The sequence below is a fragment of the Talpa occidentalis genome, unplaced genomic scaffold (assembly GCF_014898055.3).
Source record: "Talpa occidentalis isolate TD23 unplaced genomic scaffold, MPIMG_talOcc4v2.1 talOcc4.11, whole genome shotgun sequence".
Classification (NCBI taxonomy): Eukaryota; Metazoa; Chordata; class Mammalia; order Eulipotyphla; family Talpidae; genus Talpa; species Talpa occidentalis.
In genome coordinates, this window is record NW_023601104.1 from 33,911,203 (window position 1) to 34,053,626 (window position 142,424).

Below are 142,424 nucleotides of genomic sequence, written 5' to 3' on the forward strand. Positions count from 1 at the left end.
CACTGGCTCTGAGCTAAGGTATCCTCTGCAGGTCCTGAGCCAAATCCTTCAGTGTGGACACTTGTCCAGTTTGAGGATTCCCTAGTCCTCTGTTCCCCTTGTGCTTTTGACTATGTGACCATCCTCTCTTGCCTGGCACAATAGTAGGGTTCAAAGAGAGGACAGAGGTCACGTCCTAAGTCACCTGGGAAAATTGTAGGTGCTTCCCCACCCCCACTCTAGCTCCTGTCCATCTACTGCCCTCCTGTGGCTGTCAGAGTCCAGGCTGTCCTGCAGTCCAGCTTCCCCTCTGGGTGCCCCCACATACCAGGGGCTGAGCAGGGCCCAAGTCATAGGCTCTGCTCCCCTCATTCACACAAAGGAGCAGATAATAATAACTGAGACTTAATATTTTAACATGCCTCTGCTACTTTAATATAAAATTTTTAAAAAGAAGAAACATGTGTGGGCAGCTTCAAGCCAGGATTCCCACTGCTGTTGGGAGGGAACTAGAAATCTCTTTAATTAGCTAGGGCCCAAAGCTAACGCAAGTGGTATTTCCTCACTGGGCCGTGAAGCAGCTGCACTATCCCCACTCCCTCTAGTTGGCCAGGTTAACCCAAAATTGAACTAAGAAGGGGGCATGCTGACCACACTGCTGAATCATAGGGGAGGGAGGACGCGGAGCCCAGCCAGGACCACGCACCTCCTTGATCCAGTCTCTGCTCCCACCTCTGCCAGCCCTACCTTTCTCCACGTCCATGAGAACTCTTGTCTCAGAACCCCAACAAACAGAGCCAGTTTTATAATACACTGCGTGGTTTTGAATTGAGAGCCTCCTTTAGACTAAGACGTTGCTAACCTAAGCGGGAGATGGGTGACTAGGCCTCCCTTATCCCACAGCCCTAAAAAATCGAAAAGGAAACTTTGAACTGGACTGTGACTCAAGTTTATAATGATCGCTAATATTTCACAATTGTTTCTTGCCTCAATGGCGGATGCTTTTTCAGTTTACCCCTCAAAGATTATAACAACATTCATCTAAATCAGTGGCTCTTGCCTGGGGAAGGTTTTACCTTCAGAACTCTGGCAATGTCTGGACAACCTGAGCAGCCAAGTGGTGTGTGCTAGGGTGGGACTATGTATATTGCTGAGCAATGCATAGAACAACCCCCACAAAAAGCAGTGCCTAGCCCCAAATGTCTGTAATGTCAAGGTTAAGAAGTCCTGATCTAAAGCAACCCGGAGGGAAGCGCCTTCTGCAAGCCTGCTTCTCCCGCCTCTGTCCAGCCATGTGCACTGATGATGTGTCTGTAGTTTTTGTAACCCTGCCGAGGATACCATTCACTTTCTGCTTTTGTCACTTAATATTGTGTCCTGAGCTTTTGTCCCTGTCACTGCACTGTCTTCAAAGTTCCCATTCTTAGTGGATATTATGCAGACTCAGGTGGTTGGATACCCCTAGTTTCACCTGAAGAGTCCTTGGTGGTGGTCTTGCCCCCAGAGGGCTCCATAGCATGGGGGTGGCTGTGCACGCCCACTGTGGCTGGCTCTCTCCTCCTCCTCAGTGGGGGCTGATGCCCTCACAGTCTCCATCATCAAAGGCCTTTGTGAAGCGCCTTGGTTAAATTATCTGGTACCTGGGGCTTGTCTGCAGAGATCTTCCCACTGGCCCCTGACATCCGGGGCATGCTGGCTCAGACAGACAGCCTATATGTCAACCAACCACAAAGGCAGCCAAAGACCTGGCTGGCTGTAGGCCCCAGGCAGAGGGTACAAAACCAGAATCTTAGGCAATATTCATGCCAAAAGTAAATCAGAATGCAAAATAGGCTGGATTTCTTTCAGTTCTCCCTTCCTGCTGGCTGCAGTCTCCTTGGGGGATGTGGGGGTTTTAGAAGCTATGGGAGGAGATGGTGGGTGCAAGGAAAGGAGAGAAGCAGCTTGACAGGTCAGGATTGGGGTCAGGTTCCAGTCTGAAGTTCAAGGGCACAGCCTGCCTATGGAGGTGTTCCACCTCGGACCCCCTGCTGACCCTGAGTGTCATCTCATGGCCCTTTCTCTCCCTGCTGCAGGTCTTCCATGAACAGGGCATCCTCTTTGGCTACCGACATCCACAGAGTTCTGCCACTGCCTGTCTCCTCAGCCTTTTCCAGATGACCAATGAGACCCTCAACATCTGGACTCACTTGCTGCCATTCTGGTAACTTCCAGCCCTCTTGACCCACCCATCTCATTCAGGAACCTGGAAACTGGGCTTCTCTGGACACAGCTGGAGTTAGGAGAGCTGAGGTTCCATGCCAGGGTGTTGGGGACCCTCCCTGGTGCTTGGGTGTGGAGATGTTAGGGCCTACTGCAGGGGTAAGCTTTAAGGCAGGGGTGGAGGGGAGGATTCAAGGGGTTCTTTTCTGCTCCAGTGCTTCCTCTGATAGATGATAAGCATCATACCTTAGAGACTTGTTGGGCTTCCAGAAGCTCTGGTTAGAGTGTCCCTAGCTCGAGCAAGCCATGGCATCTCTCTGATCTTACATTTTCCCAACTGCACAGCAGAAGTTGCAGCCTGTGCCTCTCCCAGCGTTGCTGTGAGAAGATGAAGGAAAAGGCATGGGCACAGAGCTGTGGGTGCTTGAGATGGTTCTGGAACCACGGCAGCCCTGGGGCATTTGGCCAGGCATCTGTTTAAGGGTGCCCGCTAATAGCAAAGCTTGGGGAAGCCTGCAGTGGGAGTGGGAGTTGCCAGGGAGGTGGGAGCTGAAGCCCAGCTCATGCCTGTGCCCAAGAGTAGAGAGTGGGGCTGGCCTTGTTTGGGTGGCTGTGCCCAGATCCCAGTGGGATGACACCTTAGCTGCTTGAGCTGCATTGGCCAAGGAGCTTACAGCATCACCGGGAGACCATCCAGATGGAGTAACAAAGTAGATGGCAGGACTTAGGAAAGCCCAGGGTAAGATGCCCAGAGCAGGGTGGGACTAGGGAGTCATGAACAGTGAAGAAGAGCATATGTCTGACAAACAGCAGGTAGCTTAAGCTTTATTTCTGCCAGGGCAGGGGGAGAGAGATCACAGGTGTGGCCAAGGCTCCTGGTGCTCCTGTGTGAGAAGCTTTGTGGCCTCCTTCCCTGGGAGTGAGTGGCAGGGGTGCCTCTCCAGCAGTAGGCAGCTCGGGGGCAGCACCCCTTGCATGGGTTGTAGGCTAGATCTGAGGCAGGACTGTGTGGTATCTCCATGTGGTGAGGGGCCAGAGAGCCAGGCTCAGCTGAGCCTCAGGAGTGGGACCAGGCGTTGGGAAAAGTGACCTTCATGTTAGCAAAGGAAGCGTGTAGAAGAGAAGGGAGAAAACAAACTTGTGTCCTCTAGACTTGCAAGTCCCTCTCGGGGTCTGCTTCTCTTTGAGGAACTTTCCCACTGGGGGGCATAGACAAACCACAAGGATGTGGCCAGGCCAAATCTGTAGCCTGTGAGAATGGTTGTATGCACTGGGGTTACTTAGTGTGAAGTTGAAAGAGTTGGGGGGGGGTGTTTGGAAGACTGTCTTAAGATGTTTGAAGAGGTGTGATTTCTGTGGTCCTGATAGGGAGGACCTAGGGCTGGTCAAACAGAGATAGATTCCCAGGAGACAGATGTCAGTTTAGTGAAGAGTTTTCCAACACTCAGAGCTACCTTGGGAGGTGGTGAGCTCCCCCATCCCGGGAGTGTGCAGACACAGGCTGAAGACTCACTCGGACAAGAATGCTTAAGTGGGATCCTGGCACCGTATGCAGCAGGGAGATTGGACTAGATAAACCTCAGGGTTGTCTCCTCACCCTCCTGCCCATTTCCAACCCCAAATGAACTGCCACTTCCTCCTTCACTCACGGCATGTCATCAAGTGAGAACACATCGGATGGATGGGCCACCCTAGGGGAATGGAAGGCAGGAGATACTGGATAAGGCCAGGGAGAGATTGGGGTGGTGCTGTGTTCCAGGTTCTTCACGTGGAGGTTTGTAACCATACTGCATGTGACAGACGTCTGGAATGACAGCTATTCCTGGCCTCTGCTCGTGTACATGGGCACCAGCTGCGTGTACCCCTTCGCGTCCAGCTGTGCACACACTTTCAGTTCCATGTCCAAGAACGCCCGACACATCTGCTACTTCCTGGACTACGGCGCCGTCAACCTCTTCAGCCTGGGTACGTGGGGCCTCCCTCGCCCTCCTGTACCTGGAGCTGGGCCACCGGCCCCTTCCCCTGGAACTGGGGTCTCCATAGGGCTCTAGTGGGCCAGCTGGAAGGTCAGAGAATGCCAGGGCCTGTTCAAGTTGCTGATGAGTGTTTTGTAAGAAACCTGTCCAAAGGTGTGCTGGGAGGTCTGGCCACCAGCTCCCTGGGGACCAGAGCCTCGATCTGTGGTGTTAGCTGATATGTGTGGTGTAAATACTCCACCAGGGCTGACTACAGTCACCAAAGGGACACCCATACACAGGGGTGGGGAGATGTGGCAGCACCCTCACAGAGTGCCCAGGGCACCGCCACCCAGACTGAGACGCTGTACGAATTTATTACTTTTGTTAATGTGATTCATTTAGTTGTAAGTTCTTACCATGTAAGTTTTAATGATGACTTCATTAACAATTCACTCCCCAAATCCCTGAGACTTGAAAAGCCTGCTCTCTCAATCTACACATCAGAGCTGTCCTGTCATGCCTGACAGAGAGGGGGGTGCATCACAAACCCCATTTGTCCTGAGGCTTCGGAATTAGAGATTTGTTCCAAGAGCCACAGAATAGAGTGGCACATCGTCGCTGGCGGGCTGGGTGTTGACACCTCAGCTTTCTTTTGTTTTTGTAAACTCTGATGTCCTCTCCTCTCCTGCTCCTCCTGCTGAGGGTGTCTGTCTACTAGCATGCCCGTTCCAGCCTCTTTCTCCTTACCGATGCTGTTCTGGTGGCGAATGCCAACGCTCATATTCCCTTGCCCGAGACAGTATCCACGAGGAGCCCACCTCCGTGCTGCTTCCTCTTCTCTCTCCCTTCACGTGTTACAGGCATGCACACACATATGCACCCACTTGCATGCAGACACACACGGTAACCCCCTTTGTCCACAGTTTCACTCTGTGGTTTACATGATCACTTGCAGTATGAAAATATTATGTGCAAATATATGTATTTTGAAAGAGAACAAGAGAGAGACACCACATTCCGTAACTTTTACTAGAGTATATTGTTATAATTGTTCTACTTTATTATTGTTTATCTCTTATTTTGCATAATTTGTAAATTAAACTTTATTTTAGATCTGTATGTGTCAGAAAAAATGTATATGGAGTTTGTATTATCCATGGTTTCAGGCATCTACTGGGGGCCTTGGAACATACTCCTGCTGATAAGGGACTGCTGTACACACACACACACACAGAGATGTGTGTATGTGCACACATAACATGTACACATGTGCACACATGTGCGCACACACCCATATACATGGGCACACACAGAATCTTCACCACCGCACCGCCATTCTTTAGCGCTCAGCTGTCCAGTCCCCACCATTCCCTAAAGCTATGGTTGCCAGCACCTCATTATCCCCCCCCCCCTACTCCCCTGAAGTCTCGGGTTTCATGAGTCGCCTCTTCTGGGCGCTCTCTGTAGCCTTTGAGTAAGGGCTCCTCCTTGCTCCTCAGACTCCTCTGCTCCTCTGGGCCCTGTGGCCTCCATTCCCCCCAGTTCTCCTCCCACCTTCTATATCCTCCTTCCTCTGTCTCCCTCACAGGGGGGTGAGCTCAGAATCCGCCCAGGGGCTCTGCTTCTTGGAGCAGAGCTCCTCTGTGCCCCTGCCACCTTCAACACCTCTGAACAAGGTGCTTCCAACCCTGTCTCTTACACCCTCACCACATCCTCCAAGCCCTGCCCCTCACATTAACCCTCCTCAAATATGAAACCTGTAAATCATCTTTCCAGCCCTCCACACCTCCACTGTCCTCTCTGATGAGTTAGCGAGTTCAGCCGAGCCTCTCCTGCATGTTCCGGGATCCACCCACTCACACTCGCTCTCCTGGGCCCCTCAGGCCTCTTTTCTGCACCATCGTGGCAGCCTCCTTTCTGCCTCCCAGCTCCACCCCGTCCCTGGGAGATTTCTCAGCTTCTGGCCTGGGCACCCCTCCCATTTCAGACCTTTCAGGGCCCCAGTGAGGGCATGAAGTCCACGCTCCCGAGCCTGCTGGCTCTTGACCCTCCACCTCCGCCCCAGACTTTCAGGAGGGCAGGCAGTGGGGGGAGCTACTGTGTGGCCAGCTCTGGGCTGGGAGGCACACCCGGAGGGGCAGGCAGCACGGCACGTGCTTAGTGGCCCGATTCCGCAGCCCAGCCAGCACCACCCTGGTAGTTATATGCTCTTGGGCAATTTTCTTAACCTCTCCAAGTCTCAACGCCGTTTATCCCCCACATAAAGTCTTCCTCATAGGAGTGTAATGATAGTAAATGAGACTGGTATGTGAAGCGTAGGACTCAGTAAGCACCAGAGGGTCGTGGTACCGTGATTATCTCATTAACCCTGACACAGTCTCCCGGGGCAGGGACTGTCATCCTCTCTGCTCTATGGTGAGAATCAGAAGGCACATGAGGGCAGGTGCCCGGGTCCCACTGGTGTCTGGCAGAGCCCCCGCACGCCCCCCCCCAACAGCTTCCCTTCACCGTTGGCAGGCTCTCTGTGTCAGAGACCCCTCATCTGTGCTCTCCCCTGTTCCTCTGGGACTCCCTCTTTCCTTCCTTACAGCCCTGGTCCCTGCCCAGGCATCCTCCAGCCTCCCCCCCACCCCGAGCCCAGCTCCACCACCATGTGGCTCTGGTCTCAGCCTTGTCGGGGTGCGGCCTTTCTGCTCCTTGCTGGGAGCAGGTCCTCTGTCTGTTCTGGGGTTGTTCAGTAAACACAGGAGGAAGTTGGACCCCCAACTCCATGGGCTGTAGTCTCACTCTCCCCATATTCACTTCCCCCACCCTGGGGAATCCCCTGGTCCCTGGAGGGTAGCATTTGCTCTAGTGGTCTCCCTGCTTTCTAGCTGTTTCCCTGGGAGTCCATTCTGTGCGGTTTCAGGTTTTGACAATCACAATCCCTCTCTCAGAAACCTTCCATGGCTCCCTGCCACCCAAAAGAGGAAGTTTCCTTTCCTTGCCCCATATCGTAAGTTCTCTCTGTTCTTGCTCCCTGGAGAGCCCTCCCTGCCCCAGGTACATGTCAGAATCCCCTGCCTAGAGGGGCTGATCAGTTTGCTTTCCTGAAGTTTTTGGCCAGATCTGCTCCCCTTACTCTCATGTCCCCACAGAGACTGGCCCGCACCTGGACCCCATTCGCTCTGTCCAGATGAAAACCTTCCCAGAGCATTAGGCTGAGACAAGAGCCAGTCTGTGCTGCTGGAGGCAGTTCCCAGCTGCAGGCTCCTCGGGGCTTGCTGCCTTGTAGCAGGAACTGTGATTCTCCATCTCCTCTGCCTAGTGTGACCCTGGTGACATGACTTGGTTTCACTAGATCCCTCCTGTCACATTGGATCAAAGGTGGAGATTGGCGTTGTATGGCCTGAGGCCTGTTTCAGCCTTGACTAGGATTCCAAGTTTCTCTGAGTCTCTGGAAAAACAGGTGACCTTAAGCCTGGTCCCTCGGGCCTGTGGGCTGCCTCTCCCAGAAAAGACCTCCACAGGTGAGGGTGCCTGAAGAGGCCATCTCGTCCAGGCCTCTTCCCCAGGTGGAGCACACCTGGCCCTGTGGGAAAGGACAGTGCTCTCCCCTGTCCCTTCAGATAAAAGCTGCAGCTGACAGGTGTCCAGAACTTTCTTAGAACACCCTTCTCTCATGGATGTTGAACAAAACACACTGAGGCCAGTGGCTCAGCCCAGCTTCTCAGGTGACCCGTCCTCGACCCGCTGCTGTAACGTGCCTCACCTGGGCAAGGGCCTCCTCCTCATAACACTGGCCTGTCCACAAGGAGCACGTGGGGGCAGGCGACGAGCACCTTCTGAGAGCAGAGCAGAGCTTGCGCTGCAGCTGCACTGGAGACAGCAGGGACTGGGCTGTGCTGCGAGTCTGAAATCTGGCTTGCTGTTTTCTAGCTGTGTGCCCCTGGGTGGGTTACTAGACCTCTCTGTGCCACCATTTAAGTGCAGAATGTTGGCTGGTGGTTGTAAAGACAATGTCGTTAATGTATGCTGAGCCCTCAGAGCAGTGCTGGGCGCCTACTAAAGTCTCAGGAAGGATTTAGGCAGAGTAAGGAATGCAGTCTTTGGGGTGGGGGGCAGTTGTCATGGCAGGACAGCTCATGTCGGGGGATGATGAGGGCTCAGCCCAACCTGGCACTGGCCTTCCCGAGGACTGTGGGCAGTGCAGTCCCCACTTCTTGCCAAGGCTGATTTTCTTCCCCAGGCTCAGCCATCGCCTACTCTGCATATGTGTTCCCCGAAGCACTGGTGAGCACCACCTTCCACGACTACTACTTGGGCCTGGCCGTGCTGAACACCATCGTCAGCACTGGCCTCTCCTGCTACTCCAGGTACCTGGCTGCCCTACCACAGAGGGGGGTGGGGGGACAGCGGAAGAGGTAGGCTCAGGGCCTGGGGCTCAGTTTCACACGGACTCTCTGTGGTTGGACAGGACCAGCTTTGTGGGCACACAGTCTGTGCAGTGGCTCCCAAACCCCGTACCTGCTTTTCCCACCCCCATCAGGAGGGCGCCTTAATTGGTTTAGTGCTCCTGCTTTTTTGGAAATTCTTTTTATTTTATTTTATTTTAAAGATTTATTTATACAAAAACTGGGGTACAGTCAGAGGTGCGGGAGGGTGAGAGAATTCACCAGAGACAGAGTGGGGAGCAGAACAGGCAGATGGACTGAAGACACTGCTGAGGGGAGCAGTGGGCGAGACAGGAGAGGTCTGCTGTGCTATATGGGTTGCTCCCTGGCCAGCCGGGGATTGAACTTGTGCTGCAGAGGCTGTGAGAGTGTGCTTCATAGTGTGGTGCTTAACCCCTTGCACCACCAGGGAGGCCCCTTTTTTGGAAATTCTTAATGCCCTGGTCCTGTCCTTGGGCAGGTTGCTTTGACCTCTTGAACCTCAGTTTGCTCATCTATAAAATGGGGTGGCATGTCCATCTCACCTGGAGGATTCCAGGTAATGTACCTAGGGCAACTAGCACACCCCTGGTCCATGAGCAGCCCCTGAGTGGGCATTCTGTTCAGAGTGACCAAGAGGGCCCGCTCTGGACACAGGCATTGGCTCACATGGTATTCAGATGTCTAACCCAGCCCTGGGGAGGCCCCTTGGCCGGGATTCCTGCCCAGCTCACTGGCTCCAGAGTTCCCTCTAATTTTCTTTCCTTTCACTTAAAAAAAAAAAAAAACCTCATTGGAGTGTTATTACAAGGGGCATTTGTTTTGCAGATAATGTCTCTAGTTGATCCAGCTTGTCATAAAAGTGACTGCCCCAAAGCTCTGGCTCCCTAAATGACTTAGGAAAGCTCTCAAATGGTGGTATGGGGCAACAGCTCCAGCTGGCGGGTGCCAGGTGCTGGGTTCTTCCCCAGCCAGGGCCTTCAGTGGTGGGTTAGGAAATGCGTCCAGGTCAGCTGGCAGGTCACACCTGTGTCCTCCGTGCTGCCCACTGAGCTTCCAGTGAGCCATGGCGGTCTCCCTGTTGGGCTTGTGGAATTGCTATTGCAGGCCTCCACTGCCCCGCCCCAGGAAAAACGGGGCAGCCTGCACCTGTAGCTGCACAGGAAGGATTTTTGCCTCCAACTTCCTTTGCATGAAGGTTAGGTTTTCTGGAATACAGGGAGTAGACAAGTTTCCCAAACTTGGCTAACTGGTTTTCTTTCAAAATGGAGGCTAGATTGTCAAGCAGCCTCAGGAGGGCTTGTCCCTACTTGCCTCCCGCTTATCTGTCCTGAGACAACTTGGGAGCCTGGAGCTGCTTTCCGGGGGCGTGAGTCTCATTTCTAGTGGCAGTCTCATCTCTTGGCTTTGTATGGCTTCCTTCCCTGGAAGGACCAGACATGGGAGTCACAGAACTCCCCTAAACTCTCGGGAGGCCGGGCCTGCCCATGGGGTAGAAAATAGAATCAGGTGCATGGGGTTACTACTTCCTTTTCCCCCAGCCCTCAAGGATTCTGGTGATTGAAAGTTCCCTTTGAAGCAAAGCCTCTGTGCCAGGCCGGAGCTGTGAGGGCAGTGCACATGACAGGGAGGAGGGGAGCCGGCGGTGACACCCCGAGAGATGAAGCATGCTTTGCAGGTGGTGCCAGGTGCACTGGCTCAAAAGGGCCTGGTGCCTGGATGCGACACACTGGTCTGGTGCTGTCTGGTGAGCTCTGATGTTTGGAATTGAGGATCAGAGCGAGGCACATGCCATGAGCTGAAGGGGCAGGGAAGGCTTCATGAGTGTGGGAGAAACTGTCCGGGATGGCTCTCCTTGAGCTCCCACAACAAATATGTGCAATACTTACTGCATTTTTTTTAAAGCTCCCTCATCACCTGTAAGACACCAGGGTAGATTATTTTCTCTGGTCAGGAATCCTCCCTGATTGCTGAGATACAATAAATGGGTCTTTTGGGTGTGTCATGCCTGGGACTGCTGGACAAACTTGTTTGGCAGGACAGCTTGGCCAGGAAATTTCTGAATGCTCAGGTTTGGGGCTTCTCCATCCACGCACCTACTGACTGACTCACCCATCCACCCACTCATCCATCCACCCACCCCCTCCACCCATCCATCCATGCACCCACCCACCCGTTCTATACAACCAAACCATTCAACAGTCCTTAAATGTTCCAGGAACATATTAAGGGCTGGGAACACCACAGGGAGTGAGGTATAGTCCTTGCTCTCAGAGAGTGCCCAAATATAGGAGAGGCAGACTGCGGATCTCCAGAAAGACCAGATGGCCGGGATGGAGTCATCATTCCTCTAAAGAGCAGGGGAAACGGCCTTTGGAGTGTAGCATTAGAGAGTCTGCCATACACAAATAATGACGGTGTGAAATGAAACCTGCTTAGATGCACGCTGAGAAGTGGCATTAAGACTGAGTGTTGAGGAAGGGTGACTACTTTAGCTGGACACAGTGAACAGCCTGGGCAAGGGCGTGGGCCTGGGGAGGACAGGATGATACCAGGAAGCATCAGAAGCTCCAGAGGCTGCAAGGCTGGAATGGGGAGAGGGCTAGAAAGGAGCCCCAGAGGGGGAATGGGGAGCGGAAGTGTCTCCTGTGTCCTACTGAGGATTGACCCGGTGCTCATGAAGGACAGTAATCTTCCTAGGGGGACAATTCCATGGACTCAGCTTCCCCACACTGAGGGCTTCCATGGTGTTCACAGATGCTGAGGCAGGGACTGGGGTAGGGCTGGCTGGGGCAGAAAGCCAGAATGGTCACCACAAGCTCAGAGCCAGGAAGGGGACCCTTCCGCTTAATTCACACCTGCCCTCCTTCCTTCTCTTGGTTGTGGTTTCCCTGTTCTCTCAAGGCCCGTCCTCTCTTTCACTCCCTGACTTCATCTTCAGTCCAAGGAATGAGAAAGATGACCCTTACCCAGGCTGACTCTGCTGGACGTCCAGAGCAGCAGGTGGAGGGCCATCTACAGTCCTCGAGATCTCAGACTTGCTGTGTGCCCTAGGCTAGTCACTGCCCTCTCTGGGCTTCAGGGTCGAACCTTAGACAAGGGCCTGCTGGTTCTTTCTGTTCTGGGCATTGTGCAGTGTTAATGCTTCAGTGTCTTTCCCCAAATTTCTCACCTTGCTTTCTTCCTCTCCCGCCTGTCCCCTCCGTCCCTGGGGTGGTCAGGAGTAACAGAAACCATCTTTTTCTTCCCTGAATTCAGGGGACCAGGAACCTCATTAGTTTTCAAGTTACATGCATACCCCAAAGTCATGGTCTCAGTGGCGTCCATCACATCACAATAGATGCCACTGAAGCAGATCTCCACGCTGAGAGTGGTGGATGCCCCTGGCATTATTTTTTAGCTTTTATTATCATGGGATTTAGTTTAAATGAGCATGTTTCAGCAACCCTGTCTTGTTCTGCAGCAGTTGAGAGCATGTGTGTCCTCTCTGTGGCACTAGAAGCAGGGCTGGGTGGCGAGATGCCATGAGCTCAGACCCGCTGCCGTCGAGAGCCTAGAGAGGTGGGCTCCTCCCGCAGCGCCGAGAGTTATACAGTGTTAGCTGGCTATGAGTCACTCTGGGTACTCTTTCATTCATTCATCCGAAGCATACAATGTTTGGGTTTTTTTGACAAAGCTTGCTGAGTGAAAAGCCTTGTGGCAGGGCTGTGAGGGAGAGAGATTAATTTTCCTCCTGGGAAGGGAGCTCTGTAGTGTGAGGGCTGCCAGGGCAGGGGTGCCAGGGCAATGCAGGGGCATGGAGCAGGCCTGGAAGGGGTTCGAAAGGCAAGCTGGAGGCAGTAAGTTCAGCACACATGGTTCTCAGACATATCTGGAGTCAGGGGGCTCAGCAAAATGACACAGTGCTGCTGAGGCCAGGGGCCCAGCATGAGGCTATGCCCATGTCTCTGTGAGGGGCCCCTCAGAACAGCAGAACAGCTGTAAACACGCACGCATGTACACATGCACACCTCTCAAAATGTTTCCAAAGGCCCACTATTTTCAAACACTAATTTCAGAATTAGCTTGCTAATCCTTTCAACTTCGTTGTGACACAATTTATCAGGGTTTGGAACAGTCTGGTATTGCATCCATCTTCTCTGGATGGAGGCTTCTTCTGAAATCCAGCATTTCCTGCCAATATTGTTCTGAGTAGAGGAGGCCTGACTCCCGATACACTAGCCCCTCAACCCTGAAGCGCAGAGACTGCCATTTCAGACCTGTCTTTGGAGACTTGGGCCCAGAGGGCTTTGGAGGATTCTGTGGCCCTGACCCTCCTTCTCCGAATCGCTGCCTTTGGTGACACCTTGTGGCCAGATGTGGAATTGCACCTTTAGTGGGCAGCCCCTTTCTGGCTGTTGACCCTTCTGCCTTTTACTCTGTTGCTGTCTCTCTTCTGTTCTGCTTTTTCTCCCCTTTTTTCCCTGTAGACTCGGCTTTGCAGCTGGAGAGGCTGGTTCGTTTGCCCCCGGGAAAGCACTTTGTCTCAAGTCACAGGAAATCCATGCTTTGGGGAATGGCCCTCGCCAGCCAGAGCCAGCTTTCTTCCTGTGTAAGTGGCCACAGAAAGAGCTTGCTTTAATAGTGAGCCTCGTTTAACCCAGAGCAGGTGGTAGCAGTGCACAGGCAAGGAGGGAGCAGGCATGCATGGTCGCACAGGGTGTGCGGGATACTGAGGAGGCAGTTGGAACTGGTCCTGGTTCACAGATGTGCTCCGTTTGCCCCTTGGGGCAGAGGGGGTGTAGGTGAGGACAGAGATGGGGCAGTGCTCTGAGGTGTGCTGAGCCTGCTGGAGGGGGTGAGGATGTGAAAGTTGGGAGCTGGCTGACCCTGGGTTTGAATCCTAGCTTTGCCTCTTAGCTCATCTGACTTCAGGCAAATCACCCAGAATCTATCTGTTCCCTCCTGTTCTGACTTTCTGGTACAAAATAAGCTGGGGAGGGGAGAGAATGGATTCTACAACATACATTTTTAAAACATTGAGTGTTACTCAATGCTGTGTGGTCGTGTGAGCAGCATTTCATTAAGTCCTTGTACAAGCTGGAGAGAGTACAGGTGTACCCGTGTTCCACACGGGGATTCTGAGGTACACAGGGGTTGTGTAGCCAGGGCCACATGGTCACGATGGGCAAAGGCAGGATTCAAATCTCTGGCCAGGGTTCTGGAATGAAATCACAGCCTTACCTGCTGGGGATTACTTCAAGGCTGGGGTTATTTTTTTTTTAGTGGGGGAGATAAATTGAGGTCCCTTCTCTTCCTCCTCCTTGAGTTTCTCTTCCTTCTCCGCCTAGTGCCTGCATGTGCTGCTTGGATTTACCGCAGGGTTGGGAGGGAAGGAAAGACATGCCGCTGGGCTTGAGCCAAGTTGGAACTTGTCCCTGGAGGCCATGAGGCGTCTTGGGGTCCTTGGTAGGCTACCTCTTACCTGGGTCAGGAAGTGCCATGCTCGGTTGCCCCCAGGGCTGGGCAGCACACACCCGCCCTGCAGGCGCTCCTCTGAGCTGTGTGCAGGTCCACACCTAAGCAGATGAGCCCCTGCCCAGGAGGCGGCTATGGGGGTCCCACACCAAAGTTGGGGAGCTGTGGGGTTTGTTATCAGGTCACTGGCTGGCTCCCGGGAGACATGGACACCCTGACCAGAGAATAGGTCAGGCTGGGGGGGACTGGCAGATCATGGTTGGGGGAACAGGGGCAGGTAGGGGGCTGGACAGAAGTCTGTGCAACAGAGGTAGGAAGCAGGGCAGGACACAGACACCATCCCTGAGGGACAGCAAAAGAGGCAAAACTGGGGGTCTGGGAGGCCAGAGTGCCTCCACTGTCCTGTAGACCACAGGTGCCCTGACTCTTCACGCCACCTGGGCTGGGCACCAAGGGGGCGGGTACCTGGCCTCAAGCATCCTCTTACCCAACCCCCAGTTCAGGGCTGCATTTAGTGTGGAGATTCTACCCTCCTTCTGGCTCTCTACACCCTTAGCAGCTCCCCCTCCCAGGGCTGGGCCCTGCCAGCTGAGCCATGGTGCTGAGTCTGGGGTCAGCACCCCTGCTTTGAATGTTCGCTTCCTCTGCCTTTTGATTGGAGATGAGTGAGCAGGGATGGTGATAAAAGGCAGGAAAGACTTTTGACTCAGTTTTCCCAGCATCCCTGTGTGTGCTGTTGAATATTCCAGGAGTCGCTCGAAGTCATTAAAGGCCTGCTTGTACCTGGGGCTCCTGCACAGGAACACCTATCCCCCCTACCCGGTTAGCATGTACCCGCTGCCCCACTTCCACTCGTGTCCCTGTCCCAGTGGTCCCTGGGCTCTTACAGGGCTCCTTGACAGTTACATGACTTGGCCCTGGTGCCTCCTCCTGGCCTGTGTGTGCTCCATTGTTCCTCAGGAGCAGGGTGGATCCCCGAGGTCTTTTCACACTTGAGGCTGAGTCCCTGCCATGGGTGGGAGAAAAATGGCTAAGGCCGGTGCAGGGGCTGCTGCCTGCAGGCGGCGGCTGTGGAAGGACACGTGCCTTCTGTTCATTGCCCACCCTTGTGTTCCAAATGTGTGTGCACGAGTGTAACTTGTTGAGACTCTTTTTTTCTCCCCCCTTTCCTTGCCTGATCTAGGTTTCTTGAAATCCAGAAACCCAGGCTCTGTAAGGTGCTCCGCATCGTCGCCTTCGCTTACCCCTACACCTGGGATTCCTTCCCCATCTTCTACAGGGTAAGGGCTGGCTCCATCTCCCTCTGCCTAGGGGCAACACCAGAGACTCTGTGTTTGCTGAGCTTCTGGGGCCACAGCACTATGCTGGTCTGTGTGGGCCTCAGAGGGCCAAGGCCCAGCCCCTCACTGGCACTTGCAGAGTGGTTGGATGGTGTGAACACAGGCTCTGATGAACCACAGGTGATGGGCCAGTACCAGTGCTGATGGGGGCTCAGGAGCAATCTTGGAGGGCTGGGCAGGGGAGGTGGCCTAGGGTTTAGTAGAGTGACCAGGAGAGTGGGCTTGGAGGTAGATCTCTAATATGTAGTAGCTGTAAGTCTTTGGGTAGAATAGCTGCTATCTCTATGCCTTGATTTCCCTCATCTTTAAAAGGGGCATGGTAATAACCCCTTTGTTTGGCTGGCGGGAGGGCACACAAAATAATGTATAAAGTACTATCTGATGACGAGAGCCCAATCAGCCCAATCAATTATTATGTGTTACCATCAATTAACGTATTATTAGTATTGAAGGGAAAAGCATGAAGGAAGGGAGATGGGAATTAGGTGTAGGAGGGAAGACCAGAAGGGGCAAAATCCATATGTTTTCAAATCCCAGCCCACTGCTGACTGGCTGTGTGACCTTAGGCAGTGCTTTGAACCTCTCTGAGCTTCAGCTTCCTCTTCCATCAATAGGGCAAACATCTCTTCCTTTACGGGGTGGAGAAGGGATTCATCAAAAGCAGGTCTGATGGGCCCAATGATGGCAGTTGTCAGTGAGTGGAGTCCTCCTCTGGGGCAGCGGGTGGGTCAGAGGCATGGGGCCGAGGTGGCAGGGTCATGGAGAAGGGGGAGGGCAGAGCTGGGGCCACGGTGAGGGCACTGAGCATGCCCTAAGCTCTCCTGTGTGGGCCTGGGGGAGACTGGAGATGGGGATGTGTCCATTCTCCCCATTCTTTTCTCAATGACACAGACCACACATAGGGGACCAGAGCAGAGGGGACAGCATGTGCCGGCAGGCAGCACAGGCCACGCCCTCGCCAGCTCCGTGGCTCCCATGCGGGTGGTGTGGGGCGTGTGCGGTAACGTTGACAAGCCCTGGAGTCGGCCTGCCTGGATTCAGATCCTGCCTTCACCACTAACTAGTGGTTTGTGTGGCATCCCCGACCCAGTTCCCTCAGGGGCAAAGTGAGGAAAGAGAGCGTGCTTATGCATTGTTGAGGTTCTGGCGAGACCAGGCACGTGTGCTGCATGGCCTGGTGCCCCCCGTGAGTGGGGCCGCTGCCATTAGTCACAGTGAGACAGAAACTGGACTTGAATAGTGTAACAGCTGTAATTGATGCTCTCTGGTGACTCAAAGGGTCTTCCAGGAAAAAAGACTGTCTGGGGATTTCTAGGCCTCAAAGCCATAATTAGGGGCATGAGTTTAGTGGCTGGCCAGGTTAGAAGTGAATGAGAGTGTGAACACACCACTTTTCACTCTGCTTGTGCCTCCCTCCAGAGAAAAGCATGGCAATGTATCTAATTGAATTTTTCTTTCACTTTCCTTTCCTCTTCTCTTATTTTCCACTCCTTCCTTTCTTTTTTTTCCGGAAGAGCTTCCTAAGATCCTTTGGGGGATTAACATGTCATTGTCTTGGGTTTCCACTGATGACTCGTCCCTGAGTGTCCCCTTTCCAAGTCACACACCTGGGCACGTGGGGACATCTGGAGGTGAGTAGAAGGAAGAGCACCTCTTCTCAAGACTTGATGTTTCTTTAAATACCTGCAGCTATTCATCTCCCCGGGGGACAACGCACAGAGTGAAGCCGCCTTATACCACCAATGGCACATGGCCATGACCCTTCTGGCCTCTTTCTTCTATTCTGCACACCTGCCCGAGCGCCTGGCTCCTGGATGCTTTGACTACATCGGTGAGTGTGTGCTGGCCCTGCTGCCTCTTGCCCTTCCACTTGGGAAGGTTCTGGCCCCTCACACCTTTGTAGTGGCAAAGGTGGGCAGAGGCAGGGAGACAAGCAGCTGTTCAGGACGTCTTCCAGGCATGGGCCAAGCTGAGTGAAGTTGCCAGCTGACCAAGGCCAGGCTGTGTGGAGCCAGTGATCAGCCAGGTGGGGTGCAGGAGGGAGCATGGAGAGCAGGTGGGCTGGGATTCTAGAGCAGTCCTATGGTGGATGAGGCCAGGAGTCCCATTTTTATTAGATGTGAATCCCATCCTTAAATGAACATGAGGACAGACGAGAGGAGGAGCACGGAAAGGGTACAGGTGGCCAGGCTACCTGAGGGCAGGGAGCGGTGCTGATGGGCAAGTGTCTGTCTTTGTCTTGTTCGTGTGGGGATAATGCAGGCAGGAGTCAGGAACTGCCTCAGCTACATCTGGGAACATGCCCGTCCTCAGGCCCCACAGAATGTGTTACCCTCTCCTGGCTCTGGGACTGGCTAGGGGAGGGGAGCCTTGGGTCACTGCTGCTTAGGCCATTAGATCAGCCACCAGGAAAATCCAGGGGTCAGTCTCTGTTCCCACCTGATGAGCAGGAAGTATGGCCCTCCCCGGCCTGTTGTGTTCTTCTCCTCTCACCTAAGGCACTGGCTGGGTTTGCTCTGCTTGATCCTTGCTTATTAATAAGCATCTCCTTGCTTCTTCTCTCCTGCCAGAAGGGGTGGAGATGAGCAAAATGCTTGGATGGGTAGATTTCAAGAAAGGAGGAAGATGAAAGGCCAGGAGATTGGAACCTGCCCTCTGCATCCCCTTCCAGGCCCCGTCTTCCTCAAGTAGGGGTGGTGTGTCTCAAGTCTTTTGCCAACTCCCTGGCTTCTCAATGACATCTTATTTATTTGCCTCTACCCCAACATCTTGAGCCACAGGCTGCAGAGCAGAAAACACACCTGTAGGGGGAAATGTGCCCAGCAGCAGTTAGTGACACATCAACAAGGGGCTTGGAAGTTCACCCTCCGTGCATAGCTGAGTCTCCCTCTCGGACGCCAGCCCGCATGTGGAAGTGCCAGTGCAGGCCAGGGCAGCGTGGGCCCCCCCGGGAAGCCCTGCTGAGATCACTTTTCCTGCGGCAGCTGCCTGCAGCAGTGTCAGCGCTGATGATCTTCCCTTCATCTCCTGAGCCTCCTTTGGCAAGTGCAGCCAGTTACCCCCCTCTGCTGGGCAAGAAGCCACTTTGCTGCATCACACCCAGATTTAGGCATCAGACACAGCCCATTAGTGAGGGTTGAGTGAACAGGGGTGACCTCCAGATATACCTAGTTCCAGGGCATGCAGACTGGGTGCTGGCAGCCCCCTGCCATGAGAACCCCAGGAGCGCCCCACTTGAGAAGCCTCAACTGCCTATATGCTTCTTCCTGACTGCTCCCGCTCCTGTTCCTTCCTGGTACACAGTTATTGAACAACCTCTGGGACAGATCCAGGGCACAACTTTGAACTCTTCAAAGGGAGCTAAGCAAAGAAGAGCCCTTGTTTAACGCTTGGTTGTGTTTGGTTGCTGGGACCGCCTTAACAAACCTCCAGGCGAGGTGGCTTAAGCAACAGAGATTTACTTTCTCCCAGTTCTGGGGGATAAAGTCTGAGACTGAGGTGTCAGCGGGGTGTCTTCTGAGTGCCGGCTCCTGGGCCTGCAGGTGGCCGTCTTGCTGTGCATCTCCATGCGGTCTGTGCTCTGTGTACACACGTCCATGTCCTCACCCCTTACAAGGACAGCGTGTAGAGGCCCGCCTCAGTGAGCTCACCTGTATGTTGTTATCTCTTTAATGATCCGGCTGCAAAGACCATCAGGTTCTGAGGTGCTGGGGATTAGGACTTCAGCATATATATTTGGAGGGGGGGAACCACAGTTCAACCCATGAGAAATGTGTCTCATCTTGTGCCTGGCCTCTAAGGGCTGTCCCCAGAGCAGTCCCTGAGCCTGGGTGACACACGCCTTTTCTCACCAGCCACCAAATCAGCACGTCCAGTCCACTTCTACCACCAGCTCCTGGGCTCCCCCCTCTGTGGACGCATGACTGTGGGGCCAGGGTCAGGTAGGGGAGGAGGAGCCCCTGGACCTGTCTGAGATTAGTCAACAGCTGGGAGAGAAGCACCAGAAAATGTGGTTTCTCTTTTGGCACTGAAGTGAGACTTTGAGCTGAGCAGTGTAGCTCTGCAGAGCTGACTTCGGGCAGAATGTGCTGCCCGACTTGTTCTTGCAGAAGGCAGGACTGGCAGACGGGTTGTTTTGAAACTGATTTGTTTTGCTCTGGCTGCCTTTTAACTTTTCTCACATAATGTTAAAAAAATCAATGTGTGGAAGCTCATTTTACTTATCACATCATTCCCCACTTTCAGTGACGTTCTCAGTAAATTTATCAGGTTGGGCCAAGGTGGACCAGCATCACCATCAATCAGTTTAAGGACATTTTCATCACCCCAGTAAGAACCCTCAAGCCACGTCCTGTTAGTCCCCATTACCACCCCCTGTCTGAAGCCACCACTGAGCTACTTCCCATCACCCCAGACTTGTCTTTTCTGGACCTGTGATATAAATGGGACCAGGCAAGGTGTGGCCACTCGTGTCTGGCCTCCGCGACCTGCCTTCAAGGTACCGCCATCTCTTCCTCCTCAGTGCTGATTGTCTTTTGTGTGTTTGCTGCAGGTCACAGTCACCAGCTGTTCCATGTATGTGTGATCATGGCCACTTACATGCAGATGGAGGCCATACTTCTGGACAAGACTCTGAGGAAGGAGTGGCTCCTGGCCACCTCCAGGCCCCTGTCCTTCTCTCAGCTCTCCGGAGCTGTGCTTCTGTGCATCATCTTCAGCCTCAGCAACATAATTTATTTCTCAGCTGCTCTGTATCAGATTCCTGAGCCAAAATTACATAAGAAAGAAACATGATCCACACCATAAGCCTTTCGTTCCCGGCGTCCACACTCACCTGTGATGCTCTAACCACTGGGATTGGCGGTGATGCCCTTTTATGATGGCCTGATATGGTTGTGGTTGGTGTCTTGGCATTTTTGAGTGGGTTCGTGTCAAAAAGGTATTTAACTGGGGGAATTTTTCTAGATGTGCACTGATTCTATATTTGTGGTTTTTAAATCACAGACTGGTTAAAGTAAATACCTATTCAGGCAAATCATGAATATTTCATTAAGTCTTCAATTTATTTAAAGCGGGTTCAGTTCCATTTAAATGGTTAGATTAAGCATACTACTCTGGTAGCTTTATTATTGATCAGTTGGATTAAGCTTTACTACCCAGGTAGTATTAGTCTTTTAAAATGGAACGTGCATCAGTCATTCGATGCAAAGCCTCTCCCAGGAGCTCCAATGACTTTGGAGAGAAAATGATCTGGAAAGGCCAGTGGGGGAGCTGAGGAGGAGGAAGTTGGGTCTGTGGGAGTTGGAGGGACTGGAAAAGCTTTCCAGATAGTGGGGATCTGTTTTGGGGAAGGGTCTTCTTTCCCCATCTAGTGAAGGGAATGAATAGAACTGCCTTCTTTCCCCATAAGTCCATTCTACTTTCCTACAGAAGGATGGTCTGAGCAGAACTATACCCAAGTGCAGGTAAACTGTTTCATGGTGTGAACTGGCTGAGTTCACCTTTAAATCAATGGCAGTGTTACATTTGGGGATGGCGTATACTTGATATTGCTTTAGCATTTCAAAGAGACAGCAAAATTTAGCGTTCTTCTTTCATGTGCTGAGGAAGCTAAAGACTTTGCCAAAGGGTGGGTCAGACATGATTCTCAGGCTTTGCAGTGAATCAGAAACAGCTGGTGAGTTTATGAGACAGGCAGATTTCCTGAGGATGCCAGGAGATTCTGCTTTACTAATTAGAGTAGTAGTTTCCTGGAGAAGAGCTACAAATAGACTCAGTCCCCAGGTGATCTGGATTCAGGAGGGCCACAGGTCATGCTAAAAGAAATCGCGCTGATGGTGCGATTCCAGAAGGCACTGGGCCTATTCTAGTCTAAATTTAGCAACTCACCATAACAGGAGGTGTGCCCTCTCCCTACACTGAGTCTACTAAAACACAGCATTTTCTCACATGTTGCATTACTGATTACACCTCAGTATTTCATGTTTGTCAGGGGGTTCCGAAATGCTGATGCAAAACAGTTTTTAGCAGGGGCCCATCAACCCCTGATCTGTACTTGCTGAGGACTTAAGGGGGCCTCCGTCACAATGCAGGATCCTTTTTGCTGACTCAGGAATACCCCTATAACTTAGACTCCCGCCTCCAGGGTTAACTGGCCCAGACCCTTAAATGGCCTGGAAATAGCTCATGGTCCAATCCTCTAAGGACAAGTAACAATTTATTTTGAATGAGCATGATCAAGAAATATTATTTCATTAGTTTCATTATTACCTACTTCCTCTGGAGGGAGGCAGACTGATAAAATTATATGGGCTGGCAAATTTTTGGTACATTAATTGCGAGCTGTGTGACTTTTTTTTTTTTGCAACCATCTGACATTGTTAGTGGAATTCTATGCCAACAGGGCCTGTGGGCTTCCACGTCATCTTAATGTAACTTTGATATTATGATGAAAAAGATAGAAAGCTTAAACATCCTATTCTATAAAAACTAAGAACATGAAGGCTTTTAATTGTCTTATTTATAGAAAGTAAAATAATGTTTTTAATTTAATTTAGAAATTAAATTGAAATTAAGTTGAAAGATAATGGGTAATTTGAAGGACTTTTAGATTTTTAATCTTTGCTTATGTTGCTTTTTCATCAAGTTTAAAGGTGAAAATGGGAAGTCAACACAATGAGATCAAATGTTTCACATTTGATAAATTTTAGCCCTATTATAGACTTGTGGACAGTGTTACAAATTAAAATATTATAACAGTGTAGGGTAAGGTAAAAGGTATCAAGCTTTTCTGCCCTCCCGCCATCAGGAGAGATGATGGATCCTTGCAGTCCGGCATGCATGCCTGATGGCGGACACCTGGAGTAGGGTGTGGGCCTAGGTAGATGGGATTCACCTGGGCTAAGACTGTGCTTTTTAAGGGTGGCGTCACGGGGACACCAGGAGAAGCCGAGAGAGAAGCAAGAGCAGCAGAAGCTGAGAGAAGGCAGGAGAGCCCAGAGTGAAGACCTGCTGGGGGCTGGGAGGCCTGCCTCCTCCTTTACCTGGTCTGCTGGATCAGAAAACCTGCTCAGTGTCCAGTCCTGCCCCTACAAACAATTCGTAATATACCTATTTGGAATATGGGGTGAGGATGTATTCAAATATATTATCATGACATATTAAGTCTAACTGGTATAGTTCTGCTCAGACCATCCTGTACAGCCAAAAAGCTTGACAGTGGGTCAGTTGAAGTCCTCCCGGGAAAGATGTCTTTTAATTAAGTAGCAATTTTCAAAAGAGTTTAAAATGTCTCAAAAAGCACTTAAGACATGTGAAGGTGACAGTGGTTACAGTTGGTAACATGGCACAGCCTCAAAAGGGATTGGGCACAATCCTAACCAGATGTATTTCTTCCCTCTTCCCCTGCTTGAGAGACACGTCTCTAAAATTTATCAGACACTATAATGGTGATAAAACTTGAGTGTGTTTGAAAGAGCCACCTGGTCAGCTCTATCTCCCTTCACTCATAGTTTCATTGCCAGTTACTTGGTTTTTAACTCTCCATTTTCTTTCTAAAAGGAATTTGTAATTGTTGATTAGAATCACTAATGGGGCTTTTGAAGCTTCTTGAGTACAAAGTGATTTAAGTATTTGGTCTGCTACAATCTTAAAGTGTTTTGTGTGGAACCCTATCTGTGAGTGGTTCTGAGGAAGGTGGAGAATGGTGGTGTTAGGTATGTTGGTTAACTCTTCACTTGAATCTAATGTGTCCCAAATTTGTTTTGGCCATGGGACCCTTTTTTTACTCGCAACACCCACTAATACTGTATGACAGCACTTTGTAACCTATGAGCTGAATGCAAGCCTCCGTAATCAGCCTGCTGATTTTCTAGGCAGCAATCCATTATTGCTGAACAGGTAAAGAACCATTTCCACACTCAGAGGTGTTCTTCTAATTATACTATCTGATTTTGTTAAACTATGTAGGAAGAAATAAAATTTATTTATTATAATAAACTTGGTCTGTTTCCCACTTGATCTGGTTATGTCTTACCTCCCGCACTGCTAACATGCTTACTCACTGTGAGAAATACGTTCCTGGGAACTGTGTGTATCACTAAGGAAGGGGGTGGAGAGAAGTGGAAAGATGTTAGTAAATAAAGTTCTAATGGCTCAAAGACTTACACATTAAAAAAAAAAAAAAACAATAAAACCCAAAGCGATAAAGTACTAGGAAAAAATATTGGGTTGTTGGAAAAGTCATAATGCATTTTTGTTTAGAAAATATTAGGAAAAATACATCATGACTTTTGAACAACCCAATATAAGACAAAAAAAAGTATCTCAGAATGGGGAAGACATTTCCTAGTGTGACACAAAACAAGCCATAAAAGAAAAGATTGCTACATTTGGCTACCTTAGACATTTTTCTAAGTTGTCACAAAACAACAAACAAAATGAAAAGCACAATATGAGCTATAAAAATATTTGAACTGTGGTCGATGGAAGCCTGGAAATCTTCAAGTCTCTTTTAGGAAAATCTTGGGTAAAAACTAATTTCATAGTACCTTTGCATTTTCATTCTATATAGTTTTTTAGAGGCCACATGCTATTTTGTGATAAAAGAGTGAACACAAAAATAGATACAAGAAGTCAGCTAGTTGTTTTCTAGTAAGTCAGATGTTAAAGAGTATTTGCAGAAATGTAAAACAGTGCCACTTTTCTTATTTCCTTACTTTGAAAAATGAGTATAAAACACATTAACATACTCTGAATGAGGACAAATTTCCTTAATATAGATGAACTTTTACAAATCATCAAGAAAAATGTAAAAGAACAATGAGGCAAAAGACATGAATACAGTTCTTTGAGAAGGAAACACAAATAGCTCTTGAATATATGAACAGGCACCTAACCTTATTCATCATGTTATATAAATGAAAACTTCAGCCACAATGTAACTCTTTTTCACTTACTACATTTATTAAAAAAATGTGATAACACTTTGTTGTCTGAGAAGTGTGGAGAAATGGGCCCTTTCATACAGAACTGGTGGGTGCATATATTTGATAACCTGTATGAAATATAATTTGGCAGTGAAACATTATACAATAATATTCTCTGACAGCAATTGTGCTTCTAGGAATTTCTCCTACAGATTGACTTGCGTTGGGTTAAATGATGTATTTCTAAGTGTATACTGTAAATGTTTAATAGCAAAAATCAGAACCATCTTTCTGCCAAACAATATTGGCCAACGAAATTAAATTGTCCATTCTGTACAAAGTTGAAGAGTTGGGGCTAGAATTCCAAGACAGCGCAGATGGAGAAGCCTATTTGATATGCATCAGTTTAGGGGCAAGGGCTGATGTCGGATCGAATCAGTTCTGGGTGTGGCTCAAGGGCATGTACCGAATTTTATCCCTCTCTGAATATCCAGGATCAATCTTAATTTTACCAAATTAAGAATCTGATAAAACAGTCTATGGATAGGAAACACCTGGCGTAACCAGACAGGGGGAACCCAGAAAAGATCTAGAGTGTAGAGAAAGGAAGTCAAGACGCTGTGGTGGGGAAGTCAAAGAGGGCGTCCGAGGCTGCGCGGGGCACAGCGTGAGAACAGGACACTCCATTGCTGCATCAATCCTGAGCTCGCCCTTCCACTGGACTGCTGGTGAAGTGGGAAAGTCACCCCTCCGGGGTTACATGTCATTCAGCTCTGAGGTCCACTCTCCCACCCAGCAGCCCAGCCAGCCAGATTCCTTTCAGCCTAAGCGCGCCGGGTCCCACTTCCGGCATAGCCGCCACTCCCCGGAGGCCCCGCCCCTTCCCCGCGGGCGGGCACTGATTGGCCCGTTTGAAATGCGCCCGGCGCGCTCTCACCTGCGCTTTCAGCTGCGCCGCCACTTGCGGGAGCGCCGTGCCCGGCTCGCCTTTTGCGGGACCCCGCGGCGCGTCGCTGCGGCCGTCGGCCCCCGCCAGCCCTCCCGATCGAGCCCGGCGCCCCGCGCGCGCGTCCGGGCGTCACGGAGCCTGCGGCCATGAAGCCAGCGTGAGTACCAGGCCGCCGGCCGGAGCCGGGCGCCCTCTCTCGCCGCCGCCGCCCGCGGGCAGAGCCCTCCGCGCCCAGCCCGCGGCCCCCGAGTGGCGCCCCCAAAGCGGGAGCCCCGCCCGTGCCGCCTCCCGCCGCCCGGAGCCCGGGGCGCCGCCTTCCCGCCCGCGGCCGGGCCGCCGGCCCCAGGCGGCAGGGGGCGGTGGTTGTCCCGGGCCGGCCCGCGCCGGGGCTTGCCTGCAGCGGCGCCCCCAGCGCGGGTGGGGAGACGGCAGAGGTCGGGGTCGTCGCGCTGGGCGAGTGGGAGCGTGTGGTGCTCTGGGCTGCTCGGGGGGACCCACCCCGGAAGCCGGGCCGGCCGCGAGCTCTGCGGGGTCCTAGCCTCTCCCGGTGGCGGGAAGGGGAGACTCCGCCGGTCCATGACCCGGTGACTTTTGCTGGGTTTTTGGCCTCCCGCGCCCTTGCACAGATGCACCCTCCCACATTCCTCTGGGCCCCTGACAGTTCGTGCCTTGGCCGCTGCTGGCTGAAGAAGTAATTCTTCAAAGGGTTCGCGTTCTGGTTTCATCATGTAGCAGCTCGTCGTTTGCAGAAAGCAACTTGTGTTCTTAAGAGGCCAGCATCGATATTTTAGTTTTTTGTTTTTTTTTTTTTAAGTTGAGTTTAAGTAAACCTACCATAATATTTTTCACTTCAAACGTTAATTTGCTTCTTTTTCAAATGTTGAGGAAATATTTGGGCCATAATAATCTATACACCAAGACAGTAATTTTAGTGTTAACCGTTTCTCTAGCCTGTAGAGGTGTGTGTGTTGTGTGTAGGGAAGTGGCAAGCTAAAGAAATGGTGAAATAAATCAAAATCTCTTCTATTGCCACATTTGTTTGGGAACAAAGGATGATAGTTTGAGGATTCTTAAGAGTACTGACCTAAATCTGGATGAATGAATGGATTCCTTCAACTGCATTTCTGTAATTTATTGAAGTTAGTCACTTGTCAGTATTTCTTGGTAATGGCTGTTGCTTCAGTGTGTGTGCATTTATACAAATGCCTTTCAAGATAACTGTGGTAGTTTTTTTCAAATTTTTATTTGAAAACTAATAAAAATTTATTTATATTTTATTTATTTGAAAATTAATAAAAAACTAATAACTAAAACTTTTATTAGTTTTTTCACATTTTTATTGTCTCTGTAAAATTGTTGCTTATGGAAGCTATTTTAAATATAAAACCATTCAAAAACTAGCTACACTTAGTAACCACTTTTTATGAATACCAAGAACACTCTTCTAATCTAATTCTAATTGATGTTATGGGGAAGGAGTAGTATTTTGGAACTGGCAAGGCATAATTTTATAGATCTTGGTGGACAGTCTATATGAATTACAAGTAAGGATATGGTATGCCAGTGTTGAATTGAAACCATTTTTTTTTTTTTTTAAATCTATGACCAGGAGGACTAAGACGCCCAGGAAACCTTTAGGGAAAAAAGGATCCCAAACGAGTCTTAAAGACCCAGTTGGGGTAAGATGTGTGAATTTATGTGTGTATATTCTTCCTTCAGTCCTTTTCTCATGTGTATGTTTGGAAGTGACTGAGGTGTGGAGATGCAAAGAATTTTTAAGTGGGTAAGGCTGGTTCTAGCTTTGAAATTTTGTTTCTGTGGAAGTAGGATTAATTAGTACAGTAAAAAGAATTCTGGTTGGTTGTCTATTGCAACTTTTCTGTACCGGACTATAATTTGAAAAGTTAGATACTAAAAAATATTTTTCAGCTATCCCAGAAAATTCTTCATGTTCCCTGGGCAAGGGGCAATTTCTGTTTGGATGGGCAGCCTATCTTCAGGATGGTTTTTGCTAAGATAGCACACTTCATGAAGAAACCAAATTTCAAAAAGACTGTGGTAGAGAAAAGTTTAATTCAACCTAATGATTGACTACTCATAATTGTATGTACTTCATACTGTACTTCTTGAATATGTATGTACTTCACTAGTTTCAGGCCTGGGAACTTGCTTTTAAAAGTAAAAGGCAAATAAAAGAAGTTTGATGTGCTCTGGGATAGTTTAACAATCCCCTTCATTGGTACCAAAATATTTTTCTTTGAGTTGAGGGAACCAGATGCTTTATATAGAGCTGAATAGTTTTTCCTCCACTTTATCACAGAGAAGAATAATTTCTGATCTTATGCTTTATATATGTGTGAAGCTGGCAAGTTTTAATTGACATCCACTTCCAGTTGCAAATAATCCTCATTGTATGATGTTATTTTTAGAGATTTCTTTATTAGTAAAGTATAACTGTTAAATTTGTAGCAGTATTACAGTGAACATAAGCTGTGCATTTAAATGTTTTTGCTATCAAAATGTGTTTTTATGTACATTTAAAACCTATAGAATATATCTGCATTTCACAATGCTGAGTAGCAGATTTTGGTTTTCATAGGACTAAGTTGATATAGATCTTTTAAATTGAAACCAAATGTTTATGGCGTGAATGAATAGGAAGCATAACTGAAGCTAGGTAAAAAGTCAACCTTTTTTTCTCTAAGTGCCTTTCGTATGTTCAGGTCTACTGCCGGGTGCGCCCCCTGGGCTTTCCTGACCAGGAGAGTTGTATAGAAGTGATCAATAGCACAACCCTTCAGCTTCATACTCCTGAGGGTTACAGACTCAACCGAAATGGAGACTATAAGGAGGTATTCTTATTGGAACCAAGCTGCTTTTACCCAATGTTCATTCCTGCATGGCTTTTCCATTTTTTAAATTGAACAGAATGCACGTGTTTCCACTTTTATGAAAGACTTATATATTTTACTATAACCACCACTTAATTTCTGGGTGTACAGACACTTTTGGTCTACTGCAGTCAGGGGATTGCTTTTGCTTGTGCTGGATATTGTTTTTAAATCTTATGTTAGGTATCATGTAATGTGGGTTATGATTATGCTGGGCAGTTTTATACACAAACACAGTTCATGTGAGGAAGTTAAAATATTTAATAGGTATTGCGTATTTGTATCAATCTCTTCAAAAATGTTTTTAGTAAAATATTGAGCAAAGTGAGTTTAGTTCAACAGATATCCTGCACTAACCTGGCAGTTGAGAGTTTTAAAAATAACAAAAGACACAGTCCTTACTTTTATGGAGCTTACAGTTTAGTTGGGGACATAAATGGTAAACTAGTAACCCTCAGTTAGGGAACACAGAAAGACAGTGTACTAGAAGAGATGGCTCTGAGGATGCGCAAGGGGTGCATCTCAAACATGTCTCCACTTCCCAGCTGCCATTCACACATTTGTGTAAAGCCCACCTGTGGCCCCTTTACTGCTAATTTGATGAACACCTATTTGTCCTCATTATGATCCATTCTCAACTGCACCCTCCTTCCTGAAAGCTCTTTCCTCTCTCTAACTCTCCAGGTTCTCATCTCGTCACCCTTTGCTGGCTCTTCTTCCTTTTCCAACTTCTAAATGCTAGGTTGTATTATGCCCAGGGTTCTTTTCTCTTACTATACTTATCCATGGTTTAAATGTTGATTATATGGTAATAATTCTGAAAGTTTAATCTCTAGCTTTTTCTCTAGCTCTAAACTTGAATATACACTTGTTATCTCTGCTTGGATATCACATCGTTATCTCAAATTTTATTGAAAAGAATTCTTGTTTGCCCCTCTAAATCATTCCTTCCTAGTCTTCTCAATAAATGACACCACTATTTGTCTTTGTTCAAGTCAGAAACCCTGTTCCTAACTTTTCTTGTCTTCCCTCGTATCAGTTCTTCAATAGATTCTATCTGTTCCACTCCAAGGTGTGCTTTTTGTTTTTATCTCCATTGCCAACACACTAGTCTGGGGCCCTGAGACCAGTGTTTCTCAAGCTATTTATGGTAAAGAAATAGCTTTTTATTTTCAATGCATGATGACCAATACATTTTACAGTTTTGCTGAATGGTATAACCTTGTGGTAATCCATTAACTACATGTCCCGTGGTTACCCAAATTTCTGAACATTTACTGTTTCTGTATTGATTTCCTCCTAGACCGGAAAACAGTTTTCCCAGGGGTATCAGTGTCTGACCACACTCTTGTCGGTACTGACATGGCCATGCGGAAGCCAAACTGGACTACCTGCTTCCACTCTGAATCTTCTCTTATCCATATTCCATAGAGCTGCCAGAACCATCTTTTAAACCATAGTCAGACCTTACCATTTTCCTGACTAAAACTTTTCAAGGAATAAAGTCTTTAAATTGGCAAAATCCTGCCTGCTTCATCTCTCTCCTGTCATTTCACCCTCATTGAGTATTCACTGAATCCTCTGAGTTCCTTGGATAAGCCAGAATCCTGTTCAGTGCTATTCCCTTGCCCTGGACTTTTTCCCTTGGGTTTCAGCATGGATGGCTCCTCATCTTCAGGTTTCAGCCGAAATTGACATCATCTTCTCAGGGAAGTGTGTCTAGATAACCCTATCAGATGTAGCAGCCCCTACCTCCTCCTCTTCTGGTCTACACTCCGAGTGCTGCTTTTATGGCATTTACCACAATTTATGGGTTTATTTACTCATTTATGGTCTCTTCCTTCTGGTATAATGTAAGGGGATGTAAGGGCTCTATACCTTATTATCTGTCCTATTTTCCCAAAACTCAGTAAGTAAGGATTAAGCATGAATGAATGGACTAGGAAGGCTTCATGTAGGAGTGAGCCTTTGAAGATTTAAAACTGTTGAGAATGGACTTACTGAATTTCACTTATTAGACTTAATTTCAAGTAATGTATAAACAGTACAAAGGTTTAGTGGGGATTAAAAGTTCTCACTGCCTTCTGTTTCAGACAGAGGCAGTAGAAAGAGCACTGGACTAGAAATGGCTTTGACACTAACTAGTTTTGTGGGCTTGTGCAAGTTCCTCCTTTGGGCTTCATTTTTCTTCACTGGAGAGGAGGAATTTGTTGATGAAGACTTGGAAGTCCTCTGATTAACCTCTTGGCGCTATCCTCTATGGATCCTTTCAGTTCTAAGATTCTTTGTTCTTTTATGAACTCTAAAGCTCTTTTATAGGACTGAAATTAAAAACTACCACAAAGTTGAGTGTTAGCCTAGCTGTGTAATTTTTAACACATTATAAAAAATGAACATATGATTAATAGTCCCTAGATCAGAGGTTATAAGAAGGAAATAATACTCTGCTATGCTAAGGCAGTGCTTGGGACACTAGGGTCATGATACTGATATCTCGGCAGGCACAAAATGGGAAAAAAGGGGCCATTTGACAAAGGCTATAATCCATAATAAATTCCAGTGAACACTCATATACTAAACTTAGCTTTGACATTAATGAGGCAAAAACTGCAAGAACGTCACGCAACCCACAGAAGCAATTATAATCACTGTAATAATTTTAAAGATAGGTTTTAGTCAGCAACTCATGAATGGGGCAAACACTCCATCTACCAGATCGAGAGGAGCTTCAAAGAGCTGTACAAAATAAAAGACTTATAGGGAGAAGGGGGCAGGACAGGAAGTTACTTATACTAGGCAAGGATTGAGGCAAGGTCACTTTCTCTTAGGGGATGCTAGTGGTCTATCAGGCAGATTATTAGTCCTATTATTTATCTAAAATAACTTATTACAATTTATTTAAAATGTATATAAGAACTCAGAAGAGATTCTGTTTAGAGTTCAATTCTGGTTTTAACAAACCACATCAGAACACTTGGTTTTACGATGCTATGCCATTTTTAAATGACCTTTATAAAGAAAAAAAAAAAAAGGCAGTAAAATAGTATATGAAGTAGTTTGAGAATGTTCAATCTGACCAAATTGTTTTAATACCTTTTTAATCTTTGCCACTTAATTAAAATCAGCCATCATCTATGAAGCTAGATAGACCTGAGATTTGGTATCTTTTGTTCATTAATATGACTAAGTATCTACCAATTTATAATTAGTATAAATTACATGTATTATGACTTTTTTAAGGGTTCCAAATTTAAAGACCGTATTTTTTCTTAGTATGTCTGTATCTTAAGTGTTTACAAAGATATCTCTGTAAGTTTTAGCACATGTATTTCTAGTGTAGATACAGTGGGATAGCATTTATGTGCTTTTAATTTTTCCTTCTCCACAGACTCAGTATTCATTTAAACAAGTATTCAGCACTCATACGACCCAGAAGGAGCTCTTTGATGTTGTGGCTAACCCCTTGGTAGATGACCTCATTCATGGCAAAAATGGTAGGATTATTGGCATTTCGCTGGGTTTTCCTTTTTCTCCTCCTGTGATGAAACTTAATTGATGTTTGCCTATTTGGTTTACATTTGACCTTCAGTTCAGCTTTAATTTGTCAGGATGGTATTAAACTGAATTAAATAGCGTTTTTTGTTTTTTAATTTTATTTTATAAAGATTTCATTTATTTTTGCATAGAAGAGCTGGGGTGTAGACCAGAGATGGGGGTGAGAGGATTCACAGAGACAGAGTGGGGAGCAGAACAGGGGGATCTACTGAAATACACTGCTGAGGGGAGCAGGGAGCAAGACAGGCGAGGTCTGCTGAGCCATATGTGGGTAGCTCCGTGGCTGGGGATCCAACTCAGGCTGCCATCCATGGTGGGCCTTCTTGGTGAAAGTGCTGAGACTTAACCCCCTAGGCCACCAGGGAGGCCCTGATTGTTGTTGTTGTTTTTTTTTTTTTTTCAATACAGTGAAGAAATAGTACAAGTGGAGGTCTTTAAGATAAATCCAGTATGACTTTTAATGTGTAACTCCATGTGTCTTGCTGCATTATAGGTCTCCTTTTTACATATGGTGTGACAGGAAGTGGAAAAACTCACACAATGACTGGTTCTCCAGGGGAAGGAGGGCTGCTTCCTCGTTGTTTGAACATGATCTTTAACAGTATAGGCTCTTTCCAAGCTAAACGATATGTAAGTGTAATTCCTTTGTGTTGTGATCATTTCATTTTCGGACACAGGATCCCAGATGCCTGTGGTACAGTAGTGTAGAGAAGTAAAGCACAGCATACATTTTGAAATCTCTTAAATGTGCTTAAAAATATTAAATGTTTTTTTCTTAAATGTGTTTTCTCACTAAAGTCAAGTTTTAAGAATCATCATCTGCTTTTTGCCCCCACTTCAGGTTTTTAAATCTAATGACAGGAATAGCATGGACATACAGTGTGAAGTTGATGCCTTATTAGAACGGCAGAAGAGAGAAGCCATGCCCAATCCAAAGACCCCCTCCAGCAAGTAAGGGATTGCATTTGCGTATAGCTTGGCCTAAGGGAACCCTGTCTGTTTTCTTCAGGCGTAGGAAATGGCAAACGTGAAGTGGAAAAGTTGTTCTGACAGCTGACTTTAGTGAGCACAAAGTTGAGGAATGTTCTTTTTTTGTTTTTTTAAGATTTATTTATTTATTTAATTATACAAGCACTGGGCACAGTCAGAAGCACGGAAGGGTGAGAGAATTCACCAGAGCCAGAGCAGGGAGCAGAACAGACAGACTGACGAAATACACTGCTGAGGGGAGCAGCAGGTGGGGCAGGAGAGGTCTGCGCGCCATGTGGGACCCTTGCCAGCTGGCCGGGGATCGAACCGGCGCTGCAGAGGCTGCAGGCAGCTTCACAGCCCAGTGCTCAACCACTGCGCCACCAGGGAGGCCCTAAGGAACGTTCTTAAGTTTATTTGCTCAGAAGTTCTCTTTGATTTTGAGCAAACTGCCCTACAGCCTCTGGTTTGAGGTATGCCTAGGTAGGAGAGAGAGTAAAAGTCAAAGTTGTGTGTCTGGGAGGACATGGGTGTGCTGTTGGCTCACTCTTGAGTGTGAATGAAGTTACTTTCACATTTCTGATTGTAATGGCAGGTCATTTATGTTTTAATCTTCTAGTCTCATGGTCTTTCACTTTTTTTTTTTAAAGATTTATTTATGCATACAAGATCTGGGGTACAGGCCAAAGATGTGGGGGGTGAGAGGATTTACCAGAGACAGAGAGGGGATCAGAGCAGGTAGACTGACTGAAATACACTGCTGAGGGGAGCAGTGGGCGAGACAGGAGAGATCTTCTTTGCCATGTATGTGCGTTGCTCCCTGGCCAGCTGGGGATTGAACTCATGCTGTGGAGGCTGCTGATTGCTTCATATTGCAGCGCTAACCCCTTGCACCACCAGGGAGGCCCTGGTCTTTCACTTTTAATACTGACTCACAATGCCTAAGATCAGACTATTTGGCTTTTTTTTCTTTTTTCAGACGACAAGTAGATCCAGAGTTTGCAGATATGATAAATGTACAAGAATTCTGCAGAGCAGACGAAGTTGATGAAGATAGTGTCTATGGTGTATTTGTCTCTTATATTGAAATATATAACAATTACATATATGATTTATTGGAAGAAGTGCCATTTGATCCCATAAAACCTAAGTAAGTAAAACCTAAGTAAAAGGAAGCTCTTAGCTGCTTACATCTTGGGGAAGTCACTTCACCTCAGTGAGCTTTAGTGTCCTCACCTGTACATGAGGTAATACTTTTGTTTTCAGAATGAAACATTACTTGTATATCATGTAGTTGATGTTCAATGAATAGTTTTATTATTACCCAGATGTGCAATTTTATTAGGGAACCAGTGGGTTACGATAGCTCGAGAGACCTGAAAATTTATCTGATATATAAAGTTTTTGAAAACTTTAGGCCTTGGGCTAGACTGAGAAGGGCCTTCACCATAAAGGGAAGTGTCCATATGGACATGCCCTGGGCTTACCTTTCAAGAACCCGGACACCTGTAATGTTGGGAGTTCACAGCCTCTTTCACCATTGTGTCTTGGTACTCTCTATAGAGTGAAGCCTAAAGCTGTTGTCTGTACAACTAATAATCATAGCCCTTCCATCATTAACACAGGGTGACGTCTGTATTGTCATTTCACCAGCATTAGATGACTACTTAGATTTCTTTGGGTCTTGCCCTGCTCAGAGTATAGACCAATTATAGCCTGGGATCACAAATAATGAATATGCATTTATGTTATCATGAACTCTAGAATCTCCTGTCTAAAATTAGCTTCCTGTTTTTGAGCTAATGGTTTAGTTCTTATCTCCTATGCTGTCTTTGTTAGGGTCATAAATAACATGAAGACCTGTGTCTTATTTAACTGGTGTGTATGTGTAAATGAACATTACTGGAGAAATGGCTAGTTTTAGAAAAGCATTAGACAAAGAGCAGATATCCATATATCCTCTTCTATTTACATTAAAAACTTTATACTTTCCCATTTGTTTCAGGTTTGTGTATACCTATTTTCCTTAACTTTTGTGATATTGTTACCAGTTTCATGTCTGTGCTCGTGCTATGTTTCTGTTTGGTTTGTTCTAGGTGAGATTTTTCCCAAAGGAGTCTGTCTTGGTTGTATGTAGTTAAAGGAAGTCTGACTTGTCTGTGTGTCTTGTAACCTTTCTGGTAACTAATGAGCTCACAAGGTGCTTATTTGGCACTGAGATACGAATTTAATTTCTTAGGGTGCCAGTTAGCTTGCCTTTTTAATCTGGTTAATGATTAGGGTTTTTTAGTACAATGACAAAATATTACACGCGGAGGGGTACAGTGTGATTAGCAGTGAGGTACATCCTCTGCATGCATCCTGTAAGCTGGCTGCTGTAGAGACAGTAACTTCCTTTTTCCTTCACTAGGTGGAACAGTTGTAGCATGCCCATGAGGAGCACAGATTTTATGTATGTGGTGGACTCTTTTCTTTAGGAGAAGGCTTATACTAGTAGTTGGCATGTTTGCATGTTGGTGGCTTTTCATCTGCACTGGGCAGGCGTCTATCTCTAAGCCCTTTGTTTCCCAGGAAGTCTGCCCTTTACTGAATGATGGCGGCTCAGGTGTCTCTATCCCACCACTCATAAGGTTGACACCGAACTGGCAGCAACCTTTCCCACCGTAACCCACCCTGCCAGCCACTTTGAAAAGTTGCCACTCCTGGTATATACCAAACTTGCTCTGAATGTTTTTTGCTGACATGGAGGTCAGAACCAGTTCTTAGTGAGCTTTTGAAATTAGGGAAATGCTAGATTTTGAGGCTAACCCTGTGCATGTGATGTTGTTCCACTACTACTTTGATCTCTAGTTGTTTAGTGTTGTTTCCTATGCTTAGATCAAATTAGAGCAAAGTTTTTCAAACAAAATAGGTTCCCGTTATCTTGTTATAAAGCTAATCTTGACTATACATCCATATATTTATCCTAATACGCTTATCTTTTTTCTGGGGTCTTGCTTAGACTTATTCCCATTATAATAATGGATGTCATGTTGTTCAGCATTTTAGTGCCAGTTTTAAGTTATTAGTAGCTCCTAATTTAGGAAACTAATATTTTTTTTCCCCATAGAATTCCACAATCTAAAATGCTTCGTGAAGATAAGAACCATAACATGTATGTTGCAGGATGTACAGAAGTAGAAGTGAAATCTACTGAGGAGGCTTTTGAAGTTTTCTGGAAAGGTTAGAAATAAAGCTAGAATTAGAAAAATATAAAATGATAACTGTAACCCTGAGAGTTGCTACTATAATTTATAGTAATATTTTGTGGTGTAGTAAAAAAGCATCTATACTGAAATGATTGAGTTCCAGTTGATCGATGATTTATCTGTTCTCATAGGTCAGAAAAAGAGACGCATTGCAAACACACATTTGAATCGTGAGTCGAGCCGTTCCCATAGCGTGTTCAACATTAAGTTAGTTCAGGCCCCTTTGGATGCAGATGGAGACAATGTCTTACAGGTAAGAAAGTACTGTGTGGGCTTTTTGTTGTTGTTGTTGTTCTAACTGAATCTTTTATTTTTAGAATTAGGGTTCTATCAAGGGAGGTTTCATTGCAAATGAAGACTGCTCTAGAATTAATATGTAGGCAGGTGATTCCTTTTTTTAACTGTTCCACTAGATATTGTTTTGGGAAAGTAATCTTAGAACCTGGAATTTTGCTGTGAGAAAGGTTTACAGATCTTTATCTCTTTAATAAAGGAGATAAAATAAGAAGAATGTGTGATTCCCTATTTTATCTCAAAGGCTCATTTTCTATGAGGAAATTCAGTTAACGGTTTTAATGGTACAAACCAGAGATGGCCAGTACTAAATTATTCTTCTCTTGGCCAAGAGGCCAGTAGGGTCCCCCCATCTGTTGATCACTATTTACTGTTGGGCCAGTCATACCACAAAGCTTCTGCCAGTTAGTTACAGCATTTGAGCCTGGATATAAATCATTTAATAACTTAAAGCTATTAAAGTATAATTCCATTCAAAATGTATCATGAAATCATAGTATCATGCAGGTTTCTAGATGGCATGAGGAGATGGTACAGCATGGTACAGAAGACAGCCAGGATTTGAATTCTGATTCCCACTAACTTACTAGCTTTCTGATATAACTGTAGTAAACTCATTGTGTGGATTAAAGGAGGTAATGCATGTGAAGTTCTTAGTCCCATGCTTGGCTTATAGACAGTGTTCCATAAATGTTAGCTAGAAAATGCTTCCAAGTCAAGCCTCCGTATATACCAGATTTCCTTTGAATCATATCTAATATTAAAGTATCAGTTATGAACCTCTTGACTTTATTCAAGTATTATGAAATTGTTGTATCATTAAATATCGATGATAGACTATTTAGCAGACATTTATTGAGCTCCTGGTGAGTGCTAGGCATGTCCAAGGTGCTGGGCCCAGTGATTGAAAGGCAGAGGTCCTGCTCTCATGGAACTTACAGTATAACGTGGACCAGACGCTAGCCAAATTGTCATTTATGTCACCAGTATATTTACCTTATATGTTTAGCAGACTTTTCCCTCCAAGCAAGTATCCTATAGATTTTGTATTGTGCAAATAATATATTCCTAAGACTTAATAATTTATTGATTTGAATATATTTAAAGGACATTGTAAAAGTTACTTTATCAGCATTATGATTGCTCTTCCTTTCAGGAAAAAGAACAAATCACCATAAGCCAATTGTCCTTGGTAGATCTGGCTGGAAGTGAAAGAACTAACCGGACAAAAGCAGAGGGGAACAGATTACGGGAAGCTGGTGAGCAGAGCTGAGCACTTGCTACTTATTGCTGAAATTTTAAAAAACTTGCAGTACCAGTTTTTCATCTGTTTATTGATAGATGGTTCAAGTGTAACTCATCAGTGTGATCAATTAGAGGCCAAGTTCAGTGGTCTGTGCTATTTCTTCAGTTATAATACCCATTTCTTTCATAATGAGGAAAAGTGACTACAGTAAGTTATATTCAGATTGAATGACTCTTTTATATATATATGTGTGTGTGTGTGTAGAGAGAGAGAAAGAGAGAGTGCGTGTGTACACACTTAGTATTATCAGTACTACTTTCTTAAAGTTACATGATTTAATAGTTACTCCAAAATTCATAGCAGTAAAATCAGTTTCGGGAGGTAGAGCAAAATCTTTGAACACAAAATCCAATTGAAGGGAAATCTGTGGGTTTTTTTTTTTTTTAAACATTTCATTTATTATAGTCATTCATGTTAAGTTTAATGTTAAAAACATTTATTGAGTACCTACTTGTGTGCCCGGAATTGAGCAATGTAAAGGATAGAGCCTTGCCCTATGAGTACAAGAGACAGGCAGAGGACTAGGGGTTTCAGTAGAGTGTGATGAAGTGACCAAAGGGTGCTGTGAGACTAGAGTAGGTGTTTCATCCAGATGGGGATGTGTGCCTAAGAGGGGTTAGGGGAAGATGTCATGGGCTTTTAAATTGAGGAGTAAGTTGTATGAAGGATAATATTGAAGCATCCCTGACAGAGGCGGTAGCCTCTGTCATTAAACAGACCAAGTCCTGGGAGAATAAAGGAGGGGTCAGGGTAGCAGAAGTGGAGGGTGGGGGTTGGTAAACATGTTGCAACTGAGAGGCACAGTTATGAAGATCCTTGTCATTAAAAAGATATTAATGTTGTTGTGAAGGAAAAATGATAGCTACCAATTACCAAGGAAGTAGTATGTATCATCTACTATGAATAGGCTTGGTTTCTTGATTATGAATTTTTGGGACTCTTCACCCATTTTTCAGGTAAGGAAATGGGTTGGGAGTGATTAAATTATTTTCTCAAAATTGGAGTCTAGGTTCAAATGCAAACTTGTGTCTTTCTACTATTACAGTGTCCCCTTAACATCAATGAAAGATTTTTGCAGTGCAGAGAATTAGTTTACCAAGGGCAAGTCTAGAGATAATGAAAAGTAGTCAGGAGTCTTTTGCAGTAATTCAGATTAACTCTTGTGTGATCTGGAGGCAAAGGTCTGATAAAACTACAGGTAGTTAGGAATTGGCTGATATGGTAAAGAAGAGGACAAATCAAGAAGGGTTCTGATGTAGCAGCAGTTTGACGGTGCAGGTTGGCAATTAATGTGCTTTGTGTTGGCTATGGTCTTGCCATTCAAGTGGAAGTGCCCCAGAATTGGATGCAGAGTTACATGGATTTGGAAGAGAGATAAGGAGTTGAGGTTTACTATTTTGCCAACAGAGAAGTGCTTGAAGTAATGGGGGACATGAGATTATTCATGGAACACAGAAAGGAATAGCTGAGAGCAGCGTCTTGAGGAACAGCTAAAGAGATTTAATGATTAATTTTTTTCCCTTTATTGAGGTAACACTGGTTTACAACACTGTGATGTGACTCAGGGGAACAGGCTCACACCCCCTCAGGGGCTCATAAAGAGCCCAGGAAGGAGAGGTGGTAGTAGCTAGGCAACTTGAGGGATTAGGAAATGACTAAAATATACATGCACACATTGTATATGTCTATATGAGATGATAGAGGAAGGATTAACCTTGATGGAAAAGTTTAGCTGGGTTGGGAACAAAACAGTACAAATCTAAGGGTTCTGATATCAACCTTGGGGGAGAAAAACCAGAAAGCACTATCACTTACTATGGATGAAGAACAGGGGTGACAAAAGTCAGGTCGTGAGATCTAGAAAAGGAGACTCTGGCTGGGGCATATGGTATATAAGACCACCTAGAGGTGGTGCAGTTTTGAGTGGTAAGGTTTGGGATTGCATTGGGTTTGGTTGTACAGCTTACAATGGTAAAGAGAGGTTTTGCAGAAGTTGAATATGGGGCTGTCTGACAGTACGTGCCAGGCTTCCTCTGTGGAGACACCAAAATGACCTAAGAACGGGCAAGTAGGGGGAACATTTGAAGGCAGCAGCAAGGAAACAGGAAAATGTTGCTGGCCATTCTCTGCTTACCATTTTTATAAAACATCATGTTTGGGAAAACAAGCAACATTTACCAAAAAAGTGTGGGGGGTAGCACTACCCTCCTGGGGAGATAAAGGGTAAGGCTGCAGGTCTCTGCGTCATGGTGCAGGGTAAAGCCTATCGCACACTTCTTAGAATATTTCTGAAAATAAAATATAAAATACATAGGGTTAAAAGGAAACTAATTAGAATGAAATACATTTTAAAAAGTATTCTTAAAACATTTCTCATACAGTAAAGGTATTGTAAAAATATTTGCTTTTGATTAAAATCATAGGTGATTTTTTTTTTCACAAGCATTCATATATCACTAAAGGAGTTGCTAGTTTCAGAGATCAGTAAAAATAAAGACATAATTTACTTTCCATCCAACCAGTCATGGAGATTTCGTGAAACGTACCCTTTAACAAGATGGACCCCCTGTGAAGACCCCCTGTGAAGAACCCCTGGCCGTCAGGGTCATTCTTTGAGAGGCGTAAGGATGCAGGATGTCTGTTAACAGGACTATGTGTTCTGGAGAGTATGGTAGACACGAGCCAACTGTGAGCTAGGTTAAGATGTAGAAATCAGGCATCATGGAATAACACAGGGGTACAGACAGGCCTGCATTTGAAAAGCTGCCAAGGATGAAAATGTGTGCCTTTAGGTGACCTTAATCAAGGTTCCAAAATGAACAAATTTTTATGTACTTTGGGGGACTATGTAAGTTGAGATCTCCTGCATCATTGGAGCTTAATTTGTCAGACTGCCTTCTCTCGAAATCCAAACAAGAGGTGAGAGGTCAGAGATATAACAAGTGTGTCACCTAAGGAATCCTTGGTTAAACTCAGAGGAAATGGTTGGCTTCTGACTTAAATGTAGCCTGAAATGGCCATGCTTTAGAAAAAGTATTTTAATGTGATATTAATCATCTGCATTTAATACACGCTTCCAAAGTTTAAGATTTAGAAGAAATACTAGGCACCATGAACTGTAATGCTACATTTAGTGGTACCCTTTTGATAGACCCCCCCAAAGGGCATGGTATTTCACGTCTTCTGAAACATTGCTATTAAAATATTCCTAAAATACTACCAGACCACTCCTGCGCAGCTCTTTAAATTGAACCACTAGACCCTGTTACTTGTGATTACTATCTAATAGTTCTATGAAGCAGATGTTTACAGGCTGACTGGCCACAATGCCTTTTCTATTGTTTTCAAATATTTTTTTTGTGTACTTTTCTGCAAGGTAACATTAATCAGTCACTAATGACTCTAAGAACATGTATGGAAGTCCTGAGAGAAAACCAAATGTATGGAACTAATAAGGTAAGCGACAATCTTTGATCATTTGTCTAGTTTTGTTTGTGTGCATTTTTTGCCTTATGATTTTTGGATTTGGATGTATTTATAGATGGTTCCATATCGAGATTCAAAGTTAACCCATCTGTTCAAGAACTACTTCGATGGGGAAGGAAAAGTACGCCTGATTGTGTGTGTGAATCCAAAGGCCGAAGATTATGAAGAAAGCTTGGTAATTTTTATTTATCCTTAGAGCTCAGTTTTTCTAGCAAAAACAACTATTTTAATGTGGATAATGACATTTTGAACATTTAAGAAACTGATACAAAACCACTGGTTATATAAGTGAACTAATAACCAATCTTTTTTATAATCTCAGCAAGTTATGAGATTTGCAGAAGTGACCCAAGAAGTTGAAGTGGCAAGACCAGTAGACAAGGCAATATGTGGTCTAACACCTGGGAGGAGATACAGAAACCAGATTCGGGGCGGTCCAGTTGGAGATGGTATGATTTGGTGTTACGACATCATCTGCCCACTGACTAGCCTTTTTCTCCTTTGAACCAATTTTACATAAGGGAATTATATCTCTTCCCCTTAAGAATAAAAAAAAAAAAATCTGAACCAAAGTATGAGATTTCTTTTGTTATATATCATCACTATACTCCCCCCTCACTTTTTCTTTTTTATAACTTTTAAGAAGTATCTGATTATGACACCACAAAAATTAGTTATTTGGACCAGGGCTTTAATCACAGTGCTAACTTGTTAAAATAGGCTGTTTCTTTTATATTCAACACAGAACTGCTGGTTACAGAAGTGGTTCTACAGAGTTTCCCACCTCTGCCATCATGTGAAATTTTGGATATTAATGATGAGCACACTCTTCCCAGGCTGATTGAAGCATTAGAAAAACGACATCACCTACGACAAGTGATGGTAGATGAGTTTAACAAACAAGGTAAGAGCCTTTTTAAATCATAAAAATGCAACTGAGTTAATTTTTAAAAATCTATGCTTTTATTAAGTAATTTGTCAGTGGTAGCATGCCATCCAGCCAGTAGGAAGGCACTGGGAAAAGCTGTATAAAATCAAAGGTTTTTTCATAGGCAGAAAAGGGTAAGATACAAGGGAAGAGGGAATTAATTCAGGCTCAGGTAACCTACATGTGGGGAATGGAGATTGACTGATGAGCTCATTTTCCTTCATTTGGGGAATGGAAAAGCTTGCCTTATTGATGCTCACCAGAAAATTTCATATGGACCAGATAGGACTCCATTCCTGGAAGAGACTGAAACTGTATAGGGCTTGTAACCAGTTAGGTTAGAAATTAAGTTTTGGTGGACTTAGCACCTGGCTCTCCAGTTTGGGCCTGTCATTTTCTTTTTTTTAAAAGATTTATTTATTTATTTATACATACATACATACATACATACAAGCACTGGGTACAGTCAGAAGCACAGGAGGGTGAGAGAATTCGCCAGAGCGGGGAGCAGAGCAGGCAGAAGGACCAAAGTACACTGCTGAGGGGAGCAGCGGGCGGGGTGGCAGGAGAGGTCTGCGCGCCATGTGGGACCCTCGCCCGGTGGCTGGGGATCGAACTGGCGCTGCAGAGGCTGCGGGCAGCTTCGCAAACCAGCGCTCAATTGCTGCGCCACCGGGGAGGCCCACTGTCATTTTCTTTTTAACAGCATAAGCTGCAATCATTTAAACACCAGAAAGTTGCAGTGAATCTTGAGTTCCGTGGTGGGGTAGATCATTAAGGATGGTGACTTTATCTTTGCATTTTTACATGCTCAAGGTATTAATTATTTAGATGGGTAGAAATTTCTCCATAGCTTTTCTCTATTCTAAAAAGTAAAACAAAATAAAAAGTTGGTTGTGTACTTTCTCCCTTTTTTCAAGTTAGTAAGTGGACACAAAGGAATAATAGTTACTTTGTTTCTAGTTCCTACCAGTTATTTGCAAGACACTTATAAAATCTCAGTTACTCTTTAGGGACAAATTACTTAATCCTCTATGTTTTAGTTTCCTTGTCTGCAGAATGGGGATTGTAATTGTTCCTACTTCAGAGGATGCTGTCAAGATGAGATAAGGTATTAAAATCATGTAGAAGAGTGGCTTAGTCACAATAACTGTTCAGTATATGTATTTATGCCTCCTTATCACCATTAATTCATTTTGTCTTTATGAGAAAGAAGTTAGTGGTATTTGGTATAATAGGGGCTCAGCTAGGATCTAATTGACTAAATCTAGTGTCACTTTTGTTTTTGCATTTTTTTGTTCAAAGAAGCTTACTATATAGGGTTGGAAAAGGGGTTCTATGATGCAAAATGAAAAATTTAATAATAATCTTTTTTTCAGTAATAAGCAGGAAGTATCTATGGAATGTCTTTTTTGTAGATTTGAAAACTAAATTTTAATTTGCTCCCAAACTTGTTAAAAGAGAGATTTGCTGCACAGCTACATCTTATATAGTGCTGGCTAATAAAAATTGATTTCATTGTTTATTTTTAAAATTGGAGTAAACTTGACCTGAATGCTTTCGTTTCAGCTATTACTTTTAAAGCTTTGTTGCAAGAGTTTGACAATGCTGTTTTAAATAAAGAAAACTATGTTCAAGGAAAACTAAATGAAAAAGAAAAGGTGATCTCGGGACAGAAGTTGGAAATAGAACGACTGGAGAAGAAAAACAAAACCTTAGAATATAAGGTTTGTTATGACATTATTATGGTGGATGTATGTGCTGGCCATTTAGCGCTGGCCTCTGACTAAGCTGTTCTGCTCCAAGGCCCTGTAACCTCTGCTTACCACAGCTCTCAGTTATTGATAAATCTTCATCTCACCCTAAAGAAATGGGAGTGAAAAGCATATTCAGTTTATGACTTAGATTTTAGCAACTGAAGAGAATGTTCAATGCCCAAATGGGCTTCTAGAGGTCTGACTAGGATTAAACTTTGGTAACAACTTGATTTTTCACTCAGTAACTTTCAATGTGTTTGTCCTGTCATTTATAGGGTATTATTTACAGAGTACACATTCATTCTAGAGAAAAGCTAATCTCTATTCTATGTTCACTATTTGGAAAACAGCCTTGAAAAATAGTTTTACACCTTAATTTTAGGGGGAAGTTAATTTTCACATGAAATACTATAATTTTGTCTTTTAGTAAGGAACTTGTTTAGAAGTCTTTCACTAGGAATGGAGGTAGAAATCCAGGTGAAATTTAAGAGGAAAACTGTGTAAGCATGATTGTGAGATTTTGTAACTACATGAAATGTTTACGTACAAAATACTCATCTAACTTTCCAGATTGAGATTTTAGAGAAAACAACTACAATCTATGAAGAAGATAAACGCAACCTGCAGCAGGAACTTGAAACCCAGAATCAGAAACTTCAGCGACAATTTTCTGACAAACGTAGATTAGAAGCCCGGTGGCAAGGCATGGTGACAGAAACAACAATGAAGTGGGAGAAGGAATGCGTGAGTGTCATCTGCAGTGCTTACCTTAGAGATGGATAGTATTTTAATTTTTTTTTTTTTAATTTAAAAAAAAAAAAAATTTTTTTTTTTCAGATTTATTTTTATTTTTTATTTATTTATGCAAGCACTGGGTACACTCAGATGTGCGGGAGGGTGAGAGAATTCACCAGAGCCAGAGCAGGGAGCAGAGCAGGCAGAAGGACTGAAGTACACTGCTCAGGGGAGCAGCTGGTGGCAGGAGAGGTCTGTGTGCCATGTGGGACCCTCCTCCGGTGGCCAGGGAGCAGCCGGGGATCGAACCGGCGCTGCAGAGGCTGTGGGCAGCTTCGCAACCCAGTGCTCAACCGCTGCGCCACTGGGGAGGCCCGAGATGGATAGTATTTTTTTTTTTTTTTTTTTTTTTTTTTAAGATTTATTTATTTATTTATACAAGCACTGGGTACAGTCAGAAGCGCGGGAGGGTGAGAGAATTCACCAGAGCCAGAGCGGGGAGCAGAGCAGGCAGAAGGACCGAAGGACACTGCTGAGGGGAGCAGCGGGCGGCAGGAGAGGTCTGCACGCCATGTGGGATCCTCCGCCGGTGGCCGGGGAGCAGCCGGGGATCGAACCGGCGCTGCAGAGGCTGCGGGCAGCTTCGCAACCCAGCGCTCAACCACTGCGCCACTGGGGAGGCCCGAGATGGATAGTATTTTAAACTAGTGTTTTGAGTGTCTGTCTGGGGTAAGGTTTTGGTGGCAGTAGTTAGCACTATTCAGTTTATTCTCTTTCATGACAAATTTATTGCATTATGAAGCATAGTTCACTCAGGAAGAACTGCAAAACTTCCTGAGTGAACTATGAGAATTTGGGAAATAAAATGTTAGGTAATCTGGGTGTGCTTGTTTGGTATAGTTGAATAGGAATAATATTACCCTTGATAACCTGCAGGAACGTCGAGTGGCAGCCAAACAGCTGGAGATGCAAAATAAACTCTGGGTCAAAGATGAAAAACTGAAACAACTGAAGGCTATTGTTACCGAACCCAAAACTGAAAAGCCAGAGAGACCCTCTCGGGAGCGGGATAGAGAAAGGGTTACTCAGAGATCTGTGTCTCCATCACCTGTACCTGTAAGTTATTGTAGTTGTCTTATAAATGAGTACAAGAGAAAATCTGTTCAGATTAAGTGACAGTTTCTGTGAGAATCAGTTTTCTGTTTTACAGTTTACTTATAGTTCTAAAACTTTTATATCTATAAATTTAGTATTAGTTATAGTAATTTAGTGCAGATATCTTCATGTGATAAAATGTAGAAGAGTAACGAATTGTTTTACAGTTTTGCTCATTAATTTCTTTTCAATTTTTTTAGCTTTCTAGTAACTATATTGCTCAGATTTCCAACGGCCAGCAACTCATGAGCCAGCCACAGCTACATAGGCGCTCTAACTCTTGCAGCAGCATTTCTGTAGCTTCCTGTATTTCGGAATGGGAGCAGAAAATACCTCCGTACAACACACCTCTCAATGTCACATCTATTGCAAGGCGTAGGCAGCAGGAGCCAGGACAAAGTAAAACTTGTGTCGTGTCAGACAGAAGGCGAGGGATGTACTGGACTGAAGGCAGGGAGGTGGTTCCTACTTTCAGAAGTGAGATAGAAATAGAAGAGGATCATTGCCACAGGGTTGGTGCCAGTATTAATTTTAAGCATTGTAGCAATAGATTTTAATCATTTGTTTGTTTGCTTGCTTGTTTGTTTGAGAACTAGGTTAGGAAGTTCAATGGAAAGATGGGTAAACTAACATAAACATGGTCTAATTTTTGTTAATTTGAAAGATCAAATGACTACGAAATTGAGGCCTAGCTCTTCATCCGAAAAGCCTAATTAAGATGTTTGGCAACAGAAGTGGTGCCTCATGGTCATGCATGTGACATGAGCACACCGAGTCATCATTTGCATAAGCCAGAGAGAACTCACAAAGCCAGTGAGGAATGCCTTAAAACAGTTTTCACTTTTCCCTTTTGGTTTTCCCTTCCCCAAAATAAATTTTTATTTTTTTTGCTGTTTTTGGACTATTTTAAAAATTGTTTCCCCAAACTTTTAAATATCCTAATATACATTCCTTTTACATTCTGCTAGTCATCCCAATAAGGATCCTATTAAAAAATGTATTCCATGTAATTATGTTTTTTAATCTCTTAATATAAAAGAGCCCTCTTCATGTCCCTTTTTTGATTTTTTTGAGTCAAGGCCACTTGTTTTGTAACTACCGATGGTTTGCATGTCCAAAAAATTGCTTTTAATCTCAAGACCTTTATCTCAACTTACAAGGGCTCTGCCTCATTCAAGGGTATGTAAGCAGATTTGTGTTTATATTTTCTTAAGGACTAATAGAATTTTCCTTTAATTCTGAAAAAATGGACCATGTTCATATTGTGAATTTACATGTAGTAAAATCTTGAGGATTTTCTTGAAGAATTTCTCACGTGAACAAATCAATCTTATAGTAAATATCTACTTTAGATTCTTTGTATAATTTAGGATATAAATTTCACTGAGGTGGGCCTGCATTCCTGATTATTAAGGGATGGTGATGAATCATAAGGTATTTACCAAGGCAAATTTGAAAGTTCTTTGCTTTGCAGATTTTGCTTTAGATCTTTTTAGGGAGCAAATTATGGTGACTGGTCTTTCTGATCAACTCTAATAAATCCCCTTGATTTCATGAAGCTTCTAGACTAAAAACTACTTAAGACCCTACTTATACTTGATTAAAATGAATAATGCTTAATCTGGCTATGAGATATTTAAGAGGATTTACTAGAGATCCTTTAACTTCTCACTTGAAACCAGAATCTCTTTAGAAGTGCAGCAGAAATGTTGAGGCTTAGTATCTCTGTTTCTTCTAGGTTTGTCATTCAAAAATGTCAGGTAGATTGAACAATTTATACCTCGTGAGGAGGAAATCTTGTATCATTTACTTTATAAATGATAGTAGTTTGTAAAGGACACATCTTTATGAACTTGTTTCAGATTTACTTACTGCTTAGTGTTGTTCAAGAAAACAATCATCTTTGCAAAATGGACCAGAGCCAGATTTTCTTGTTCAGCATGAAGTCAGGCACTGGAGGATGGAAAGTTTCCTGCTTACTGTGAGCCTCAGGGATTCTTAGGGCAAACTATTTTGCCCATGTTTTGTAATGTCATGATTTGAGTTGTCACTAGTGTTTCACTTGTTTCTCATAATTATCTAAGGGAAATGCCTCACTTCTCCAGATTTTGTCATTTTGAAATGGGGATCTTGATACCTAACCAATTTTTAAGAGTTTGACCTGTGATACTTTCATTTGCTTTCAGTTTTACAAATGGGAGCCGTTTCCAAATTCCAAACATTCCTCATTGCTTCAAAACTGTTAGCTATGTATTACATGTGAAATATTTTTCCCCCAAATTTACATGACATTTGACTGGAAGCAACTAATTTTTAATTACATGATAGAGGATGACTTGAGACAAGCTTCTTTTTTGGTTCTTGGAATTTTTATCAAATGTTTGGGGGAAAGTAGTTGCTATGTTTTAGCAATTATATATGTTTGACTTTTCATTAAGCACTGTTTTGAGATTTTACAGTCTTATATGAAAAGTACTTAAAAGTATTTTATATCCTCATTAATGTTATACCTTATGCTCTTTAGTTTTTGTATTAAATAGCTGCTTCAGCTTTTTAAGTTTTTGTCTTTGTATAAGGAGTGATTTTTGTTTAGAGCTCAGGTTATTGATCTTATTGATGCTTTTGATAGTTATAGCCTTAGCAGATCACCTCACAATAGTAGGCACTGTTATTGGGGTTTGCTCGAGAATGCAAAGTGAATTATTTATGCTGAATACCACCTAAGTAGGATACACTAGCAGCACTACCAGAATTTTTCCTTTCATTCTTTGTTGAAAGGGAAGATTCCTGGTAGAGTACATAATATAATACAAGCTTGTGTTAAAAGATGTTTGTTGGTTTTGTGTTTAAAGACAACATTTAAATTACTCGAATAACTTATTTGGCTTTTGCAATGGTTTGTGTTTGTTTTGATATTTTCGCCAACTAACATAGCCAAACCTGCTGCACTTCTAATAATACCCTTAAATTAATTCTGGGTTATGCTTGTTTCTTGATTCCTCTTTCAACCTGATCAGAATGCGCCACCAATTCGTCTCCGACACAGACGATCACGCTCTGCGGGAGACAGATGGGTAGCTCATAAGCCTGCCTCTAACGTGCAAACTGAAACAGTCATGCAGCCACATGTCCCTCATGCCATCACAGTGTCTGTTGCAAATGAAAAGGCACTAGCTAAGTGTGAGAAGTACATGCTGACCCACCAGGAACTAGCCTCCGATGGGGAGATTGAAACTAAACTAATTAAGGTAAAAACAAATTTACACAGGAAAAAATATATACAAAAAAGTAAATTTTTTTTCTATTCCTTTGACATACAGGCAGTGTCAACTGGAACATAAATGAGTATTTGATATAACCTTTTTGTTTGCTAGAAAACTAAAGTTCTGAATCTGCTAAACTGGGACTAAATCTGCTTTCTATTGAATGAGGCTTAGATTCTCAGGCTAGAGAAATTCCAGATCTGTTATGTGCTGTTAATTTATATTTAGTTTTAACCACTGCTTTAAAAAAAAAAGAAAAAGAAACTGAAAATAGAACTTCTACCTTTGATTTCTAGCAGTTCAAGATAAAAATTTGACATCAATATATATATAGGGCTTTGGATAACTCTCACCACTGTAAAATCTCCTTATGGTCAGACTCAATGAACAACCAGGGACAGAACAGACAGGACTTGGTAAAAAAAAATGTTTCAAGTTAAAGGATGGTTCTTGTAACTATAGTCACAAGTAAGATTGTACTGTCATTTGGATGTGAAGGAGGCTGATATACCCAGAGAAGAAAGCATAATGCCTTAAAACATTTCAGTATTTCCAGATCAGTAACAGTTAATTCTTTTTGTTCAACCTATTTAAAAAACTTATTTTTCCTGCAATTATATTACTGATTACACTGTATTGAACTTTAGTGAGCTATAGTCACATCTACATTTCTAAACTATTTTAATAGTACACCCAGTAGTCACAAGCACCATCTGGTTTTGTGTTGAGAATTTCTACAAAACAGTGGAGTCTAAGTTCAAGTTGAAATGTGTCTAATATTTGGATGTATCAAAGTGTAACACTGACTTTTCTCTTGGCTTTAGGGTGATGTTTATAAAACAAGGGGTGGCGGACAATCTGTTCAGTTTACTGATATTGAGACTTTAAAACAAGAATCACCAACAGGGTGAGTGATCATCAAACGGAGGGCTGTCATTTTCTAGCTGCTCATTTCTGACAAATATCATATAAAGAGTGTGGATATGGTATTTCCCTATGTCTAACATTTTCCTCTTCTCAGATGCAAAAATAATTGTTCTTTTATTTCTATAGTCGAAAACGAAGATCTTCCACAGTAGCACCTGCCCAACCAGATGGTACAGAATCTGAATGGACTGATGTAGAAACAAGGGTAGGGGTAAAAATTAAATCTGCTTAGAAGAAAAAGATGGTTGCATGTTTTAGCTGTAGCCTTTCCTGTTCTATGAATAGCTGAGATCTGATAGCACTTTCAGTTCAAAGCTGTTTTCAGTGTAGAGGGACAACACCCAAGAGTATCACCCTAGAATAACAAAAATTCGTAAGCAATGGGAATCTTTTCAGAACAGAACTTCCTTTGCAGAACTATTATTCCTGAGAAGAGGCATAGAGGTGAGGGTCAGGAGGCTAAGCTTTGGCCACTAAATTTCTCAACAATTTCCTCTGCGTTATCTGAAATGAGGAAATTTATCTTGTAGCTCACAATATTTGTGGCCTATTATCAAATAAATTACAGTATCTGACTGGTAGTATAACATAGGTGTCTTTGCAGAATTAGAAACCTTGGTTGGACTGACCTTTTCCTTCTGTGATTTACCCATCAGTGTTCTGTGGCCGTGGAGATGAGAGCCGGCTCCCAGCTGGGGCCTGGATATCAGCATCATGCACAACCCAAGTGAGTACCGACTGAGGTCTGTGTGTTTTCCCTTCTCTCTACCATCCATTTTTGTGGTAAGAGGAAATATATGGTTTTGTTTACTTCAGAATGCCAGAGGGCTTAATAAGAGCATTTAGAGCAGCAAGAACAGCAGGTGATAAAAGACTGCTCACTCCTGTTCATGTTCTGCCATTGCTTACAGAGCTTTCAGAGATCACCTATAAGGGGAAGCTAAGGCCTAGGATGATAGTTCTTCATGTTTATTCTTCCTGCTTTAGTTGTTACACACATTCACTGGGAAGTAATCACACTGTCCTCTTAAACACATACTATGCCATTCCTCCCTCTTACCCACTTGCCCCCCCCCCATATTAGTTAAGCCCTCTTAAAATAATAAGCCTATGTGCCATTTTTAACACATGTATTCCTTAGACAATTTGGAAAATCACTGTAACAGGATAAAGGTGTTTTTTAAATTTAATAATTGGATAACCATTTTCTGAGTTATTTCTCAGAAGGACTTGAACTTTTCTCATTTTAGCATGTGCTAATGTGTCATCACTTGCCAAATTAAACACTAAATGCTGATTTTCATGTTTTAGGCGTAAGAAACCATGAAGTGACAGTCTCAGTAATGAAAGACTACTTGTGTTGGCAACTTCTCCAAAGTCATGTCAGGATTCTTCAAGCTTTGACAATTATCAGAGACCTCAGATACACTGGCTAGATCACGATCTCTCTATGGTTCCAAAGACATCTAGGATTCAACAAAATTTTTACAGACCTTGCCATATACAGTATGAGTAGCAGAGGGATCCTCTTCTTAATGCTATATGAACTTTTTTTATGCCTTTAAATATATATATATATTTCTTACTCACAGACTAATTTGTGCAAGTGTTTATCTTGGCTGATTAAGGAAGAATCTATCTGGATCACGCTTTGTTTTTTATTGTGACTTGTCTGTATATTTCTTCAGGTTTTATAAACAAAACATGCTGCTATTGATTAGCTGCAAGAATGCACTTTAGACATACTTCACAGTTCAAACTTTCGAAATAAAGATGTTAGTGACTGGCCAATAATAAAACCATTTTAGGAAGTTGTATGTGTATATATACTCACTTTCTGACCATTAGCTATGCCAAAAGAATTGAAATAAAAAGCACCAAGAAGTACAAACTTGTGTGAGAACCATTTAACATACACTCCTAGCACCTTGCCTCGCACATTAGCCAATACTCATTGGTGGGATGAATTAAATGAAAATACTAGAGATTCTCTCTCACCTTGGGGCTACTTGTTTTAGGGTGCAAATAACAGCTTTAAGTGAGAGGTATTTCCTATGCCAAGAACCAGGAATCTTCTTCCAGAGTCTACAAGTGATCTACTGGAACACCACAGCCCATGGACAATTCTTCATATACAGACGTTTGCCTTGGAATCTCCGTTTATACTTAAGCCTTCAAGAGCAGCATTTGAATGTCATTCAATTTCACTCTCCCTTTATTGGTCATAACCAAACAAAAGTGCCTCTCTACACACCAAAATAGTCAGACTTTTACCCAACTATGCTAAAGAAAGTGGGCAGGATGCTGCTACAGACCCAAAGAGGGCCCACTTGCATTGCCTGGAGTGGGGAGTCAAAGTACAAAACCACTGACAAGATTTGTGAGGCCTGACAGGAGAGCCAGGCAAGACATCTGAGTGGGGCAGAGATGAGTTTGGAGATAGGAGGAGGACCTCAAGGAGTCGGTCTGCTCCACGAAAACACCTGCAATGGTGACCACTCACAGGTGTTGGAAAACAAAGCTGGTAAGGACTGAACACTGGGCGTCTCAGGTCACAGTTGAAAGGACCTACTTCTATCCAGCAGCACTGACTGCTGGGGAGGAAGAAAAAAGAGGCAGACAGAAATAACAGGAAACTTAGGGGGCCTCCCTGGTGGCGCAAGGGGTTAAGCACAGCACTATGAAGCTATACCCAGCCGGCCAGGGAGCTACCCACATGGCACAGCAGACCTCTTCTGTCACGCCTGCTGCTCCCCTCAGCAGTATATTTCACTCAGTCTGCCTGTTCTGCTCCCCACTCTGTCTCTGGTGAATCCTCTTACCCCCCGCATCTCTGGCCTGTACCCTAGCTCTTGTATGCATAAATAAACCAATCTTTAAAAAAGAAAAAAAAATAAACCACACGAATGGAAACCAAGAGAAAGCTAGGGTTACTATATGTATATCAGACAAAACATACCTTAAAACATTGTTATACAAGACAATAAAGGCATACTGATAAAGGAATCAATTCAACAATAAGCTAGAACATCTGTAAATACTTAAGTACCCAACACAGAAGCACCTAAAAAGCAAATATTAATAAAGCTAAAGGCAGAAATAGACAGCAACACTTAGTAACGGTAAGGTACCTTAATACCCTTATTAGCAATGGATAAATCATCCAAGCAAAATCAATAAGGAAATAGCAGCCTTCAATGAAATTTTTGACCAGACTGACAACCAAAACATACAGAATATCCACCCAAAAGCAACCGAATGTACACACTCACAAATTGACATCAGCGGTCTCTGAAAAATCATATTGGGCCACAAAACAAGTCTTAAGTTCAAAAAATCTGAAATCATACGAAGCATCTTTTTTTGACCACAATGGTACAAGACTAGAAATAAATTAGAAGAAAAAACTGGAAAATTCATGAGGAATAAACATGCTACTTAGCTACTAAGTAACCAATGGGCCAATGAAGAAATCAATTAAGAAATTTTAAAAATACTGTGAAACAAATGAAAATGGAAATGCACCATGCTGAAATTTACTGATACAGAAAAAGCAACATACAGAAATTGGCTGCATTTCTATAAAGAATGAAACATCGGGCCTTCCCAGTGGCGCAGCAGTTGAGCGCTGGGTTGCGAAGCTGCCCGCAGCCTCTGCAACGCTGGTTCGATCCCCGGCTGGCTGGCAAGGGTCCTACATGGCGTGCAGACCTCTCCTGATGCCCGCTGCTCCCCTTGGCAGTGTATTTCATCGGTCTGCCTGTTCTATTCCCCGCTCTGGTGAATTCTCTCACCCTCCCACGCTTCTGACTGTATCCAGTGCTTGCATAAATAAATAAATCTTAAAAAAAAAATGAAACATCTGGAAAAGAAATAAAATACCCATTCACAATAGCATCAAAAACAGTAACACACTGTAGAATAAGGGAAGTGAAAGATCTACTTAGACAATAAAAACTAGGCCACTTTATTTAAAGAAATTGAAGAGGATACAAAGAAATGGAAAAATATCCCCACTTTATGAACTGGAAGAATTAATATTTCTAAATGTTCATACAACTCAAAGCTACGTAAAGATTCAAACAATACCAACCAAAATACCAGCATTCTTCATAGAATTACCAACTGCACAATTTGTATGGAACTACAAAGACCCTGAATAGCCAAAGCAATCCTCAGCAGGAGGAGGGGAACAAAAGTTTTAGATTTTTGTACTTTCTGATTTAAAACTGTCCTACAAAGCTACAGTAACAAAAATAGTATGGTAGAACAAAAATACACACAGACCATCAGAACAGAATGAAGAGCCCAGAATTAAACCAATTAGAAAAAATAATATTCTAATGTATTATTACATTCTTACGTAAGCAAACATACTTGTGTTTAAGTGAGGACTTCTTTTGAAGCTGATTTTTTTTCTTTTACTACAAAGATAGCTAATTTAATTTTTTGTTAGTAGTGAAGGTGTGATATTAGCCTTGATCAAAAGCAGATTCAAAAGTTAAGAAAAAAGACAAACCCACTTCCTTGTCACTAACAATACAGTAGTAACAATGTCATAGGCATGTTTTTAAAACACATGACAGCACTCAAAGGACATTGCTCATTCTTTTGAAAATACATCTGTAGGGTTAGGTAAAAAAGTGTTAGGCTTTTCTGCCCTCCCACCATCAGGATAGATGGATCCTTGCGGTCCTGAATGCATGCTTGATGGCGGGCACCTGGAGTAGGGTGTGGGCCTATGTAGATGGGATTCACCTGGGCTAAGACTGGGCTTATAAGGCAGGGTCACGGGGACGCCAGAAGAACCACAAGAAAAGCAGAGAGAACGTGAGAGAAGGCCAGGCCGGAGCGCCCAGATAGAGTGAAGGCTTGCTGGGGGCTAGGAGGCCTGCCAGCCTCCCAGCCCCCCTGTCCCCTAGCACCCCGGCCTGTGGTAAATCCCAATAAAAGCCTGAAAAGCCACTGAGGGCTCCAGGATACCTGGTCTGCTGGATCAGAAAACCTGCTCAGTGTGTATACAAAATAAGGGAAATGCATGAATAATTGGTGTTTTGCTGAAATCATTCTCTTAAGTAGTTATAAAGAGTAGCTGTGGTTAACTGGGTGCTCAGTGTTTTGGAAAGGTGACTTTAATTACTGGTAAAGAAAGTTAATGACTTGCTCAGGTACCCCCAGAATCATCAATGTTGGACACACTTAAGCCCAATACTAACATCACAGCTTTTCACTATTCTAATGATTGTCCCATCTTCCTAGTTTGACCAAAATGGCTTAGCCTTAATTTTATAAGTTCTCATGTTTTGCAAAACAGAACTAGTTGTTAAGTCTTTTCTTACTGATTTATAGTATTTTAATATTTGGGGGCATACTTTGGGCCTTACATTTTCTCCCAGTCTAATATTTTTCACTTTGGTTATGGCATTTTTTTAAGTAAAATTAATTTTCAGGAGTTTTAGATTTCCAGAAAAATTGTCGGGATATATAGAATTCCCTCTACATTCATAGCTAGTTTCTTCTATTTAGTATATTTGTTGACATATTTTATTTGCCAGATTTGTTTTTTGGCACTACACTGGTTGGGGAAGTGTGCTTTGGACTGATTCAGTCTGGCGTTGGAAAGGGTTGAATTTTTCAATAATTTTTTTTTCACCCAATTCCACTATAATTGTGTCCTGAAATTGGATGAAAACTCACTAGCTTTATTTTTTAAAAAGTCTGATAGTTTTTTTTATAAAAGCTTATTTAAAAGCTTGGGATATTAATATATATTTATATTTGTGACGAATACTGATCTAAATTAGAGAATTCCAATAGAACGTCTGGTCAGGGATGATTATGAGAAAATGGAATTGACTGAATAAAACAGGTTCCCGAAAGGAGACGGGATAAAAAACAAAACTGAATCACCTTCCCAGGAAAACAGGTAAATCCCAACAGGGAAAAAGTACATGAAATGTAAAGATTACCATTTTTGATGATAGGAAATTAGGCTTCAGATCATGTAATAAATGATGCAAGTTGTAAAGAATTGGAAAGAGCAAAAACAAAGGTGACAAAATTCACTCGTAATCTCCACACTCCAGGCCACACACAAGCAGGAGACACTCAAGTTAGGCTTCAAGACTCTAAATCCACACTCCGCGTAACTGTAATCCTGGGCCAGCTACACGGCCCGCAGCTTGGTGTCACCATCTGCAAAACGGAGGTAGCCGCACTTACCTCCTCAGCCGTGCGGGGAGCGGGCGCGTCCTGCGGCGCGAGGCCCGGCGCCGGGACGCTCCCGGCGCTCGGACGCTCCCGTCACCGCCTCGCGGCCAGTTTCTCCCGTCCACCTCCCTCCCGGCCGGCTGGGGGCTGGCGACGTCACTTTGTGATTATCTAAATAGTGTCACACGCGCTACCGTCCACGGGGTGACTTCCTTTTAACTAGGTAGCTACCCGCAGTTTGACTCAAATCAGGGTAGCTGCCATCTTGACCGCAGTCTCCTAGCAACCTCCAGAACGCGCGAGCCAGCTCCGTGCGCGTAGTGCGCAGGCGCCTCCCGTGGGCCCTTGCGGGCGGCTCTCGCTCCGCCTCTTCCGCTAGACGCGGGCGCCGATTGGTCGGCGTGGTGGCTATAAGAAGCTGAGCGCAGGCGCGCAGCCTCCTTTCCTCAGCTGTCGCTAAGGTGCTCGGTCCTTCCGAGGAAGCTAAGGCCGCGTTGGGGTGAGCCCCTCACTTCATCCGGCGACTAGCACCGCGCCCGGCAGCGTCTGTCCAGCCCTCGCCCGCACCATGGCTTCGGTCTCGGAGCTCGCCTGCATCTACTCGGCTCTCATCTTGCACGACGACGAGGTGACGGTCACGGTGAGTGGGGCCCCGGGCGGGGGGCGGGGCGGCCTGCGGGCGGCGGACTGTCCGCCCGCGCGTCCCGGCGTGGGGGCCGGTCTCTCCCGGCTGTTGCGGCGGCGCCTTCCGGGGGGGCCCGGGGTAGTGGGGGGATGGGCCCACGTGGGGTGCGGTCGGGGAGCCTCGGCCACGTGCCGGCCTGCGTTGCGCGACTTCGCCCGCGAATTTGCCACCGTTAATTGAGAAAAACGCCCAAAACGGATCTTGGGCGTCCGAGATCACCCCAAAATGTATTCCGAGACGCCCGGTTCCTGTATTTGACGGGTCGGCCTTGAATTTTTTGGGTCCGCTGAGGCCGTGCCGGGCCGGCCTGCGGGGTGTGGAGGACCTCGGAGCTCGGCTCCGCCTCCCGCCCTGACTCAGGACTGGAAATAGCTGCTCGGTTTGGGCTGGCCCTGCCCTGGGACGCGGCCGGGATGGCCCTGAGCCCGTGCAGGCCGTTTGGCACGTGGGCAAGAGAAGGCTCTTTTCTGGTTCGTGATAATTTGAAAACGGCCGTTTTAAGCAAGTCCAGGTCGGGTATTTGAAATGGGCATTCTTTGGTGTACAGGTATTGGTGTTCTTTACAGTGTTTTGGGGAGGTTTGTGGAAGCTATACTTTGCTCTCTGATGGATTGGCATTTTATTTGTTTTAGGAGGATAAGATCAATGCGCTCATTAAAGCAGCGGGTGTAAATGTTGAACCTTTCTGGCCTGGCTTGTTTGCAAAGGTAAGGTGATAGCAAAATGTAATTTAGGAAGTTGGGTGTTAGTGCTGCCCTCCAGAAGTGCCGGAATTCCCCGTGCTCCTGGACTTCCTTCAGTAAAAGTGTTATTTCTTCACATTTCTATTCTTCGGGGCTAAATAAGTGTTTGTCTCTTAATTGATCTGAGTCTGGCTTCTCTTACATTGTGAAACCATGGTTAAAAAAAAGACTAAATCAGGTCACTCCTTTAAAAAAAGTGACCCAAGAGGTAATATCTATGCTATTTGAAGCACATCCTCCCAGTATGATAGCCTGGCTTAATGGAAATTAAGTGTGGTGGTATTTGTTGATTACTTACTGTGTCGGGATAGAAAAGACTCATGTAGACAGGATTGCTGCCAGAGGGGTTGGGTACTGGCGGTCTTCCCATTGCACAGATCATCTCTGGTAAGTAGATGACGTCTGACTACTAACCTAGTGTCCTCCGGAAGAGCTTTCAAAGGTTAAAAACACTGTACCTGCATCACCTTTTATAAATTCCTTTGGAAGAAGTTACAGAATTAGCATTTGGAAAATATAATTCACTGTTAGAGGCAACATGGAACTTCTGGAAGAATCCTGGTTTGACAAGGAAAGCCAGCACTTGAGGCCAGTATCCCCATTTGTACTTCACTGCTTAATATAGGGTGCATGTAAGGTGTAAAGCCCAGAGTAGTTTTTCGTAACTGCTAAAATGGCAATGGCTGTGTGGGTTGCCCTATATATAATCTAAATTTTCAGGATGGTAGATTACAGGAAAGAAGAGAAACGTGTAGTGTTGGGAGTTAATCACTAAGTTCAAACAGGTGTCTTTTCTGGATACTAGAATAAGTGAAAGGATAGACTGAGTGTTAATTTGCCTCTGTGTACACATGGTTTGCAGGCCCTGGCCAATGTCAACATTGGAAGTCTCATCTGCAATGTAGGGGCTGGTGGGCCTGCCCCAGCTGCAGGGGCTGCCCCTGCAGGTGGTCCTGCTCCTTCCACTGCTGCTGCTCCAGGTAGGAAACCATTGGAGGGAGGAGTAGGGAGATTAATAAGTATTCTAGGCAAAGTTGCTCTTATTTGCCAAGAGTGATGTGTAGAAATCCTAAATAAAAAAAGCCATAGTTTGGATAGGTGGAAGTCAAGGATAGTTTTGATAATGAAAGTTGAAGGGCCTGGGGCTGTTTGGAATTTAAATGTTGAGATGTGATTGACATAAATTTTTCTTTTTTTTTTTTTTTAAAGCTGAGGAGAAGAAAGTAGAGGCAAAGAAAGAAGAATCTGAGGAGTCTGATGATGACATGGGCTTTGGTCTTTTTGACTAAAGGTCTTTTGTAACACGTTCAATAAAAATTTGAACTCTTTGTTCTTTGTTGGGGGTAGTGTTTGGTGATGATCTCACTTTTGTCTAAAGTTGGCTTTTAGCCTTTTCTGCTTTGACAGTATAGGTTTTCCTCTTTGCCGCCATCTCTTAGTGGGAAACACTATACCAAGCTGGACTTGGTACTAAGTATGCACTTAATGTTGCAGCAATGAGACATGGGGAGGTGGGGGTGATCAGAGTAGAGGTTGTGCAGATGATTTATATAATTTTATGGCTAGGTTTTTTTCCCCTAGATGTGAGCTGGTGGGGGCGGGGGTAAGGAGGATTGGGGTGGTAATCTTAGACCTAAGATTTAGAAAGCTCTCTGGGTAATTCTTTAGTGTAATCCTGGCTAAAGATTGAGCTGTCTCAAATGAGCTCAGACATTGACACACGTGTGTCTGGGGGCGTTAGGTGGAATGTGGAAAATTTAGGTTAAGCTCTCAGCTATACAGGTGGATGAAATCAGAAATGAGATCTATGAAATCCAAGAGAAGTTTTTTTTTTTTTTTTTTGGTGGGAGGAGGGTAGCTTCAGTCACACTAAGTCAATGTGACTAAAATGGCATGAGGTAGAAATTGGTCCACTTTACAAAATGTTAGGGTGTCCCTGGATATGCTTTAGGAGGAGCTACATACAAGATGCATCTCTGGGAATGTCCATACTAAACAACAAGCATATTAAATAGTTTCATTGTTAAGTTCTACTAACATCCTGAAAGCAAAGCATCTATCTTTTGCCCTAATATTTAAATCCTGCATCAGCAGGATGCTAGGATTATGTGTTCAGTGCACAGATTATTTTACGGAGAATAATAGGAACTAGTGTGCTCACTGACAACCATCTGAGAACAAAATTGATGTCAATGTGTTGCACAGTTGGTTAAGAAAAAAAAAATCCTCAGCTTTTCCCCTCAAAATTAAGGTGAGAGCCATATGTGAACTTTAAATACAACATAATGGTATAACCAATTCAAATAAACTTGAGTTCTCACCCCATAATTTGAAGCAGAATATATACAGTAAAATTGGAACAATGTAAGCCAGGGGATTTGCTTGGGTATCCTTTTCACAAGTTCTCCCATGCTAATTGGCTCTATTTGTCTATCAACTTGCTCCAGAGACTTCCTGACACAGTCATAGAGGACAAAGCTGGGCCTGGAACCCCCAACTCGAATCCAGTATTCTGTAATGACATGTCCCTTCCACACAGGTTTGGAAACAAGCCTGAATAGCTAAGCTAGAGGTAGACACGAGCTGCTTTCTGGACAACACTGATAATAGTTCTCAAACAGCAAGATGTCCCTCTAGTTCAGATTATAGACACTCATGCACCATGGGACATGGATTGCTCAGGTCAGAATCTGCAATCTGGAACACTTGGGACACAGAGTTGGGGCCTTAACATTTTCACAGAATTCCACAGATGAGTTCCTCTGTTTTGTTGGCCAGAGCTTCCACTCTTGTATATACTTTGAGGGTTAGTGTGGTGACCAATTAAAGTTAGAAATGAGAATTTTCCAGATTCCAGATCTCTGCACTGCTACTCTTAGGGCACTGACTACCTCCTCTAGTCAATTCCACATCCAACCACAGGAAGCCCACTCCTAGTCTATAAGAAGTCTTAGATCCCAGTACAACCCACTTGTCTCACCCTCCCCACCCTTTTTTAAAAACTTGGAAGAGTTGAATTAGCATTGCATATAAGTTTCAGGTGTGCATTATAAATCAACATCCGTACATACCACATTAAGTGCACTACTAAAAGTTCTATCTTTCAAGCATACAACTGACCTCTTTTACCTGATTATCCACCACTTAAAAGTGTTTGTGATGGTTCAGTATCCTCTCCACGTGATTAAGTTCAGGAAACGGTGTCTCTTTTTTGGTATCTCAAAATTCTTAACACACTGCCTGGTTCCTTGATGGCGTTCAGCATACTTTCATCAGAGCCCAACCCTCTTATCTTTGTCATGAGGAAAGAAGGGCTAGACAGGAGGAGGAGAAATTCGTTCAGCAGCAATTTCTAGCAGTATTAGAACTGGAGCCCAAGTCTCTGGACCAGTAAATGCTCTCCACAAGGTAGCAGACAGGTCGGAGCAGAGAAACCCCCGTATCCCACCACAAGCCTCATTCATTCATTTCATTAGCACTTACTCCGACCTTGCAGGTTGTCAGATACAGGTGTGGATGTTCATGCTCTAAGGTGGGGAAACCCACACCCGGAGGAGGACGCAAGGCCCCTCAGGGACCAGTTCCCCAGAGGTAACACGAGGGCGTCGGGGGGTTGGGGGGATCCCCAGGTGAGGCCCCAGCCCGGCATCTGGAGATGCAGCACTAGCCTGGCGTGGCGGCCCGCGGATGAAGGAGATCGAAGCCAGGAGGCCGCAGGAAGTGTTCTCACCTCACCCGACCTCCCAGCCTGGCACGGGGACCCAGGCGTCTGAGCCCACGCTCAAGTTCACACGTACAGTCCGCCGCACGCCAATCAACCTCTGCTCCGGGGGAAGGGGCGGGGCGAGAGGCGGGACTAGAGGCCGAGCGTGGCCAAGGGAGCTTCTCAAGTGCACCGAGACCTCGTGGGCCGCTAGGGGGCGCGCGTGCCCGTCAGCGTGAGTCGCGCTACCAACAGCTTTGAAAATCTGGTTTATTAGCGGCACGCAGGTCCCGGCTGCTGGTTAGTGGATTCAGGCAACTAATTTATTGTGAAACCTCTATGTCCCGAGATTCCAGCATTGTCATTGGCCAACAGGTATGGAAGGGGCATATTTGTAAAGCGGGAATAATGACCGCGTTCCTGCCACACAGTTGTATTTTCAGAATGGGACCAGCAGCAATAGACTTCAGAGTTTGGGCTAGTGACGATCGATCAGTAAGTTCCCTGATCTTTTGCTTTGGGGAAGAGACCTGTTTCCAGCACCTTCATCTCCAGAAAGAGTTTTTGCCCTGAGAAAGAAGTGGCAAGATTTGATTTTTAGCTGCTTATCAGCTAGTTAAGTCACCTGGGACACTGTTAAAACAGAATCGGATGAAACAATGGTTAACTGTAACTGAACAGCTTTCTGCATCCTTCTACAGGCCACTGAACCAGGGACTCCCGGGAGGAGCCTGCGTTTTAACAAGCTTTCCTGCAGAGTCTGATCATTAGTCTGCAGCTGGAGTAGAGCAAACCCAGCTCCTCAAAAGGTACCTGACAAACAGGTGTATAATAAATATTGTTTGATGGAACAACTGAATAACTGTCTTCAAATATTGAAAGAAGATTCAACAGTTGGATAATAAACCATGTTGACAAAATTTGGAAGATGGATGGTTGGTTTGAGTGTGAATTACTACAAATTTTTAAGAAGGGTAATTTGGTTCTATCTCAAAATTAAATGTCATAATATCCACCCAGGAATTTCACTTGTAGGACTCCATCCAAAAATATCTCTACAATTTAAGTGAAGCATTGAGGAGAAGCTTTCATGTAGCCACTAATAGGAGTGCTGCTATTGAAAGCTATCCAGGATTCTGTAAATGAAAAAGGCAAGTTGCAGCCCAGCCTACAATATGACCCTAAAAGGTTCACATGCATATATTTACATGTGTAAAGAACATTTCTGGAAGAATTTGAAAGTAACAATTAACAGTAATTACCTCCCAGGAGAAGCACTGGAGAGGATGGGAGAGAGATTTTTCCATTTCCTTTTATCCTTTCCATATTCCTTGGGTTTTAAATAAACCACAACCATGTATACTTTTAATAGATTTAAGTCTGCTTTAGTAATGGCACTGTGGTCTCTGGCACTGGTTAGTGGATTAAGCCAACTAATCTGTTGTGAAACCTCTGTCAAGAGATTCCAGCACTTTCATTAACCGGCAGGAATGGGATGAGGGCATATTTTAAATTGGGGAGAATGACCCTGTTCCTGCTACAGGCTGTTTTTTTGAGCAGTGGGAAGGGGTATGTTAACAATTAACACTGTTGCTAATTTTTCAAAACTTGGAGAAGCTTTACTATGGAAGAGAAATTCAATTTACTCCATGTAACTCCGAAGGGGACAAGTCTGACCAATTTTGAGACAGTTGCAGCTCAAAATCAGAAAAACATTTGCTGGGCATGAGGCTGAGGCTGGGAATGGGAAGAACATGTCTGTTTCAGGAGGGAGGGAACGGGCCTCTGCTGCTGGTGAGATCCTTTAGGTCTTTTGGGATGATAGGGTTAATGTCAGATTACCGGGGCTGATGCTAGATTATCTGGGTTGACTCCAACTCTGCCATTACAGGGCTGTGTGACCTGAGGTAAATTGACTGACCTCTCTGTGTCTCAGTTTCTTCATGTGCATGGTGAGGATAATGATGATATATATCTCATAAAGTTCTTGGAGGATTAAATGAGATGGAAATGCTTTGCACACTTCCTGTTGAAAACAATTTTTAGTCTTTGCTATCTCATGTGGTGGATTGACACTTAAAAAATTAGAAAGAGAACTGGAGAAATAATTCCTACTATTGGAGGGACTATTTCATTTTTACATCCTTGAAATGTTTATGGAAATAGCCTAATACTGGGTTTTAGCTGATTGGTAGAATGGCATATAGACAGGAAGACTTACGGAGGGAATTTTGAGTTTGTCTTCCAGATGTTGGTGCAGTGCTGCCGCCTAGTGTCCAAGTACAGGAATGGTGAACTGGAGACGTTGGCCTCTTCATGCCAGGCCACCCTGGGCTTGGGGTGTGTGTCAGGCAGGCAGAGGTGTCTGGCTGCTGGCCCAAGGGTAAACTAGTCAGTCCACACCTTGGAAAGGAAAAGCATGTTTGCATGCCCACCAGTGACCCAGCCAAGAGGAAACCAAGTGCACTTTAATATCATCTTGCCTCCTGTGTAATTTACTTAGTACACTTGACTTTTCCTCTTAATACGCTCAAGTTCATTTCTTGTCTAAAAACAAAGAAGAACATTACTGAGCTGCTGTGTTATCTGGTGTGCCCTTGGCGTTCCTCCAAGGTTATTGGAAGAAACAGTCACATGATAACCACTTTTGCTTTTGTCATAGAACTTTCGGAGGCTGCTGTGTCCTTATTGTCCTCTAAATAAGATCTTGTGTGAAAAAGTCTTTCAAAATTTAGGGGAAAGTCAGTAGCTGAGCCTCTTTTTTAATAATTAGAGCTCTGTGATCTATCACCTTAGCTTCTGCACCTCAGCTGCTGAGAAACAGTGCCAGACTTGATGACCAATCTCGGCCATTAAACTGACCCAAATGGATAATGTATTTGTTTCCTCCTTCTTTTGTTGGTATCGATTAAAAAAAAAAAACTTTCTGTGACTCTTTAATGACTTCACTGCATTTTTGTACTTTGATCTCTGCTCTTACATCCTTTCAAGAAAGAAGAAGCAAATCCATAAATTAAATGAAAAGCAGAATATTTGATTTTCTTTTTTGGTGAAGAGTCACGTAAGATGATTTTAAGTCAGTGGTTGCACTTGGGTTTTTGAAACTAAAAGTTTATGGGTCAGCGATTTCAGACCATAATGTTTCTTTACTTGGGAAAATGAGAAGCTCATGTAAATAAGGCCTTCAAGGAAGTTGTGAGGCAAGAGCAAAAGATCAGAAGCTATTAAGGTCCCTTTCCTTATCCACTATCACTAAGGATGATATTGGATCAGTGTGAACATTTTGAGACAGAAATTGTGGGTAAAAATATGTTTGGGCCAAAAGTGTTCTCACTGTTGTCTGAAATACCACTTCCTCATAGTCATCTTTAAATTTAAAAACAAACAAAAAAAATTCCTGGGAAGGTTAAGACATTAGTTCCTTGACACCTCAGACCAGATGAGATGGAGTCCCCACTTTTTTTTTTTTAAAAGATGATTTATGCATGCAAGAAGTGGGGTACAGGCCAGAGGCTTGGGGATGGCGTAAAAGGATTCACCAGAGACAGAGTGGGGAACAGAACAGGCAGATTGACTGAAATACACTGCTGAGGGGAGCAGCGGGCAAGTCAGGAGAGGTCTGCTGCGCCATGTGGGTTAGCTCCCTGGCCGGGCATGGAACTCATGCCTCATTGGCTGTGGACCGCTTCATAGTGCTGCGACTTAACCCCTTGCACCACCAGGGAGGGGAGACCCCCCCCAGCTTTTCCTTTCTGAGGGTCCTTTTGGAGCCTAGGCTCTGTCTCCTCACCCAGAGACCTGGCTCTTGGGTGAGAAAGTCCTGGTTCTGCTTCTATTAACTGTTTGATGCCAGTTAAGCCCAGGACAGAGGCCTTACAAGGACAATCTGGCTCACCCGCAGCCAGCCCCCACTCCTCTCGGGGCCCCACAAAGATGATGCCTCGCCTGGGCATGCGGTGGAGTCACCCTCCAGCCTGGGGCGCCTCAGCACCTTGCTGTTTACTCTCAAGTAGTCTTCCTTCTGTTTACTCAGCAAAGATTCTTTTAAGACAGGCTAAGCACACGATTTACTCTGTTAACAAGCCTTGGCATTTATTGTGAGGTTCTGTGTTGACTTATTCTTGAGTCTCCATTGACATTTACTGGGCAACATTAAAGCAAACACCAGAAGACATCCTGGGAGCTCGGGCCTGACGAAGGGCTCCGGGAGGGCCGCCCCGCTGCTGTGGTTAGAATCACCTTGGAAGTTAAAAATAACAATAACAGAGGCACTGTCAGAAATTCTAATCGTCTCCTCTTAGTCTTTAGATTCAGTATGTGAACACTTTGGCTAAAGGACTCCAGAAAGCTTCCTGTGTTAATTCTGGACAAGACCGCATCTGTGCCAGCCACTCTGTGGGCCTCCTTCCAGGCTGGGCACCACCGCCAAGTATGTTGGGTTGTGGGGTCAAGTGCAGCTCAGTCCCTAGGTGGTCGTGTGACTTTAGGACAGTCTCTTCCCTCCCAGAAAAAGTGGCTGAGCTGATCCTCTCCTAGCTGGACTGGGCGTTGGGCCTGAGCTTGGGCCTGAGAGTACTCAAAAATGTTTGCTGAATGAGTGGATGAGTAAGCCCTGCAGGCAGATCTCTGCAGCCAGGCTCTGACATCTTGTACCTGAACCCTCCCCCAGGATGGGCTTGGCCTTGAGTCATGGTCTGACAAAACCTGCTAATGGGGTGGTCATCGCAGACAACCTCAAACCCTCACATCTCAATGGGCTGCTGCAGCTGCCATGTGGTTTCACCTGTCTCCGCCTCTGGCTTCCCCCTGCTCTCCATCCAAGCTGGTGCTTGCAAAGGAAACATCTCTTCAGGTGAGGGGAGTGTATTTGGTTTGTCTTTGTTGCTTGGAAACTGTTGACATCCCGAGACAGTCTGTTGCCTACGCTGGGTAATGAAAAATTGATGACTTTTTTCTCTGTCAACAAACTCGCAGTCTGTTCACCTTGGCTGGAGTGGGTGGGAAGCTTGCTCCTGGTTTCACAGCTGTTTGCTTTCTTTCAAGCGGTTGGGTTTGCTTTCCTTAGAGGCAGGAGGGGCCAGACACAGTGGGGGCAAGATGAGGGTGGCTGGCTGTGTGCAGTGGACATGGGGAGGGTGGGTTTTCCTTCCCTCAGGGGCTCCTTAAGTCCCAGCAAGTGTCTTCGCCCCGCTGTCCTGCAGCACCTCTCCCCTGTATGGCATCCTCTGGCCACCAGGCCCAGAGGCACGCTCCAGTCTCTCCAGCCTGAAGGAGCCCTGGGGTCAGCCTGCAGTGCTCAAGCAAGGCCCATTTCCATTCCGCTCAGTCTAGTTTCTCCCCATGGCAGTGCATTAGCCTTGCTGCCCCTTCCCAAGGGCCAGCCGGTCTTCGAGTGCTGCGTGTTCGATGTAGGGAGTAACTGCTCTCTCGTTTTTCACATTTGTGCAGCAGGAAGCTCAGAGGGCCGTCTAATTTTGGACTCACAATTCCTTGCCCCACATCAGGGTCTAGCCCCCACTTCCCAGCTTGTAAGGGGAAGGAGCTGCATTTCCAGAGGCTTCCTTGGCTCTTGCTGCTCTGAGGGCAGAGCTCAGGGGCTGGCTTCCAGACACTGTCTTTGGGGCACTGTCCCTGGGATTCTCCCAGGCCTAATACACTCCTCTGTTCCAGCTACAGGGCCAGAGTTGCACCCCTGCAAGATCTGCATGTCATGATGGCATGGGAGCCCTTGCATCTGCTGAGCAGTGCCCCAGGGAAAGGGCTCCTCATCACTAGCCTTGTGACCTTGCGGCAGCCATTGCACAGTGTACCCCAGAGCTACTCAGTGTGGTCCCTGGGCCTGTGCTGGCTCACGGGCTCTTGCGACAGAACCGGACAGTCAGCACTGAGAAAGTTGTCTAGCTATTTGACATTGCCACGTCATTCAAGCAGCGTGCTTTATTTTTACTAATCCATTTTTTTTTTTCAAATTTACAAAACATATAGGTCCAGACTGGGAGTTAAAACACCCTGGTGTTTCTTCACAGGTGGCAAGAGAAGCACTGCTCAGAACCCCCTTTTCCAGTCTGCATTGGGGTGCTCCCGCAGGACTGTGGTCCCATGAAGTTCTTATTTGGGACAGAAGGGGGTGACAGAGGCAGAGATAATCTGTCCTTTCCCAGGCAAGGCCAGTTCATGCTCCCAGCACCATCCATCTGACTCCCTCCGGGCTACGATCAGGGAGAAAGGAAGGCTTTCTTCTTCCTGTTTTGCCTCAGCTGAGAGCACTGTCTGTGTGGAGATGGTGAGAAAGTGGGCATCCCTGCTGGGGGATCGCTGCTTGGGGAAGTGCAGCTCTGTGACTTGGGTGAATGACACAGGGCTCTGAGTCAGACTGCTGGGTTCAAGTCTACCTCTTCCTCTTAGTTGCTGGGAGGTCCTGGGAAAGTCACACACTCCATCTCTCGGAAAGCCCAGTGTTGGCAAGTGTAAAGGGACCTACCCTATAGGGTTCTTGCTGGGGGGTGGGGGAAGGAAGAAGCTAAAGGAGATCACCCGCACAGGCACTTATGACTGTTCCTGGTCTGTAGACACTCAATATATGTTTGGTATTGTGACAGTCCTATCATGCCTGTTCTCTCCAAGCTTCTGTGAGGTTGGGAAATATCTTCCTTTCCAGATGAACAACTGCAGGGCAACCAGGCTCCTTTCCACCAGTCACTTGACCACTGGAACTTGTGAGACAGTGAGATTTGCCTCAGTTTCCACCACCTCCAGGAAGTCTGCCGGGATGGACACAGCTCCAGAAACATTCCCACTGTAGCTTCGTTTTCCTAATTACTAATTTGTCTAATCTCTTTTCTTTCTACAAAGGATTAGTGTTGGGTCACTAATGTCCGGCATCTGAAATTCAGTCCAAAGTCCTTGCCTACTTTGTGACAGGAGGAGGAAGATACAGGGTCTTGGGGCCCCTAAAAGCCCAAAAAGGAACATTTTTTTCTCTGCTTTGACTCAGGAAGACTTTCAGGAGATAGGGTGTGAGAGAATGGTGCTCTCATTTGGGGAACCCCCCCATCTGGTAACAGGCGGCCCTTTGGCCTTAAATTATCTTGCAGAAGAAAGTTTAAAGTGAGCAGCAGGGGGCGCTGTGACACTGGGGGAGAGCAGGCTTCTCTGGGAACAGACCCTGGGATCTGACTGCTCCTGAGTCTAAAGCTCTACTGAATTCTTTGGGCAGCAGGACACCAGCTGGCCCATCCACTCTTCGATCCTTTCCCTGAGAGCTGAGCAAGTCACTTAACCTCTTGGAGCCTCAGCATGCCCTCCCATGTTCCTCTACCCCCATGGTGTCCACCCTTACCCCTGCCCCAGGGTTCAGGGCCCTTACTCTCCCCAGCATGGTCTGTTCTTAAAAAAGGTCCCCTAGGGGGCCTCCCTGGTGGCGCAGGCGGTTGAGTGCAGCGCTGTGAAGCTGTCTGCAGCTTCTGTGGTGCCGGCCTTGGAGCAACCCACATGGCGAGGCAGACCTCTTCTGTCTCGCCTGCTGCTCCCCTCAGCAGTGTATTTTGTCAGTCTGCCTGTTCTTTTCTCTGTTCTGTCTCTGGTGAACCCTCTCACCCTCCCACACATCTGGCCTGTACCCCGTTTCTTGTATAAATAAAATAAATCTTTAAAAAAAAAAAAGGTCCCCTGGGATGGTTTTCACTAAGATGTGAATGACTGATAGGGCTGCTGCCCAGACTGAGGGCATGTGATCTTGGGCAGGGATAGTTTTATCTAGAGAAGCACTGTCTATAGAATCCCAGCAAGAAGCTTTAAAGATGGAAGGATTTTGCTTTCATTCAAATCACAGCAGCCTCTATTCCTTGGCCTTGTGAAGTGAGGCTGGAGGACAACTGTTCAAAAGTGTCCATGTCACCTGGCAGACACAGAAAAATAGATAGGTTGGCCTTGGTCAAAATAAACTTTTGTGCTGCAAAGGACATTGTCAAGAAAGTAAAAAGACACCCTACAGATTGGGGAAAATATTTGCCAATCAGATATCTGACAAGGGATTTGTATCTAGAATATACAATGAACTCCAGAACATAAGACAAAAGACAAATAACCCAATTTAAAAATGAGCAAAAAACTTGAATAGACATTTCTCCAAAGAAGATAACTCAGTGGTCAATAAGCACATGAAAAGATGCTCAACATCACTAATATTAGGGAAATGCAAATTGCAATGCCACTGAGAGAAGGCCTCAAGCCCATGGGATGGCTATTGTGAAACAGACAGAAAATAGCAAGTACTGGCAAGTTCGGGGAGATAGTGGAACCCTCACACATTGCTGGGGGAGTTTCAAAGTGACTATGCTTCGACTCCAAATCACTCAGCAACTGTTCTGTGTACCCAGGACAGAAAACCTATCCACACAGAAACATGCACACACGTTCAAAGCAGCGTTACTTATAATAGCCAAAAAGAGGAAACAGCTCTACTGCCCACTAACAAATGAGTCAAAAAATAATTGTGGAATGAAGTGTTCTGCAGACACTAAGAGGAAAGACGATGCACCCTGCATCAGAGGTGAGACTAGAAAACGTTATTTTAAGTGAACAAAGCCAGACCGCGGTCACATGTCGCAGGGAGCTGTGGATCTGAAATGTCCAGGTAAGGCAGGTCCTTGGAGGTGGAAAGCAGGCCAGCGAGGGCGGCCGGGGGAGGGGAGGGTGGGTGTGGGTACTAATGGGCACAGCTTTTTCTCTGGGGAGTTGAAAATATTCTTGAATTAGTGGTAATGGTTGCACAGCTTTGTGAATATACAGATGGCCGGTGAATTGAGCAGTGTTAAAGGGTAAATTTGTGGTACATGACTATCTTGTTAAAAAAACAAAAAGCTCACACTAAGAATGGTGGGACCCTACCATGCCCACCCCTCTGCCCTATCCTCGCCCACCCGAAGTGCATGTGGTGACTGTATTTTTAGGATCATCTCTCCAAGAATGTGGGACTGTCCCTGGGGGGTACTTAAGTGTGTGAGGGTATTTCTGGTGGTTACAATGTTGAGGAGGGTGCTGGTGGCATTGGGGGGCTGCAGGGAGCCCCGGGCCTAGCCATTTCAGAATGCAGGGGGTCGTCTCACAATGAAGAATTGTCTTGACTTCCACATGACCTTGAAAGTCTCTTGGGACATTGATGCAGATGATTATCTGAGCTAAAAGCTAGACTCTGCTGTATGTAATAAACACCAAGTGTATTTGCGAGGTTTTAATATACACTGCAGCTCCCAGGGATACCACTACCAGGTGAATTGATCATAAAACATCTGCGTAATGTCAGTAATCTAGCCCTGAGAATGAGATGCTCTGGGTGAAAACACTTCTCTAAACCTCTTCCCTTCCTTTCCCCACCTCCCTCCTTGTCCCTTTCTGTTCCTTGTTTTCTTCCCATTATTTTGAAGGGGAGGAATTGCACTGCTACCTATCAACACCGATCCCTTTGCCATTTTCCTAGATCTAACCAAAATACAGTGACATGCTTCTGTATGTATAACAAAAGGTCTTGTGAGGTTGCAAGATGCTTAAGCTTTGCTTCCTCATCACCCCACCATTGACAAGGACATTAACAAGTGGTCACTCTGTACACAGGGATCTGAGCTGGGCGTCAGCAACAGCCAAAAGACACCATCCGCTTCACCACTTCCATGGTTTTCCAGACACCTTCATCAGACTCACTGCATTTGGGATGCACCTTGATTATTCTTTCTTAATCACTGTTTCATGAATAACATATCAAGTTTCAGAGACATACCTACATTTCACCCATGAAAATGCCAACCAAGCAGCTCATATTGATGGGTGTGTTCTAGAAAGGATGGTCCTACAGGGAGACTGTTAATCAGAAAGAGGGCCTGCAGGGCATACCTGGGCTTGGCCTTCTCTGGGCACTGGAGGGAGTGTGATCCTTTGGTTGGAGCTCAAAGGACCTTGGAGAATGGCTCTTCCTTCCTCAGTTCACCGGAAGAGACGCGGGGCCCAGGGCTGGCATAGGGTCATAGAGCACCCGTGGCATACTTGATTGGAACCCTGGGCTCCTGGCGTCCAGGCAGTGGCTCTGGGTTCCACATTGGAAGCTTGGGCCACTGGATAATTTGAGTGGATCCGTCACTTGGCCTTCCTGCAAGCCATCACCAAACGTGTAACTGATGTATCATGTTGTCCCCGCCCTTAGAAAGTAAGGCTCAGCCCATTGTTGGTGAACATGCCCCTGGCCACTCATGGGACTCACGTGGGGACCAGACACTGGAGTCATGGAGGTCGCAGCTGAGCCAAGGGGGGCCTTTGCAGACCACCAAGTCCCTCTTGTACTTGTTGCTGGAGAATGGGATGGTTTGGGGGAGACCCTGTTGCTTTTTTTCTTTTTTTCTTGGGAGTTACATCACCTGCCCCCTCTCCACCTTAGCCTCTTTTCACTTGTCTCCCCTTTGTCAGCAGCACAGGGCCAGCACAGCCAGCCAGCCAGGGGAGAAATGCCTCTTTCTATTTTGCAGACACTTTTGGTCTTTGAAAGTGTTTCTCTGGAACTCCCTCAACCCCTCTTTTCTCATTGACGGGGAGGGAAGGCACTTGTCTGCCCTCTCTGGGGGGGTGGAAGCTGGCACTGCCCAGGCTGCTGTCCTCCCAGCCTCTGGCCACAAATCAGGTGGACTGTTCCTCTGGCCTGGTCAGCTTAGAAAACCCGTGACCGGCGCTGGCTCCAACTCCTGACAACTGTCTGAACGTAAAAACTGGGGTACTTAGCATCTTCTGGTCTCTGTTTTGGTCCATGACCATCATTCCCAGAGAAGAGGGAAGCCTCATGTTTCCTTACACTTCTCCCCGCCATGACTTCGTGACCTCACTGAACCCCATCAAAGGAGCACTGCGGACCCTGAAATAAGGAGATGCTCAGCGGAGTCTGTTCACATCACCTTGCTCACAGCGATCAAGCTTTCTCACCATTAACAAGGTGTCAAACCCCCCGCTTCCCCCATGACAACCCACTTTGTGGGTTTACCATGAATGTCTCCAAATGTGGCCTCCCGTTTAGACTCTTCCACTGCCAAGTCTGTTTCCTTTCTTCCCCCCACCATCAGCCTGTCTATCCCCTTTTGTCCCTCCTCCTCCCTGTGCACCTCAGCAATCCCTCTGCGTGTTGATGCCCACGAGGCTTTATAGGTATTTTACTTTAGCAAATGGTCTGGGCAGCCCCTGATTTGGAGAGAGCCGCCCATGGTCACAGGGGGGGCGCTGCCTCCTGGGGTCAGTGCAGATTCGCCCTCACGGGAGGGGAGACACTGGGGGGCACTGTTTCTGTCTGGGTTCCCTAGGCACAGCCAGAGTCAGAGGCTTATGTGGGAGGCATTTCCTCCAGAAAGCCAAGCCTGGAAGCATTGTACAGGATTGGGGATGGAGCGGGGAAGGGGAACCAGCACAGGAGGCAAGATGGTGTCGCCTGGGCTCCGTCTCACTGGGCCACCTGTGAGGCCTCATGAACCGTCTCAGTTCAGCCTGCCAGGAAGAAGAGACACCATGTATCTTTCCCCCTTTGCCGAGGGCCACCCAGACCATCATGCTACATTGTGTTCCTGAAGCATCAGGTGGGTTCCTCTGGCCTCCTTGCTCCCCCAGGAAAGGTCCAGGGCAGGATGAGAGAGGAGGGGGGAGTGAGGAGGACCCAAGGGAGACTTGGCAGCTTGTACCTTCATGGAGCTGAGCAAAGCTTGTGTGGAAGTGCCGACTGTGCCCAAAGATAAGCGAAAGTGCAGGCGATATGTGTGACCACCTGGACTGATGAACTTGGGAGCAGATGAGCAGTTGGTGGGAGTCTATAGATATGGGGCCACCCATAGTGCACCAGGTCTGCCCTTGGTGCAAAGGAAGGAGTCCAAGGATGAAGCTCATCTCAAGTCCAGGAGGGCACCATGCTTCAGTCCTGTCTAGAGGTGCTTGCCCAGATCATTCCATTCTGCTGGTGTGCTGTTCCCCACCTCAACCCCTCTCTCCCCCACTTAACTCTACTCTATCAGATTGGAACCCAGACACCCATGCCCGTACTAAGTTAGCTCTCACTCTATTGACTCTAAAAGCTCCTTATCTAACACTATCATCATTTTAAAGACTGTAACTTATTTGTGTGATTGTTTCCTTCCCAAGACTACAAAGCTCAAACAAGCTCCTGGCATGACCAGCAAGGACAAGGGTCAAAACTTTGTCCAACCTGGGCCTTCCTGGTGGTGCAGGGGTTAAAGTCTCAGCACTATCAAGCTATCGCCAGCCACTGCAGCATGAGTTTGATCCCCGGTCAGGGAGGTGACCCACATGGCGCAGCAGACCTCTCCTGTCTCACCTGCTGCTCCCCTCAGCAGTGTATTTCATTAGTCTGCCTGTTCTGCTCCCCACTCTGTCTCTGGTGAATGCTCTCACCCCCCGTACCTCTGGCCTACACCCCAGTTCTCGTATGTATAATCTTAAAGAAAAAAACTCTGACCAACGTGAACCCCCAGATTCCCCTCTCATGCTTCTACTGCTCCAGTCCAGAAGCACCCAGTCATCGCCCTTTGCTTAAGCCCTTCTCCCTGCTGGGAGAGCCTCTCCTCATATCCCCCGGGGCTTGATTCTACAGGATATGGCCTAAATGCCAGCTCCTTCAGGAGGCTTTCTTAGCTTCCTGTCTCTCCCCTACAAGCTCACTGCTACTCTCAAAAACTGGCTGGGAGCTTTCTTATCTGCTGAAGGACACTGGATGCTGCTCCAGGGCAGGAGACAGGGTACATCCATCCCAGGGTCTTCTGCCATCCCTCTTGCCATGTCCGTGATGAGCTCATGTCACTCAGAGGACAGCAGAGTTCCCTCAAAATCCCGCAGGAAATAGACTGAAACTTCCTTTTTAACCTCAGGGGAACCCAAAACTTCTAAGATGCAAATTCCTGCCAATTGTCCTTCCACCCGGGCACCAGACTCCTGCTCTGTGGGGACTGACCCTCCCTGCAGCTAGTGCCTTTCTCTCTACTCTGGAGTTGATCCAAACACAGGGCTCAGGTGTTCTTCCTTGATGCCGCCGGTCCAAATTGCTCAGGCAGAACTCTCGGAGAAGGTTCTGGGAGGCATCTCTTGTACTCCACATGGTGACAAGCTCAGTAATATCTCATGTTGAACCTTTTGCTTTCTTTAAAGTTCTGCCAGCCTCCATGATAATTGACTCTTCTCCCTCCCCACCCTGTGTGTGCAGACACTCTGCTCTGGAGCAAACAAACCAGGTCCCTCTGGCCCAGACCAGCTCTCTGGGGTCAAAGTCACTTGGATTCTCAGCAAACCCAGGATTCTGCAAGTCGCAGTCTGTCCTCAGGAGGAGGCATGAGAGCAGAGACTTACTAAGCACTCCAGAGCCCCTCCGTGGTCCTGTCGGGATTCTGGAAGCCCTCGTCTTGTTAGGTTTGGCTTCTATGTCGCTCCCTGCCGGAGGGAGCTTCTCTCTCCTCATGTCAACTCCAGTGGGACCTGGCACAGCTTCATCTGTGGCTTGGAGTCAGAGCCCAAACAAACCGCCTTTCTCGGGGAGACAAACACCCCGGAACCCACTAATCTCCTTCTCAGGCAGGGTCGTGTTGCTCACTGAGATCTTAATCTCTCCTGGCAGGATGTGCTGGAAGAAGCATCCAGGGGAAACCGGATCTTTCTGAACAAGGCCAGGGGTGTCTCCCCACCCACTGTGGGTGTGCCCCTGTGGTTGGAGCAGAAGGGCCTCCTCACTGCTGTGCCCAGCCCACAGCCCCACTGAAAGCTTCTCTGTGCACCCAAGTCTTCTTTCCCCTCACTCCGCCTGCCCCAGGGGTGGGCTCTGAGCTCTTGGACTCCAGGGAAGAGTCTTCAGTTCATGCCTCATCTTCTCGGAAAAGGATGCTGGGGGAAGAAGGAAGAACTGGGCCTTGAGGGCAGAGGCCCTGGGTTCACATTCCTGTTTGACCAGCAGCTGCCCAGGCAGGCCAGGTCACCAGGAAGCTGGCTGTGTGACCTCGGTGAGTCTTCGAACGGTTCCGTGTGCTCCTCTGGGACCTGGGCAATCGGCAGTGAGCACCAAGAAGAGGTTGGGGAGTATGCTGTGAACCTCAGCGAGCTCCTCCGGTGCTATGTTAAAGTCCTAACTCATGGCATGGGCTGGGCAAGGTCAGGGCCCTCTCTGGGCCTCAGTTTCAGGAAAGTATAAAATGAAGAGGATGGAATGATTCATTTCGAGGAGGGTCTCTTCAGTGGACAATGTGGTGGGATGTGACTTTTTTTTAATCAACTTTTTAGTTACAAGGTATATATAATAAAACACAGCCCCCTGACTATATGGTTCATGAGTTTTAACAAATGTATATATCACAATCAAGGTCATTGTAATCTCCCACAAGTAATCGTCATGGTCATCTGTTCTTATAGCTAGAATGTCATGTAATGGACTCCGACAGTCACGCGCTTGGGTCTGGCTTCGTCTGGAAATGAGCAGAATCTTCATGAGTTTCATCCACATTGAGTAACTTGTGCCTTGTTATACCGAGGGACAGTCCATGGCACGAAGAGACCAGATTTGTCCATCCACTCACCTGTTGTTGGACATTTGGCTTTTATCCAGTTTTTGGCTATTATGAGTAAAGTGCTTATGAACATCCGTGTACAGATTTTTGTGTGAATGTAAGTTTTCATTTCTCTCGGGTAAACACCAGGGAGGGTGATGGCTGAGTCATATGTTAAATATGTGTTTGTGAAAAGCTGCCAAACTGTTTCCAAAGTGGCTGGACCACTCTGCATTCCCACCAGCAGTGCGTGAGGCTTCCAGTCGCTCCACACTCATCAGCGCCTGCTGTCGTCTGCCTGAGGTCCCTCCTGCGCCTGGTCTCTGCTCCCCGCCATTCCCCAAGGCCAAGGATGCCTCCTAGCCTTCTGGGGTCTCTCATCCTCTCTGCCTGCTTCTCAGACCTGGCGTAGGCCACTCGCCTAGGTAGGGGGTGTCCCGGGAGACTTAGACTCTTGCAGGCTCAACTTGTTTTGGAGACCTGGCCTGTGATGTGAATTCACATGCAGTCTTTCAATTCATGAAACAGGTAGACTGAGGCCTTTTGAGAATTACTGGCTCCCGCCAAGCTAAGGATTTTGTTTAGCTCATTTTATGATGACTTTCCATTTGTTCAGGTCTATGCTCAGATGTCACCTTCCTGGGAAGACCATCACCCAGCACAGAGCCAGACTCTGAGGGGCCTGAAGCTTATCTGATTTTTGTGAGATCTCTTTAGGAAGAAGAATACATGATTGCTCATATAAAATGTGATAGGGAGGTATTTCCAATGGGATCAAGAAGGGGCTGAGTGTGCAAAAAGCTTGATGCTTATGCTTTATTAGCTTCAGGGTAAGCCCACTTCTACTGGCCCCATTGAGTAAAGTTGGCACCCCAACCCCCCATGTCTCTCATCTAGCCCTGTGCCTTGATTTCTTTTTCTTGATGGTGGGCAATACTCCCTTTAAGCAATGCTCATATTCTAGTTGTTCGTTCATGGCCTGTCTCTCTTGGGAGGGCCTGCTCTGGGAGGGCAAGGGGTGGTTGGTTCACTGCTATGTCCTTTGCCCCAAGAACAGTACCTGGGACTTGATGAGCACCCCATAAATATGGTTAAACAAAGGAATAAGCACTTTCCAAGTGCTGCTGGTTTTCTGTATATGGAAGTGAGACTGAGTTTTAAAAGCGGATCAAAATATGCAGATCCGAAGCTCATGTTCAGGCTGCATAGAAGTGGCAAAAGCCACAGTGATGAAAGCTGGGGTACTCTGAGGTGATGGCACAGGAAACTGACATTTCTTGTGCACCTGCTACGGGGCAGGCACTTTCCCCACATTATCATCTTAAAGACTCTCACCGCCACCCTTGAAGCAGGAACCATTTACCCATTTTACAAGAAACAGCGGCACACTGGGAAACATCACTCCCTCGCATGTCACCCTGCTGGCAAGGAGGCAGTTGGGGTGTCCTCATGCCTCTTTTTGTCCTGGCAAGACTTCTCTGCCTCTGGGTCCCTCAAAACTTTTCATGCCACACTGCCAGGGGAACATAGGATCCCCGGGGTCAATACTTAGAGCCGAATCCCAGACAAGCAGGGTTATGAGGCCTGTAGGAGAGAGAGGACCATGTCCTCTGCCTGGGCAGGTGGGAGGGAATCGGGAGTCTCTGAGTACTGTGTCCACCTCTCATGCCACAGCCCTGCCCAGGTGAACTTGAACTAGGCCAGCCTGGAATGAAACCGTGTTTGTTGTTAAACAAAGACACAGGGACAGGACCCCAAGGAGGGTGCAATTTGAGTTGCTTCCAGGTCTTGATTGGATTTAAAGAGAATAGGGAGAGTGTCGGGAACTCAGAGACACTTCCTGCCCCAGATGCCAGAAATTCCACCAGGTCTCACCCCTGAGAACTTGAGTGAGCCACCAACCCTGGCTGTGCCAGTGATTCCTCCTCCCCTCCATGCAGACATGGGCACGACACCACCCATTTCACAGGTAGACATGAGGATAAATTAAAGTCATGGCATATAAAAGTACTAAATACCTGTGAACTCTCTCTCCTTGACTTTCATGAAAAGATCTTGAACTTTAGATCTTGGCTATCTTCATTCAGGTCACTGCTCCTGCCGGGAACACTCACCTCTGCCCCATGCTCTGCATCAGAGTCCTCTTCACCCCAGGATCAGCATTTTAGCCACCGAATCCTTTTATTTAGCACCTACTATGTGCAGGCACTGAACATCCATTATCTCTCTCCTTTTCCATAATCTGCAACATAAAGTTTATAATTCCTATTTTGTTGATGGGGAGGCTGATGCCCACAGGTAATAAGTAGCAACCCCATCTCCCATCTTCCTCCCCACTCTCTCCTTCATGCCCAGGCTGCTGTCCAGTTAGACTTCTAAATCATCTGACATGTATTTATTGAGCACTCACTCAGTGTGAGGCAGGGCCCAGCCCAGAACCCAGGGAGGGACTGGCCTCACCCTTTCTTCCAGGTCTCCAGAAGAGCTGGGAGACAGGTAAGTAGGGAGGAATTCTAAAAGAACGTGGGAAGTGCAGATTAGTGGGGCAGAGGCAGAGCTATGAGGGCACCAAATTCTGCTGGGGAGGCTGGAACCTAGAAGTGTGAGTGATCAAAACAGGATCCACCCACTAACTCCAGTGTTTCATGTGTGAGCATGTGTATGTGTGTGTGAGTGTATGTGGCAGTTGTGACAAAGACTAATGAGATGCTGTCTGTGCATGGTAGGGTCTCAAGTACCACTTAATTTTTAAATGTTTCCATTTATACAACTTTATTGTTGATTTTTTAATAAGATTTTTATTTTATTTTAAAATGTTATTGAAGTAACAAGGCACTATAATATTATAGAGGTTCGATTTCCACTTTAAATGAAGCACTTCTAATTTCATTTTCAAAATGAGAGCTTTGATACAATCACAGTTCTATAGATCGGGCCTGCTTGACAACAATTTGGCCCTTTTTTTAAACCAATATGTAAAACATGCACAATGTTTATGATGAAAGTTCTTACTTCTGACATATATTTAGGAAGTAATGAAAAAAAGTGTATACATAAATAGAGTAGCAGAGTGAACCTCCAGATATCCAGAGAGACCCCAGCTTCAGTGGGGATCAATATGTGACCAGCCACTGAAGAAATGGGTTGATGAGTTCAACAAATGAAATGTTTTGCAAAAATTTAATGTACTTCTCTGATAAGAGAGTAAAAATGATTTAAAAATGTTATCATGTCTGTTGAAAATGTTATCATGTCGTGGGGACACGCACCTCTGCTTGGCGTCGGGACTCAGAAAATGCAGAGTCCTGGGCTGCAGCAAGTCTGGGCAGGAAACACTGCGCTGGCGCATCTCTTGCAGACCTAAGATCTTGCGGTTCTCTTATCTGTACAGAGAAAAAGCCCATTTATAACTTTCCTACTCTGGTTTTAAATCCAGTGGCAAAGATTCAGGAATGTGTTTGCTTGGGGCTTGTAGCCCTGGGAGATTCACTTGGAAAACAAGGCCTCCTTGTCTTCTGCCCTGCCTCCCAGGATATGTCTTAGTGAATCGCCCTCAAACCCAAATTGGCTTCAAACTAACTCATAAGCAGCTGCAGGACTCTGGGAGGAAAAACCCAAACCTGGGGCCAGAAAAAGGAAGCCTTAGCTTTGCACCTATTGGCTGTGTGGCCTTGAGAAGCCACTTTCTCTCTCTGGGACTCCACTACCCTGTCTGAAATGGGCCTTCACCTGGGTTTTCTGTGTGTCCTTGACAAGTCTGAGGGTGTGGGGTCTATGACCAAGGGCAAGGAAGGGGTGACATTGCAGACATGCACTTTTGTTTATTTATTCTAGGGGAGGTGATATGCTAGAGGGCTTGGATCAACTTTGGAAAGGTGAGCACTGTTTTTCTAGGTTTATTAGGTGCTGTGCACTTAACAAGAGTAATCTGGATGTCAGCTGGGGGTATTTAAGACCTAGATCAGAATGCCCTCAACCCCTATTCTGAAGTCCCTTTCTGCCCCTTTGGAGAATTCTGTGGATCCCAGGGGGATTCCATGTTCTCAAGGGTAGATCTGGAAATCCACTCTCTTCCCCTCTCAGTAACCCATGGATCCACCTCCAGCACCAAGAGATGCGCCCTCATGAAGGTCCATGAACATGGGAACTCCTTCACCTACTTGGGGAGGGGGCTCCCGCAGGTGACTTGGAATCATGAGGTGGCCTTTCTTGTTTTAAAATGCTGCCTTGGCTCTTTGCTCCCAACAGCCAACCTTCCCCCTCCTTATTGGTTTCGCCCTTCTTCCTTTGCTTTTCTGATGCTTTCCCCATCTCCCCCAAATTCTTTTGTTTTGCAGAGCAGTTCAGCACTCCACTGCTCCACTGCTCAGGGGGCTCCCGGGCAAAAAGACTTGCATGTAACAGGACATCCTTCTACAGAAAGGCGTTGTCATAAAGACTTTAAATCGTTGTGCAAGACGATCACCCTGCAGTCACTTGGGTAGGATTAGTGGTGACGATCCTGCTTCTGATTCATTGTCCACAAGGCCGGCCCTCTGCTGCCTTCAGACAGACCCACCCTTATGAGAACTTTGGGGAGCATCTGACACAGCTCTTCCCTCCCCAGCTGTGGTGATCAGGTCCCCTCTCCGCCACCTCAGCGGATTCCCTGGGGCTGGGTTTGTGTGAGTGCAGGGATGCAGTTTTGACAAGGCTGGGGCAGAGCAGCAACATCTAGGGGAGAGGCCAGGGCTGCCCAGGGCTCTCTAGCATGCTCTGTCTCACGAGAAGGTAGAAGGGGTCATCAGTGCTACTGCTTGGGCAGGGGCTCTGGGTGGGAAATGACTTAGGGTTTATGGGCACTTGGATCCCACAGGAATGAGACCCTGGTCTTGTGCTTTGAGGTGCGGCAGGAGAGATTACAGGAAAGAGCCCATGAGTCAGGGAGGGAATTGTGGGTGTGCTGCGCATTTGGCATTCATCACTGAGATTTTGAGCTGAGCTGTGAGTATGGGCATTTGCAGGTGGATTGACTTTGCCAGGTGGGTCTGTGCAGGTGGGGAGGGGCTGAATAAAAGAAAGTTCACTCCAGGTCAAGGGAACAAATGAGGTGATCAAGCTTTGATAGCTGAACAACTGGCATATCCGGTGACCCACAAACAGTCCTGTGAGGTTGGACTGGAAGGGTTGGCAGGGTGAAAGAGAAAGCTTTTGCGAGCCTTTTTAAGGCCATTAAGCAGGCAAGTGACAAGGTCAGGTGTGCATTTTAGGAAGTTGCCTTTGGCTGCTGAATGGCTCCACAGGCCTAAGGTGGGGCACAGAGGCCAGTTAGGCATCTGTTGCATTATTCAGGCAAAAAATGATGGCATGGAATTGTCAGGGGAGATGAGATAGAGTGAATAAATCCTATAGACATTAAAGAGGAAGAACCTGTAAGTGTAGGGAGTAAATGTGTGAGATAGTATGTATACACCTGGTTCATTTTAATTGCTCTATGATATCCCATTGGTTGATATCACATTTTATCAATGTGCTTTATTGGCTGAATAAAGCACATTTAATTCTCCTGATGATTATTCTACTTTTTCACTATTACAAATAGGACTACAATATATATCTTTGTACTTGTCTTGTGGTGCATCTGGAACTCTCTTACAACTGATCTTGTTGTATTGTGAGGTTTCCATCTTTAATTCTACTAAATAGTCTCAAATTCCTCCTCAAAGTGAATGTACCAATATAGTCATGTGTTGCTTAATGATGTTTTTGGTCAAAATAGACCACATATGTGACAATGATGGTCCCTGTCAATGATGCATTTCTCAGAATGTATCCCCACTGTTAGAGGACGCTGTGATGCATGCTCTCCCAGCAAATGTGGAGTTCACTGTTCCCTGTTGTCCATGAGTCTGTTAGCAGACTTGCAAGAATTTGCTATTCTGATCAACATGAAATGTAATCTCTCTGTTGCTGCAATTTGTTTTCATGATTACTAGTGAGATTAACCCAATATATATATATATTTTTTACCACCCTGTTTTCTTCTGTGAATTACCTGTTCATATGCATTTCCCAGCTGTCTGCTAGGTTTGTCTTTTTCTTACTGATTTGTTAGAGTTCTTTATGTATTCTGGATATTAATCCATTAGCAGTTAACATATCTTTTCTTAATCTGTGTCTTGTCTTTTCCACTTCATTAATAAAAGTCTTTGCTAGGCAGACATCTTACATTTTAATATAGTCCAACATTTAAAAATTTTCCTACATAGATTGCAGTTAAAGTATCCTAATTTTTTCCTATACTGATGTAAAATAGTCTAGGTTTCTCCAATTTTTTCCCTAAATTTAAGAACTTTGGTTCTTTTCACATTTGGTGCTTTAATTTCCTTGGATTATAAGTATATACAAGGAGAGAAAAGGGCCTAATTTTCCTTTTTTCTCAAATGCTTAATCAATTTTTCCCAAATTATAGAATTTGTTTTTCATTATTTATGTTTATTATTTACAGACTGATTCATTATACTAATTTGTAATTCCATTTCTGTGACATATTAGCCAAGGGGTTGCTTTGTTGTTATTGTTTTGTTTCTGGGCTCTATATTCCATTTGGAGGCTTATTTCCCTGTTTCTGGAGCAATGCCATACTAATTCAATTATAATAGCTTTATAATAATCCCTATACCTGGCAAGATAAGTTCCCAAGTTTAGTTCTTTTATTTTAAAATTGTCTTTAATGTTATTGGGCCCCTTCCCTTTCATATCAACTTTAAGATCATCTTGGCCAATTCTATGAAAAAAATCCTTTGGGATTTTGATGGAAAAGACAATTGAATTTATAGACATAATTTGTGGAGAAGTGCTATTTTTAAGATGTGGAATCTTCCGCCGATGGATGCGGTATATCACTATTTTATTTAAATTTTGTTTTGTGCCCTTCAAAATAGTTTCACATTTTTATCCTTATAGTTCTTGAGCACTTAGTTTTAGGTAACACAATTCTTCATTTTCAAGAAAATATATTTCACCACTGAGTATAATATTTGTTGCATATTTTTCAAAGACCCCTTTCTTAAGTTAAGGTCACTAACCTTAATGTTTTAAGAGAGTTTTTATTTTTTTAAACATAAGATTTTGAGTTACAAAAAATTAGTAAGTTTGAATTTTATAAAAATTTTTCCTATTGTTTTTCTTTATCAGTTATATGGTGAATTAACCATTTCTCTGAAGTTAACCTTCCCTTGCATTTTTTTTTTAAAGATTTATTTATTCATGCATACAAGAACTGGGTACAGGCCAGAGGTATGGTAGGGTGAGAGGATTCACCAGAGACAGAGTGGGGAGCAGAACAGGCTGACTGAATGAAATACATTGTTGAGGGGAGCAGAAGGCAAGAAAGTAGAGGTCTGCTGTGCCATGTGGGTCACCTCCCTGGCCGGATTCGAACTTCTGCTGCAGCTAGCTTCATAGTGCTGAGAGTTAACCACTTGCGCTACCAGGGAGGCCCCATTCTTGCATTTCTGGGCTAAGTATCACTTGACCAGTATAGATAGGAAGATAGATGATAGACAGAGAAATAGAGGATAGATGACAGAGAAATATATGATAGATTACTGCATTCAATCTGCTGTTCTCTGTGCGGGGATGGGCTGTGGGGACAGGGACAGAGTCTTAGAAGACAGGTGCATTTATGAGGGGGTTTGGTGCTCTCTAGGTCTCAGATGTCTAACACTGGCTTTTTCTCCGCTTTGCATTTCATGGATCTCTCTGAGTCCCACCCACTCCATGGCACCTCCAGCTGCATTGCCTAGGCATGGTAACGTCTAGACTCCAACTGCCATCTGATGTCCTCTGTATTTGGTCCTGTTCCCAGGGAGCAGACTCCGCCCCTTCCCTCTTGTCCTTTGTTAACTCCTGGGCAGTAAGGAGCAGCCCTCCAAAGACAAGCCTCTTCCCTGCCCTCCATTCTGCTGCTAGGCAGCTCACTGGGACTTGCCCTTAGGTTCTTAGGTACAGGTAAGCCCTTATGACCCATAATCCTGGGGATCCCTTGAGCCTTATTAAGTGGTCCCTCTCAAGACCCTCTCACCTGGTTTGAACTGAAGAGGAAATCTGCCTCCAATCTCACCTCTAAAAGAAACCTTCCATTCATTTCTCTGCAGGTTAGCAGGCAGACCCCGGGAAGGCTGGTTGTGGCAGACCTGGTTTTACTAAACTTTAGAGTTATTGTTTTTAACATTAGTTGGTAAATCTTTCTTTTAATGTACAATACTGGAGTCATTCTCTATGCACTGTTTCACTGACTGTATATAATTCCGCCATTCAAATGCACCATAACTTTCACCAATCATTGGACTTCTAAAACATTTTTTGGCATACCAAGTATTGATTGATAGCCTTATCCATAAATGATTGCATGTATTCATAATTATCTCTTAGTAGAAATACCTAGGAATGGAATTGCTGGGGATCCTAACTTTTTTTTTTTTTTTAAGATTTATTTTTATTTTATTTATACAAGCAGTGGGCACAGCCAGAAGCGCGGGAGGGTGAGAGAATTCACCAGAGCCAGAGCAGGGAGCAGAGCAGGCAGAAGGACTGAAGTACACTGCTGAGGGGAGCAGCGGGCGGCAGGAGAGGTCCACGCGCCATGTGGGACCCTCCTCTGGTGGCCAGGGAGCAGCCGGGGATCGAACCGGTGCTGCAGAGGCTGCGGGCAGCTTCCCAACCCAGCGCTCACCCGCTGCGCCACCGGGGAGGCCCGGGATCCTAACTTTTGAAAACAGTTCTTCCTATCAAACAAACCTCACTTATCATGTAACAGTTAATTAGGGCACACATTACTCGGAAACATCTATATTACCAAGCAGCGCTTCTGGCTAACGTGAGACAACGGGTGTTGCAAACACACAGAGAACATTTTAGTCCAAAGCAAAGCAATTTAGTTCTTGAAATTACCTGAGAAATGTCTTTCATCAGACCTTTTGAAATCTTGATAGTCTGGAGGTACCGCCATCCACATCCTCACATTCTGAGGGTCTCTGGTGCTGTGGAGGTCTTGGCTAAGATGACTGATTCCTATTCCAGAAAAACAAACGTTGGTGTTAGGATCCAATACTGTGGAAAGGTGGTTGCTCTCGGTGAATTCCCCAAGAGCTCAGTGTACTACCAGGGATGCTCCACCAGGCAGATGCTGAGGGCCTGCTGGGAGGTGGGCCTGGCTTCTTCCCTGACGCTGTGGTGACAGCTGGCTCACTGCAGCAGCCACAGGTGCCCCCCTGGTCAATCCTTGTAGCCCCAGAAGCCAAAGGACAGGCGGTACTATCCCATTGTCCAGGGGAGGAGACAGAACCAGAGGTTGAGTGACTCCTTCAAGGCCACACAGAGAAGTCTAAGCAATGAAGAGTGCTCTCTACTGTCCGTCGGTGTCCAGTGGGATCAGGCTAGCTGCCAAGTGCCAGACCTGGCTTGGGTGCCATGCACCGAGCCCTGAAGCTGGAGTAGGGGAAGGAGGTGGGTGTGCCCTTCCAGGGACTTGAGGCCTTGGACATGACTCAGAGACCTAAGGGAAGGACCCCACTGACTGGTAGGGGATGGTGTCCCACAGGAGGGGTGGGATGACCGGTCACTCACTGCGCGGCCTTAGACAAGCCTTCCCTCCTGAGGGCTCCAGAGTGTGCCATGGGCATTGACCGGCAGGTCTCTGAAAGCCCTCTCTTGGACACAGAGCCTCAGACTCTGCACTGACCACAGTGGGCATTGCAGTGCGCGGTAGGACTGTCAGCGCCTGCAGGCCGCCGCTTAGAGCAGGCGACTCCACGGGGGCGTGCCCATCTCAGGGAGGAGCACTTGCTCTTCCTTGGTCTCTGGGTCCCAGGCAGATCCGGAGGCTTCTGCCATAGCTGAGCTTCCACTGGCAAAGTCTCCTCATCTCCTCTCCTGTCCTTCAGGCAAGGGTCTAGAAGGGCAGCCTTGGGGCACATCTGCTGCTCCTCCTCCCCATTTTCGCAGTCTCACAGGAATGGGGGTGGTGCTCACCCAGTCCCCACGAGGATCCTGGTGACAGACAAGGAAGACTCAGTCCCTAGACACAACCCCAGTGTAAGGGCAGGAGGGCACAGTGCAGACAGGGTAAAGGAGGAATTCTGGAGCCCTCAGTGGCTTTTCAGGCTTTTATTGGGATTTACCAGGTACATGGCAGGCAGGGGTGAAGGCCTCCCAGCCCCCAGCAAGTCTTCACTCTTTCTGGGCTCTCTGGCATTTTCTGGTGGTCTCTGCTGCTCTCATGTTTCTGCTCGCTCTGCTCTCTGCTGGCGTCCCCGTGACGTCACCTTTATAAGCCCAGTCTCAGCCCAGGTGAATCCCATCTACCTATGCCCACACCCTACTCCAGGTGCCCGCCATCAGGCATGCATTCAGGACCGCAAGGATCCATCATCTATCCTAATGGCGGGAGGGCAGAAAAGCCTGATATCATTTACTTACCCTACACCCAGCAATCCAGGGAAGCCTCCGCACACAGACTGCCAGAGCTGCTCTTTGGCATCCTGGTTAAATAATGAGCAGCTGGGACTCCCCTGTGCCTCTCCAATTTGAAAGAGCGAGAGGGTGGGGCAGGGAGAGACCATCTAGCCTCTACTTCCTGCTGGTGCCTTGGGCTATGCCAGGGAGTTTCAAAAGAAGTAAAATTGTGAGAAATTTTGTTCAAACCAAATTTAACTGGAACAGAAAGTGGATTGGCCCCTGGAGTCCTTTCCAGAACCCTCACAGCTCCCAGGTGCCCAGATGGCAAGTCGGTGTGCAAGCCCAGGGGGCTGAGAGTGTCCTCTCTATCATGGTCCCATCTGAGGCCCCCTGCAGCCAGTGGTCCTCCCCCATCACAGGTAATGGGAGACAAGACCATTTTGTTTACAAGTAAGGGAATTCTATTCAAATTGGCTTAAGGAAAAGGTGAGTTGAATGGAAGAGCAGGGTTGGGGGAGGGTCACAGAACACTAGGGCAGGATGGCTTTGCAAGGCCTGAAGCCAAGGGGAGCCCAGAGCATTTCTCCTGCTTTCTCTGTCTGCCTCTTCCTCTGACTTTATCCCTTTCTCACCTTTGGACCTGGTGATTCCAACACCAGGAGGCCCTGCTACAGACTCAAGAAATGTTGCCAGTGCAGATGGGTCAAATTCCTTCTCAGAGATGTGTCTTCAAGCTCTGTCTGCCTTCTGGAGTCCACGTAACAGGCCAGAGACTTTAGACCCTATCCTGCTGCAAACCATGACTAAGCCTGCTGAGGGGGGCTGTGGATGAAACCCACTGTCCATGCCCTGGCTGTCCACCTCCGCCCTGTCTGTCCCGTGAGAAAGCAGAGGGATCATATAGGCTTAAGAGTGATGTCACTATAGGTAGAACCTTGAATTCACTCAGATTTATATATTTAAATAACTATTCACACATGTTGACCTCAAGTGTCCGAAGCAAATTATTTGTTCCACGTGTCTCAGCTGGTCACTTCATACCCAATGGTCAATCTGTTACAGGGCAGGGAGAGGGGCAGCCCAGACCCCGCAAACCTGCCTGCTCTAAATGGGTTCTGCCATCTGCCACATCAACACAAAACATATGATACTTTAATGGGAAGGAACTTTAATACAATTAGGAAATAATACAGGAGAGACAAAGAATCTAGTTTCTAAATCAAGTACCCAAAGTTACCCGTCCCCTCATGGGTAAAAGTCCACCCAGGCAGGATTGGCCCAGAGCAAGGCCCCAAAGCCTGCCACAAGTCTAAAGCACCTTCCAGTGGGGACCCACAGAAAAGGATCAGAAACAACCAGACAAGTCTGGAGGGAAAAGAGCAAAATCAAAATCAAGACAAAAACCGCCATTGTCCCCTCCCCACGGGTCTCACCCACATCTGTGTCACCCAGTCCAGGACCAAAAGGCAAGCGCAGTTTCTTCACGTGTCTCTCGGCTCCATGTGCCTCCTCCAGGTTTCCTCCTGGCTCTCCATCCTGTTTCCTTCCTTCCTCAGTCTCCTCTGCAGCTTCTTCTTTCCCTGCTCAGCTCCACCCTCCCTTGGGTGGGGCAGGAAACCTGGAAACTCCCCCTTTCCTGTTGACCACCCTGTTACAATTCCCCCTTTGATTTTTTATTCCATGGTATCCATGGTGGCACAGATCTCAGGATGTAGTCTTAGGAGACAGTCTTTTTTGAGGGTTACAATGTATGTACAAGAAGCAACAATTAGTCAGCAGCATTGTCCATGAATAGCCAGTATGTCAGTTTTCCATTCTCCCTGCCCTGTAACATGTCTACCTCGCCTAGAAGAATTTCCAAGTGATTGAAGGTTTAGTGCAAATGAAGGATGGAACAATGGGACCTGGTGTTTACCTCTAGGTATTGCAGCTTTGTGTACTTCAGATCCCACATGAATGGACCCTGTGGGCATGCGTGTGCATGCACACTTGTGTGAACATGCATTTGTATGTGTTTGCATTTTCAGACTGCCTGGAAGGGTATGGGTAGAATAGTCCCTGACCTCTGGCCACTTCTCTTCTGGGTGCAGATGGAGGGCAGGTGCTGTGACTTCAGAGCAGAGGGAACCAATTATAGTTTGTTTTTTTTTTTCCCTTCTTTCTCCCCCTTTAAGGAAACTTGCTTTTAATTTCCTTTGTGATTAGCCTGCCTATTGCTAAACATAAGCTGAGGCTTGGTTCCTATTTGATTTCTTCTTTCAGCAAGTCTCCTTCCCCACCTCTTTTATTTTCATTGTTTTATATTTAGCTCCAGACAGTTGAAAAAATATGCAATGTGTGCAACCATGCAAGTCTCACCACTTGTTTGGGTTTGGTTTGGGATTGACTTGGGGTGCAGGGTCAGTGTCCTTCTGTCTCAGAAACAATGGGTCTGCTTAGGACATGAGAGAGCTAGGCTGGGGCATGAACAGGCTGGACACTCATCTCAAAGTGCCAGCACAGAGCAGACCCTGTGCTTAAACATTTGACTTCTGCTCCCCCATCCCAGTTTTGCACATGGCATTGCTGTCACTGAGATTGTCATCTCTTTATTCATTCAACAAATATTTATAGAGTCCCTGCAGTGTGTCAGCCTTGTGGTTGGTGCTGGGGACTCAGTGGTGAAGGAAAGTAGCCATGTCCCCTGTTCTGAAGCAGTCTGCCTCCTTTTTAATTGTGAAACCTATAGAGAGTGTGACCAATACTCCCTTTTATGACCCAATTGGTTGACCAGATTTCTGGTGGTTGCAGAATTTCTGCAACAGAGCAGAACCTGGGATGAGGCAGGGGCATGGCAGGTTTTAATCATGGGTTCTGGGATGAGAAGCCTGCAGCACACAGATGAAGGTCTGGGATGCCAGGGGAAGCAGAGTGCAAGGCCCTGACAGGGAGTGAGTTGTCTGTAGTTAGAGAAATTTGAGGCAGAAAATGCCTTTGAGATGATTGAGTTGATCTCTTTCATTTTTGTCATGAGGACATCTGGGCTGAAGGAAGGCCCCACTGGAGTGGTAATGGCCTCCCCTGCCCCATGCACTCTGGTGTCGCAAACGACGTCCCTTCCTGTCTTGTGGAGCCAGCGTCTTCCTTTGTTCATAGACCTCAATTACATTCAGCCCAGCTGCTGGGAGACTGTGAGCAGAAAGGTCAGCCATATGAACAGAACGGTCAGCCCTGGCTGGGGCTGACTTGATGGCCCTGGATGAGTTAGAGCCTTCTACCTGGGCCCTAGGTGCTTGGGGCATTGTGCTCCCCAGTACTGGATAGACTCAACCTCTGGGGACAAAGGTGACTCTAGTTGCCATGGGAGCAGCTTGATCTCAGGTTTTCCCAGAGCTACCTCAGAGCCTTGAGGGCCAAGAGAAAAGACTCACTGTGCACAAAAGGGTATTTTTAGGGCCTGACTCTCTTGCTTCAGTTAAAGCTTGCCTGGCTGACTGTCTGCATCTGGCACGCTGAGCAGTTTGTCCAGCCCCTTGTCACTTCCTCAAACTCGATGCCATAGTTGTCTCTGTCACCTCTCCTCTTTCTGTGTGTTTTGTCATCTGTGCTGTCACCATTTCTGTGGGAGCTGGAGAGACAAGGTTTCAGTGAATAGTGTCTTGGAAGTAACTTCCTGTAGAATGTATTAGTTTCCTATGGCTGTTGTAACAAAGTGCCACAAACTGAGAAGGCTTAAGACAATAGAAACTTATTCTCTCAGGGTTCTGAGGTCAATTCACCCTTGGATCAAAATCAGGTGTCCGCAGGGCCGGGCTTACACTCAAGACCTGGCCATAATCTGTGAGGCGCCTTCCTCTTGGGTTTTGGTTCTGGCAGTGATCCTTGGCCTAGGGCTGGAGCCCTCCCATCTCTGCCCCCACAGTTACCCACTGACTGCTCTTGTGTGTCAGTATCTCCTCTTCTTGTAAGTATGCCAGCCGCATTGGATTATGGGTCTACCCTAGTCCAGAGAGTCCTCATCTCAACTAATCACATGTGCCAAGTAAAGTCACATTCTGAAGAACTAGGAATCAGGGCTTCAATACAGCTTTTTTGAAGACCCAGTTCAATCATAACCCACAAGCAGGATTCATTTGGGGGTGGAAGGCGTGTGAGTGCATGTTCATCCCCAGAGTGTGTGAGCGTCACCATTGTCCTCATGGTGTGGCCAATAACCTGGGTTTTGTAGGGCTTGATGCATGTGCAGCTTGGGGGCCCTCATAAAAAAAGAATAGTGATGAATGCAAACTGAGGCATAAAGATGTATCCAGCATTTACCTGCAAGGGTGATGCCAGGATCGCAAAGACAATTTACCCAGGGGAGGCTCACCCCTTGTACTTTGGGCATCTTGACCTCTATGATTTCCCCAAATGTGGGAAATTTCACTGCAAAATTTGTGTTAGTGGGGGACTATGTCCATGCTCCATTTTGTATTTATGTCAATCTGTCTTATTTTCTGCAGATTATGATGTTTTGACAGCTTAAAAAATCAAAGCTAGCCAATGTGTAGAGAGCATGCCTTTGATTTGCACAAATCCAGAGTCATAATGCCTCCATTAGAGCCCACACACCAAGAGGCACGATTCCTCCTCCTTACTCACCCTAGGCAAGGCAACTAGCATTGGCCCCTTTAGCCCAAATCAGGCCACAATTGTTCAAACTGCCAATCCAAAGCTGCTCCCCCTGTCCTGCCTTTCCTGTCCTGCTCACATCTTTCCCTGTCCTGCTCACATCTTTCCTGCCTTTCCCATGAGACCCCAATAAAAGCCCTGGTGTAAACTCTCCTTCCTCTTGTCTTCTGCCTCCTGCCCACCTTGGTGCCTCCCTGTGGGACCCTGCACGGTGAGCTGGGCCTCCTGTCTCTAGGGTAGGTGAGTGCAGTGAGCTTTTTTTTTTTTTGATTTCATGAGCAAGCCCTCTGTCTCCCCTGTGGCTGCCTTCACTGACCCTGTCAGAAAAAGAATACAAGAAGAGGGAACAAAAAATAAAAAGAACACAAAAGAACAGTGAATGCTTATTTAGAATAAGATAATAAGTTATGGCAAAATAGAAAATTAAAGAAAACCTGACAAACAGCACCCACATCGAAATCCACAATAACTCTGTAGTGGGCATGGTTACTGTTCCTCAAAGATCCCCTTTACCATCAGTGGGGTGACTGACCTGGAGGGATTTGGAGGAGGAGATTAGGGGCAGAGGCTGGTCGTGGAATTGTCTCGATATTTTAACTGGTATGGCTGCACTGCTGTACACAGATGCACCTCCATGCTGGGTGTTATGATGCAAGCACCCTGCACTCAGCCAAGGTGCCCCCTGTAAGGGCAGTGACTCCCCAGTTCCATGCTAGTCCAAAGGCACGATAGCCGCAGGTGATGGACGGGGAGCCTGCCAGGGATGGGCCCGCAGGGCCTTTTATTCTGGGGGAGGCAGGTCTGCAGCAGGCTATCTGAGAAAAACATCTTTCCTCAGGAAATCAACAGCACAGAACTATAATTCAAACATTATGCAAGGGAGGCAGGCAGGTCTTTGAAAGTCAAAAGAAATGTATTGATGTATGAGAAGGGAACCCAGCAGCAGCTGTTTCCCAGACAAAATGTTAGCCAAGCCAGCCTGGTGGCCAGTGGGGGCAGGTGAGGAGGGCAAAGGTGAGAAAGGAGTTGGAAAGAACGGAGTCCAGCTAAGAGTCATTCAGTATGGAAGGGAATCTTATTTGCAAATGCAGTCTTATTTGCAGATGGGGAAACTGAGGCCCAGAGAGGGTTTTAATAGGAGTTTGGAGTTCTGTCTAAGATAACTTATGTAAAGAGATTAAAGGAATTAGAATATTTGCACCCCCTAGGGCGGTGAAAAAGAATACTGGGCTTGACGTCTTCTCCCATTCCATTGACAAGAATTTGGGCACATGGTCACATCTAAGTGCAAGGGAGTCTGGGAAATGTGGATCAGACCTAGGTAGCTATGCCGGATGATAATGCCATTACTCTGGAGGGAGGGAAAGGGATTTTTGATTGACAGTTAGCATTCCCTGCCATAAGCTAGAAGAAGGTGTATGCAAAATATCTTCCAGTTTATGGTGACTTTTAAGCTCTTCTAGGTTAGATTTGATTCAGTATCAGGTTGTTGATGATGTACTTTGGGAAAGAAACAATGCAAAAGGGAGAAAGGGGGCAGATTGAAGTGTGCATTTTTTAAGAATTACTGTGCACAAAGCCCTGTGTCATTGAGTGAAGGACTATCTAAGGAAATGATGTGATTCTCATCTGCATGAGGCCTCAAATTTATAGTTTCCAAAAAACACTTGGAAAGTGAAGGATACTGCTGTGTTGCAGACCAGGATTAAACATAAATTCTCAAGAGAAAGAGATCAAGGTCAGAGAAGAAAGGTCTCTTGCTAGATGTACCCTTGAACTAGGTCCTGGGGGTCAAGGGAGCTGGCACAGTGTAGATTGTTCCAGAGTGGAAGGGGGGGGGGCTGGGGCAGAGAGCTGCAGGCACTTGCTGTGTGCCAACATCTACCAGTCCTCACAGCAGCCTGTGACCTCCTTTTTATAGCGGAAGGCCTGAAGTCATGGCAGGCTGAGCACTTGTCCCCACAGCTTGGTTGAGAAGCTGAGAATTGAACCTCAGTGTAAAGTCAGAGTTCCAAGCCCTCCTTTCTAAACTAACAAACAAACAAACAACAACAACAAAAAACCCCACAAAAAACCTTAGGATCAAATCTGAATGCCTCATAAGACCTGAGAGCTTAAGTTTTCTGTTCGCATCTGGGCGATCTCAGGCTAATGGTGGATGTTTCTGTGGGAATGTGGTGGGGTGAGAGAGCAGAGCTACACCGTGGGCCTACACGACAGACAATTCCATTCACTCCCAGTAGTTTGGCTTTGGACAAACTGCTTCCCTTTCTTAGATCCTAATTTCAACCTCTGAACATTCTGTGCAATTGTCCTTCGTGTGTCGGGGTTGGGTGAGGTCACAGATGGCCATGCTTTTTGATCATAAAGTGCTCACACTCTGCCACAGCGTTGCTGGGCCCCCGAGGCCAGGGAAGTGTTAGAAACCACCTGGAAGGGAAATGGAAAGAGTCTGGAAAATAACACCCCCAGTGCCTAAAACAGGTGTCACCCGGGAATGCCTGTGCAGCTGGATGTCAGTGGGTCTGGAGAGGCCCTGGCCCACAAGGCAGGCTGTAAAGGACAGCTGGGCCCACATCAGCGCTGGCTATGCAGAGCGAGGGCTCCCCGGTGCCGGGGACATGAGCTTCTTTGATAGCAACTCCGTGAAATGTGCTCACGACCTTCAACTTACCCCTGCAGCAGTCTCGTGGCCTCTGGCTCTGAAGCTTGCAAGGTGGTAACTATCATAAGACTAGAAGGAAGAGCACTTTGCATGAAAGGACACAAACTACTGGATTTGTCCCATCCCTCACAGTTCTATATTATTCAGTCTCTGATGAGAGGGCACAGGTCCCTGAAACTTCCTTCTCAAAAGGGAAGCTTATGGAGAGAATGGACAAGACTAGAAAGCACAGGAAAAGAAGTTGTTTTTATGCTCATAATGTCCTTTGGTCCTTAAAGTGCTCCTGCAGGCTGGTGTCATAGCCCCATTTTATAGGAAAAGAAACTAAGGCATGAAGACGTGAAGCAATTTCCCTGGGCTAATTAGGTGGGGAGCACACAGTAGCCAGTGCATGCTTTCTTGACTGTTGTTGTGTCTAATCTTCCATGTTCAATGGTGTGTCACACTTGAGTACACTGAGTCACAGGAATCCTATCTGAGCCACCAGAGTTCAAGTGAATGGAGAGATCTCCATTCCATGGGCCTGTTGGTCCTAGTCTGATCTTTAGAGGGTCAATGCCAGTCACAGATGTTGCCTTTTCCTGGGTAACACCTGGCCCCCAAGCTCCACAAGACCTGGAAGATGTCTCCAGAATACCAGAAGCACCTGACTCTCACGGTGGTGATGTCAGCCTCTGGAGGAGACGTTTTAATTCCAGCCTTCCTGTTGGTATCTGGGTCTCAGAGACGTAGGCAGGGTATGCCTCCTTCCTGCCTCTTTTCAATGAACTCTGTCCTCAGATTTTCACCCTTGCCTGATCCACTCCAGCCGGAAGGCATCTTGTTAGATTTAACTGGGTAACAGACATATCACTTAAAAATCTTTGACTGAAATGAAATTTGGACTCTAAACTCATTTATGGTGCCCAGTAAAAGGCAATTGTGTGTTTTTCCTTTGGTTTCTCGATGTAAAAATATATTTATTAAAGAAGAAAGGTGTAAGGAATGGTGAGATGAAAAGAGATAGCTTAGGATCTCGAAGCCCAAACTGGTTTGGGTCTAGTCAGTTCTGGTTTTGAATTCCAATTCTGTCTTATTAGCTGCGGAACTATGAGTAAGTGATTCAACCTCTCTGAGTTTCTTCATCTGTATACTTTGTGGGGTTGTGGTATGAACTCACATTAAATCAGAAATGTGATGTCACATAGTTCATACATTCTTACTACATGTTAATTTCTTTCTGCCTTTTCTTCTTTTCCCCACTTTTATTGAAGCATCGTTGGCATAAGTGATGAGTAAGTTTAGAATGTACCCCATAATAACTTGGCTTATATATATTGTGAAATATATATATCATATGTCAAATATATCATATATGTGCAAAAAGAAAGAGAAATTCATTTTGACTCCCTTCTCCCGACAACTCCCAGGCCCTACTCTCTTAGCTTTCCTCTACATCACTCAGTGGTGCTAGCTCCAGGGGGTGCTCTGCAGGTATCCCTAGGATTGAGTTACCCTACAGTTGGAAGTTTGTGCCTTTTGACTCCATTCACCCACTTCCCTCTTCCCCAGCCTCTGCCCCAGGTAACTACAAATCTTCCCTCTTCTTCTATGAAGTGTTCACCATCCTTTTCTACCCCAGTTCTAACTAGGCTTTTCTGTGGGTGACAGAACCCAAAATATCTGTGGCTCACAGAGAAAGAAGTTTCTTATCTCTCACATAAAGACTGTTGGTGTCTGTCTTGGGTTGGACCATAGTGGTGTCAGTAACTCAAGGGCCTTCTATTTTGTTGTCCTGTACTTGTGGCCAAGGTGACTTTGTAATCTGTGTGGCAGCTCCAGCCCCATCTCTGCATTTCGGAAGGAGACAGGCACACCTGCTGTTCAAAGGACGCATTTTGGAAGCTGCACACATTACCTATACTGTCCCACCATATCCAGCCAGCTGTGAGGGAGGCTGGGAAATCCACCTTCCATCCAGATGGCTTGCTAAGAACTCAGGCTTCTGTTACTTTAGAAACAGGAGGAATTGGTTACTGGGGACACTATAGTTGTTGCCATCTTCTCTTTCCTTGATAAATACCTCCTGAGTGAAAAGCCTTTTAAAGGCAATAGAACATGAGCTGGGGACTTAAAGATAAGAGGGAGGACTCAGTTGCTATGACTACTCCCAGTACTGCGACTGGACTGCTGTTACTCATGGCTGCGTTATTTACCTGTTTGGCATAAAATTGACTCCCCAAGCTTAGTGGCTTAAAACAACAATGAGCACTTACTATTTCAGAGATCCCAAAGGTCGGAAATTCAGGGTTTCTATGGCTTTGGGTCTCCCCTCAGTCTGGAGCTGAGATCTCAGCCCAGCTGCGGCCTGTGGAAGCTGGCTCTGGTGATCACCCTTCTCCAGGGCACCTCACTCACATCCAAGAGTTGGTGCTGGAGGTTGGGAAGGGGCCGCATCCCTCTGCACACGAGTCTCCACAAGAGGCTTAAGGATCCTCTCAACATGGCTCTAGTCCCTCTGCCTTTCCCTTCTGCTTTTGGCTCTGAGTTTGGGCTCTAGGAGGCAAAGGAAGCATTTTTCAGGGAGCAGCTTTCTATCATGTGCTATTTTCTCCTCCCACATGCATGGATGCCAACTAATGTAGCAAGTCTTTTTGCTGCTTCTTGTTCAATTTCTCTCCATTTTTATGCACGGAGAGACAAATTTAGGAAGCCAAAGTGACAACTGCAATAACTTAGAGGCAGAGCTAGGACGATAGCCCAGGTCTCTGACTCTGGCTCAGAGAATTGTCATCGTGAGGAGAGACGATCAGAAGGTGTCGGAGCCTCTAGTGTCACTAAGCCACATCACAGATGTCAAGACAGTGCAACGTTGGTGTAAAGACCAACAAACAGATCATTTAAAGAGAGTAGCAGCCCAGAAAGAGATGTGTGCTTATGTAGTTCATGGACTTTTAGAGACACCAAGGTAATTCAATAGGTCAGTGAGAATCATTTCAACTCATGAGGCAGAAACATCAGACATCTGTCAGGGGAAAAGTAAACTTCACCTGCTACCTCATTTAATACAAAAATTATTTCAAGATGGCTCACAGGCTTCACTATAAAAACTCAAACTACACAGTTCATAGAAGAAAATATGGGAGGAAAAATCTTCACAAAAATTTGAGTTAGGTGAAGATTTTCCAAGTGGTCTGGGAACCCGTAAAAGAAAAATGGATGGACGCATTTGACTCTGTCAAAAATAAAAACTCTGTATCAAAAGAGAATATTAAAAAATGAAAAGGCAAGGTACAGAAAGGAAGAAAATATTTACTTATATGTAGACTTCAGAGAATCCTGATCCAGAGTAGATAAAGAACAGCTCTACTCAATAATAAAATGACAGACAACCTAATTATAAAGCCACGGATAAAGGGCCTGACCAGACCCTTCATACAGGGAGATCTACAAGTGATCAGTAAGTACATGAATAGCGTGCAGCACCCACTGCTACTCAGAGAGGCTAATCCAAGCCCAGCTATGGTGAACAGAGCACCAACCAGTGCTGGAGAGGGTGCCAAGTCATGGGCACTCCCATACTTTGCTGGTGGGAGAATAAGCTGGTACAACCATTTGGGAAAACAGCTTGACTTTTTTTTTTTAAATGAAGTTAAACATACACAAATCTCATGACTCAGCAATTTCATCCCTCGCTGGTGACCCAAGAGAAAAGTGAACTTTTGTTTACAGAGAATTAAAGCACAATAACTTTGTAAACCAACATCTCCTTAATTAAAGATAAAGAGACTAATGGCCCAAACTGGGAGTATTCCAAATTGCCATCATCCATAGGATGGATTAACAAAGTGTGAGTCAGCCATGCCAGGGAATAGCGCTCAGAAACAAAAAGCAGGGACTATTGATACATGCAACAGCATGTGTGACTCTTATGGAAATTTTGCTGATTGAATAAAGCCAGACACAAGAGGGTACACAGAATATTTTTGTTTTATGCAATAATAGACCATGCATAATGAACCCACAGTGTCAGAAATCAGAATAATGGTTGCTGGGAGCAGCAGTGGTGGTAGGGGTTGATTAGGATAGGGCAGGAGGGAAGTTTCTGGAGTATTAGAATAGTCTCTATCTTGTTCAGATTGGTGGTTACATAAGAGAATAGAATGGTCTGCTCTTATCCATGGGAGATATTTTCCCAAAGCCCCCCAGTGGGTGCCAAACTTCTGACAGTGCTGAATCCAACATAGTATGATATTTTTCTTATACATAAGAACCTATGATAAAATTAAATTTATAAATTAGGCACAGTAAGAAATTAATACCAACTAGTAATAAAATAGAACAATTATAACTATACTATAATAAAAATTGTGTAAATGGTTTCGCTCTCTCAAAATATCTTACTGTGTGTACTATTTTCAGACCACAGTTCACCCCAGATAATTGAAAGCACAGAAAGTGAAACTGCAGATGGGGGAGGGGCTACTGTTATGCTAAAATTAATCACATTCTACATGTAAATCTACAGGTATAACTACATTCATTTTATGTATGAAAAGAGTATACAATGAATGTATCATCAAGTATGACATTCCTCCTATAGAAGCTGTTGTGTTACTGTTACTGTTTTCACACAAATCTTGGATAATTTGGCTCGCTGACTTAGCACAGGTGTTAAGTGAGCCAGGAGACACGCTGGTGGTGTCAGGTGTGTGAGTGTTGGGTATGGAAGCGCCTTGCATTGCTGTCGTAAAGAGCTGTGTGATCAGGCTCGGACTTAGTGTGCGTGGTCACTCCTGTGCTATGATTTCAGGGTGACCACAATGTGACTCACCTTAAATTACTTTGCTCACTGGAGTCTGAAGCCACTTCGGTTAAGCATTGCTCTTTCCCTTTGTTTCTTCACAGTGCAGATAGCAAAGCACTGAATGTCCTCTTAGGGATGTAAGTGAATCTATCAGATGCTGTCCACAGGACTGGCTATGCAATTTGTGGGGCCCAGCACAAAATAAACATGCAGAACCCTTGTTTGAAAATTTGTGCGAATTTCATGATGGTAGAAAGCAAATCATTCAACAGCAGCAGAGCCTTCCACATGCAAGGCTCTGCGTTCCACTCCTAGGCAGGTTATAGGCCTATGAAGTCATCCCTATGTGCACCACTGCAGCAGAGACTGGAGATAACATTGCAGCCAGGGGTAGCATGGGGAGCCTAAGTAGGTAGAAAGAATAAAGGAAGTTCTGAGGAGTTTCTCGAAAATGATTTGCAATTCCATTGGTCTGTATGTCTGTTCTTGTTCCAATGCATGGTATTGGAAAAAGAACAGACATACAGACCAATGGAATCGAATAGAAAATCCAGAAATAAACCCACAGATTTATGGTCAACTAATCTTTGACAAAGGAGCAAAGACTATGCATTGGAGCAAAGAAAGTTTGTTCAATAAATGGTGCTGGGAAAACTGGGTTGCTACATGCAAAAGAATGAAGCTTGACCACTACCTCACACCATACACAAAAATCAACTCAAAATGGATTAAAGAACCAGACATAAGACCTGAAACCATAAAATACATAGAAGGAAATATAGGTGAAACACTACGTGATTTGCATATCAAAGACATCTTTACAGACACATCACCCAAAGCAGTGATAGTGAAGGCAAAGATAAACAGCTGGGACTACATCAAATTAAAAAGCTTCTGCACAGCAAAAGAGACAATAACAAAAACAAAGAGAAACCCCACCGACTGGGAGAACATTTTTGCACCCAACACTAATGATAAAGGACTGATCACAAAAATCTGCAAAGAGCTGATGAGACTCAACAACAACAAAGAAAATAACCCAGTCAAAAAATGGGCAGAAGAGCTAAAAAGAAACTTCTCTGAAGAGGAAATGCAAATGGCCAACAGACATATGAAAAAATGTTCAACATCACTTGTCATCAGGGAAATGCAAATCAAAACTACCATGAGATACCATCTTACACCAGTGAAAATGGCACATATTAAAAAAACTAGCAACAACAAATGTTGGCGAGGGTGTGGAGAAAAAGGAACTCTCCTGCACTGTTGGTGGGAGTGCAAACTGGTCCAACCACGATGGAGAGCTGTGTGGAGATTTCTGGACCTACTAAACATAGAGCTTCCATATGATCCAGCAATTCCACTCCTAGGTATTTACCCAAAGGACACAGAAACATCAATTCCAAAGAACACCTGCACCCCTATGTTTATAGCAGCACTATTTACAATAGCTAAGCTTTGGAAACAGCCCAAATGCCCAAAAATAGATGACTGGATCAAGAAGATGTGGTACATATATACCATGGAATATTACTCAGCATTCAAAAAAGATAAACACATGCAATTTGCAGCAACATGGATGGTGCTGGAAGGGATCATGATCAGCGAAATAAGCCCAAAAGAAAAAGAAAAATACCGGATGGTCTCACTCATAGCAGGAATCTAGAAAACTTAAATAAGGGATCAGGAAAATGAATAACTATAAGAAAGTGAAAATCAAAATCAACAAAAAACTATGAACCAGAGACACTTTTTGGGGGGTGGGAGCCGGGAGGGGAGGGATTGGGGTCAGAATGGGGCATGTGCAGTTGTATGGGGGAATATAAAAATAAAAATTATTATAAAAAAAAAAACAAATAAATTGTGGGGGGAGTAAGCCTTGTTAAAATGCCTCTTCCAGGTTCCACTTAGCATCTCTGGAAGTAGGGGCCAGGAATGGGAATTTAAGGCAGCACCAGTGATGCTCATGGGGATGGAAATCCTGGGTCAGGGTGGATATGGAAGTTTTATCATTATTTTGGGTTAATCTCTGACATGGCCAGAAAGTGGACACAGACACATGGCTTGGGGCAGAACTTCTTTCTACAGACCCTGTTTCTGTCCATCCAGGCCTCTTTGCACACACCAGGCTGGGTCTGTCCTTGGTTCTGGGGTAGGAGAAGTCATGAATCCTGCCTTCTAGGGACTCATGGGATCATGGGGCATGATCACTCCTGAACATGACAAGCTATGCTTCATGGTGGAGAGCCTCAGTGTCACCAGAGAGGCCTAGATGGCATCATATCCAGATTGAAGGTGGTCTAGGCAATCAGGGAAGGCTTTTTAGAGGAGGTGATATTTTATTGGGTCATTTGAAGGATGATTTAACTGGTTATGAGGCAGGGTGGGGAAAGAAAGATGAGAGCAGAATTGAGGGAATAGGAGAGCACCAGGTAGGCATGGCGTATGGTAGAAATGTTGGTATAACTGAGGCAGGCAGTGTTTCTGGGAATCTAGAGTCCTGTCTCTCCCTCTGGAAGCACAGAGGATCAGACTCCCTTCTCTGTGAATAGTGGTGACATGGTGATACATTTGGAGAGGAGGCTATAAATCAAGGCTGTAGGAAACCAGGCCATGTGGGGTTTGGATGTTCCCACCTAGGACTGGGAGTCTGGACAGGGGACAATTAGAGGTTATTAATGGAGATTTTTATATGGTGGTGAGAGAAGGTGTCAGCAGTGGCACCTGGCTGAACCACCCTTGGCATGTCTGACTCTAGCTGGCCCATGCTGGCCAACCTCTTCAGACCTTCCATCGATTCTATAGGCTCCCCAATGTCCCCCTAACAGGTTATTTCTGACTCGTTAGCCATGGTCATTTTGTGTTGCTGGCAGTCAGCAGCACTCATGCAGAATGGTCAGCTGGTACTAGATGATGGGGATCTTTAGAGCCAGGGGGAGGAGGAGCAGACAGTGAGGAGTCAGGAGAGGCTCATGAGCTAAGGACTGCCTTGATCCACAGGTCCTGGAAGAGTGAGTAAAATGGAAGGGGAAGAACAAGACTGTGGGGCTGTGGAAAACTGCACCAGGACATTACTAGCGACACAGGCAGAAACAGGGCACTGTAATAAGGTAACAGGAGTGGAACTGGCAGGATTTTGCAACTGGTTGGATTTGACAGAACAGTGGGGAGAACTTTCCACAGAGAATACACATTACGGCATATTTCTTCCTTGCAGTCTTCTAAGTAAGCATCTCATCTCTTTCAATTGATGGATTTGGGGAGAAGGCTATAGATCAAGGGGTAGTGGCCTCATCTGGGGGGTGGCCTCCCCTTGGAGCGGGGGTCTACATGTGAACAGACAGGAGGATTAGCAATGATTGGCTTCTAAGGGGTGGGGAAGAAATTAACCCTTAATTCTTCTTTAATAACATATGTCAGCAGGTAACGTTTTCAACACGTCACTGTGTCTGCAGCTCTGGTCAGTGGGTCACTATCATTTTTGAGAAATAAACAAAAGACTGCTTTTAATTACTTCTGTGAAATTGCCCGACCCATGCATGATTAAATATTCATTATGTAGAATGAGGCATTTTCTTTGTATATAGATCCATATTAAATTTAGCAGGCAACCCGCTGACCGAAGAACACTAATAAATTTCTTGTAATAGGCTGCAGATTTTCCTGATTGCTCCATCCCTTCTCTCTCTACCCTCCCTCCAGGTCCCTGTCATGATCTCTAGATTACTTACTTTTTTTGTAGTTGAGGTGAAATTTACAAAACATACTATTAACCATTTTAATGTGTATAATTCAGTGGCATTTAGAGCATTCATATGTTATAAAACCACCTCCTCTTTCTAGTTTCAAAATTTTCTCAGCATATGCAGCAGAGCACACCATACCTATTAATCACTCCCCAGTCCTTCCTCCTCCCATCCTCTGGTGATCTCTAATCTCTTTGTCTCTGCAGATTGCCTATTTTGGCCATTTCATATAAATGGAGTCTTACAATATGTGACATTTTGGGTCTAATTTCTTTCACTAAGCATAATGTTTTGAAGTTCATCCAAGTGCGTGTGTACTTATTTCCTTTTTATGACCAGATAATATTCTATTGTGTGGATATACCACAGTTTGTTTATAAATTCACCAGCTGACTATTTCTACTTTTTGGTTATTATGAATAATAGGGCTATGAGCATTTATGTACAAGTTACTATGTGACCATATGTTTTTATTTCTCTTGACTATAGACCTAGGAGTGGAACTGCTGGGACAAATGAAAATTCTGTTTGAGGAAGATTTTGAGGAATTACCATATTGTTTTCCACGGTAGCTGTGTCATTTTATACCCTCTCCCCAGAGATGTTATGAGGGTTCCTATTTCTCCACTTGTTATTATAACACTTGTTTTTATAATACTTATTTTATTATGGTCATCCTGGTGGGTCTGAAGTGCTATCACTGTGGTTTTGACTTCATTTCCTTAGTGACCAATGATGTCACACACTTTGTTGGTCATTTGTACAACTTTTTTGGAGAAATGTCTGTTCAAATCCTCAGCCCTTTTATTAATTGGGTTGTTCTCTTTTTGTTGTTGTGTTATAGGAGTTCCTCATCTATCCTGGATATATAGCTATATGATTTGCAAATATTTTTGTAGGTTGTATTTTCACATTTTGATAATGTCCTTTGAGGCACAAAATTTTGTGAATCCAACTCACCATTTTTTTCTTTTATTTTTTGTGCTTTCAGTGTCAAGTCTAAGACTCCATTGCCAACTCCAAAGTCATGAAGATTTATCCCTATGTTTTCTTTTTGGTTTTATAAAGTTTTAGTTTTTGTATTTCACTTTTTGATCCATTTGCATTACTTGTGAACATGGAGTGTTCTTGTCATTCTTTTGCATGTGGCTGTCCAGTTGTGCTGGTACTATTTACTGAAGAGACTATTCTTTCCCTATTGAATAGCCTTGGTACGCTGTTAAAATCCTGTCCCTCACTATCTCTCCCTATTACCATGTCTTTCTGTATCTCTGACTTGCTCTCCCTCTGTCTCCACTCTTCTCATATTTCACAGACTTACATTTATAGCCTACACTGCTTACCTATTGCTGTGATCCTAGCATCCCACATGAAAAGGAATGATGATTTTTGAGTGTGGACTGGGAAAAAGAATTAGCCAGATGAAGAGATGCTGTGGAAGGAGTGAGTTTGGTCTCACTCGCCAGCTAAAACCTTTGGTGCAGAGAGGCAGAGAGGATTCAGGGTTGGAGTGGGAGTGGAAAGAGGCCTTTTCTTTAAAAACAGATCAGGGTTACTGTAAATATTTGTGCATTATTTCATTTCATTCTGAGTCCACCTCTTGGTCATTCATTTTCATTAGATCTTGTGGGAATTTAACTGTATTAAATCAATATATGATTCAAGTTTCTTAAAATTTCCCCCTCTTTCTCATTCTTTCCATTCCCCCATCCTATAGCTATTCAAAAGTGGCCACACAGCATTTTGGACAACTAAACTGGGATTCGTTTTACTGCAGACCAGGTACACTATTTACTAGCCCAGCAAGGGGCATGGAACACCACCTTCTTTGGAACTCATTTGCCTGAGCAAATTGAGTGAAAATATTTTTACACACTGTAGAGCAAGCAGTTATTACCATAATAATTACACTACAAGGAATTTATTGTTGCTTACAAGTCACAAGGTGGGAGAAAGAATGACAAATTGTAGAAAATCCTCCAGAGTGTTCCTTAAGTGAGCAAAGACATTGTAAAGCAGTGACCTTGATGAGAAAGGGGCTGAGAACCCCACTGCCACCAGAACTTAGTGACTCTGTCCACATTCTCTTCATCCACCCAGCCTAGACCTACCTGCTTATTTTAGAGCAGAAGCTAGTAGCCAGGAAGCAGCTTGCCCAGGGCCCCATGGGAATCAGTGATGGAGTCTTCCTCCCACCCAGAGATTTGATTCAGCTCAGGGTGCCCCTCTGCCTCTCTCAACAGCTCTCTGGACATAGGGCTATCCTCAGGCAGCATTACTGACTTTCTGGGAAGCTGGAAACTTCTAGGGTACAAAGTTGAGATGGGGTCACAGTGGGGCTCTGATGCCCAATAGTACCAACACTGCCCTCCCCCCCCAGTTGCAGCTGGAAAAGTGTTAGTTGGTTTAGAGTAAGCATGCTTAGGATGCAGGCTATTTGTTTTTTAATAAATAATTGCAGACAAGCAAAACCATAACCCACTATCCAGTTTAAAATGAATTTGGCAAAGCTGTGGGATACAAGTCAACATACACAAATCAGTTGCATTTCTAAATCCCAGCAGTGAAAAATATGAAAAAAAAATGAAGAAAACCATTTTATTTACAACAGGATAGAAAAGAATAAGATACTTAGGGATAAATCTTAACCAGCATTTGTGTACTGAAAATTACAAAACTTGTTAAAAGAGATTCAAGAAGACACAAGCAAGTAGGAGAACATCCAGGTTCATGGATTAGAAGACTTAAAAGTGTTAAAATGTCAGTACTACCCAAAGTGATCTGCAGAGTCAATGCAATTCCTTTCAAAAATCCCTATGCTTTTTACTTTTTTAAAAAAAGACTTATTTATTTATACAAGAACCAGGGTACAGGCCAGATGCGTGGGAGGGTGAGAGGATTCACCAGAGGCAGAGCAGGGAGCAGAACAGGCAGACTGACTGAAACACACTGCTGAGGGAAGCAGTGAATGAGACAGGAGAGGTCTGCTCCGCCACATGTGTTGCTCCGTGGCAGGCAGGGATTGAACCGGCACTGCAGAGGCTGCGGACACCTTCAAAGCGCTGCGCTCCACCGCCTGCGCTGCCAGGGAAGCCCCTGCTTTTCACTTTTTTGCAGAAGTAGAAAAATCCATCCTAAAATGTGGAATCCCAAGGATACAGAATAGCCAAAGCAATCTTAAAAAAAAAAGAACAAAACTGGAGGTCTTACGCTTCCTGATTTCAAAATTAACCACAAAGCATGGTAATAAACACTGTGCCATCAGCATAGCAACAGACACATAGACCAACGGAGTAGAACCCAGAACCCAAAAATAAACCTTTGTATATGTGGCCAAATAATTTTTAACAAGCGTGCCAAAACTATTCAATAGAAAAAGTACAGATGACTTACCACACAATATTGTGAAAACTGCATATCCACACATAAAAAATAAAGTTGAAGTTACCTTACACTATATACCAAAATGAACTCAAAATCAATTAAAGACCTAAATGTAAAAGTTAAAACTATAATAGAAGAAAACATAAGAGAAAAATGTCAAAACATTGCATTGGGCAAAGGTGTCTTATCACACCAAAAGCACAGACAATAAAAGAACTGTAGATAAACTGACTTCATTAAAATGAAAACTTTTGCACATCAAAGGGGCACTATCATCAGAGTGAAAAGGCAAACCCCTGAAGTGGGAAAAAAATATTTGCATGTCTTATATTTGATAAAGGATTGATAAGCAGTATATATGAAGAACTCCTACAACTCAGCAATACCAACAAACAGACTGATTTAAAAAATGACTTGAAGATACAGTTCTTTAAAGAAATATAGATGGCTAAAGAACATATAATGAGATACTCAATATCATTAAGCATCAGGGAAATGTAAATCAAAAACACAATGAGATACCATTACATACCTATATAGAGAGCTATTACTTAAAAAAAAACCTCATACAACAACGAGTGTGGAAAGGACCTGGAGAAATTGGAACATTCATGCATTGCTGGTGGGAGTGTAAAATGATAGTCACTATGGAAAATGGTTTAGTGACTTTTCAAAAGATTAATATAGGATGATCATATGATCCAGCAATTCCACACTGGGTAAATACCCACAAGAAATAAAAGCAAGATTTAACAATATCTGTATACTCAGGTTTATGTAAGCACTATTCATTATAGTCAAAATGTGGCAGCAACTCCAGGGTCCAGTGCCCAAAGTTGATGGAGGAATATTTACAGAAATTGTAGTACACATGATGGAATATTAGTCATCTTGTAAAAGGAAGGAGTTTATGGCACACACTAAATGGGTGACACTTGAAACTATACAAAGTGTAGCAAGCCTGTGATAAAAGGACAAATATCGCATGATTCCATATATACCAGTCACCTGGAGAAGTCAGTTTCATAGAAACAAGAATTAAAATGGTGGTTGCTTGGCCGGTGGGGAGGGACAGGGAATTAGTGTTTAGTGGGTAAGGAGTTTTAGTTGGGGAAGATGGAAACATTTTGGAGATAGAGGATGATGACAATTAGACAAGAATATGAATGTGCTTAATGCTACTGAACTGTACGTTTGAACGTGATTAAAATGTTATATAAATATTTTACTATAATTTCAAAGAACTGAAAGAAAAAGAGACAAATAGGCAGGGAATCTTTAAAGTAGAGCCTTTTCTATAGTATCATCAGGTACTGAGAACATGCGGATTGACTATGACAGCAGTACTTGCTGGGGAAACTGAGTCACGAGAAGCAAGTCTTGGAGGGCTGGAAGCCTCTTGGAGGGCGGGAAGCCCCTGGCATCAGAAACAGCTCATCAAGGCCTGTCCCTATGCCTCATTCGGTGGAGCCCTCTGAGGCTGCCTTTGCTGTGTCCTAGGACAGCTTTCTGGAGGTTGTCTACTCCTGAGTGTTAGGGGAAGACATTTGAAAGGGTCTCTGTTAATTGCCACCCAAAGGGGTTTTTATTTAGCTTTTAAATTTCTATTTAAAAATTGATAGGCAATCCAAGTATTGGGAAAGTTTTAAGCATGTTTGCAACAACTTGGCTACAGAATTTATATCTTCAACTATAAATTTTAGGAAATCTAAATACAGAGATAGTGTTTCTAGTGTAAATTTACTGTCTGAATTGAGATGCGCTCAAAGTATAAAATACACATCAAATTTTGAAGATTAAGTGAGAATGTGAAGTAGCTCATTAATAGTTTTTATTGATTACATAATATTTTGAATATATTAGGTTAAATAAAATATCAATATTGATTTCACCTCTTTTTGCATTTTATTCACCTTTTTGCCTTTTATTTAATGTGGCCACTAGAAAATTGAAGATCACACGTGTGACTCACATTTTATTTCTGTTGGGTGATATTGGACTCTAGCTTCCTGGGGAAGCTCGGAGTAACTGACAAACTGGCACAGCTGGTAAGTGGTTGAACCAGAATTTCAATCTAGATTCCCAAAGCTAGAGCGCTTTCTTTTTGATTAATGGGAAAACATCATTTGGTTTGATCTAGGGCCTCCAACAAAACCTGCTTGGGCGTGAAGCAGCAGTTCTCATCCTAAGCTTGATGTCCCGCAACTGTGTCCAAAGGACTGCCCCAGGAGGGGAGCGAGAGAGCGAGAGCAGGTGGGCAGGACCCCTCGCTGGACAGACTCCCCTACTCTTCCATACGACCACCAACCCCTTCAACTTGAGAGCTCTGCTTTGATTATTTCTCTTCCACACTGGGCATGAGACTTTGAGAGTACAGTTTCTACTTTCCAAAAGAAAGCGGTGAAGAGTGAAGTCGCTGGACTCAAACAGATCCTGTCCTTATGAGCTGCTTGACTTTGGGCATGTGAATTACTCTGAACCTGTTTCATCATCTATAAAATGGGGATTGGTGTTACCTGAAAGATCAGGTGATGAGTTCATGGAGAATGTAACGTAGGCATGCAGTAAACATGACTTCACTCTTCCTCTCAGGCCGCCTGGACTCAGTTCTGAGCGTGTGTGTGTGTGTGTGTGTGTGTGTGTATAATGAAGTTGAATGTCTATTGAATAGACAGTAAGTGGTGATCTTTTTTCCCTGACAGTTTCTTGCTTCATATTTTCCCTTATCCCCAGAATTATTTGTTTTCAGTGCTAGTATCATATTCATCTGCAGACAGCGAGGGACATGGGAGCTGAGATAAACCGGGGGGTGACGGTACACGCCAAGTACGGCATGTGTGATGATTAGATCCTATGCACTTTTTCTGGACTGATGAGACGCAGAGGCCTGCAGAGGGCAGCACGTTGCCAGTGCTTCAGCTGTGCAGGAGGGGTTCAGGAGCTCTTGGACACTGCAAGAAAACAGAACCTTCTCAGGCACAGGGGGAATCTGGGGAATTTCTGGAAGGAGTCTCAGTTCTGGTGTTGAGATGCTTGTTGTCATTATATCCTGCAAAGCAGTGATGTTGGCAAGATTGGGGTTCCTGGACTGTTGGGTATCTCCCAACTTCACACCTGAGAGGCACCTAAGTGGAGAGCTAACCTAACATATTATTTTACCAACCCAGAAGGCAACCAGTTTGTGAGGTAGATATGTTTGTATTCCCGTGTTAAAGAGGAGAAAACAGAAACTCAGAGAGGATAAGTATCCTACCCTAGGTTTCATAGACAAGAATTAATAATTAATTAAATGTATATTAATTCAATTTTTTTTGTTATATAGGCAACAGATTATATCTGATCAGCTTAGCAAAGTGGGAGAACTGGGTTTTGGGGTGCCTCAAAAGAGAAGGTGCAAGAGAGGTGACAGGTTTGGCCCTGAGGGGCAGGGCCAGGGCATCTCAGGAACCACAGTAGCCTCTTGTGGCCCTTTCTCTCCCCAAGCACCTGTGAGACTGAGCCCAGTCCCATTCCAGCCAGGCTCTGTAGCTGTCAGGTCTGAAATTCAGGTTCCCAGGAGCAAGGTTCTGAATGCAGCTGCCTGGATCACCCACAGAGGCCAGGGTGTCAGGTCAAATATGAAGGAGCTATTTCAGGCCCCGCAGAGAGGTTCGGACACTTCGCTGCAGGAATCCACAGCTGATCTATTCCGACCTCCTGTCTCACAGCCAGGGTGCTGGTGCTGTCAGGTAGCTTCAGGCAAATCCTAGTGACAGGCTGGCGGAGGATTCCAAAGGCGCTGTTTGCATTTTAATAAGGGATACCCAGAGAGCAGAGGTTTTTGGGCCTTCAGAGATCTATTCTCTCCAGTGCTGGGAAGTCTAGGCATTACACTAGAGGGGAACCAGCCACAGGGAGCCACGCCTGGGACCTCCTGTCACTCCACACAAGGGTGCCTCCAACTCATGAAGTTTCCCCGTTTATCTTGCTTCTCCTTGTTCCCCTAGCTCCTTTCCATCTCTCTCTCCAAGGATTTAGTAATATGTTGTCTAGACACTACTGCTGCTGTTTCTCCTCCATTAATCCATTTTAATTGGAAAGTTATCATAATGCAAACTCTCTTTGGTATTATTTGAGGCTCTGCATTATTAGAACTTCACCAACTCGCTTTCCCAGCAAATTAAACTTGCTATGGAAGCAATGAGATCAGCTGCTCATATTAAATCAGGCTGCGTGTTGTTAAGCGGGGTTGGGAATGAGGCTTCCTCAGCTGGGTGGGGTGCCTTGCTGGAGGCGTTTACAATGGCACCACTGTTTCTATACTGGGGATTTGGCCTCTGTGCCCAGTTCTTCTCTTTGGCTGAGTTCCCTGTGTTGGAAATTAGGGATGGGAGGAAAAAAGGGGACTAAAAGCCTCTGGTGGTATCTGGCCTCTCACCCAAAACTCAGGGCAAATGGCCAAGATCGGAATGCGTACCAGCCTGACACTTGACAGATGTCCGTATTAGTCCTTGGGACCCTGTAAGTAGTATTCTCAGTTGCTTTATAGAGAGCTGGAAACTGAGGCTCAGAGAGGGCAGCAGCTCTTGCTCAGGGTGGGAAGGCAGCCCTGCCCTGGAGGGTTGTATAGATGTGGTAGAGCGGAGACTCCTCTGAGTCTAAAACCATGCTGCCCTGAGGGATTATGTCAGACCAGCCATAATCCTTTTTCAGGGTAGACCCTGGAATGGATTCACTTCAGGCTGATGGTATGAAAAGCAGTTCCTAAAGTACCCAGGTAGATTCATGACTGGTCTAAACCAGTCATAGAATTCTGTTTCCCTTTGCCCAGTGATGGGTCCACAGGCAAGTGGCTCAATTCTGGCTAACTGCACAGAAGAGCAAGGCCATGGGGCACTTCTGGAAGAAGTGCTACTCTGATAACAGAGTTTTGGAGAGGGAGCTTTTTGCTTCCTTTCTCTCTTCCAGTATGGACACTATTTGTGATGACTTAAAAAATATGTCAACTGATTCTTTGGCCTTCCTCCATCCAAGGGTAGAGTCTAATTCTATTTCTCTTGACTGTGGCTGGACTTAGTAACTTGATACTAACAAAAAGAGCATGACAGAGTGCAGGCGTGTGCCTTTTAAAGATAGGTCAAGAAGAGATATTAACATGTTAACTCACTTTTGTGGAAGCCAGCTGCCTCGTCATGAGGACCCTCATGCAGACTGTGGAGGGATCCTTATGAGGAAGGACTGAATGAAGTCTCCTCTCCAAACCAGCATCAACTTGCCAGTGGGGTGAGTGAGCACATTCTCCAGCCCCGGCAGGCCTTCATATGGCTGTGGCTGTGGCCAACATCTGACACCTCACAAGAGACCTCAAGCCAGACCCCCAGCCACGCTGCTCTAGAATTCCTACTCTAGAAACCATGTAAGATCACAACTATTTATTGTGGTTTTAAGCCACTGAGTTTTGGGGTCATTTGCTACCCAGGCAAAGCTGATGAACATGGGGTCATCCAGCAATGTTGGAACCACGAGATGACACAGAGTTCCCTGCGGTTACTTGAGAAAATAAGAGCCCTAAATTCACCATTAGTTAGAGGTTTGGCTGCTTCTAACCAAAGGAGGAAGAACACCAGCTCCTTCCTGCCCCAGCCTAGGGAAGATAGGCTATGAGATCCATTGATCTGAAGAAGTCCACAGCCTCTACTCAACTTGGCAGGAGCCAGGGACAAGCACAGGAGCACATGATGGCTTCTGGGAGGCAGCGGTAAGAATTGATGGTAGAATTTAGATGTGGGTGAGAGAAACAGGAGAGAGGGCATTTTAGAGGAGTAGTCTGAGAAAAGTGGGGTGTGTTGGTCTGAGCTTGATATGGAGTGAAGTGCCCATCCTCCCTGCTGGGTTCATTGGTTGACTGGACACAGCTTCCTGCTGTGTCAGGGAGAGGGAGCTTTTTGCTTCCCTTCCTCTCTTCCAATATGGACACTATTTTTGGTGACTTTAAAAATATGTCCGCTGATATGGCCTCCTCTTTGAGGGTGCTGTGGGCACAGCTGAGATGAAATGCCCCAATTCCTCGGGACTTGCTTCTTGTTCCCAATGCAGGGGGTCTTGTGGGTATCTGGTTGCTCTCTCTACCTCAGTCCATGGTTTGTCAGAATTCATGTTACTGCTAGGTGGTAGGGTGCGTTAGGGTGTGGAAGTGGAAGTTCTGTGCAGCCCTGGGAAACGACCCTCAAAAAACTTTTCTGGAGGGCCTCTCTGGTAGTTCAAAGGGTTAAGCATAGTGCTGTGAAGCTGTCCGCAGCCTCTGCGGCACAAGTTCCATCCCCTGTCCGGCCAGGGAGCTACCCACATGGCGCAGCAGACCTCTCCTGTCTCACTCGCTGCTCCCCTCAGCAGTGTATTTCAGTCAGTCTGCCTGTTCTGCTCTCCACTCTGTCCCTGGTGAATCCTCTCACCACCCTCCTTGCCGCACCTCTGGCCTGTACCCCAGCTCTTGTACGCATAATAAATAAATCTTAAAAAAAAAAAAAACCCAATAAACTTTTCTAGACTAAACTCAGGTCTTGCTAAAGGGCTAAATGGTGTCTGTACCTATGCTGAGATTTAATAGAGGTCTCTGGAGACATAATATCCCTTGTTGTGAGAAGGCAGGCACTTGATGACTGTCAGGGCTCCTGACCCTGGGGGATGCCTGCCTGTGTGGTGGTGCAGGGATGGCACGTTCATAGCTCCTCCAGGAAAGGCGACTCAAGTGATTCACATTTCCGAACAGCCAAGGCAGAGGGTCTCGAGGCAGGAGGCCTGAGAGGCATCATGTCAAGGCGACTAAAGGGGCACAAGCTGTCAGTGCACACCCAGTCCGAGTGTATTCCAAAGGACAGGACCCCAAGGCTCTGGGGAGAGTGACTGCCGCAGTCACCATTGCCCGTGCAAGTTCATTTGCTTAGAGAATCTCCTCTTTCCTGACCTGATCCCAGGCTGGTAAGACCACAAGGGCAGGCATGTGGCGTGCCCTGAAGACTGCAGTGGATGTCAGAGGTCCAGGGGTTTTCAGGGAGTATCTAAAGCACCCAGATCTGGGGAGAAATCTATAGTATCCGGTCTCTCAGGAATCAGCATTTTCCTATAAGCGCTTCAGCTGATGCATGCCTACTCAGTGCATCTGAGGGCCACCTGATGACCCTATCTGTCCCCAGGCAGTCACCTATCTGCCTGGTGACTTGGCGGGACAGTGTGGGCAACCCTTACGGGAATAAAGAAGCTGAGGGCTACCCAAGGGCAGAGTCAGGGCCAGAGTCTCTTCACTGGCTGTTGGAGGTCTCTCATCCTCCAAGTGGGAGCTGGGGGGATAGATCTGTGGAAACCCACAATCAAGGGGTGATGGTGGTTTGGGGTAGCAGGAGCTCTTGCCCACCCCAACTATGACTGTGGACTCACCTCTGGTCCCAGCCCACCTTCCTGATTCTGGGAATATTAATAAAGAAGCATTTACATTGTGCTTCCTAGTTGCCTGGGCACTAATTTAAGTGCTTTGAAAGTACATCTCAATAATCCCCACAATGGAGTACCCTATGAGATGGGCAATGTTATTCTCCCCACTTTGCAGAGGAGGAAACTGAGGGACACATGCATAAATACTCCAAATTCATCTGGACTCTCAGGCCTTGAAGCTGCTAAGAGGGCTTTCCCTCCGGGACTTCTACTTCAAGCCTTTATTTGACTGAGAGAGATAGCACAGAGAGGGAAGGGCCAGGCAGAGTCCACGTGGAGCTGTGGCCAGGTCTTAGCTCCTGGCCATGTTGCCTTCCTCAGGAAGAGATGCTTCCGTGCTGTTCTGGCCTCAGGGCTCATTACTGATGCTGCAAATTGAATGAAATAGCTGCTTGGTTACAAATTAATAACAGATTTGTTTGTCATTAAGGCAGCATTGTTTAATAAAATTAGTTCAGCTGAGCATAATTACCTTCATATAAAATTCCCCCTTAAAAATTACTTTGATAAATCTAAGCCAATTAAGCATGCAGAAAGAATGGGGCGTGGGGTTTGGCTTCGGTTGGGTCCAGAGATCAGTTTCCAAAGCCCTTTGGGTCACTCCACCAGGGACCACTTGAAATCTCAGTAGAGAACATGTAACAGTTTCTTCAAGGCCCAACTGTGGAGGGTCTTGAATGGTCCTCTCACTAAATCCAAAACAAGTAGGCTCTGCCTGTCTTCCAGCCTTTCACACTCATTCCTGAATTTGCTTGAAACTCGAAGACATTCAAGAGCTCCCCATTACCCAAAATGACTATCCCAAATCTTGATCTTATTGCTCAAGGTCCTACAAGTCTGGCCTCAATGGATGACCAGATACTGGGAGTAGGAGGCTGAGGTCTTAGGCACAGCTCTGGCCCATGCTGGGTGTTCTCAGACACTTCACTGCCCCCAGCCATCTGCCATCCTCTCAGGTCTCCCTTCTGCTATCTGTCCCTCCTCGGAAGCTGCCTTCCTTCCTGGCCTGGTCACTCAGCTTACTGGTGACTTCTGGGTCCCCTTTGTGGCTGGGGTCACACAGTTCTTTCTGGAATTCCCTTCCTGCTCCTCTCTGGTGATTTGGCTTCAGTTTAGGCTTCAGCCAATACCTGCCTCTCAGTCAGCCTCTTCCTCTTGCTCTGCTGTAACTCCCCCCACCCAACAGCCTCTCCCTGTTGGCCTCCTGAGCTCGACCTGGTGGGTGGGTGTAATCACACCCCTCATGCTTCATTTATAGGACCTCCTTCTACTTTGTCAATTGGAATTTGTTGTATTGTTTCTTTCAATGATTCTCTGGGAATACCTGCAGTAGAATTCAAAGATGCCTGTACTGAATGGGACTCCAGAGATCAGGTCGAACCTCCTTATCTAAAGATGGAAAGGGAGGTACCACCCTCACTTCCAGTGGTCTGGATGCTCATCTCCTCACTTCCAGACTGGAACATACGCCAGCCTGCATTTTTCCATTGTGTCTGGTCTGTTCCATCCTTTCATGCCTATAGTTCCCTGAACAACATTCTCTTTTGACCAGGCACCTCGATTTCAGCCCTGAGGAGGTGGTTAAGGGTTGTTTTTCAAGCAGAAAAGTTCAGGTTGGCTTCACAAATCTTTCCTGTGTAATTTATAGGCACATGGTTCCCAAATGGCCTGCAGGAAGCCAGTGGAAGGTAAAGATGCTGCAGAACACCATGTGTGGGGTGGAGGGGTGGGCATTGATAGACTGCATAGTCCCCTGGCACTTTACAGTGCACAGCCTGCACAACTGTACACTGTGCGGAGGATGGAGACTTGGGGATATGTCAGGAAAAGACCCAGAGCAAATGGCAGGAAGACGGCCGAGATGAAGAGGGAAGTAAGGCACAGACTCAAGCAGGAAAGAGGACAGCCCCTTCTCACAGAAAGCACAGGTTGGTCGTGGAGAACACCTGCTTTGCAGGTTGGTACAAAATCACTCTGCTCTGCAGCTTTGGGCCTCCGTTTTCTCATTTGTAAAATGGCAAAAACAACATGTACTTCACAAGGGCATATAATGAGAAAATAGATGTGAAAGAGCTTCAAAAGTAGAAAGTGAAACCCAGAAGTCAGTGATGTCAAAGCAAATGAACAGATTTCAGAGCACAGGGTATCTGGAAGGGGCCCCAGGACCCAAGGATTCCCTCCCCTCTGCTCTGAGCCCAGCACCCCAGCTGATGGCCTGGTAGAGGCCATGTTCAGAGGTTGGGGACAGGGGTGTGAGTGCTATGGGAGTGATGGGGTGGTGTGGGGTGAACCACTGGTCTCACTTCCTCTGCAGAGAAGGGAGGACAGTTCCCTTGTCCCTCAGTTTCCCTTGATGCTCCCACATTCCCAGGGCCCAGACGCCTGGGGTGGCCCCTCCTGAAAGACATCACCAGTCACCCTGCCAGAGCACTTGGGAAGGGGAGGGATGGGGGGTGGGGACTGCAGCAGGGGGAATGAAAGCCCAGGCTGCCTGAGCGACAGTCCCTCCTGGAGGGGGGAGTCAGCTCCTTCTAAAGCCCCTTTTGAAGGGGACCTTGGAGCTCTAATGAGTTGAGAGCTTTTATGGGAGCCCAGGCAAACCAATTAGGTTTGCTTAAAAATATTGTATTCATTAGCATGAAAATAAAGCTGAACTTTTTAGAGATAATTGCATCTTTTAAAATGTGGTAGTCTTTGTCTGGGCTTGTCTCATAAATATGCATGCTGCATAATCCTTTTGGAACCGTGGTCGCAATCATGAGTAACACACAAATGCATCCAGGGTGTTAATATTCTGACAAGAGTGGGGCCTCTTGGGTAGGCAGTGCCACCAGCAGCGGCCTCCAGAGGCGGCCCTGTAATCCCCAGCTGCAGCCCGCATGGCTTAGCGACAGAGCTTGGTCCTGGGTCCCTGACACCGTAGCTCAGGCTCCTGTTCTAAATCTTTCCCTTTTGCACTGATGTCTCCAAGGAGGTAGGCTGCAGAATTCTTGGGTTTTTGCTCAAGAAGGGCGGCACAGAGGTCGAGCTCAATTTACAGCTAGGGAGATAGAAGCCGCTGGGGGTTAAGTGGGTTTGCCAAGGGCACCAGCAGGGATGGGGCCAAGATGAAGCCCAGCTTGCCACTGCCAGCTGATGCTTCTTATTTGAAAGCAAGTGATGGTGCCCTTTAGGGAAAGAATTGTGTTTACATTTAGCTGGGAAGGGATTCAGGGTAGGTTGGTGAGCATGGGTGGCTGAGTTGGGGGAGAGGGGTGAAGTTCCTGCGGGGAGGACTTAAGCTGCAATCAGTCCATTTCTATCAGCTAAACCACCCTGTAGGGTAAAGAAAATATCAGGCTTTTCTGCCCTTCCGCCATCAGGATAGATGATGGATCCTTGTCCTGAATGCATGCCTGATGGCGGGCACCTGGAATAGGGTGTGGGCATAGGTAGATGGGATTCAGCTGAGCTAAGACTGTGCTTTTAAGGGCGGCGTCACGGGGGGACGCCAGCAGCAGCAGCACCAGCACCAGCAGCCGCCGCAGCCGAAGCCGAAGCCGAGAAGCAGCAGAACGAACGCTAGAGAGCCCAGATAGAGTGAGGACTTGCTGGGGGCTGGGAGGCCTGCCAGCCTCCCAGCCCCCCAGCCAGCACCCCTGCCTGCCATATGCCTGGTGAACCCCAAATAAAAAACCTGCAAAACTACTGAGGACTCTGACTGCTCCTTTACCCGGTCTGCATGGGATCAGAAAACCCGCACCGTGTCCGGTCCTGCCCTTACAATTGGCGTAAGTCGGCAAGATCCATGCAGACGGGTATTGGAGCTCTCCGAAGACCTGGAGGGACTAAGGAGTAAAAGACTGCCTGTGACGACGCTGGAGGCACCATGGCGGTATAGAAGATGGATACGTCCACGAGCTACAGGATGAGACCTGGCGTGGGGAGACGCCCGAGAGGACCAGCCAACGACACCGGAAAGGACCAGCCAACGACACCGGATAGGACCAGCCAACGACACCGGAAAGGACCAGCCAATGACCCCTGAGGCAGCAGGCCATTGCTGAAGCAGGGAGAGGCCAATGGACTGATAGACTGATGAACTGATGATTTTGGACTGACAATCCCGCCAGAAGGCGGAGGACCTTAGCAGGTTATGTTTATTTTTTGAGAATCTGGGGGTGGCCAGTGGGCCTAGATGGCCAAAAGCAGCCTGTGTATGCCCAGTGGCCAGGTGGAGGAGAAAAGCCAACTAAGGTGGCAAAAGCTGGCACTGATGCTAAGTTGAGAAGCCCTAAAGCGGCTGTTAAGCAGCCTGGGTATGCTGAAGCCCTGTGAGTCTCGTAAAATCACCTATGGGTGATGCCCTGCTCATTCTTGAGTGAGGGTGAGGAGCTGAGGAGGCCGTCCTTGGGGGACGGGTGGGGAATGTGGCTTGGGGTGGAGCCCAAGCCAAATGCAAAGTTTGGATCCCCAACCCATGTGCTTGTGCAGTGGGTTGGCTTGAGAGCAGGGGTCTGTGAGTCGCATGGGTGGCCATGAAGGCCGAGTGTTGGAGCGACTGCAGACAGAAACCCTGAGGGTTGGCGATTACCCCCAACAGAATAAAATTGCCAATCCCAGAGCTAGTGCATCCTGGGGGTGGATGCTGTGTGTGCCTTGTAGCCGAGACTACAGCCAGAGAAGGCCAGGAAGCCTGACGGCTCCTGGTGTGATATAGCAGATGCCGTGTGTGATTTCCCCTCCCTCGTATGAGCAGTGCCTTCGGCAGCAGATTTGGTGGCTCATCTGCTGGTACCAATAATTGTCTTTTGCACTTGGTTGGTGCCCTGCCTGGACTTATTTGTGTTCTGTTGTATTTTGTTATGTTGTATTTTGTTATTTGATGTATTTGCTTTTGTGGGCCATGGCTGCATTGTTTGTTTGCTTAGAAAATTGTGTATATATGTATAGACTGTATGGCAGAAAACCCTGAGGGGGTGGACTGTAGGGTAAAGAAAATATCAGGCTTTTCTGCCCTTCCGCCATCAGGATAGATGATGGATCCTTGTCCTGAATGCATGCCTGATGGCGGGCACCTGGAATAGGGTGTGGGCATAGGTAGATGGGATTCAGCTGAGCTAAGACTGTGCTTTTAAGGGCGGCGTCACGGGGGGACGCCAGCAGCAGCAGCACCAGCACCAGCAGCCGCCGCAGCCGAAGCCGAAGCCGAGAAGCAGCAGAACGAACGCTAGAGAGCCCAGATAGAGTGAGGACTTGCTGGGGGCTGGGAGGCCTGCCAGCCTCCCAGCCCCCCAGCCAGCACCCCTGCCTGCCATATGCCTGGTGAACCCCAAATAAAAAACCTGCAAAACTACTGAGGACTCTGACTCCTCCTTTACCCGATCTGCATGGGATCAGAAAACCTGCACCTGTGCCCATGTCCTGACCCTACACACCCCAAATAAAGCAGTTTGCTACGTCAATGCAGCTTTAAGGAAGCGCTAAGGAAGTTCTAAGCAACTCCCTTACCAAATGGAACTGCTCCTCAGTCCTTCTGGGTAGAAATTCCTGAGCTGTCCATGGTCCCTGTCCTACAGGGGTTCTTTTATTTCCTCCCTCTCCCTCCCTTTCTCTCTTGGGATAGCTTTATAAGAGAAATATCCCACTTCTTAGTGGGAACCTAGGACTGACCTCCGGGAAAACTGGGAGGTCAGTGAGGTTTCATGTCAACAAACGTTTTCCAAGTCTCTGGTCTGTTCCAGGCTCCAAGCTAAGCCTCCCAGGCCTACAGAGGCAGTTGGCAAGGAGGTTTCCTGATCTCACCCATTTGCAGGCCCATTTGCCAGCTGGGATCCTTGCAAAGACATGATGTGGGGGTGCGGGGGTTGGGGCACATGTTGTCTGTGACTAGGAAAGTCACCTTCTGAGGACTGGGTGGGATTTGGGCAACTTTGAGCAGAGGGAGACCCAAGATTTGGGATATTCTTGGGTAATCTCTGAGCCCAGAAAGTTTCATTTGGCAGCTTTTCAGTCTCCCTCCAGAAACTCCTCTCTTCCATCCCCGGGTGCTAAGCTACCCTCAGGCCACTGCAAGATATGCTACGGGTGCCAAAGTTACCAAATGGAAAATCTAAATGTCCAACTGTGACTGATGGGGTAAGAAAGTACATCATTTTTATTTACAGCCTACCCACTTTTGTGAAAAAAAAATCTATTAGGCTGAACCACATCATATTGCCAATTTAACCACTTTGTGAATAAAATGGTGATTTTAACATCTATAAGGAGCTTTCTGTGTATAGGTGCAGTATATGCATTACTTTATTTAATTCTCAGAAGGAACTCACAGGGAAATATTGTGACTACTGCTCCCATAATATGGACAGAGAAATTGAGGCAAAATGAATAGAACTCTCCCAGGTCTTATGGAGCATTAAATATATAAGCAGTTAGCATGTTGCTAGGTAATTTTTTTTTTTTTTTTTATATAGAGGCATGTTTTTTATTTATTTATTTTATTTGTTTGTTTGTTTTGTTTATACATGCACTGGGTACAGACAGAAGCGCGGGAGGGTGAGAGAATTCACCAGAGCCAGAGTGGGGAGCAGAGCAGGCAGAAGGACTGAAGTACACTGCTGAGGGGAGCAGCGGGTGGCAGGAGAGGTCTGCGCACCATGTGGGATCCTCCTCCGGTGGCCGGGGAGCAGCCGGGGATCGAACCGGCGCCGCAGAGGCCGCAGGCAGCTTCGCAACCCAGCGCTCAACCGCTGCGCCACCGGGGAGGCCCTTGCTAGGTAATTTTAAATTACTTTCAGAAAGGAAAAATCAGCTTATACTTCTAACAACAAGTTTATCTGAATGACAATTTCCCCAAATCCTCCAAACAAGACTATCAAGTGTCCATTATTTTATATATAGATTTTTTTGTTATTTATTTTCCAAAACTCTTTCTATATAATGGCTATTAACTCTTTGTCAGTTATGCATGATGGGACAAATGTTTCTTCTGGTCTGTTACTTATCCTTTATTTCATTTATGCCATTCAAAAATTTATGCTTTTATGCAATTAAATCTATTATTCTTTTATTGCATCTGTGTTTAATGTCTTGAATAGGCAGGCAGCTTTCTTTCCAAGATTATAAAAAAAATTTTACCCTATATTGTCTTTTTTAAAATTTTTAAAATTTTTATTTTTTTTAAAGATTTATTTATTTATGCACATAAAAGCTGGGATACAGGCCATAGATATGGGAGGGTGAGAGGATTCATCAGATCCTGAGTCAGGAACAGGACAGTCAGACTGACTGAAATACACTGCTGAGGAGAGCAGCGGGTGAAACAGGAGAGGTCTGCTGCGCCCCGTGGGTTGCTCCCTGGCTGGCCAGGGATCGAACTCGTGCTGCAAATGCTGCAGATTGCTTCATAGTGCAGTGTTTAACCCCTTGTACCACCAGGGAAGCCTGTCTTTTGTTTTTTAAATAAATATTAAAAACACTTTTTTTGGGTAGAGGGATGAACTAGTAAAGGTTGTGTGGTCACTGTGTACTTCACCACAACACTCTTCAGTTTATAATCTGATATCACTTCACTTACTGTACTCATTGTGGTTGGGTGAGGTCATGTGATTAGTTCTAGCAGAGTTGTGAGCATAAATGGAGAGGTCATTTCAGAACCGGGCATAATGCAAGACCTAGTCTGTGTCCACACCTCCTGTGGCCATGTTTGAATGGTGGCTGCTCTAGCTGTTGGCTCCTGCGTGATTTCAATGAGCAGGGCCTTCCCACCAACCTGCATGGACCTGTGCCCTGAGCCTGAGTCAGCCTTCACTGGGTCAGATCTCTTATATTTGAGGGTAGTCTATCCCTACAGCACAGCACAATCTATTCTGGTTGATATCAGAAGGGATCATTCTTTTGCATTTTCCATATGGACAGCTTATTGTTGACTTTCCACTGTTCTCGTCTTTCCTTGATGTTGTAAAATGCCATGCTTATCTTGTCTCCAATTCTCATATGTACATAGGTAAATATCTGGACTCTTAAATATCTGGACTCATCAATTCATTTGCCTATTCTACTAGAATCAATGACTCTATTGATAAAGTGTCATAACATATTTTGATATTTTACAGTGCAGGTTTTCAAGCTTATCTTGTTTATTTTTATGAATTTACTTTCTAGACAAACTTTAGGTTTAGTAGTTCAAGTTTCATAAAAATCCCACTGGAAGATGGGTTGCATTCAATTGATCTATTAATGAAGGAGAACTTTTGTCTTGACATATAGAATCTTCCTTATATTTTTCATCTTTTAATCCTTATACTTATAAGAAGTATTTTCTGAGCTCCTATTGTATGCCAAGTGTTTTGCCGGCACCAAGGTTAAAAAATAAATAGGATGCAATCTGTGCTACTCAAACTCAAGCTCAAAGTCTAGTGGGACCAGGACCAGGTATGATGGCCCTATGGAGTTGGGGCAAGGCCTGGTGGGAGCCCAAAGACAGTGTGTAATGATACCCTGTCTTGCAGTATGGAGAGGAGTCAGCCAGCAAAAGGGCCTACTGGGTGGATGGAAGTGTGTGACCCAGTGGTCCAGGTGAGATGGAAGGAGAGGAAGAGGGAAGCAGGAGCTACTCACCCTACATGCACTGTCAAGGAGTGCATGGGCTGATCCCCAGAAGAGTAGGGTCCCGCTGAAGTATTTTGAGACTGGGCCCTATGGCCTTAGTGTAGCCTATATTTGGGACTGATTTGTAAATGTAACTGAGAGGTGGTCTGTAATCTCCATGTTTAATCACTTTGTTAATCAGTTTGGAGCATTAAGCAAGCCAAAGGATTACAAATGTATAAGGAAAAAAAGGGCTAAGACCTAATGAGGACTAACATTTATAGAGCACCTACTCTGTGCCATGAATCCTCATAGTACAGTATTCATGTCAGTGTCAGGTCTTTTTACAAAGAATGAAACCTCACACTAACTCCAGCTCCTGCAAGTATGACTCCCATCTTACAGACAAGACCAACAAGGTTCGGAGGGCTCAGGGGATGGACCCCAGACCCACGGGCCGGTTAGCCGCAGAGCTGGGCCGGTACAGCAGATTTGGCATTTCCAAATCTAGTAGTCTTGCTGCCCCTCCACAGCTGCGTCTTGTTATAAAAAGGAGCTGGTTTGCAGCCTGGGGAGGAGAGGGAAGGCTCACTCTTGGCCAAGTTTCATTTAATTTTCCATCAGTAGGTGTCAACTGTGAACTAGTCAGAAATGCTAAAATAACAGCTTAAAAACATAGGAACAGAAATGGAAATGTAATTTTAGCGTGCCTCACCAGCCCCCTCCTGAAGATAAGTGCTGCTTATGGAGTATCTGTTACAGAAATGTAACACTTGAGGACTAAACTCACAGGAGTTGCTGGCGATGTGCAATTTAGCAACTCAGCCTGTTAAAGAAGGGAGGGAAAAAACCCAAGTCTACAGGCTGAAAATTGAAAACAAAAGGAAATGGAGAAAAAAGCAACATAGCATTCCTGCCTCTGTTTGAGGTTCCTCCTAATAGCCTGGGAAATAGTTTGTTGGGAAAAAAAGTCTTGCCTGGAGGAAACATTAACTCGGGGATGGCGTCTTGGATGGAAAAGGAGGCTGGGATTAGCCAACTGGCCTGAAAGATCTTTGGCAAATTAGCAAGGATTCCTTCAGCTCCTACTATGTGCTGGGCCTGCTGCTCAGCCAAAGGGGCTTCACAAGGAGGGAAATCCGGTTCTTCCGTCCCGAGTTTGCTGTTGGAATTTGATGTAACGCCCACTGGGACCAATGACATGATGAAACATATGAGACCAGTTGTCTGTGGGGACAGGTCCCATGCTGAGAGAACAGAGGGATGCAGCTCTGGTCTGGGTGGGCTGAGGAAAGTGACATGGAGAGGAAACATAGCGTCACAGCTTAGGGCAAAAGATCTGAGTCCCAGTTGTGACTCTTCATCTTTCTGGGTCTCAGATTTATCAAATAGAAGTTCATCAGATGGTTTCTCAGACCCTGCGACCCAACATTCTACAAATTAGGATTCATAAAATTCCCTCTTACAAGTAACAGATATCAGCTCTGATCATCTCAATCAGAGAAGCACTGATCAGGCCAGGTAATTGTGAAGGCTAAAGGTAGATCAGGCACGGCTGGATCCAGGCGCTGACTTAGGTTTTCTTGGACTCTGGCTTCCTCCCATTACCCTCCTGTTATGCTTTTTCTCTGTCTTTCCACCATAAAGAGGCAATGATTTTGATTGCTCCAACAGACTCGCCCCCAGGAGCTCAGCCCCACCTAAACCACAGGGAATGGGTTTCTTCTTCCAGAAAAGAACAGCTGAAAGGGAACAGGATTGATGGCAGGCAAAAATGACGGATGATCTCCACATGGGCCTAGAATGTGTCTCAGGTTCAGATAAGAGAGGTGGAGGAGGGGAGGAGAATTTCAAGGAAAACTCTAGGGTCAAAGCTATGCCACAGGCCTGGCTGGAACAACAGTGAAGCTCAGGATGGGAGTGGGGGGCTACCTGGATGTGGGATAACCAGGGCCACTCTGGACCTGGGGCCACTCCGCCACCCCCTGCTGAGGCCCCCGCCCCGAGGTTTCCCATTGCCACAGACCATATGTCTAAATAGCAGGATGTTGAACTCATACTCACAATCTAGTAAATAAAATAGGTTTCTCCACTTAATGAACGCATGTATTTCATGATGACAGGAAGGCAGATTTCTATTTAGAATTTTCTGGATCCTTGGAGTTCTGTTCCAGAATGAGATGAAACAGGGAGAACCTGTAGCCCATCCCTTCTCTTCCCACCCCTGACTCCATCCCACTCTCTGGAGTGGACACGTCAGCATAGACACCCGAGCTCTGAGCACAGCCCTATAAAGAGCTGTCTTGGGGCTGTTTACCTTCAGGGGCCTGGCCTGGGGACGAGGCCTGGCAGGTCTGGGAAGCGGGCTGTGGAGGTCTGAGCCATGAGTTGTGCAAATTCTAATCCTGGAATGTAGCATGGAGGGGTATGTGGGCTCTAGGTGTGCACTTCCTCTTGGCCCTATAGACTGACTTGCTCCAAGGAGAGGGGTGCAGCCAGAGGAGGGGCCACATAAAGGTCTGGGTCCAGGGTAGAGTCTTACCTGCCCAGTCTGAGGGCTGGTACAGGTGGGGAGCCGGGAGTAGACGCACCCAGGTGGGGTCCCAGAGGAGAGTTAAAACTTGGAAGGCAGACCAGGGAAATGAAATTGAAAAATCTGTTTGGGCTTGAATGAGATGGCATTGAATGTGAGGCTCCAGAGGCTGGACTTGCTCCTATGGACAATGGGAAATGTTTGGGGGGGGTGGTCTGAGCGGGATAGTGGCAGCGCTGGCCCCAGGTCCAGAGTAGCCCTGGTCCCACGTCCTGGAGTGCCCCCCTCTCTCTCCCATTCTGGGGTATTTCAGGAGCTGCTTCCTCCATCTGCAACACTCTTCACCTTGGGATCCTTGAGATTGAGCTTTGCTGTGAGGACAAGTCCTTTACCCTGAACCCCTAAACTCACCCCAGACTGACTGACCTTCCTTGTACTCCTGGGGCCCGGTGTGTTTTCTTCATCACCGAGTGTGGTCCTACAATGGCTGGTCTCTACAACTGAAGTTCATTACACCAGCATAGGAAGGTCTACAAACCAGCCCCCAGTAAATGTTGGTGGGAGAGAGGAGAGTAATGCAAGAAATACAAGGGAGTTGGGGTTAAGTGAAAGCACAGTTGTAGAAAGTTATCTTGTGTACAGATGGCCCTTGAGGAAGGCTGTTTTGTTCAATGTTGTTTCATTATAACGTTGATGAGGAAACAATCCCAGCTGACAATGAACTAGCAAATCATACTGTTATTTGAGGGCCTACTGTTATTATATGTGGTTTTGCTAAAAGTCTCCACTTCCAAGAACCTATGGCGGTTAAGTGAGGACTTACTGTACTGGCCCCTCTGGGTTTTGATCACCTTGCTCCATCCATACCCCTCACCCTCACCCCCACCCTGCAAAACACCATGGAATCTGAGAGCTTTTTACCACCTCTACTGTAAAGCCAGGGAGGGGCCCGCAGCCACTCCGTTGCTCACCTGCATGACTGCAGGTCTCTTCTTGACGCATCCCTTCCCTCTGTCTTCTGCTGACTCCCTCCAAGGTACCCATCAGGGGCACCGTCCTCTTTACAGCTGCCTCCCCCACCCGCGTCTCTACTCCTCTTCCCCGCTTGAGTTTCTCTCCTTGCAAGTGATCACCTCTAGTGCACTCTCCACTCTGTCTTCGTCTTAGTTATTGTCGGTCTCTCTCCTCTGTGGTTGGGACCACAGAACTCTCTCTTTTTGCTTTTACTTTTATTTCCATTTATTTTATGCTGAACTTATTCCTGGGCCACACATTTCTTTTCTTCAATGTCTTCTGGGATGTCTTTTTCTTCTGTTCCCTGGGATATGCTTTTCTCCTCTTCTGGTTTAGGAACAACCTGCTCTTTGTCAGTGAGGTCCAGTTCAGTGTGGCAGGGGGCGCTCATGAAAGGGTTCATTGGACCATGAGCTCTGTAAGTCCCGTCACACATCTTGTTCACCTGCAGGTGCTCAATGACGAGAGTCTATATCTAAACCCTTATATTTGGCATTACTCTTTAAAGCATTACTCTCAGCATTTTTAAGCACATGCAGTAAAAATTCAGCACTCTTTCTGGGTCACTGACCCTGTGTCCAACCCCACCGTCTGGCCTGGGCACATGCCCCAGCTCCACCATTGTAACGGCAGAATGGCACACACCGCTAGTGTAGAGGGACATCCTCCAGCTACCAGTGGCTTTTCTGATGATACCCCTGACAGCCTGAGCATTTTCACGGCTGTTCTTAAAATGAACAGGAAAGTATGAACCCCTTGATTGGCATGACTTTGTAGGCATTTCCCATTCAAGTGAGTAGCCAACCATTTTCAAAGGTCACCTAAAGCTGCTTAGGGGAAGAGCTATTTTCTCTCTTTTGTCACTGATATTCCCTTGGCGCCTACAGCAGTGCCAGGCATATAGTGGATGCACACTACAAGTTATTGAATTATTAAATGAATGCCTGTGTCTCCAAACCAGTGAGTCTCAAACAAAAATGTGCATGTGTCTCCCGGGAAAGTCACTAAAATGCGGATGCTGATTCAGGGGTATGGATGGAGAGATTCTGCATTTCTGAAAAGCTCCAGGTGATGGAGAGTCTGCTAGGCTGTGGATGAGGCTCTAAATGGTAGTCCATTTCTCCCACTCACCCCCTCCCCACCCTAGGAAGGAGGGTGGTCTGGACTTGGAGGTAGGGTAAGTGTTCCTTGGAACTGAGAGGAGCAGGTGGGACCCTCCCAGTCCCCATGATGGGGGCCATTTGGCTCTGGTGTGACTGGGTGGCCAACCAGCTGGCCGGTGCATTGATTGAGTCAATGATGGAATGGCCTGGCCCAAACTTTCCCTGTTCTGTGCTGGCTTTCAGAAAGAACTGTTCCCCCTCCCACATCTCTTCACTGTCTCTACAGCTGGCTCGAACAAGCAAAAGATTTCTCTCTAGCACTGGGCTCTGTTTGGCTTTGCACCTGCTGCCCGCAGCTGTTGCTGAAGTTCCCGTTAATGGCACAAATGGAGTTTCTAATGGCCGGGCCTAAGCGCTGGTTGGCAGCAGGGTGAGGATGTGTGGGCTGTCCAGACAGATGGGAACTCTGCCAATGACTGGGATCCAGGCTGCACTGTCAGTCAGATGGATGGCCAGACAGTGGGTCAGATGGCCAGACAGACAGACTGCCAGACTACCAGACAGCCAGCTCAGAATCTTCATGCTAAAAGGCTGTTTAAGGGCACTGAGGGAGAAGTGTAGAAGACCCCCAGCTTTTGAGGAGCTCACATTTTAATTGAGGTGGAAAAAATGATATAGAAAAGTGTCGAAGGAGATGAGGCCCTGGGTACTGTGGAGCTGCGTCTGTGGAGCCAATCAGAAGAGCTCCAGAAATTCTGATAAAAGAATATTTCTTCTCCCAAAGATTCTGACTAATTAATAGACTATTTTAAACTTAAACCTGAGATGCTCTCTGTGGCTAAATAGTGCATGCACTCATTAAAAAGTTGTGACACGTAAAAGCTTTTTAATTTACTGAAGCAAAATAAAATCATAGGTGGCACTGACTGGCCATTATCTAAAACTGCTAAGAGCTCTTGAGGATTATAAGGGTTTGCATTTCTTCTGCTGCTGGTTTTTGGGATTTCCTTCAAAAATATATACCCCAAACTCAAATATTTACCCCAAGTTAATAATGCTGATGTAGGTCTAGTGTACTACATTTACTGAGAATATTCTATATACCAGGTGCATCATCTGACTTTGTCCTCTCACTATGTGTTACTGTGAGGTGGTGGTCGTCATCAACTATTGAGCCACTCATTCCATTTGCTGTCTATCTGGTCTCCGTGTCCTGATTACTCTGGAGGGACCCTCCTCTCCAGCAGTCATTCCTGCTGTGTGACAGACCTGGCCAGTCAGAGCCTCTGGCCATGGTGCTTGGTTCAAGGGTGATCACATGATCCAAGGAGAGCCAATGATGCTTAGAAATGAAATTTCTTCTCCCCACCCGAAGATGTGGAGCTGAGAGGATTTAAGACCCCCCCGGAAGCTTCTGCCTCTAGCTTGTGGACAACAACAGGAGATTCCCCCCCAAAAGTCTAGGTTTTGTCCAAAACCACAGTCAGGGACCATGTGGAGACTCTGACTAAGGCCTGTAGGAAACTAGTTTCTGCTCTTCCTACCCTCCCTGCCTGCCCTCCACTCATCCTGCCATCCTCGTGCCTCAAATGGGCCTTAGCACTTTCTCAAAAAGTTAAACATAGAGTTCCTCTATGGTCTGGATATTCCACTTCTATGAATATATCAAAAAAACAGAAGTAGGGACTCAAACAGATATTCGATATTCATATACCACGTTCTTAGTAGCATTTTCCACACCAGCCAAAAGGTGTAAACAATCCAGGTGTCCATCATGGGTGAATGGATAAATAAAATGTGGTATATCCATACAATGGAATATTATTCAGCCATGAAAAGAATGAAATTCTGACATCCTACAATATGAATGAACTTTAAAAATATTAAGCTAAATGAATAAGCCACATTTAAAAGGATAAGTATTGTACATTCCATTGACGCAAAAAACCCATGTGTAGGGACAGGAAGCGGAATAGTGGTTACCAGGGGCTGGGAGAGGACACATGAAGAGCTATGTTTAAAGGGTACAGAGCTTCAATATGGAATTATGGAAAAACTCTGGAAATAGTGATGATGGTTGTACAATATTGTGAGTGTACTTAATTGCAATGAATTGCACACTTAAAATGTTAACATAGTTATATATATGTAAGTATATATATATATATATGTTTTACCACATTTTAAAAATTAAAACATATGCCTCAAATCACACTGCATTGTAATTTTCTGTGCAGAAGAGAGTTCCTTTCCAAGGACCATGGACTTCTGGAGAAGACCATCTTGTGTTCATCTATGGTTTCCAATTGCCTCATCATTCCTGCAGTGGAGGTGGTCCGCCTGACAGCCTGGCAGCTGGGCCTCTTCCTTCAGTCCAGTGGACATGGCTGGGTGGCCACCTTCATGGTCTGAGTACAGGCACAGCTTGGAGACAGTGTGGGTGCTGGCCCAGACCAACACTATTGCCATAAGCTGAGCCACATGAATTATGTTGACCCAATATTATAGGCCATTAAGCAATAGTAATGTTATAGCATGCTGTCAGAAAACAATGACATGCCTTAATTTAAAAACACTTTTTTTTTCCTAAAAAATGGAAGCCATTATCTGAAACTTGGGTGCATCATAATCTCTTGTTGGTGGAGGGTCTTGTATAGAACACAATATCCATGAAGCGTAATAAAGAGAATAACAAGAAAAAAAAAATGATGTCTGCTTGTATAAATGCCTCTTCCAGTAATTGCCAAAAAAGCGGGATTCAAACCCCCACATATGCAGATTCCCTGAGGCCTCTTGCCCAAATGCCGAGGTACTCCCCAAATTTGCAAAAGACCAGTCTAGTCTGTTCCCAGAGCCGGAACAAAGCGGCAGTTGCCAGAAGCCAGAATATGTTTCATCCATCCAGCAACTACAGTGCTACTGAGACTCGCTCCAAATCAGGGACAGTTGCAGTCTGTGGCAGGGGCTTGAAAAGGTGCCCCCCGACTACAGCTGCAGGGGCTAGAGTGCGGCATCAGTGGTCAGGTCTGAAATGGGCTGCATGCAGAGACCCTCTGGCTGCTGCCTGCACCAGTTCACATTCCTGTTCAGGGCTTGGAGATCATTAGCGGGTGAGTCCAAGTGACCCTGTGCACCCATTCTTTAATGCCCTTTCTGGCCAAGGAAGTGGTTAGTACAAATCATAGAGGAGACCATTGGTTGCAAGTTCAAATCAGTTTGAGAAGGAGGGCAAAAAGCATTTGTGGGATCTCATAATGGCAATCTAAGGGTTGATTTCCACATGGTGGGACCAGGGGTCACCTGAAGACATCAAGACTGTCTCTCTTCTTGGCCTATGTGATCTCTGACTGGCTTTATTCTTCATGTAGGTCCTCTCTGAGAAGCAGGCAAGACAGCAACTGGCAGTTTCAGACTCCTGGTCTCTTAATTTAGCCATTGTAATGGACAGAAGTCATCTTCCTTGTTAGCTCTGGCAAAAAAAGTCCCAGGGCAGCCTCCAGTTGGCACGCTGGGATCATCTGTGCCTCCCTGGATGAACTGCAGTCCCTTTCAAAGGGTATTCTGATTGGTAGGCACATGGTTTCCCATGCTCGACAGGTCCCCTGGGACTACCAAGAAGCATGGAGAGCAACATGTCAAAGCAAAAGTGGGTGTGTTATCGGAGGATGGAGATGGAACAGACCAAGGGGCCTGAAATACTTGGGAACCAGAGTCTACAACAAGCCCCAAATAGGGGAGGGAGGCAGCGTGGCTCTAGATCCATTCCCCAGAGTGTGGCCTCCGCCCTGAAGAGCTGCTCAGGTCAGGTGCATCACTGCCCTGATCCAGAACTTTTGCATTTGCCCCAACACACAAGAAGTCCTTCCTTCTCTGGTTCCGAAGCCTGGACTCAGAGCAGGAACTCCTGTTTCAGTGAAAAGCTCCCCTGGCCAGACTTGGGCATGGCCCAGGACGTGTTATAAGTCACCAGATGGGATTTGCCGCGTCTGCGGGCCATCCTGGTCGCGTGCTCCCTCCTCACCTCCACGCCCTCTTGCATTGTGAGGTTCCGAAGGAGTGAAGCGTGGCGATAGGTAGCCAGTGCTGCCACGACTTAGGCAAATGAATGAGTGAGCGAAGGAATGAATGAGTGTGAGGGTGGACGCATGGGCTGTGCTAGAACCGAGAAGGAGATGAGAAAACAAGACACTCTCGTCCCAGCAGGGATCAGGAAAGGCGCCTCTGGTCAGCTCAAGTCGGGAGCTATCATACCCAAATCAATTTTCAGACTTAGAACAAAAATGCATATCTATCTCCCACCAGTTCTCTCAGCCTCCCCTCCTCAAAGAAGGCGTCTGCGGGGACAGATGGCCCTGTGTCAGCGTCCCTGTGTGATATTGATGTGAACAGCGAGGGGAGGCGACGTGTCTCATGGCTGTAAAAATAGATGCGCATTAGGAATGCATGAAGTCAGACCCCTCCTCTGGCCACGCCAGGCTTGCTATTCTAAACCCAGCGCTCATGGGTTTGGTATCCAACCACTCGGCAAGGCAGAGCAGTGGTCTGGAACTTGACATTTAAAGGGTTTGAAAGAAATAGAAAGTGGCATAGAGATTTCTTTTTTTAAGTCAGTCTGGCTATTTCTGAATGGGACATGCCAAGGAAACCGGAGATCAAATTCACAGCATTTTTGAACCATAGCGTCTGAGAGATGGAGGGGGCTGCAGGAGCTGTTCTGTCTGGTCTCCCTTTCAACGCAGGGATTCCTTTCACTAGGCCTGTGATGATTGTCTAGAGTCTCCTTGGATACCTCCAGTGACGGGGTGCTCTCTACCTTCAGCGCCAGGGTTTCCCGGGATGGTCTTGTTGCAGCCCTCTGGCTACTACTTCAAAGTGCTTTTAAGAGGACATGGAGTTGATCGCTGTGCCTCTGTGCTGCCCCTCCACTGACCTTGCTGGCTAGGCCCATTTTATGGCCTCGCAATTTACATCCACTGGTATTTCTTGGGCCCCTGCTCTCTGCCAAGCTCCTCACAAGAGGCTGTGGAGGCTGAAAGAGAAGACATAGTTTCCAAAAGCCAGCTAGCACACAATCTGGGGAGATAATGAACATGTGTGGAATAATGAGATAGTGCATGGCGACAGGATATTATTAAATTTGACATTGTGTGATACTGTTTCCTTCCCAGTCAAAATCAGTGGCAATTTTTGCCACCCCCGTGTTGGTTAATGACACCTACATTTTAGCAGTCTCTCAGACGCGGGAGCTCGGAACGACCTTGGCTTATTCTGATGTGCCCCCCTGCCCATCTGGTCCCTCACTGATCCTGCAGAGTGGTCGCTCCCAAGCGCCTCCTCCCCGCCATCTTCTCTCTGCTCATCTAGTCCCCACCATCTTGAGCTTGAACCCCAGATTTTCTTGCATTTTGACCCTACGTGATTCCCCTTAGATTTTGTGCCTATTTCTATCTCCTCCCTGCACCCAGCTTTAGCCACAGTTGCACCCGTCCACCTCAGATGTCTTTTGCATACTCCCTTTATGCCTTTGCTCCCTCTGTTTTCCCCTGCCCTTCTTTTTGTCAAAACCCCATCACTTCTTCGAGGTCTGGGGGAAACTTTCTTCTTTGCAGTTCCTGTAAACAAGTTGCATATTTCCTGATAGTTGCCGTTTTCTCAACAGCAACATCGCTGGCCACCCCTTGAGCCCCATCTTGGCTTTTAAGGCTCACAATTCCATGTGATGGAAAACACAGTGGGCTGAGTCATAAGACCTGGGTTTGAATCTGGTTTCCACCACTTATTAGTTGTGCTCTTAAATTCCTAGCCCTCACTGGCCCTGTTCCTATTTCCATCTGCGAGATGGGAGAAACACCACCCACCTTGCAGGGAAGCTGATTAACTGATAATGAATGTGGCAGGTGTTTCTCAAACACCTTTTCAAAGGCATTTCAAACCAATGCCTTACAGGTATTGGTTACTTCTATGGCTAAATCTTAGAAAAATGGAGAAAGCTGAGTTTGGACCCTTTTTATAGCCTTGGGATTTATTAAACAAACATTTACTGGGTACCTGCCATTTATCAACCCCTGGGCAGAGGGAAGGTGTGGCCTTCAGTCCACGAACTCATAATGTGGGGAGATAACAAACCCCTGCGGAGTCATGAGTGTTGGACTGGACAGACTGTTGTTTAATTTGACGTAGTGAGCCTGCCTGGGAGCAGAGTGGGAGTTCTGAAAGGCTGAGAGAGTGAGGTGATCAGGGATGGCTCCCTGGAAGAGGCAGACTGGAGCCAGAACTTGGAAGGGTGGTAACCCCTGGGAAGGAGGGAGGAGCAGGAGGGCAGTTTAGGTAGAGTGATTTCTCTGCAGAAAGCTGCCCACACCACCCAGGGTTAGACGAGAGAGGGAATCTCCTGCAGGCCGGAGTAGGACTGATGCCAACTAACTAGTTCTTTATTTGCACTTGAGAAAACTGCAGCTTGGGCATATTAGCGTCTTATCCAAGCCCCAGAGCCTGGAATGGGGCAGAGCCTGGCTCTATGACTGGGGAACTGTAACTCAGTACGCCTGTTAGGCCCTTTTTTTGCAACCATCCCAGGCCGGTAGGTTCATCTTCAGTTCTTGCCAACAATAAGGTCATTTTGGAGCCTTTGGTAGACTTTTACAGGCCTTTAATGCTGAATCAGGGGACAGACCAGCTTTCTCTCTCAATATTTCTCTGGCTGCCTCCTCCTGACTGTCCTCTCTTGCCTCAGCGTGATGCTGCCCTTATAGGCCATCGCCACACCCTCCCCATTTACATATAAGCACAGGTGTCTGTACTTACAGGTGCACATGCAAGGTTGCAGGTGCTGGTCATGGATGATAATGCTGGGAGGGTGTAAAAAAATCCTGATCACTTCATTTACCCTACAGAGCTCCTAAGGGAAAATGCCCAAGGAAAGAGCCTGGGGCTTGGGATTGTTTCCACGCTGACCCTGGGGAATGGGGCACAGCAGGGTACCTGATCCAAGGGGGGGTGATCCACAGACCCACCATGGATCTAGAATGTGGCTTGACATGAAAAAATGGGGTGGGGGGAAGTTGATGCAGTCTTTAGGGAATTGGAATTTAAAGGCTCAGAGAAAATGGGGCAGGTGGAAGCAGAGGTTGAATTGAGGATGGCATCTTGGGGTAAGAGGCAAAGTTGGGGTTGGCTTTTTGCAGGCTGAAGCCTGGAGACCAGAAAGAAGGTGGCTTTCACACATTGAGTTGCTGAGAAGGTGGGGTTGAAGTGCTGGTAGAGAGGGGTAAGGCAGTGGACAGAGGGACAAGAAGGAGAGTGACCTTCCAGCCATGCAGACAGACTGGGTCCTTCGTGGCTCTCTGACCAAACCCAGTTATAACCCTAACCCACGCAGCACACTCAGCGCTCCCCCGCCTCTCCTGAGCAAATGTGTTCCTGGTCTCCAACCACAGACCCTCTGACTCCTCTGTAGTCTGTTGAAGGGAGGCGGCTGTGGGCTCAATTGCTGTTCTTCTAGAAGGAAGCCACACCGTGGTGTGGAGGGGCATTTGCAGGCACAGATATCTCTGGCCTCTGGGTACACATCTCCAGGCCCAGCAAGGCCCAGCTTCGGAGCAGCCTGGCTGAGTCTTGATGAACACCTGGCAACCCTACAATTTAGAACCTTCATTCTCAGAGGTCCCCAAGACGAGAGAGGAGGCTGGTGTCCCTGGGGAATGATAGGGGGTTGGGTGGCAGTTGACTTAATCCAAGCAGGGGATCTGTAAGGAGTGGGGATGTGGACATCAGAGGAAGAGCTCGCTGTGAAGGCACAGGGGGCCTCCAGACACACAGCCCACTCTGCCGTCACCCTGCCTTTGCCAAGAGAGGGCCCCAGGTTTGGTTGTGGCTTTCAGAGTCCCAGGGGCTAAGGCTTGTATCTTCTGGTATGACTCTAGAGCCAGCAGGCACAGGGCAGGTGCGCTATGGATTCGGGCAAACAGGTAACGAGGGTCCTGGAGCCCTCGGCGGATTTTTCAGGCTTTAATGCTCCCAGGGAACTGGGTACACGCGCACACCAGGCAGGGAGGCTGGCATGCATGAAGGCAGGCACGGGCCAGGGAGGGGGACCTGGGAGGGAGGCAGGCAGAAAACCGAGGCTCCCAGCCCCCTACGAATCTTTGTGCTCTTTCTCTGGGCTCTCGCTAGCAATCTCTCTCTTGCGTTGTCTCACGGCCTTGACTCTGCCGCAGTCACACTGCTCATCTAGCCACTGCCGCCGCCGCTGCTGCTTTTATCCTGGCCTCTGGGCTCAGGTGTGCACACTCACGCCTGCCCCGCCCATGCTCCGGGTGTCCACAGTCAGGCACGTGTGCCCTGCACCTGCACTCCCGAGCCCCTCTTGCATTAACACCATCAAGGCCACAGATGATAGCCACAGAGGCCAGTGTTGCAAAAAGCCTGATTCATTTACTCACCCATACACTGCGTGGGCAAGTGGGGACCCATCCCCCTGGAGTCAGGGTATCATCCCACTAATGTAGTTTTGCTTCCCCCCCACCCCCATACACACACTCCTTCCTTAATTCCTTTCCTTCATTCAAAACATCTTAAACATGTCTCCTCTGGTTTCCTAAGGAAATAGATTGGTGGCGAGAGATTGGTCTTAGACTAGGCCTGTCGACAGCCAGTTTTGTGGCTTTCTTGAAGGCTGGGGTCCAACTCAGGGCTTCTCTGCAGACTTGGGGAGGTGCTCAGTCCACACCAGCTCTGCCCACTCAGCCAACAATGAGATAACCGCTCTTCCAACTTCTCTCCCTTTAGCTCTGAGTTCAGAGGGCCTGTCTGAGGAGGCCGAGTGATGAGGAACTGACTTCACTTGGGACAGTCCCAGACAAGGATAAGCTTAACCCGGGCAGACGCCCTCTGTGCTCTTATGTCCCAGGCTCTCTGACTGCCCAAACTTCCCCAGCAAGAAGTCAGACCCGGTGTCATCTGAAGTTCATGCTTGAGGAATTTTGCACTCAACAGCTCTGGAGATTAAAAAACAAAACAAAACACCCCTTAAAAACTAAACTCCCTGAGTTCTAGGTCCGACTCATAAGATTCCCAGTGGCGAGGCCTGAATCGGCGATCTGTAGCGCCAGCGAGGTGCAGAACAGGCTTCCTGTGACCCGGGCAGACCAGAAAAGGAGGAGCCCTGCAGCCTCAGTGGCTTTTTCAGGCTTCTAGTGATCTTTCTACACTATTTGTAGTGAGGCAATGAGGCGCGGGGCAGGCGGGGGGTGGCGGGGTGGGGGGACCCCCCAGGCAAATCTTCACTCTTTCTGGGGCTCTCCGACTTCTCTCATGGTCTCTTCTCTGGTTTCCACCGCACCCCACCGCACAATCCTCTGCTGCCACGCTCTGTTCTCTGCTACATTGCCCTTCCAGACTCGGTCTCTGGGCTCAGGCGTGCATGCTCACACACACCCACACCACACTCCAGGTGCCGCCATCAGGCAGGCGTGTAAGACCGCAGGTGTTGATCATTGATGCTAATGGCGGGAGGGTGGAAAAACCTGATCACTTCCCTCTACCCTACACCATCTCAAGTTTCCATGCTGCCTACCCCTCTACCTTTCCTTCTTCAGTTATCCCAGAGAAAGGCTTTTGTGATGGAATTGCTGTAGTCCGTGTCTGGAGCTCTCAGCTTTCCTGCGCAGTGAACCTTGTCCCCAGGGCTGGGGCTGGGAGCTTGCCCACCAGAAGAAGCAACTGGAAGTTCAGCTGCTAGTGGGGCGCTGCGGGTCAGCAGAGTGGCTGCTGTCCGCGCTTTGAAGTCAGAGAGCAGCTGGCGAATTACAAGGGGAGGAGCTTGCAGTCACTGAATGTATTTGATTTACTGAGAAGAGGTACATTTTGGATCCAGCATCCTCTAACTTGACCTCTTCTGGTTTCCTGAGCAGTCACACATGTTTGCGGGACTCATGAGCATTTTTCCAACCGGGTGTATACCAGGTACAAGAGGGCACTGGGGGGATCCAGCATGTTCCCAGACCTCCAGGGTTTGGGGGTTGTGTTGACCTGGGTGACCCAGCCAGTTCGCTGCAACCACAGGCAGATGAGATACTAAATTTGGAGACACTGCAGAGGGGTTGATGGAGATGATGCAGGGGTACCTTGCCTAAGCCATCTCTTCGAGTGACTTCTGACTCACCAATCCCTGGATCTTGCCATTATCAGCACCATTCATTTCACCAGGCAAGTAATTCATTTACCTGCTGTTATTGCCAAGGTGTCATCACTTCCCCAGTTCCAGGTGGAGTTGAAGATATGCTATCAGGAGTCCTTGCAGAAAGTGCTGGCCTTCTGTCGAGGCTTTACAGCCCAGCATCTCAAGCAGCCTTGGCCCACAGCCTTGTAAGGGGATGGGGCGCTGAGGGTTGCTAAGCTCACTGTGAGAGCAGCGATAACAAAGTCTCAGTGATGCTCACAGTCTCCTTTGTTCTCTTATTTGCCCAACCTTGAGCAAACAAGTCACCATAAACTACCTGGCATTTGGATATTGAAAATACAAAGAGAAAGTGTCTTGAAGAACAATAAAGGAGTTATAGCCGAGGTTGCATGCAGGAGATTACATTGTCTAGTTCCCCTGAAAGGCACAGTGCTTTCCCAAACAAGAAATGGCTATCTGAAGCTGGGGGAGAGTCTGCCTGATGTCAGAGTTTCGATCTTACAACACTAACCTGATTTAACCGAATGCTGACTCAGAATTCGTAGGCGGGACACATGTACCCATTTTAGCTAAGCCCCAGGAATGACAGGAGAGAATGCCCAGTCACAGAAGTTCCGGCCTCCTTGGCAAGGAAAAGCAACTGGGGAAAAGTGAAGTCTGAGCCAAGAGACAACTTGCTCAGATGCCCGTCTCAGAAAGTCTCTGTCCTGTCCTTAGGAATCAATGGCCTCTCCCCACTTCCCTGCAATCCATAGCACATGGCTGGCACTCCAGTTGTTGCCCAGAACTCTTCTGTGCCTATGTAGGGTTAATACCTTATCTCTCTCTCTCTCTCTCAGTAGATCAGGGGTCAGCCCTCTCTAACCCATGTGGTTGGTAGCCTACAGAACCAAATGAAGATTTCTGGAACATGGCCATTCAGTCACTGTACATTGTCTCTGGCTACGTTTGTGTTAAAAGGACAGAGTTGGACTCTTGCAGCAGAGGAAGTCTGCAAAGAGGAAAATGCTTGCTATCTGGCCCTTTACAGAAAAAGGTTGCTAAATCCTGATTAAACAGTAGGCTGGTGGAGGGCAGGGATTGCAGCTCATATTTCATTCACATTTCAAGCCCTACACACTGGGCACTGCACAATGTAGACTCCCACTGATGCTTCATTAGAGGAAGACGTGTCCAAGTAGGAGACAATGAAGAGCATCCGGGGAAACAGTTAAATTACTTAAGAGCAAGAGCCATTTTCAAGGACTTTAAAAGCCTTCATTTACATATACAGAGTTGATAAGCTAATTGTGCAATAATCTTGTCCTAATGTTATAGCAGCCCCTCAGGTCTCATTAGATAACACCTTGTTAACCTAGTTCCAGGAAACCTGCTGTTTATTGACAATAATAAAAGTTCAATCTCACCACTCCAATCTCTCTTTAGTCTGAATTAGACACCAGATATTTCCTCTGAATAGGAAATGACTATGAAAATAACCTAGTACAGTATTTCTCAAATTGTTGAGGCTGCTAAGCGCAGCCCCATTTCATCCATTATCACCATAGACCTGGTACTCAGGGCATACAAGCTTTCCCACACATTTTCCTGGGGCCTAAGAAATGATTGCAACATAGGAATTTTAAAAATGTTGCCTCCAAAATTAACATTTCTTGAAACTGAGCAAAACCAACACTAAAGAACGTTTAATTAAAAGTCTGCTAAGCAAATGACATTATGCCACTCAACTCCTAAATTGTTATGAATTATATTCAACAGCGGATGCTGGCGCATTTTAAGATGCTAGGAATGATGCAGCATGGGGCCTCCAGATGTGGGAATAGGTACAGAGGGGAACACACATTTTGTAGGGTCCAAAGTTTGTACAATTTTAGGCACCATTTTTAAGAGTCTAGATACAGCAAGCTCTTGCTTTTGAAAATGTTACACAAACATTTGGCCAAGTGAACACATTGTTAGGATGTCAGGGTGCTTCCTGACCTGAGGCAGGTGAAGGACTCTGAAGTTTAAGATCCATCAGCCTGATGAAAAATACAGATGCTCCCAACTTAATGTTGGTTTGACTTAATACTTTCTGACTTCAGGGTGGTACAAAAGTGATACTGATTCTGTAGAAACAGTACCGCAACTTTTGAATTTTGATTTTTTTCATGAGCTGCTGGTGATATCTGATCGGATATTGTCTCGTGATGGTGGGGGGCGGCAGCGAGCTGCAGCTCCCGGTCAGCCACGCTATTCCAAGGGGAGGAAATAACCCATATATGGCAGGCTGTTTTTCACATGCAGTGTGGTATTCATTAGATTGTAGGAGATAGTGGACACTCAGATAATCTGATTTGCTAATGGACGTGTTCTGAGGACCTTAAGGTAGACTAGCCTAACCTATGGTTTTTGACTAGGTGTAGTAAATGTACTTTCAACTTAAATATTTTCACCTTACAATGGGGCTTACTAGAACATAGCCCTTTGCAAGTCTAGGAAGATCTGTGCTCCCCTGTGGGTGGGCAATAGACCCAGCTAATCCATTCATCTTGGGAAGTGATGTCACCTAGTCTGAGACTGTCACAGCCTCCTTAACTCTTTTTTTTTTAAGATTTATTTATTTATTTATACAAGAACTGGGGTACAGGCCAGATGTGAGGGAGGGTGAAAGGATTCACCAGAGATGGAGTGGGGAACAGAACGGCAGACTGAGGAAATATACTGCTGAGGGGAGCAGCGGGTGAGACAGGAGAGGTCTGCTTCGCCATGTGTGATAATCGCCGGCCGGCTGGGATTGAACCCGTGCTGCAGAGGCTGCGGACAGCTTCACAGTGCGACGCTCAACCGCCTGCGCCACCAGGGAGGCCCAGCCTCCTGAATTCTTCAAGGTTCTGAGAAGCCCTACAGTTCCCAAGAGTAATTGTATAGGACCCAAAGACCCTCTTTGGGTGAATATTTTTGAAGAATTGAGACTGGGAAAGGCTGATTTTGTCTTCCTTCCCCACCATCCTTTTTTCATCTATGTGAGAGGCAACAGTGGCCAGGCTGTGACCCCCCCTGCTGTCTTGGGGTAGAGCTGGGACTCCCCTGACTTGGGTTATAGAGCAGCAGGTCAGAAAGAGACAGGCTGGTTGCGGGGAGAGGGATTAGCTTAGAAGAGAGGGGTACACCAACTCATAAGGAATTTCTAATGTAACAGAATTTTCAAAAAGAAACCCTGTAGTTCAGACTTTCTCTTGCACATAATTTTAAAGGAATGGGGGGCATCTGGACCTGAATGAGGGCAAAAGGGCTTGACATCTGGATTCCTGGGTCTCGCTTTCTACTAGCACCATTTTCTTTTTTTAAGAGTTTGGTACTAGACCAGTGACATCATTTGCAGTTTCCTGCAAATGAAAATGCTGGGGGGCCCTGTCCAGAAATAAATCCAGACCATCAAGAGAGTGACAGCAAAGCATTAAACCATGTGGGGGGCCCTTCTGAGCTCAGGCCCCAGTAACTACACACTCGCACGCCCCTGAGATTGGTCTTGGTTGGGTACAGATTTGTGTTTACTAACTAACTTCCAAGTTCAAAATTCGGGAGATTGTGAAGGTATCAGTGTGGAAGTTTTAGCCATTTAAGGGAGGCTGTGATTTGGGCACAGCGGGCTGGGTCTGGGCGCCTGTGGTGGAGACGCTGCGTACTGGGGTAGATCATTAATCTAGAATTCTCTGCATCACTCAGCCTTTTCAATGATTCATCAGCGCTGCTGTGCTGCTGTGTAGTTCACATTATTGTGGTAATTAGCTGGTGCTTCTCAAGTGAAAAGCCTGCTTTAACCTGGGTGTTTTCAAAAACAGTGCTAGTTACTATGTAACCGGGTAGATGGGGGTCAGTGTACAATAATTCTCTCTTTTCCTGGCTTGTAATAATTAACCCCTTCTGTCAGGGGACTCGGTCTTGTTGTCTTTCCCGTAAACAGTTGGTAATTATGAGGATAGTGATGGGGTGAGAATGTGGGAATACTGTGTGCGCCCCTGTTTGGAGGGCCTGCCTGTGCCAGCACGGCAGGAAGGCACCTGCGTGGGGCTGTAACAGCAGCACCAGCCAGATCCTTCCACTCAGGAACTGGGCTTTCAAAGGGGGTAGTCTCTGCAGGGGAGGCACAGCAGGTACTTGCTAAGGGAATTTCTGGGCTTCTGTGCTGTGCCCCAAATGCATGAGGAGGGAGCTTGATACCCAATCTGAACTGCCTCCACCCCCTCCTTAATTCATTCCCTAGGAGGCGCCCTGAAACCCCTCAGCCCGCGAATGGGCCCTGGGCTTCTGTCACCTAGGTGGGACCTGAGGGACACGTGGTCCGTGACTGTGCCACCCACTCCTGCCCCCCACAGAGGCTCCTCCTGCTGCCCCCCAACAGAGGCTCCTCCGGGTCTGCATCTTCTCCTGCCAGAGAGGACTTCGTCCAACAGAGCGAGAGTAAGGCTGGTCAGGGAAGAGATGGGGGTACATGTATACTATTTTAAGCTCCAGGCTGGTAAGAGTGTGCTTCCTTGAACCTTGAAAACAGCACTTTTTTTTTTTTTTTTAAACAAGCTTTCCCCTTTTTACTTTTAACTTCTTATTGGTTCATAGCAACAAGCCTCCGTGTCAGTGTCCTTCAGAACTGAGAGGCAAACCAGTGGGCGGGAAAGTGGGGCTGGCCCAGGGAGAAGGGGGAAGTGGGGCTGGCACCCTGCACCCCCTGCCTGTGCCCTGTGGGTCTCAGAGGGCAGTGGGGACGCCTGAGGCCTGAGGTTGTGGTGAACTTTGACCACAGGCACGGCCTTGTTAACTGAGAGCCTCCTTCATAGAGGTGGAACGTCAGCGCCCATCTCCTGTATATCCAAGTGCTAGGCTGGCAGATTTGGGACATTTATCTCCCCTTAACCCATGTCCGAGATGACCCCCAGGTTTGTGTGCCTGTGTTTACTCTCTTGTTCCTAAACCTTTGTGGAGAGAGACGCTTCATAGACAGACGCTTCATGGAGGTGGGTTAATCATTAGGTGGAGAGCAAGAGTGTCAACACAGGTACAATTTACTTATTTGTTTCTAATTGCAGTAGAGCATCCCTCATTAATTAATAACTTTCTGGGGAGGGGCTGCATTAGGTCATCGCGCACTGCACTCCTCTGTTAAGGAGAGCTTTCACTTCTTCCTAGTGACCTGTCAGAGGGTTGCCCATAGCAGACCTGGCCTTATCAGCTCATTTCCTTATTGTCACAAATGACTGGCACAGTAATCTTCTCTGCGACCTTGGGCAGTGCCCCCTCCCTCAGGGCTTCATCTGGCCCATCTGTGAGCAGAGGGCAGTAGAACAGCCATCTCTATTCCGGGGCACCTTGCCTCCACAGCCTCCTCGCTGCCAGGAGCAGAGGCGGGTGCAGGATTAGAGAGCCTGAGTGTCCATGTACGGGGAAAGCCAGACTGAGGAGCGCTCACAGGCTCTGCTCTCGGAGAGAGTTCATTTCTCTATTTGCATGTGAAAGCTCCCAGCTGACCCCAGTTTCATGGCAGGTTTTCTAGGCAGGATTGTGGTCCACCCCATTGCCACATGGTGATGTCAGAAGATCTTAGGCCCAGGAGGGGCCTCCCCTACAGATTCCCAGCAGATGGCCTAACTCCTTATGCTGGGCAGTGCTTTCTGGCGATAGAGCATACTCCCAGCTCTCAGTGGGCTTGCTTGGCCTGGGCCCTTCGCATGTAACCATCAGGGTCTGCTTCCTCCACTTGGAAGGTGCAGAGCTGAGGCTCAAGGAGGTGACAATGGAAGGCTCAGCCAGGTGGAGCCAGCAGCGGCAGCAAGACTAAGTTTCTTGGCGCTAATTCCGGGATTCTTTCCCTCCAACCATCTCTCATGCATGCACTGTTCAGGGATCAGAGAAAGCAACTTTATTTCTGGATTTTTCCTTCTCTCCTATTGTCTTCTAACTAATGTTTAGACAATTTACCTCTTCCTAGCTTAGAACTTGCACCTAGAAAGTTTCCATGCGAGGCTGCTACCTCCAAGAAGAGCAGAAGGTCCCAGTTGGGCTTATGAAGAATGCAATCAGTTCCAAGCCCCGATCTCTCTGAAAAGTTGTTATTAAATTCTGTGCGTGCCCTGACCTGGATTTAAAGATTTGCAAGAAGACAAATTCCAAACAGATGCCCATTAGGGCCCTGACAGCCGCAGCTTAAAGATAACATTTACATTCTGCCGGGGTTTGTATCTCTCTGTTCCCTGCTCAGCCCCTCGCCCGCC

The 142,424-nt window shown here is 46.1% G+C and overlaps 3 protein-coding genes and 1 pseudogene across 8 annotated transcripts; 3 read left to right on the forward strand and 1 right to left on the reverse strand.

Annotated features, from left to right (window-relative positions):
• The first annotated feature begins 1,625 nt into the window (after positions 1-1,625).
• PAQR5 (progestin and adipoQ receptor family member 5) lies at positions 1,626-20,396 on the forward strand. 3 transcript variants are annotated; one of them, XM_037502811.2, is made up of 7 exons: positions 1,626-1,752; positions 2,055-2,182; positions 3,941-4,146; positions 8,368-8,494; positions 15,192-15,288; positions 17,038-17,179; positions 19,901-20,396. In XM_037502811.2, exons 1-7 carry the CDS (start codon positions 1,669-1,671, stop codon positions 20,140-20,142), a joined length of 1,026 nt encoding a protein of 341 aa, XP_037358708.1. In that variant the 5' UTR covers positions 1,626-1,668; the 3' UTR covers positions 20,143-20,396. The 3 variants fall into 3 exon arrangements, with proteins under 3 accessions (XP_037358708.1, XP_037358710.1, XP_037358709.1); XM_037502813.2 differs by lacking the exon at positions 19,901-20,396 and adding an exon at positions 13,021-13,142 and having other exon boundaries at positions 17,038-17,158; XM_037502812.2 differs by having other exon boundaries at positions 1,711-1,790; positions 19,901-20,395.
• Positions 20,397-25,310: 4,914 nt separating this feature from the next.
• On the forward strand, positions 25,311-51,646 carry KIF23 (kinesin family member 23). Of its 3 annotated transcripts, XM_037502814.2 has the most exons (23): positions 25,311-25,381; positions 26,834-26,903; positions 27,948-28,076; positions 31,504-31,609; positions 32,164-32,300; positions 32,512-32,621; positions 33,619-33,789; positions 35,749-35,861; positions 36,019-36,140; positions 37,338-37,440; positions 40,864-40,943; positions 41,029-41,148; positions 41,296-41,422; positions 41,719-41,877; positions 43,471-43,628; positions 44,229-44,402; positions 45,330-45,509; positions 45,749-46,060; positions 48,566-48,796; positions 49,636-49,718; positions 49,865-49,943; positions 50,395-50,465; positions 51,050-51,646. In XM_037502814.2, the coding sequence occupies exons 1-23, from the start codon at positions 25,371-25,373 to the stop codon at positions 51,063-51,065; spliced, it is 2,862 nt and encodes a 953-aa protein (XP_037358711.1). In that variant the 5' UTR covers positions 25,311-25,370; the 3' UTR covers positions 51,066-51,646. The 3 variants fall into 3 exon arrangements, with proteins under 3 accessions (XP_037358711.1, XP_037358712.1, XP_037358713.1); XM_037502815.2 differs by lacking the exon at positions 48,566-48,796; XM_037502816.2 differs by lacking the exon at positions 45,749-46,060 and having other exon boundaries at positions 25,312-25,381.
• Positions 51,647-56,341: 4,695 nt separating this feature from the next.
• Positions 56,342-61,795, forward strand: RPLP1 (ribosomal protein lateral stalk subunit P1). Of its 2 annotated transcripts, XR_008549382.1 has the most exons (4): positions 56,342-56,588; positions 57,266-57,340; positions 57,795-61,454; positions 61,781-61,795. XR_008549382.1 is itself a non-coding variant. In XM_054688448.1 (3 exons), exons 1-3 carry the CDS (start codon positions 56,517-56,519, stop codon positions 58,663-58,665), a joined length of 270 nt encoding a protein of 89 aa, XP_054544423.1. In that variant the 5' UTR covers positions 56,376-56,516; the 3' UTR covers positions 58,666-58,732. The 2 variants fall into 2 exon arrangements, 1 of the variants encoding a protein (XP_054544423.1); XM_054688448.1 differs by lacking the exons at positions 57,266-57,340; positions 61,781-61,795 and having other exon boundaries at positions 56,376-56,588; positions 58,239-58,356; positions 58,586-58,732.
• A 63,323-nt stretch (positions 61,796-125,118) lies between these two features.
• On the reverse strand, positions 125,119-125,701 carry LOC119237949 (60S ribosomal protein L17-like; annotated as a pseudogene).
• Positions 125,702-142,424: the final 16,723 nt, after the last annotated feature.

Coding starts and splice junctions, on each gene's coding strand:
- PAQR5 (XM_037502811.2), top strand. CDS start 1,669: ATGCTGGCTCAGACAGACAGCCTATATGTCAACCAACCACAAAGGCAG. Junction 1,753..2,054: donor CTGTAGGCCCCAGGCAGAGG/GTACAAAACCAG, acceptor TCCCTGCTGCAG/GTCTTCCATGAACAGGGCAT. Junction 8,495..15,191: donor GGCCTCTCCTGCTACTCCAG/GTACCTGGCTGC, acceptor TGCCTGATCTAG/GTTTCTTGAAATCCAGAAAC.
- RPLP1 (XM_054688448.1), top strand. CDS start 56,517: ATGGCTTCGGTCTCGGAGCTCGCCTGCATCTACTCGGCTCTCATCTTG. Junction 56,589..58,238: donor ACGACGAGGTGACGGTCACG/GTGAGTGGGGCC, acceptor CATGGTTTGCAG/GCCCTGGCCAATGTCAACAT. Junction 58,357..58,585: donor TTCCACTGCTGCTGCTCCAG/GTAGGAAACCAT, acceptor TTTTTTTTAAAG/CTGAGGAGAAGAAAGTAGAG.
- KIF23 (XM_037502814.2), top strand. Junction 32,622..33,618: donor CCAAAGACCCCCTCCAGCAA/GTAAGGGATTGC, acceptor TTCTTTTTTCAG/ACGACAAGTAGATCCAGAGT. Junction 49,719..49,864: donor AAACAAGAATCACCAACAGG/GTGAGTGATCAT, acceptor TTATTTCTATAG/TCGAAAACGAAGATCTTCCA.